We start from the raw sequence: 143,118 nt of genomic DNA on the forward strand, positions 1-143,118 counted from the left end.
GCCGCCTCAGTGTACAACACACTGCTACAACAACAACCCGATGTTTGGAAGATGAACAGTGTGATGCCGTTACTACAACCTGGATAGGACACGAAAAAGGCGGAGTCATACAGACCGATCTCCCTTCTCTCATCAGTAGCCAAGACGCATGAGGGACTATTCCTCCCGATCCTTCCGTTGGACAATTTCTATTCGCCAAGCATCAACATGCATTTCGAAGTCTGCATAAGACTACAACTGCTTTACATGCCACCACCGTACACAAAAGTAGAAACAACGTTCTCAAGTCCCTTGTCGGCAGTACTTGGTGTGCTGACAAAGAAACCTTTGACTAAGCACCTAATGCTTCTGGATATTGTGGCTAGACAAATTGCTGCGACCACTGATGTGAGGGAGCTTACTATTTGGTGATGTGGTGGCTACAGACACTGTGTTATCATAGAAGATATCTGTATCCGTTCACAATTGGCAGACTAATTTGCATTAATTTGTTCAATCCCACTGTGTGTCATTTGTTTCACTGCCATCTCAATTCCATGGCAGCATCTTCCCCCTTTTTTCCGGTATCCCGTCAATTCAGCACAGCTGAAGAATTATTTGGCCATGAAATTACTACCCCAACGCTAATCTTCGCCCCTTAATGAATTCAAAGGAACGGTGTTGGTTTCATTGTAGCTCTCCGATGGGGATGATTCCATCAAAATACTAGAGAAACCGATAATTGATCTTTTCTTGTTGTCTGGAAGGATACAATGTTTACATTTTTCAAGCTATTCCAATTAATTTCGCAAATTTTGCACTTACCTTTGAATTTAGAACAACCGAATTTATTTGGCTTCTTACAACTTCATTTGGCGAGTTTTCTGTACCTGAACACCGGCTGCTGCCTTGAATCTTCTTTAAAAGTAAATAAAAATTAAACAAAATGAATAATTACTAATAAACAATATTTTTATTTTTTACTTATCTCTGCCTCTTTGATCCATTATGGTGTTAGCTTTTGTATTTTCATGTAAGAGCTGCTTTTCATAAAACAGCTGACCTTTATAAAACATCTGTTCAAAGTTGCAAATTTCTGTTGGCAAAAGAAGTCCCCAGTAGAAATATTGCAGGTTCTCTATTTTCAAACTGTTAAAATTTGCTCTCTCTCGTGCTCTGTTCTGCTGGCAAATAAAATAAGCGAACGTCTTCCATTAAAAATTTGTGCAAATACAAAAAATTGTATGTCCGCAATTGCTTGGTTTGATCTTGTTGAGTGAATCCTGGTTGATACGATATGTCTCATTGAAAAAATCGTACAATTAATCGTTGCAACAGTTAATTGAAATTTCATTTCTGAACCAGCCCTATATTAAACCCCATGGTTGTATTTGTTTAGCTTTATATTTTTAAAATACTGGTTAATTGGTTGCAGTTTTTAGTACTTATCATAGACACAAACCTTAAATAAGGGTGTTATTCAATGTATTTCATTCACATATGGGTTTTTGTTAAAATTTACAAACAAATAGAAAGTTAAGCCTTGTACATTTGTTCTTGCTTCGGCAGAACATATACTAAAATTGGAACGATACAGAGAAGATTAGCATGGCCCCTGCGCAAGGATGACACGCAAAATCGTGAAGCGTTCCACATTTTTTTGTGAAATTTTTACAATGAAAATTACAATTTTTTAAGAAAGAAAAGTATACTGCAATTGTACAAATACAATTATACCAAAGAGAAAACAGTTGTGTGCGTAAATGTGTGTTGCGTGGTGGCCGGCGGTGGATGTGAGTTTGGATTATTTGTCTGCTTGTTGTATTTGCAAACAAAAAGCTGTTGCTACACAACACCTTGAAACGCAGTAGAGGATAAGAGGTAATGTACAGTCAAGTGAAGATACCCATATACGAGCAAACTTACTTTCGGCGTAAACAAGAATATTCTCAAGACTTTATTATTCGTTTTTAGAGTCATTAGAAATTCAATTAGTTCGAAAATATTTACTTTTAGACTAAGTTGCTTTTGTTGAAATAGGGTAAGATATTTTTTGGGAGGTGTTTAAAGATAGGCCATGCGGGAAAAATTTGACTATCGGTTTATTTATTAAAAATGGAGCCCCAATTATATTCCAATCACTGTGTAAACCCACCAAACATTCATTAAGAAACGGGGTTTTCAATAAAATAAGATTTGTGTTTTATTATTTTTTTGTTTAATTTATTTATATAAATATTGATGAGATTTTTTTATTAAACATAATTAAATTTGTTTTACAAACACAATTTATATATATGTAGAGAGATTACAATGATCCATATAACAATACATAAAAAATGTATACAAAAGAATTGGTTTTTGTTTTAAATTCTACAAACGAAAAATATAGAATTTGTGCTTCTTAAAAAATTTCTAAAGATTATCAAAATAGGTATATGAGAGCACTACGCGTGTTTGATCGTTGAAGTTTATTTTCTTTTCATTTTGAACTGAAGTAGAACTCAAAATTCTAGGCTATGTTCTTTAACTCTTAATCGTGTTTCATTTCTGGTTGTAAATCATACCAGGAATTAATGCCATTTCCAGAGACTTCAGGATCGGTAAGGGGAATTTTAAGCTAAAGGAAAGAGAAGAGAAAGGAAATAAAGAAAATATTGTAAAAAATTGAGTTCTTAGTTTTGCAAAAACTAACAAAGTTACAATTTGTTTTAAGATAAACTAGAGTGTAGACTTTTAGGAAGGAGTTACAAGCATTTTAAGTTACTTAAAAGAAATTTCTTACGTTATCTCAAATATTAATGCAATTTTTTAGGAATGGAAGAAATAAAAGTTAAAAACTTTATAAAAAAAAGTTATTATAAAAAATATAAAGGCAGGAAAATAAGATAAATGTGGATAAAATTCCACTTGTTTGCTACGGAGTGATACCCTTAGTACACTATGGTCTAGCAAGTAATCGTTGAGTGGAGCGGAAGTATTTTTATTTCGCTCATCAATAAGATATCTCATACCTACGATAGTTACAATTCCAGTGGAGTGGCCGATCTAAAAACCAGGAGTAGGTTCAGAATGGAGCTGGCACTCTATCGATATTCGTAACATTTTATATTTTTAATTATAAATATCGATACTATCGTTAATTTTCCATCATCTATATTTCAAACGAAAATATGAAATAAAAGCATGCTAAGTTCGTCCGGGCCGAATCTTATATACCCTCCACCATAGATCGTATTTGTCGAGTTTTATTCCCGATATCTCTTTTCAGGCAAACAAAGGACAATGGAAAGAATTGATTTATATTGGAGCTATATCAAGTAATGGTCCGATTCGGACCATAATTGAATTGAATGTTGGAGACCATAGTAGAAGTCATTGTGTAAAATTTCAACCAATTCGTGTAAGAATTACGCCCTTTAGGGACTCAAGAAGTAAAATAGAGAGATTGGGCTAAAGACCGATTCGAACCATATTTGACACGTATGTTGAAGGTCATGAGAGAAGCCGTTGTACAAAATTTCAGTAATAATTATGCCCTCTAGAGGCTCCAGAAGTCAAGATCCCAGATCGGTTTATATGGCAGCTATATCAGGTTATGCATGGATTTGAACCATATTTGATACAGTTATTAGAAGTCATAATAAAACACATCATATCGAATTTCAACCAAATCGGATAAGAATTGCGCCCTCTAGTGGCTCAAGAAGTCGAGATTCGAGATCGGTTTATATGGCAGCTATATCATGTTATCGACCGATTTAAAGCATACTCAGCACAGTTGTTGGAAGTCATAACTTAACAAGTCGTGCAAATTTCAGCCTAATCGGATAGGAATTACGCCCTCTAGAGGCTCAAGAAGTCAAGACCCCAGATGGGTTTATATATCAGGTTATGGACTGATTTCAATCATACTCAACACAGTTTGTTGAAAGTCATAATAAAACTCCTCATGCTAAATTTCTACCAAATCGGGTAAGAATTGTGGCCTGGCTCAAGAAGTCAAGATCCAAGATTGGTTTATATGGCAGCTTTAAGAAGTATTTGTGCAAAATTTCAAGCGGCTAGCTTTACTCCTTTGAAAGTTAGCGTGCTTTCGACAGACAGACAGACGGACATGGCTAGATCGACTTAAAATGTCACGACGATCAAGAATATATATATACTTTATGGGGACTCAGATGAATATTTCGAAGAGTTACAAAGAGAATGACGTAATGGGTATACACCCATCCTATGGTGGAGGGTATAATCAAGAGTTCGATTTATATGGAAGCTATATCAATGTACAGACCGAAAGATTCAATATGAGAGGCCAGCGGACCCTATTTTAAGGCAATGTCACAATCAATGCATTGTTAATCAGGCTGCTACCAAAACTCACGCTAAGAAATTTGTGCCCATACTAATCTTCCTTCCCTATTAACTCAACTCAACTATTCCCCTTAACAATACTTACCATACCAATTATGGGACTTCCAAAGAATCCCTTTTGCGTGCACACAGTAACCTCCAATTCACTTTGCAACAGCTCAGCCGTTGACATCAAATACTCAAATGTGGCATCGTACACAGGATTGCAATTGTCCTTAATTACCACAGTCTTGCGTTTCGATTCTTTACTGCGGCCAGGCAGCAAATACAATTTGACATAAGGATCGGGAATATTGGAGGGATCACGCAGGGGTATATTCATAATTTTCTTAATGGTCACAAAAAGTTTTTGTCTTTGGGCCAAATAGTGAATATTTAGGAGAATGCGTCCAAGATTATGTTCTCCCGCCGAGTGCGAAAGATCGGGAACACGATGCGTTAGCATGGAGTCACCACCTACTAGGGAAGCATTAAAAGGATTGGGACTGCGTGGTGGTGGGGTAACCGATTGTAAATTTGTGGGGGTGGAGACCTTCAAACTAAGTTCCTCTTCGGCAACGGGAGTTTCGGCAGAAAGGCGACTAGATTGGGATTGCAAATCCTAAGAAAAGAAGAAGTTTTGATTATACTTTGGATATGTTACTTTGATATTCTCATCTACCTTTGGCGATGAGGGCTCCTGTATACTGGCTGTTTTACTTATCGATCTGGTAAGTTTATTATCTGCAGGCATTTCCACCGCATCTGGGTCTTCTATAGTATCCGCCTTTTTCAAGATGCGCAATGACAATGACATTATTAATTTTGATTCTGGTCCAGATTTTTGAATTTGGAAAGGTTGTGACATTATTTCCATATTCTCTTTACGCAATAGAGTGGCAATGACATAACCAAATTGACCAATTTCATTGCCTGTCTTCTGATCGAAAATCTTAATTTGCAAAGTGTCATTATCGGGATTGCCCACCAAAAAGGAGAAACCTTGTTCCCATACAGGGGAATTGTCACGCATGATCATGCCAGTCTGTTGTTTCTGTTTACCCACACTGCAGACCAGATAAGGATCAGGATTTGAGTTGGTGCGAGCCTGTTTGAGATTCTTGGCAGAGTCAATGAAGACTATGAGTAACGCCGAGCTCATAGAGGCTACTCTAAGCAACTGAGTTTCGGCCAAAGCAGCTTGAAGATCCAAAGGATTTGCTGTCAGTTTATACCATTGCAAGCGAACATGCAGCAAACCATGTTTGGCATTTTCCAAGGTAAGCCACTGAAAGAAAGGGTATGAGGAAAAGAGAAAGTATTAAAAAAATTAAATGTAGCGCTTAATGTTTTTAAACTCACCGTATCCACCACTCCTCGCTGTACAGCATTGATAATCTCTATGCTGGCCCTGTAAATATTGAAATAATCTTTAAAAACGCTCTCTTATCTCAATGGAACAAATTTTCTCACATTAAACAAAAGTAGAAAAAAGACTTCCAAAGAAATCAATAAAAACTAATTAAAATGTCTCTAATAAGAAAAAAAAAACTTATTAGTAAAGTTAGTTGTTGACAAGTAAAATAGTTAGAAATTTGTTGGTTAGAGGACTAACGATCAAAACATCGGAAAAATCTAGGGTTAGTTAAAAGTTTTGGTATTTAAAATAGAAATGACAAACACTAGCTATGGGTTTAATCTTTAAGAGCAGCTCTATCTACAATGGTAAAACTCTTACAATCGAGAGGGATACTATATACTACTATATATCTATAAAGATTATATATTTGGCTAAGGCTAATAGGTTTGGCAACGTACTACAAAAGCGGTTATTACTTATCCTACTAAACCTACCTAGACTACCTTATTTAGCACAACATTGGCTTCGTAAAGCATAAAATCAGCCAATTTTATGATACCAAGGCAAAAGGTACCGTCTCCAGATTTTATGCACATTAAACCAACAAGGATTTCTCATTCCAAATAATGCCCTAACAAAGGTAATTTACAAATCACTGCTTAAGTTATCTTACGATACATCTGCAGGCGTCAAGTGCGGATTAAAGTTCGAAAAAAAATCATGGAATGTGTTGGAGATTTTTTCAGTAAATGAGAGTGGCAAATTTTTCCACAACATCCGAAACAAAGTCTAGCGAATTATTGGTTTCCTTTAGGTTGAATATATGATTTACCTGCTGAAGACGCTTTGTACATCTACTCAAGATGTCTTATGTAGACTTCTAAGCGACATAATGAAATATTTAAGGCCAGACAATGAAAGTGATTAACTTCTGTCCTTTATCAACTGAATAATCCTTGAGGAGATACAAACATTCTAAGTTATTTTCGAAAAATGAAGGAGATACAAGCATTTTAAATTATTTTAGCAGAATGAAAAATATTGCAGTTGTTTTTCCAAAAAAAACATGGAATATAACTTAGATTTACTTTTATAGTAACGCTTAGTTAAGACTGATTCATTTGACGAATGTCTTGATTTAATGAAACTTCTATAGCTTTATAATTTATACATAATTAAGGGATACAAACATTTTTTTAGTTATTTTGTAAATTTGAAGGCTTATGCGAGAGAGCTATTAAGGTCCCCGCAGAAATTTGAATGCTTATAATAACGAGAAAACTATCCTGACACTTAATGAGGTATTCACCATAAAGTCTAATCGCCGCAATAAAAGGTCAGTAGCAGAAAATATGATCAACCGTCCTTAAGTTCTTCTAGACCCCAAAAACTCAGCAGAGTCTTCATTTTCCTTCACTTTCATTCTCTCCAGCGCGACGTTAAGAACATGGTACTTAAATGACCAGACAGTGGTCCGAGGTCTTGCTACCTCAACCCAAAAATTATTGTCATCATCCTCTCTGAAAAACTCGGTCATTGGGCCTTGACCACCTTGCAACCCATAACATAGGATACGCTTTATTTACGTAATCATCGTAGAAAGCATGTACACTATGGAAAGCACTCATGTGCGATCCATTCGCTAGCTCGTCAGCCGTCTCACTCTCAGTCACCCTATTGATAGCTCAGATCGCAGCAAAGCCTTTCCATGGTCCGATGATGCTCTTTGCATCTTTTTAACAATCTCGACCTCACATGACTCGACTGTCCACGTATATTGTGATCGGATATCCTCTCCTGCATCGAAATCGTTTCTAGGATCTTCCTGATAGCGAAGCCATACGCATAAAATACACTACAATCGTCCGTAAGCCCGCATGATTTACTAGTTTTTAGGAACTACCCTACCTTTAACCTGAACCCCCCTTAACCTGCACCCATTTGTGTATACAGAAGTCATACAGAAAGGCGGAAGCTAGCCGATTCAGTTTTAAGCTTAACATTCATCAGCAAACCAGCCTACCCATTCTCTGGCTACCCTTCATCATCGAGCATCGTTTCCACCTTTAAGGTGGATGTTGGTCCGATTCCCACATAAGGATGTTTGGTCTGACATAAGGCTTTAGAAAGCTGTGCCCCACGCAGAATGATCCACAAGGTAAATAATGGCGCTAACCTCAGATGGGCTCTCAGATGGGCGCGCAAATCTTTCGCTCCCCCATCATTTTGCGTGGGGAACAGCTGTCTTAAGCCTAACGCCAGATCTAATATCAATAGGTGCAAATTGGACCAACATCCAACTTATCTTCCATTGCGCCTGAGAATCTTGTCAACAACCAAGATCCTTTAGGCATTAAAACCTCTCACCAATTATGCTTCACATGCTACAGGCAGAGCATATCAGGATACAGCTTAAGCTAATCCAGATAGGTTTTGCATCCTATGTGCACATTTTTTCGCAGTTGCCTTACGGCCTATCGCGCAATTTTCATTTAAGGCTTCTGTTATTGTAAATTTTGATGGTTCGTTGGACCAAATCAAAGACTCACTTTAATGTTTCCGTCCATTATTATACCACAGGAACATAAAAAGGAAGACGTCTCTTACTTCCTACCGATGAAGCATCCAGATCGCTTTAGAGAGCCCAACAACTTGTGAATGTCATATTACGTCAGACAAATTTTTAAAGAAAATAGAGCCTAGAGTGGAACGCTTTCTGACTGCCAGTGCAGGACACACGCACAGTAAATGTTCTGTAGTTTCTTCTTCCTCGACGTCCTCACAGCTTCCTTAAAAGTCGTTAGTTGCAACCCTTAGTCTATCAGCTTGTTTTCCAATAAGACATTGACTTGTCATGACGGACACAATGACTGAGACGCCTGTTCTAGCCAGCGACAGCAAAGCGGTAGACATCTACAAATCTAGATTAATCCACGTGCCCATCTATCATTCGTTGCCCCTCGAACCTGATCCTGAAGACTTAGCATATGTGTCGCTAGAGGCATATCCACAGATTTCAGTTCTTCTGGAATGTGTAAGGCAGTTCCGAGAAAAAATATCTCTGTGGCCCGGTACCGAGAACTGGTTAATTTTGACCTGTTCAGCCATCTACTTTGATTCTATTTTCAGACTGGTAATTTTCTCTACCAGGTTTCAACCAGTTTATTCGCCTTGACCGAGCTGTTCACAGCATTTTCGGTAGCTTCCCCATTTTTGGGAATGCTATTGGGAATATGTACTCATGTCCGAGAAATGTTATGTTGGAGGAGATTATTTAGCGATTCCAAGCATTTTATTACTCATTGCGGACTGGCTTCCATGATTACAAGCCCTTAAGCGATGCCACATAAATTCAGAGTTTGTAGGCTAAAAGATTCTTCCCAGAATTTTGTTCGCGGTTATCGCTGTGTTCGGAGAAAGACAGCACTAATTTTCGGCTGGTTTTACGAAAGCTAGTTCTAAGAAGTAGACAACCAATCGCTTTCCCGATCCTAATAGAGATTTCATTGTCCTCAAACACTATAGCGGACGACAAAACATTACTGCTTTTGTATTCAGATTAAAAATTCTAAAACGAATTGGAGTGTAAAAGGTTCTCTCTTTACATTTCAGAGTTCCTTTAATAGAAATTCGCGTCTTTTTTTTAATTAATCGTGGGGATACATACATTTTAAGTCAAGATTCATTACACTTGCGGTATTAAGGATGTACAAGCATTTTAAGTTGTTCTCGGCGAAGTTGAAGCGAATATAGTTGTTCCTAACTATAATGGAGTAGAACTAAGATATTTCCAGATTTGATCAAAAGTAAAGGATAATTTTGGGTAGAAAGGACAAGTCTAGTTTTCTAGGTATAAATCTAGTTTTTACATATCCGTTAGGTCAAATATAACTTGTTTTTCTGAGTTTGTTTTTGAGCGTTGCATTGAATATTGCAACTCCGCAAACAAATCTCACAAAAGCAATGAGTACAAGTGAAGGCCGAAACAGAATGAACGCGTTGAGCTTTGTTTTGGAGCGTTGCGTTGAAAGATGCAACTCTGCAAACAAATCCTACAAAAGTAACTAGCAAAAGTTAAAGAATTTAAAATTTTTGCGACTGAAATCATTCTGCGTAGCCATTAGTGAAGTTATGTTTAAGGCGTCAAAGTTAAAAATAGTTTAACATTTGCACGTTGGTTTTTTACGGAGTGTGTTGCATTGTTCAAGCTTAACACTCATCAGCACACTGCAAATAAATCGCACAAAAGCAACGGGCAAGAGTTAAAGAATTTTCAACTTTTACGAATGAAATCGAGTATCATTCGATGTTAACATACGTGAAGTAGAGTTTTTTGGCTTCAAAGTTATAAGTTGTTTAACTTTTGTGCGTTGCTTTTTACATTTGTGTGTAGAGTTGCATTTTTCATCGCAACGCTCAAAAATCTTTAAATAATCAGGCGTCGCTCCGTGTAGCCATACGTGACGCTGTGTTTTTAGGCGTCAAAGCTCAAAATTATTTGACATTTGTGTGTAGAGTTGAATTTTTCAACGCAACGCTCAAAAAACAAAATTTCTATTTCGGCATTTAAAGTACGTTGTATGTAAAAAATCATCTAATATTCGAATCCCTTGATCTTTTTATCCCCGACTTGATTCCTAAAACGATGGTACTGAATACATATGTATATTTATAGAGAGATAACGAGAGTTTTGTCCAATAATTGACTCATTTACTGTAATGTGAGTCAAGTCTACAGCATTTGAAACCTCTAAGTACATGCAGCTTACAAGAGTAAAAGAAACAGAAAAGATCGATACAGCATTACAATACTAAACTAATTGAAATATAATTTGGAAAGAAAACAAACTACAACTAAAAAAGGTATACACAAGAAAACACTCTGCTAACTCGCAAGGGGCCAGCTTTTTTTTTAAGAAATACTATTCTTGATTTATAGAAAAAAGTAGAGAGAAAAAGACAAACAAAGCCTTCACCTTCCCAGGGATTCATCATCACCGGTACGATCCCAATCATATAAACGGTAAGTAATGACAGTATGTTGTGTAACTTCCACTGCAGCCTTTAACAAAAAATTAAGTGATTGTTTTTTTTTTTTTGGAAATTGAATTTTGTTATTTGAATGGAATTTAGAGAGGGAGAGAAAGAAAGAAGGGAATACAGACGCAAGAAGAGGTAAAGAGAAAAAAATGGGGAAGACATATAATTTTGAACACAGATTCATTCAAAACATTTAAAAGGAAACTAAAAGGTGCAAGAGATTCACAGCAAAGACCAATTCTGGGAAAACAAATATCAATTTCGAAGGGCAATCGTTGAGTAAATAGCAATAAGCCAAAACTTGGTTTAAGGGATGCAATGTGCGTTAAGGACATGCTTTTTTATGTGTGCTAGACAGAGCATAACAAGACGAATAAAACAGCCATTTTTTGCTAAACCAATAAAATATCGTGGGGAAAGAGATTGTGTCGTCAAGAGATTGAGAAGGCGATAAACATAAATGCGAAAAACAGTGATCGCCTGCAAAAAATCATAAACAATTTATTTTTAGCCTAACAAGTTTTGCATACAGAGAACAAAATTGTCCAAGGTCGACTTTTATATCCCTAATTATTTATTTCGTAGTGAATTACCGGGGTAGATACAAGCATTTTAAGTTATATAAAAAGTTTACATTAAATGTTTAATTTGGCCTAGATTTACTTTAGCCGCTGCTGATGAATTAAAGGCGGAGTTACAAGCTTTTTAAGTTATTTAAGAAGTTTACACTAAATATTAAATTTTACCAAGAATTTACTTTGGTCCCTACCAGACTGTTTAAGACCTCTAATGGGAGTAACGATGAATTAAAGAGGGAGATACAAGCATTTTAAGTTATTCTAAACGTTTAAATAAAAATTAAAATTTGACAGAGAATTTATTTCGCACTCTGTCTTACTATTAAAAGTCCACAGTATGAGTAACTTGGTGCCCTAAATTAAAATCTAGGGGGTAAGGTGTGGGGTTATATTTCCAACAGTATGATGTGTTAAAAAGATTTTCAGCATCATCAATTGAATAAAACCTTCGTGTGTGTATGAGCAAATTGGAATTATGGCTAGTTCTAGCTTGGTTATGGCTATTGGGAGGCATGTATTCACCCGGTCTCAAGAACATTATTTGGTCTAACTTGTGGCGAGGTCTTATCATTACGCACACTATGGTAAGAAAAGCTTTGGGGAGCTTCGCACCACCAGTAGCTAATGGAATATTGCCGTATTGAAGACAGCTGGCAAGGATAATGTACATACCCAAACCCGGCACGGCAAGTTATGTGGCACTAAGGCGGTAGAGGTCTATAATATTATACCTTTCTACTTAAAACTATGGAACGTATTGGGGACACCATGATAGAATGTAGAACACTTGGAAAATTGCTCAGATACAAGCAGCATGCCTACGTCTAATGCAGGTCTGACGTCCTCCAGTCATTCAGAGGACTTTTATGTATCGGCGTATCTAATGAGAATAATGAGAAGTTAACTGCACGACATGGTGATGATCTATAACTCTCAAGATGGAACAAGTGAATATGAGGTCTCATCAGGGGTGACGCTGGGCTCCATACTTAGAGCGGATCCCAGGAATGCCAGTTATGATTGGATATCCCTTCATGGTAGGATATTCTGACGACACCGGTGCAGAATCAGCAAGCGGGAGACGTAGTTGTTAGTTCCAACAAGAAAAATATCCCAGAGGAAGTGGATACGCCCATAGACGAAATACTGGTTGTTGTTGTTGTAGCAGTGTGTTGAACACTGAGAAGGCAGTCCTTGCCGATGAAGGACTTCATCGGGTCAATTCGGTACGTATAACCGGCTGCCAGGGGATTGACGAAATACTGGTGAATACTAAAAGATTTGTAAAATATCCGATTGGATACAAAGCTGACCTTACTTCAAAATAATTGGGTATGACAGGAAATTTTTTCCACTAGGTGTTAGAAATTGACAAAATCAAAGCGCTTGTTAATCTATTTTGAGTTCGTCTACAGGAACAAAGCTGAACTATGAAGACCTACTCTGGTATTCAACAAAAAAGGCCGAGAGAATAACGGTTTAGTTTCGGTTCAAGTGTCAGTCTGCCATCAGAATGACGTCCATTGTGATATCGCAGGAACATGAGCAGGAAGATGGCTTTTAATTCCTACCGTTGCACCATCCAGATCGCTTTAAGAATCCATTTATAATTTCCGCCGCTGCGTCCAGGTCCAGGTGTATCTTCTTCCTGCGGAGTACTTGTTGGGCGTAACTCATCAGCATCTACCAGTTCCTCTCGTTCTCCATCATCTTATTTTCCCAGGCCAAATGTCACCAATCGCTGTTTCCAGATTCCTGCGTCTTTCGACCCAGAACTCGCAATGGAAGAAGGTGTGGTTTACATTGTCTGCAAATTGCAGCACCACATAAATGCATGCATCTGATCGGAAAACATGCTGACAGACTGAAGGTTGCAAACTATCGATAATAGCAAAATTAACTTTGCCAATAGTATCGGTCTGAAAAATATCAATCGATATTCAGACAAAAACAAAATATCGATAGTGCCATCGACATTTTTCCAGTTCTACTGCTGTGTGCCCTCACTGGAAGTCAGAAGGAGTGGAACTCCTTCCTTTCTTTGATAACTTGTCTGATTTAGTGCATGTGAGTGTTAGGTTGAAAGACGCAGGAATCTGGAAACAGCGATTGATGACATTTCGATCGGGACAATAGTCCAAACGATGTTGGAGGACGAGAGGAACTGGTAGATAATGATTAGAGGTGTCAAGGAAGTACTACGCAGGAAAAAGATGAACCTATGCGCAGCGACGGAGAGTAAGAATGCGGAGGTCTGTACGCAGACATAATGAAAAAGATATCGAAAATCATCAGATATGGGGTTAAACTTGAAGTAGGGCGAAAGCAGCTCCGAGATAGAATTTATCCTCCAGGGTGACACAGTGAATTTTTAGCCAGTACTGTTGAGACTAACAGGAAATGGCGATTTGCTATGTTTCGCAAACGGAAATAGTCCAGACGATGTTGATAAATGAGATAAACTGGGAGGTTATCATAAATACGCGTAACAAATACTTCCCAGGAAGAAGATGGAACTGGACGAAGCTAGTGTATCTAAGCACAATATGTGCTCCAAGTAGTTGCGAGTATAGGTAATTTGACGTTGTCGGCTAGACATCGGAGCATTTCCTGTGTCATTGCCGGACTTTTGCGGCCTACAGATACCGAACGAAATTTACGCCTATTATTTATATATTCTGATTTGCTTTTTTTACATTTTGGGGATATACAAACATTTTAAGTTTTTTTTTCTTTTTGCACCATTATTTATATATATTTTTTAAATTTTATATAGTTTATTAAGATTAAAAAAAAATTATTTTTTTTATTTATTTTAATTTCTAACCAATTTTTGACGATCACCGCTTTATTCTCTAGCAAAGGGCGTTGAGGTTAAACGGAGACATGTATACACATATATAAAGACACAATCAGTGTATTGGTATTTGGTATTTAGTGTAACAGTAAGTGTAGTTAAGTGCTTGAGTGCAAAAAGAGACATGCAGGGCTGCCAATATTTCATTGGCTCAAATACAGCATTTAGCAAACATATGTTAGAACACTCTTGGCTAGACATGCTTAAGGTTATACACAACCTGCCCAAAGAATCATCCTCTTGTGGACCTTGATCATAATCCCACAAATTAAAAAAGACCTCCTGGCCTACGGGTGCGTATATAACATCCTATAAAGATTTTGTTCAATTTGGTAAATTTTAATGAAAATTACATCGGCCTTATGCATTTTTTTTTCTTGACACAATTGAACACAGCCGCTTTTCGATGTGTTTAGTAAGCAGAGGTTTTAATATACATGCTGGGCAGCAAATTTTTATTTCTCAAACTACTCACTTCAATTTATGGATTTATTACAAAAAATATATATATATATATATATATGCTTGCAAATTTGTTACAATATTTACTGAGACATTTTCATTATATGTACGATTTCCGATCTTATAGAATTTGGCTTATGAATTTCTTTAATTTTTAAGGTTTCTTGTTAATGTTTTTGTTCTTCATTTAAATTTTGAACTTACCTTCCCAGAGGCTCGTCTTTGCCCGTTTCGTCAGCATCGAATAATTGAAATTCAACAAATTGACCCAGTTCAACAAATATTTGAGCCTTTTCTCAGGATTTTGTAAAATTTTGTGTGTAATTTTGGTAAAAATTTTGTTTGAAAATTATATTTTTTGGTTTTTTAATAAAGTGGAATAGATTTTTGGTTTTCGATAGTTTGATAGAAAAAAAACAATTTTATGCAATAATTGTTATTAGAGTAGTGAGTGGTGTATGCATTTGAGAAAAAGGAAATAACATTAAAAAAAAGAACAATAACAAAAAAAAATTAACAAATAAAACTCAAAATAGATGGTGAAGCATGCAAAGCATATTTCCATAGAAACAAGAATTTTGAAAATTTGCAAAAACATGGTGCTAAAAGTTGTAGAGCAAATAATTTTTTTCATTTATATTATGTAGAAAAATAAAATTGGTTAGAAAGGAAGAGATTTTTGTTTGCCAATTTTCAAACGAAATGTTTTTTTTTTTTTTTGCAATAGATCATTGGATAGTTTGGTTTATGCAAAACATTATCTTACCTCACACCAAAAGTCCCATTTGGGATTGACATTGTTATCGATAATTTGTGTTTTGAATTCCTGAGAGCCCACATTAATGATGGCATAGGGATCCGATTTACCTTTGCCCAACATGCTGATATCCTTTTTCATCAAGTCCTTGGCCTCCACCACATGGATGCGTAAAACACCCTGTAAAAAAAAAAGATGACAGAAATATTGTTTAAAATAAATTTCGTTTAACTGAACTTCTTGCGGATAAAAAGTTTTCATAATTTAAGTATAATTACTAGCGGCGTCGCATGGGAAACAACTAAGGATTTTGTAAGTAGCGCGGAATTCCCAACTTAGATTTTCTTTTTCGTGGTTACTTTTCAGTATTTTTGGCGCACAACAAGCCGATTACTGGCTTAGGTGTATGTCCATAGTGGCATGGGGCGGATTAATATTAAAGTCAATGGGCCTTAGAATCCCATTTAAGTCTGCCTTTCAAAAAAAAATTAATTAAAATTAATTAAATTATATTTACAAAACATATAATAGATTTGGAATAGGTTAATTTGACAGCATTCCCTTATAGAACTGTCAAGTAAACCTATTTTAAGACTTCATTGTATTTGTAAATAAAAGCGAAAATGTATACTTTTCGATAACACAAAAATAATATTATAAATTTTGAACGAATGAACGAATTAAGAGACAAATGTATATGAAGACTGCGCCGATATATTGTTGACAACTTAAAAAAATTATGAAACCTTCGATAACCGAAAAATGTTGTCGATAACTAAAAATTATCGATGACAAAAAATTATAAAAATTAGATAGATACCGATAGCAGAAACTTTTTAATAGACTCTAACAGAAAGTTATCGATAACTGAAAATTATTTACAAATACGAATAGTCAAAATGCAGTGTGCTTAATATGATCTTTAAGAATATTATCCAAAAAAATTTATCTTCCTTAAGCCTAGTACTAACTTCATTCGTACGAAAATTGTCTATTAGTAGGTTGCTAACTATGCCGCATTCCATTGGAGGACATAATACAACGAAAAGGCATACAAAGCCGCACAACAAAAGCAACTACGTTGAAACAGAGTTGCTCGTGACTCAGTTCGTGAGCAATTAATGAAAGCGAAATTTACGTTAACACATTAATATACCGCTAGGAGTTTGCTAAAAACACTCAGGATGACTTCTAAGGAATATTTTTTACATTTTTACGTAGTGCGTTTTTTTTTTATAGTGCGTTTTGACAATGGTTCGGGCGGATGGTCGAAGTCAGTACTAGGCTTAAATCAAAAATGTACTAAATATTTTTCGATAACGCAAAATTGAATAATTAATGGCAATACAAATAGGAGAATGATTTTATTGATAAATAAGACATACAAATATTTAAAGAACTTAAAAATTTTTAATATTTTTGATAAAAGAAAAATATCGATAGCAAAAAGTTATAGATATCTGAAAATTATCGACAGCAATGATATCGATAGCTGAAAGTTATCAATGACAATTAAATGCTTATATAAGAAAACTGTCAATGGGAGATAAAAGAAAGTAATCGACAAGTGAAAACTATACATACGAGAAAATTATCGATAACAGTGAATTTTTAACATAAAATTATCGATATTTGAATATTATAGACAACATCAACTTATCTGTAACCGATATGTGATTGATAAATGATATGATATATACCAGAAAATGACACAAAATAGGTAGATACCGATAGTTGAGGCTTATTAATAGATGATAACAGAAAGCTATCGATAACTGAAAATTCTTTGCAAAAGAAAACTATTGATATTCATAAGAATGTCTAAAATGTAGTTTGCTTAAGACGCGTTTTCAGAACGTTATTCAAAAAGTTTATAAACTTAATCTCCTTAAACCATGTATATAATATTTTTTGATAAAAAAATTGAAAAGATTTTTGAAAGGATTAATAGTAATAAGAATAGGAGAATGATTTTATGCATAAAAAAGGCAAATATTTGAAGAACTTCTCTTTTTATTTTTAATTTTCGATAACAGAAAAATATCTATGATAAAAATTTATCCATAACTGAAAATTATCGATAACAAGATATCGATAACCTAAGTTTATCAAGAATAGGCAAATACTGATATAGAAAATGATCGATAATAGTGAATTTTTATTAGAAAATTATCGATAGCAGAAAATTATTATTAATTAATAAGATAACATCAATCTATCGGTAACACAAGTTTATTGATAACTAAAAATTATCGAGAACAGATAATTAAAAAAAAAAAGATACCGAAACAGGCTTATAATAGACGATAAAGGAAAGTTATCGATAACTGAAAATTATTTGCTAGAAAAAAGTATTATTCATATTCAAAATGCAGTGTGCTTAAGATGGAAGCGCTTTAAGAACATATATTTAATCTCCTTAAACCAAAAAGTAATTTTTTGATAACAAAAAATTACTGAACAAATTTTTGAAAGAATTAATAACAATACAAGTAGGAGAATGATTTGATCGATAAATAAGAAACACACATATTTGAAGAACACAATTTTGTTCGAATTTTCGGATAACAGAAAACTATCGATAGCAAACAAGTTATCGATAATGTAAAACTATGGATACCATAATTTCGATATCCGAATGTAATCAAGAACAGGCAATAACTTATACAGGAAACCTATTTTATCCGTTAGTGAAAATTATTGATAAGAGATAAATTATCGATAACAGCAAAATTTTAATAGAAATTTATTGATAGCTGAAAATGATGATAAGCAGACATTTAACTTAACTGAAAATTATTGATAGCTAGATATCGATAACCGTTAACGTTATAATAAGCTTAATGATAATATAACTTTTTCGGCAAAAGAAAATATTGAATTAGGCTAAAGGTGAAAGTTTCCGATAGCTGAGTTGGTATCGAGTACGGATTACATGTGGCGTTTAATGTCAGCGACATTTATCATATACATATGTAGCCATGTAAATTTTCTTTACTTAATACGTGCAGCTTTAATCCACTCATCGGATTCGATAATAACAAAGAGATCTGTTGATCATAGAACTTAAATTTGAATCGGGCTACACTATCTGATAAGAGAAATGTATCCCCGCTATTCCTTAATAAAATGTCCTTGAAGGATATGTATTTTTCTTTTTTTGGTAAATAATTTTTGATAACAATATTTTATCGTACTTGAAAAAGAAAAATTATCGATAAAAAAAAATTTTGTTTTTGTTGAAAAAATTCATAAAATCCCCTTTTTGCAAAAAGTTTCAGATTAGTTCCAGCATACATTCAACTTTTGCTTTCGCCTTTTACTTACCTCCGGCTCTGGCATTTTCAATGCTGTTGCTGGCACCTCCTCACTCAACGTTATTGGCAATTTATGAGGCAATACCATAATATTACCAATTTGTTCCACAATAATTCTTCGCAACAAATCACTTAGACCGGGCATATCCATAAAATCGATAGCGCCAACCAGATTAAAATCGATATTGGGATTATTCAAAAAGAAGATTTGTAAGCCACCAATTAAAGGCATACTACGAATCAAAGGCTTCATAACCACTCGTATCCAGCCGTGGATTTGGAAATCTTTAATGCCACCCTTTATGCTGCCCAGATAGAAGTTGATATCACAGTCACTGGCGTAGAAAAGATCCAGATCCATGATAATCTCATTACGGCCTATATTCTGGGTGTAGACTTTGACACCGCCAATGCGTGGTGGTATAGTGCCCAGAATAATGCGATCAAAACGAAAGCCATTCATTTTATAATTGGCCAGAGATTCGGCAACGGCAGGTTCAATGGTTGTCTTGACTAGAGAGCGGGCATAGTGATTGGCATTGGGCCATAACTGTTTGAGAATCTGCAAGAGGGGAAATGACACATGAAATTAGAAAAAAAAATATTTAAAAAATCTGGTCGTAGAGACTTACCTTGTTGACCCATTCACATCTTTCAACATCTGGAAAATAGACCTGAAAAATAAAAAAAATTAAACATTTAATTCATACATTGATTTTTAATTGTAAAATTTCTTATTAATATTGAACGCATTAATATTAGTACTATACAAAGCAAAATACATGTTAACGGCTGGTATCGCATGAAATCGATAACTATGCATGAACTCGATACACTGAAATTCTGGCTAGCACATCTGACTAGGACTGGATATATAGAAGAAAATTCACGGCCTTGCTCCCACGCTAAAATTTTCAACTCAATTCGATTCACTTTACTAATAATCTCAAAGTCAATTTGTGTGGGATAGGTATCGTTAACATTTGATAGGTTCGGTTTTGTCTAAGTGCCAGTCTGCCATCACTAATACGATATTGTTCAGGTGTTGCTCTGCGGCACGCCTTTCTGACTGGGATTTAAAATGTAAGCCCCTTATTATTGGCCTTCACCTTGAATGGTCAAATTTACATTACTAAGAATTAGTTTTTATCGATTCGATATTTTCTTATATCGAATATTGTTGTAACGACTGCTATCGAAAACATGTGATAATTGCACATTGCACCTAATTTTATAGCAAATGTTTTTTCCATATTTTCTTTCATCGTTAGGCAATATTATGAGCCTTATCGTTATATATATCTATCGATAACATGCGATAACAGTCAATTTAAAGCATATCTAGAAAGAACTATTTCTTATCGATTCCAATAATATCGATCGATATTTATTTGCATCGCACATTGATGTGTCGACTACTATCGATAACATACAATACAATTCGATAAAAGCCATATTTATTTAAAATATTATTATTAAGTAGCCATTTTTTTTGTCGATTCGAAATTTCGATAACAATGGATTAAAGGCATATTTATTATGAAATTTTACTTAGCAAACATTCTTACAGTCCATTCGATATTTTGTTAGATATATAGTTGCAAAGATTGTTCTCGATAACATACGATTATAGTCGATAAATGCTAAATTACACTTAATTGTATTACGAAATTGTGCTTTATAATAATCTATTATGGATACTATATTTTCTTTGCTTGAATAGAGATTCGATGTTTTGTTTTGTAGACTATACACGAGTATGTATCGACTGGCATGTATAACAGTCGACTATAGGCAAATTTTAAAAGGAACCTCAAGCGATTACAAATCTTAAAAGGAAAAGAGTAGGAAAATATAGGCAAAACCATTTTTTGCGAAAACCGGAACAGGTCTGTTATAGTTATATCAACTGCTATTGAAAACACTCGATAACAGTCGATAATAGACATATTACACAAAATTTTATTGAGAAAGTTTACCGTATAATAAATTGCTATCGAAGCGATTATTCTTTCACAGAATATCGATATATATATCGTCTTTCGAGTTTATCGCCATTTATTAAGCTATCGATAACATGTCAATTATTAGCATATTTATAGAGAAATGTTGCGAAATTTTATTAAGAAATATTGTCATATAAAATTTTTTTTTGAAAACCATATTTCCTTTGGAATATTTATGGTTTTATTGAAAGTAATAGTAAATCAAATGGCAGCCCTCATTATTTGAGCTTCAACGGGTCTTTTACACACCGAAAATTGCGATTTTGACGATTTTTTCCCCAATTTGACGATTTTCATTGATATGTGAGAAGTCTGCCCTTGTTCCTTAATGGAATGTTCATGGGAAAACCAAATATAAATGCTTTGTTTCATCGATAATTAACAAATTGCTCAACAATTTATTATTATCGAAACGATTTTTCGAAAAATCGATAAAGGTTTAGAAATTGATACAAGTTTCAATTTATGGTATTGGTATTAAGCGATTTCCGATTATCGATTTTTTTTAGTTTTTAACCATTGAATTTTTAAAATTGAATCAATTCTTACCCATGCTGGCAATTCATCTATTCTCGCCAAAATCACCTCCTTTTCAGAGGCCAAAGCCGATGCCTTGGCAATATCTCTTTTATGTTCGGTGGTTTTGCGAAAACGATCACAGGCAACCGACAATATAACAGGGGCTATCAGCCATGCCACTGACCAGCCCATATAGCCCACCATATATATAGAACCCACTATGGCCACTTTCTTGGCTACCGTATACATGACAGCAAAAATGCTTTCCTCAGCTGTTGAGGGTTTGGCCACAACATTGTCAGCACCAGCTGCTGCTGCTGCAGTTAAGTCTTTATTTTCTCCCGAACCTGGTGTTGTAGCTGCCATATTGGTAGCCTCAAGCTTACGTTGCTCCTCCAGGGCTTCCTCTTCTTCGTAATTGGGATCGGGTTGAATTTCTTGCAGTTCAGCCAAGGGAGTTGACTGCAACAACGGCTTAGATTCGCTGCTATCTGAGGGTAATTCTTCAAAATCGAAATCACTGCAATGAAAAACAAAATACAATAATACAGTGAAAAGGAGTTGAAGGAATGATGGAACAAGAAAAGCAAGAAATTTGTTTATCAAAATTTTGATTTTTTTTTTTTCGTGTAAATAGCTTTTATATTGCACAATAATAATTTTTCTTAAATTAGCATTTTGTCAAAGTTTTATCGCTAACCGCACTAAAATTTCTAACACCACAGAACGTTTGCTGTAGAATAATGGGATGGTCGGTTGAATGGATGTATGAATGTTTGAAGAATGAATCACATTTATTAGTTAGCACTAGGCCGCTAATAGTACCTCAACTGCTCAACTGTAAGCAGCAACATTTGTAATATTGAAGAGTTGCTTTTTAAAATAAATTATTGTTGTGCTAGCCATAAGCAAATGTTAAGTACAATTTTTTTTAAATATTTGCACTTTTGTAGATAGTTAGCCAGTAATGCATTCCAATATGGGGAGCCATGATAAAACTTTTCTATTTAGAAAATTGCATAAACTTTCAAGTGGGGAAAAATATGATGGAAAACAAAGAGATTGGAGAACATTTTGTATACAAACTCTAAAAATATACACAAATTGAACAAAAAAGAATGCAATCATGGAAAATAGGATAGGACGAAGGATGAGCGAAGCAGTTGTATGTTTTTAGGAAATCTTGTATTCCCTGTGGACTAGAAATTTTATCGAAAATTGAAACGAACTTTGATTTCTATAGAAAACTAGCTGAAAAGGGCCCGCTCCGCAGCGCCTTCTTGTATTTTATGTGGAACATCATTTTAATATTTATTTTCGATAATTAAAGAGCTTTTAGTGAAATGCCTTACTACGAAAATAGTATATGTATATCGCTTGACTAACAGTAAAACAATATAAATGCCTTTATCTGAATCCCATATCATCTCTATTGGTCTATGGAGTCGCTTGGAGGGTTTTGGGTCATTTAAGTATTGGATGTTAGATGTACTCCATTCTTAAAAAACTTTATTTGAGCTCGATATTTCCATGGGTTTTTTATGAGTGGGAAGGCAACGGGGTGGTGGTTGGTGGGTTTAGGGGGTGGTGTGGACGCCATCGTGGTCCCGAAATATGTATGTCCGATTTAGGGGTGTTTTTGGGGGTGAGGTGATCGCCAAGACACTTAGCCCTGAAGAAATATCAGCATCGTGCTCTACTCTCAAATACCATTTATTCTTCTCCGTATTGCCATTGGTTTAAGGGGAGTTTATGGGATGAGGCATCCCCCAAACACTTGGCCTCAAAATTGGTCATCAAATTCGTTTTCTAATCTCAAAAACTTTTCCTTTGAACCAACATTGCCATGGTATGTAAATTTTTACTCTTTGAGGGGTGTACCGTGCCACAAATACATAGTCCCACATTTGGAGATCCGATTCGATTTGTACTCCTAAATACCTTTATTTGAGCTCCATATTGCAATGGTCAGTAAATACTTGCTGTTTTGGGGTATTTTGGGGATGCGGTAGAAACCCAGGAAATTGGTCCCTAATGTGGGTATCAATTTCGTACACTACTCCCCAATACCCCACATTAACATGGTCGGTAAATATGTCCGATTTAGGGGTGTTTTTGGAGGTGGGGTGGTGGCCCAAACACTTAGCCTTGAAATTATACCTACTTCTTGCTCTACTCTCAAATATCTTTTATTTGAACCCCATATTGCCATTGGCCTCAAAATTGGGTAAAAATTACGTTAGTTAATCTCAAATACCTTTCATTGAAACCCCTTTGCAAAAGTCACGTCCTATTTAGGGATTGTTATAGGGACGAGACGTCTCTTAGACAGTTGGTCACGAACGTTGATATCAGATTCGTGGTCTATTCCCAAATACCTTTCATTTAAGCCCCATATTTCTATAGTCGGTAAACATGACCGGTTTGGGGAATGGAACGGCAACTTAGTGATTTGGCCTTGAAAATATACATCAGATTCGTGTTTTACTCTAGAATACCTCCATACGTCCCATGGTCAGCAAATACGTCCTATTTGTGTGGATTTATGGGGGTGGGGTGGCCGTATAGACACCTTTTCCCAAATACTGATATCAAATTCGTACATTACTCTGAAACACCTTTCGTTCGAGCCCCATATTGCTATCGTCGCAAATTGGTCCTCTTTGGGAGTGTTTTTGGGAGGGGCGGCCCCCCAAACACTTGGGCCCACATTCGAATATCAAATTTATTTTCTGCACTCAAATACCTTTTATTTAAGCCCCATATTGCCATGGCCAGTATATAAGTCCTGTTTGGGGAAGGGGTGGACCCCCAGAAAGTTGGTCCCACATTTGGATATCATACTCGTATTCTACTCGTAAATACCTTCGTTTGAGTCCCATATTGCTATGGTCGGTAAATATGTCCGATTAAGGGAGGTTTTGGGGGTTGGGGTGTCCCATATTGTCGTGATTGGTCTAAATATATATTTGGTTGGTTTTGGGGGTGGGGCGGCCCTCCAGGTACCCCATTTGGAATTTGGATACAAAATTTTTGTTTTTAGGTTACTATAACAGAGCACACACTTAATTCACACCACCCATCTCCGAGATCTGGCTTTTCTGAAAATTAGGGTAAGGGGGAGGGTTCGGCCCCCCTTCAGAAATCAAAAAATGTAGTACCCTATTATCATCACGAGATCATTATGCACCATCTGTGAAAATTTCAAAAAAATCGGTTCAGCCGTTTTTGAGTCTATAAGAGGGTATACTAATTTCCGTTTGTAACACCTCGAAATATGCGTCCAAGACCACATAAATACATATATTCTTGATCGTCTTGACATTTTAATTCGATCTATCCATGTCCGTCCGCCTGTCCCTCCGTTTGTCCGTCCGTCTGTCTGTCGAAAGTACGCTAACTTTCGGAGGAGTAAAGCTAGACGCTTGAAATTTTGCACAAATATATCTTATTAGTGCAGGTCGGATGAGATTGTAAATGGGCCAATTCGGTCAACGTTTTCATATAGCTCCCATATAAACCGATCTTGGGTCTTGACTTCTTGAACCTCTTGAGAGCGCAATTCTCGTTCAATTTGACTGAAATTTTGCACATGGTGTTTTGGTATCAGCTGTCATATAAACCGATCTGGGGTCTTGACTTCTTGAGCTTCTAGAGGGCGCAATTCCTATCCGATTTGTCTGAAACTTTGCACGACTTGTTTCGCTAGGTCTCCCAACAACTGTGCGAAGTATGGCTCAAATCGGTACATAACCTGATATAGTTGCCGTATAAACCGATCTTGAATCTTGATCCTCTTGAGGGCGCAATTCTCGTCCGATTTGACTGAAATTTTCCACGTGGCGTTTTGGTATCACTTCCAACTAAGTACGGTTCGAATTGGTTCATAACCTGATATAGCTGTCATACAAACTGATCATGGGTCTTGATTTCTTCAGCTCTTATCCGATTTGGCTGCAATTTTCCGCGTGGTGTTTTGGTATCATACCGGTTCAATAGGTACATAGCCTGATATAGCTGCCATATAAACCGATCTTGAATTTTGAGTTCTTGAGCCACTAGAGGGCGGAATTCTTATCCGATATGGCTGAAATTTTGCACGTGGTATTCTGATATCACTTCCAAATGCTGTGCTAAGTATAGGTTGTCATATAAGCCGATCTTGGGTCTCGACTTCTTGAGCTTCTAGAGAGCGCAATTCTTATCCGATTTGGTTTCCAACAACTGTGTTAAGTATAGTCAAAATCGGTTGATAACTTGATATAGCTGCCATATAAATCGAACTTGGGTCTTGACTTCTTGAGCTTCTAGGGAGCGCAATTCTTATCTGATTTGGCTGAAATTTTGTACATAATGTTGAGGAATGACTTCTAACAACTGTGCTAAATATGGTCTAAATCGGTCCATAACCTGATATAGCTGCCATATAAACCGATCTACCGATTAGACTTCTTGATCTTCTAGAGGACGCAATTCTTATTCATTTTGGTTGAAATTTTGCACACTTTTTTTTGGTATGACTTCCAACAACTGTGTTAAGTATAGTCAAAATCGGTTGATAACTTGCTATAGCTGCCATATAAATCGAACTTGGGTCTTGACTTCTTGAGCTTTTAGAGGGTACAATTCTTATCTGATTTGGCTGAAATTTTGTACAAAATGTTGAGGAATGACTTCCAACATCTGCGCTAAGTATGCTCTAAATCGGTCCATAACCTGATATAGCTGCCATATAAACCGATCTACCGATTAGACTTCTTGAGCCTTTAGAGGACGCAATTCTTATTCAATTTGGTTGAAATTTTGCACACTTTGTTTTGGTATGACTTCCAACAAATGTGCCAAGTATAGGCCAAATCGGTTGATAACCCGATATAGCTGCCATATAAACCGATCTCCCAATTTGTCACTCTGATGCACTGGAGGGAGCAATTTTTACTCGATTTGCCGGAAATTTGGGAGGTGGTAGTTTTCTATGATTTCTAACAGCCATGACAATAACTTGATGTAGCTCATACACACATATATATATATTGAAAAAGTCATTGAAAGAACTTGACAAATGCGATCCATGGTGGAGGGTATAAAACGCTTTTACTTATTTAAATTTTTTTTTTTACATTTCAAAAACACGCCTGTTATACACAACACTTCTTGCGCAAATATGTATGCGCAAATATGTATGAGTTAAAAAGATTTATTTTTAATATTATGAAGCTTTCAAGGAATTGTTTTTTTTTTTTTTTTTTTTTTTTTTTTGAATATACAAACAACTTTTTACGCCGATATTTATAAAAAAATGCAACAAAATATATAAACGAGTGGGTAACATATATGAAATTACATTAAAAATGTAGTGGGGGTCAGATGAAAGGGGGGTCAAGTATATGTTTTATTATCAATTTTGAATATATATTGGGTTGCCCAGAAAGTAATTGCTAATTTTTCATATAGTCGGCGTTGACAAATTTTTTCACAGCTTGTGACTCTGTAATTGCATTCTTTCTTCTGTCAGTTATCAGCTGTTACTTTTAGCTTGCTTAAGAAAAAAAGTGTAAAAAAAGTATATTTGATTAAAGTTCATTCTAAGTTTTATTAAAAATGCATTTACTTTCTTTTAAAAAATAAGCAAATACTTTTTGGCCAACCCAATATTTTTCCTTTGTATGTACTTTCAATTTGAAAATGTTTCAATTTCTACTTCTAGTAGTTTTGTATGTAATTATCATAATTTCATTTAAATTGATATACATTTTTTTACCAGTTGTTTACGAAAAAATATGACTAATCCGAGTATTAATGAATATTAAGGTAGTTTTCTCACGTTTTCTTTTTATCGATCACGCACCAGTAGTAAATCGTGCGGCATTCACATTGGATCAACAATAATCACGTACAAGTTATTATAAATCTAGAAAAAACATTTATCCACGACACAAGGTTCGACTGTTTGATTGTCTGGGCATACATGGGGATGTAGCTCAGATGGTAGAGCGCTCGCTTAGCATGTGAGAGGTACGGGGATCGATGCCCCGCATCTCCAACAAGTTTTTTTTCGAAACGTTTTATTTTATTTTACTTCTATTTTAAGAAAATACATATTGGGTTGCCCAAAAAGTAATTGCGGATTTTTTTAAAGAAAGTAAATGCATTTTTAATAAAACTTAGAATGAACTTTAATCAAATATACTTTTTTTACACTTTTTTTTCTAAAGCAAGCTAAAAGTAACAGCTGATAACTGACAGAAGAAAGAATGCAATTACAGAGTCACAAGCTGTGAAAAAATTTGTCAACGACGACTATATGAAAAATCCGCAATTACTTTTTGGGCAACCCAATAGATAGCAGGTGCCTTTGCTGAATGGATGGCTGATATTAGGTCCATAAAAAATCTTCAATTATTTTGAAATTTTTAGGGATAAGCTTTCAAATTTCTAAAAATTTTGTTAAATCTCAAAAAATACATGCAATAATTAAAAATGTGCAATATTTAAAAAAACAAAATTAGCTTAAAATAAATAGGTTAGATGATGTTGAAAAGAGGAAGCAGATATTAATCCGACCCATGCCACTATGGACATACACCTAAGCCACTAATCAGCTTGTTGTGTGCTCTAAAAACTAAAAAGTAACCTCAAAGAAGAAAATTTTAAGCAAGAAATTCTGTGCTGCTTACGAAATGCTTAATTGTTTTCCATACCACTCCCCTAAGTTGGTTCATATCTGGTATTGCGTCCCCACCGACAGTTTCGCTGTTACACAATGTCGCTCACGCCCTTAAATCGGACTGCATCGACCCAAAAGGCTTCGGGTTAAACAAGGCAATTCTCTGCCAAATCGTTTGCTCTTTCATTTCGCTTTACTCCGTTATGGCCCGGCACCCAAACGATGCGGATTGTGCCATCCTCAGAGAAGGTGTAAATCTCCTTCTTACACTGCAAGACTGTTCGTAATCTTACCATCCTGGTTGTTTTTGACCTTATGGTCATTTTACTGTTCGTAAAGATGTTCATATTCGACGTTCTTGTGTTAGTACCACACCACCTCTCGCATTCCGTGATCGCCCGGATCTCAGCCTGCAGGACCGTATTATGGTCAGACAGTATAAAACAGATTTCAGTCACAGGGTTCTCAATGTAGTCCCCTAGGCCCGCTCTGTCCCCTAGTCCCACTCTGTCCCTAAGGCCCACAGTGTCCCCTAGGCCCACTCTGTCCCCTAGGCCCACTGTGTCCCCTAGGCCCACTCTGTCCTCTAGCTTTGATCCATCCGTATATCATAATCTTCCAGACGGGAATACTAGTGTTCCGTCAGTCCAAGATTGTGCTGCTGACAGCAGTGACTTGTTATGGTCCTAACGTTGCATTTTGTATCCATAGCAGTCCATCAAACTTCTGAGGGTTAAATAAGTTTTGGTCTAATCACGCTTCTGTAGAGCCAGTGAACTACCCTCGAATACATTTCGAGCTTACGGTCCGTCTACCAGATTTGTAGTCAACTTCCAAAGAACTTTCATTTGATACCCATTTTGTGACGTAGGGCATTCACGCCCGTTTTGGGGGTTTTTAAGATTGGGGAAGCCCCGTAGACACTTAGACAAAATTCTAATGTCAGATTTGTACTCAACTTCCAAATACCTTTAATTTGATATCTATATTGTCCCATTCGGTAAAATATCCTGTTGTAGGGTTTTGGGGGATAGGGAAGGGCCTCAGACATAATAAATTTGTATATCAGATTCTTGCACTATTTTTAAATACCTTTTCTTTGATATCCATATTGTCCCAATTGGTAAATATGCCCCCGCTGGCACCTCAGACAGAAATGGATAAAATTTTATGCCAGATTTGTACTCTACTTTTAAATTCCTTTCTTTTGATATCCATATTGCCACTACTCTTAAATACCTTTCATTTGATACCCATATTGTCCCAATCGGCAAACATGTCCGTTGGGATGGATTTTTGGGTGGGGCGTCCCTCCAGGTTATTTGTCCATAAAGTTTTATAAAATTTTTGTAATTCTGGGTTACCATAAGGCGGCATACAAAATTTTGCTTAAATTCTTGCACACATATCCGAGATCTGGCGTTTTACCCTTCGGGTAAAAAAAATTTAGCACCCTATTTTCACTATCTGTGAAAATTTCATGAAAATCGATTTAGCCGTTTTTGAGTCTATACGAAACATACAAACAAACACAGCGTAACAATTTAATTTTTATACCCACCACCATTGGATTGGGGTATACTAATCTAGTCATTTCGTTTGTAACACCTACAAATATTCGTCTAAGACCTCATAAAGTGTATATATTCTTGATCGTCTCGACGTTCTGAGTCGATCTAGCAATGTTCGCCCATCCATCTGTCGAAATCACGATAGCGGTTGAACGCCTAAAGCTAGCCGCTTGAAATTTCCTTACAAGCCGTAATTTTGTCCGATTTGGCTGAACACATAGGGTTCTGTTATGAATTCCAACAACTGTGTTAGGTGTGGTTCAAACCGGTCTATAACCTGATATAGCTCCCATATATACCGATCTCCCGATTTGATTTCTTGAGCCCCTGGAAACCGCAATTTTTTCCGATTTGGCTAACATTTTGCATATAATGTTCTGTTATGACTTCCAAGAACTGAGCCAAGTAAATGTAACATTTAAATTTTAAAATCTTAAAAATTTTAAATTTTTAAAAAATTAAAAAAAAAAACTTTTTAAAATATAATATTTTTTGTAATTAAAAAAAAATAAAACATAATTTTTTGAATTTAAAATGGAATAATAACGTTTTTGTTTTACTTTTAAAAATTTCAGTTTTAAAATTTTTTTAAATTGTGTATTTTAAATAAAGGGTGATTTTTTTGAGGTTAGGATTTTCATGCATTAGTATTTGACAGATCACGTGGGATTTCAGACATGGTGTCAAAGAGAAAGATGCTCAGTATGCTTTGACATTTCATCATGAATAGACTTACTAACGAGCAACGCTTGCAAATCATTGAATTTTATTACAAAAATCAGTGTTCGGTTCGAAATGTGTTCAAATTTTGACAAATTTTGTTCAGCGATGAGGCTCATTTCTGGTTGAATGGCTACGTAAATAAGCAAAATTGCCGCATTTGGAGTGAAGAGCAACCAGAAGCCGTTCAAGAACTGCCCATGCATCCCGAAAAATGCACTGTTTGGTGTGGTTTGTACGCTGGTGGAATCATTGGACCGTATTTTTTCAAAGATGCTGTTGGACGCAACGTTACGGTGAATGAACACATTTCGAACCGAACACTGATTTTGGTAATAAAATTCAATGATTTGCAAGCGTTGCTCGTTAGTAAGTCTATTCATGATGAAATGTCAAAGCATACTGAGCATCTTTCTCTTTGACACCATGTCATGAAATCCCACGTGATCTGTCAAATACTAATGCATGAAAATCCTAACCTCAAAAAAATCACCCTTTATATAAATAAATAAATTGAGATTTAAATATACAAAAAATTTATTTTTTTTTTGAAATTTACAAGAAATTCAAAATTTCTCAAAAATTTCACATTTGAAAAAAAATTTTAAATTTTAATATCTTATAATTTCTTAAAAATTTAAAATTTTAAAAATATATTTTTTGTAATTTTAAATAATTTTTGAATTTAAATAGAAAAAAACCTTTTTTTAATAATTAAAAATTTTTAAAATTTGATATTTTTAATATATAAACAAATAAATTGAGATTTTGTATATACAAAAGAATTAATTTTTTTCTTTAAATTTACAAGAAATTAAAAATTTTGTTTTTTTTGTTTTCAAAAAATTTTTAAATTTTCAAAAAATTTTAAAATTTTCAAAAAATTTTAAAATTTTCAAAAAATTTAAATTTCTTTGCGCCTTTTTTGACAAATCCTACCGACGAGTTTGGGTGTTTTTTTGTTGTGTTCTATTTATAATAGAAACAGATTACCCTATGGTCCGCAGCCGGACAATATCCGATTGTATGAATTATTTTAAGACCAAAAAATGTAGCGCAAAAAATTTTAAATTTTTTGAAAATTTTAAAATTTTTTGAAAAATTTAAAATTTTTTGAAAAATTTAAAATTTTTTGAAAAATTTAAAATTTTTTGAAAAATTTAAAATTTTTTGAAAAATTTAATTTTTTTTTAATTAAAAATTGTTTGAATTTTAAATTTTTTGAAATTTTAAAGTTTTTAAGTTTTAAAAAATTATAAATTGTTAAAAAATACAATTTTTTAGTATGTGAAATTTTTAAGAAATTTAGAATTCAAGATTTTAAAAATTTTAATTTCTTGTAAATTTAAAAAAAAATTATTATTTTTCTATATTAAAATCTCAATTTATTTGTTTATATATTTATGGTCCGCAGCCGGACAATATCCGATTGTATGAAAATTTTTAAATTTTAATAAAATTAAAAATTTGAAATTTTTAAAGTACTAAAATTTAAAAAATATTTGAAATTAAAAAAATCGTTTTAAATTATAAAAAATTTAAATTTCAAAATAAAAAATCTTAAAAAAATTAGAGAATTGAGATATTGAGACCTAAAATTTTAAAATGTTTTTTATAAGTTTCTGAAATTTTTTAAATTCTTAAAATTTCTATATTTTTTTAAATTTCAAATTACTATATTTTTTTTAAAATTTCTATATTTTTTAAAATTTTTAAACGTTGTAAGATATAAAATTGAGTCTTCTTTTAATTTTTCTTCTTTTTTTTACTACAATTTAAAAATTTAGTTTTTTATTCTATTGCCTTCTTCCAAAATTTACATTTTTAAGCCTATTCATGTAAATATTATTCCTTGCTTATCGTCATAACATCAACAAACCAGTTACGATTTTCTTTGCATTACAATCGCCTCTAAATAATCCATGGACACCAACATCAACATTTGCATACTAATGAGCTGAGAGAGAAAAACAAAGTGTCTAGAGGAGAATCTTCATTAGGCCCATGTGGTTAGTTTTTATTTATTTTTATTCTTTTCAGCTATTGCTTTTTTGCAGTCAAAGTTTGTTTTTTAGCGCCTATTCTTTTGAGTTTTTTCTCCTTCGATTTACAATACTTCTGTGTATTTGTATAGAAAACCAACACCATTACCAAAATACTTTTCCAGACCAACGACGAGTCCAGTGATGATGTCATGTGGTGGGCAAAAATGGATTCTAACACAAAATGGACTTGAATGTTCGAAGTTTATTTGTTGTTCTGTGTTTATTTATTTAATGCAAAATCATCTGGACTAATAAAATTGTTTGAGAGCAAGCAATCCCCTGAACTTAATGATTTTGTTCACCAAAATTTATAGCCAAACATTTTTATTAAGGGCGGAAATGTGTGTGCAATGGCAAGGGCTATTGATTGGAATTAAAATTGGCAACTTTTTTTTTTCCACAAAAAGTTTGAAATTTAAATACAATTGGGTTGCCCAAAAAGTAATTGCGGATTTTTTAAAAGAAAGTGAATGCATTTTTAATAAAACTTAGAATGAACTTTAATTAAATATACTTTTTTTACACTTTTTTTCTAAAGCAAGCTAAAAGTAACAGCTGATAACTGACAGAAGAAAGAAAGCAATTACAGAGTCACAAGCTGTAAAAAAATTTGTCAACGCCGACTATATGAAAAATTCGCAATTACTTTTTGGGCAACCCAATATATTGCAAAAAGGAAAAGGAAATTTTTTTGAGGATACCATTTATGATAGACTTTAAAAAAAGAAACTTTTTCAATTGTATATAAGAGTTACATATGTAGTTGTATATATCAACTATATGGACAATATAAGGACCCACCAAGGACCAACTCCACGTTTAATGCCTTCTATAATTCCCTTTTGACCTTCCTGCAAACGCGATTTGCTTTTCTGCCCATAAGAACCATTATAACATAATTGGCGTTAGCACAATGTATAAAATGCTTTTTCAGTTAGGATCCTCAGATGACCATTTATGGTATTAGGTTGCCCAAAAAGTAAATGCGGAAATGCATTTACTTTCTTTTAAAAAAATAAAAAAAATGCATTTACTTTCTTTTAAAAAATCCGCAATTACTTTTTGGGCAACCCAATAGTTGGCCATAGGGGTGCCACTAACATTATCCCCAGTGGTTTTGGGAATGAAAGGTGCAGTGTTTAAAAACTAAAATTGTGTCAGATAATTTCTATTTTTAACGGAAACTCGTAATAAAATATTTATAATTAATATTATCCCCTCTTAATGCTGGCGACATATGCGACGTACTTTGCCATGTAAAAACTTCTCCCCAAAGAGGTGTCGCACTGAGGCACTCCGTTCGAACTCGGCAGTAAGAAGAAGGCCGCTTATCATAGAGCTTAAAGCACACATCACCCATTAATATGTGAGAAGTTGGCCCTCGTTCCTTAATGGAATGTTCATGGGCAAATTTGCAATTACTATTGGGTTGCCCAAAAAGTAATTGCGGATTTTTCATATAGTCGGCGTTGACAAATTTTTTCACAGCTTGTGACTCTGTAATTGCATTCTTTCTTCTGTCAGTTATCAGCTGTTACTTTTAGCTTGCTTTAGAAAAAAAGTGTGAAAAAAGTATATTTCATTAAAGTTCATTCTAAGTTTTATTAAAAATGTATTTACTTTCTTCTAAAAAATCCGCAATTACTTTTTGGGCAACCCAATATTATTATAACCTAAATGTGTTTAAGGAAATTCACAAATTGTGTGCAAAAATTGAAATTTAAATATTTAAAACTACGAATTATTTCTGCAGGCCATAAACACATCAAATCAAATAATGCAGCTGCCATTTGCTTTTATTTTTATTTTTCCCCAGACCTTGATGTTTATTTAAGCATTGAAAACGTTTAACTTTTGTCTCTACGGTCACATGAAATTAGCCAAACTTACGAAAATTGCTAAAAGCCAACAAGGCTGAAAGCTTATTGCCACCGCCATTACTACCACTGAGCCTCCCTTTGGCCCATGGCAGGAAATTTCGTTACAAATTCTATTATCTGTTTTTTTCTGTGCTCTCTTTCTCGACGTTAAAATTTGTTTCATTGTAACGTCTGTTCAGCGTTTATTGCGTTCCTTTAGCCTTGTACTTATTTGTCATGGGCTGTGGGAGGGTAAACTACGCACTGGCTTATTTAGTGACTATCAGCATAGAGACCAAACATATGGTCGAATATAAATCCTCATCCACCCCCAATATGGCTGGTGATACCTTGGACAAAATGATTAACTACCTTTGTGGAGAAATGAATGCCCTGGATGATGTTAATATATCATTTCGCTGCTTAATTGGGTAATCAAGGAGCTAAGCTAATTGGACGAAAGCAGATAGGACTCACAGTTAAATAAAAATTTTTATCTTCAAAGACTCTTTCCAACTGACTTTTTAAATTATTTAACATTTTTTAAATTAAAAAAACTAAAACAAAAAAAAAACTAAACTGAATTAAAAAATTAAACAAAACAAAAAAAAAAAATAAAATGAAATAATATAAAATAAAATAAAACAAAATAACATAAAAAAAACAAAATAAAATAAAATAAAATAAAACAAAACAAAATAAGATAAAATAAAACAAAACAAAATAAAATAAAATAAAATAAAATAAAATAAAATAAATAAAATAAATAAAATAAAATAAAATAAAATAAAATAAAATAAAATAAAACAAAATAAAATAACATAAAATAAAATAAAATAACATAAAAAAAATAAAAATAAAATAAAATCGTATATATAAAAATAAATTTGTGTGTGTTTGTTCGTGTGTTCCGTATAGACTCAAAAACGGCTGAACCGATTTTCTTGACATTTTCACAGATGGTGCATAATGATCCCGTGGTGAAAATAGGGTACTACATTTTTTGATATTTGAAGGTGGGGCGGACCCTCCCCCTTACCCTTATTTTCATAAGCGCTAGATCTCGGAGATGGGTGGTGCGATTTAAGCGAAATTTTGTGTGCTGTCTCATAGTAACCTAAAAATAAACATTTGGTATATAAATTTTTAATGGGGTAGCTACGAGGCCGCCCGACCCCCAAAACTTACCAAATATATTTTTAGACCAATCACGACAATGAAAGGTACTTAGGATAGGAAAACGTATCTGATATCCAATTGTCGGAGTGTTAGGGGACCACCCCAACCCCCCTAAATCTGACATATTACACCGACCATGGCAATATGGGACTCAAATGAAAAGTATTTGCAAGTAGAACTCGACTCCGATATCTAAATATGGGATCAAGTATCTGGAGGCCCTCTCCTTCCCCAAAACACCTCCCAAATAGGACATTTTTACTGACCATGGCAATATGGCGCTCAAAGTAAAGGTATTTGAGAGTCGAATATGAATCTGATATCCAAATGTGTTTAGGAGGCGCCCCTCTCCCAAAACAACCCCCAAAGAGGACAAATTTACGACCATAGCAATATGAGCAATGAGCTTAAATCCAGAGATCGGTCTATATGGCAGCTATACCCAATAGCTGGATCGAAACACCTCCCAAATAGGAAATTTTTACTGATCATGGCAATATGGCAAATGAAAGGTATTTGAGTGTCGAATACGAATCTGATATCCAAATGAGGAACCAAATAACTCCCAAAATAACCCCAAAGAGGACAAATTTACGACCATAGCAATATGGGTCTCAAATGAAAGGTCTTTTGGAGTAAAGCACGAATCTGAAATCAATATTCGGAGAAAATGTCTAGAGGGCCACACCACCCCCGTTACACCACCTAATATGGGGCTCAAATAAGGGGTATTTTAGAGAAGAATACGGGCCAAGTTACCCATCTCCCATGTTTTTCGACTATGGAAATATGACGCTCAAATGAAAGGTATTTGGGAGTAGACCACGAATCTGATATCAACATTCGGAACCAACTGTCGTCCCACCCTCACAACAACACTCAAATAGGACATATTTGCTCACCATGGCAATTTGGGTCTTAAAGAGAGTGGGGCTCGATATTGATAGTTTTTGGGGTCCATACCCCGAACCGGACAAACTGCTGACTTTTGCAATAAGGGGTTTAAATGACAGGTGTTTGAGATTAGAAAACGAATTTGATGTCCAATTTTGAAGCCAATGGCAATTTGTGGTTCAAATAAATGATATTTGAAAGTAGAGCACAATGCTGATATATTTTCAGGACTAAGTGTTTGGGAGACCACCCCACTCCCCAAAACACCCCTCAATCATTACATAAACTCAGCTTAAACAAATGGCAATATGGCGTTTAAATAAATGGCATTTGAAAGTAGAGCACGATGTTTATATTTTTTCAGTGCTAAGTGTCTGGGGGAGTACCTCACCCCCGAAAACGCCCCTAAATCGGACATACATATTTACCGATCATGGCAATATGGGGCTCAAATGGGAAATTCCAAGATTCCCATGGGAATATCGGGCTCAAATAAAGTCTTTCAAGAGTGGAGTACATCTAACATTCAGACATCGGATTATAAATGAGCCTTTTAGGGGCCCAAAACCTTATATCGAGATATCGGTCTATATGACAGCTATATCCAAATCTGGACCGATCAGAGCCAAATTGAAGAGGAATATCGAAGGGCCTAACATAACTCACTGTCCGAAATTTCGGCGAAATCGGACAATAAATGCACCTTTTATAGGCCCAAACCCCTAAATCGGCCGATCGGTCTATATGGCAGCTATATCCAAATCTGGACCGATCTGAGCCAAATTGCCGAAAGATGTTGAAGAGCCTAACACAACGCTTTGTCCCAAATTTCTGCAACATGGGAAGAAATTGAACCCAAAATCGAGAGATCGGTTTATATGGCAGTTATATCCAAATCTGGACCGATCTGGGGCAAATTGAAGAAAGATGTCGAAGGGCTTAACGCAACTCACTGTCCCAAATATCAGCAAAATCGGATAATACATGTGGCGTTTATGGGTCTAAGACCCTAAATCGGCAGATCGGTCTATATGGCAGCTATATTCAAAACTGGACCGATCTGGGCCAATTTAAAAAATGATGTCGAAGGAACTAACACAACTTACTGCCTCAAATTTCAGCATAATCGGGTTATAAATGTGCCTTTGATGGGCCTAAGACCCTAAATCGGCGGATCGGTCTATATAGGGGCTATATCAAGATATAGTCCGATATAGCCCATCTTCGAATTTAACCTGCTTATGGACAAAAAAAAAAAAAAAATCTGTACAAAGTTTCAGCTCAATATCTCTATATTTAAAGACTGTAGAGTGATTTCAACAGACAGACGGACATGGCTAGATCTATAAACTTTATAGGTTCGGAAATGGATATTTCGATGTGTTGCAAACGGAATGACAAAATGAATATACACCCATTCTTCGGTGGTGGGTATAAAAAACAAAGAAAGAAGAAGAAGATAAACCCCTTATAAACCCATCCCTGGATTTGGCTTTTTGAGCTCATAGGGGCCTCAATTTTCACCTGATTTGGCTGAAATTTGACACAAAGACTACTGCTATGACTTCTAGCCCTCCGCGCCTAGTATGAACCGAATCGTTCTTCGTACTGATATAGGCTCCTTAAATGCCGATGCCCCGATATGACTAATTGAGATGTTAGCAGCAATATTCACCTGATTAGGCTGAAATTTGATACAAAGACTACTGCTATGACTACTAGCCCCCCGCGCCTAGTATGAACCGAATCGTTCTTCATACTGATATAGGCTCCTTAAATACCGATGCCCCGATATGACTACTTGAGACCTTAGCAGCAGCAACCAATTCCCGATATGTTGTAAAATAATTGAAATTCGAACTGAGTTAATAATGGCAACTTTTTAACGGAATCCATGCTGGTGGGTACCTAAGATTCGGCACGGCTGAACTTAGCACGCTTTTACTTGTTTATGTACAGACTTAATCACTTTTTTATTGGCATCGCTGCACTCATGCAATTAAGCTCTCTGTCCCATATGTGTGATATCTCATTCACTCATTTTTGGAAAACAAATGACACATTTTGTGTTTGTTTTCCACGCCAAATTAATTTGTACGATGATAAAGTGAGGGTAAATATTTATAGAGTCTCAAAGATTGGGCATGGGTTCCATTTATGCCGTTGAGGTTTATAGCTCCATTTAGCAATTATGTTTGTTCTTTCGCCACAAACATTGTCGTAGATAAAAGAACTTGTAGAGATTGCAAAAAAACAAAAGTAAACAATGAAGTGTTCTAGATATGCGGGGAAAATAATGAAAGCAAATACAACGAATACAAAACATTATCGAATGTATTGTACTTAACATGCAAACAATTAGTAAGTGGAGTTTGAAGTACTTATTTGAATCTGAATTGAAATTGTTACTTGTTGTTGGGAAGTATGTTTTCAATTAGTATATTTGTTTCCTAGTTGGAAAGGGAACTTAAACTTTAGGAGTCACATTTCAAACTCAAAACCATACTCTACACTTTAATCGCTACTAGTTCGTATGTAAAGATTGTTAATGCATATGACAATTGTGCTGACAAATGATGAGCAAACCCGGAATCTCAATCCTTGAAGTTGGTCAATGGTCAATTTTAGGCTTAGTGTTTTAAATATTGGGTTGCCCAACAAGTAATTGCGGATTTCTTAAAAGAAAGTAAATGCATTTTTAATAAAACTTAGAATGAATTTTAATTAAATATACTTTTTTTACACTTTTTTTCTAAAGCAAGCTAAAAGTAACAGCTGATAACTGACGGAAGAAAGAATGCAATTACAGAGTCACAAGCTGTGAAAAAATTTGTCAACGCCGACTATATGAAAAATCCGCAATTACTTTTTGGGAAACCCAATAAAAACTATTATCATGCCATTATATGTTCAAATCCAATTTCAATAAATTTTTCTTCAAATTCAAGTAATGTCACAATTTTCTATAGAAGTACAATTTGAACAAGGATTTCCATGTTAGAGAGAACTTATGCGACATATACGAAGGGGGTATTTTATGACCTCTTAATAATAGTTATGATTAATTCTTAATTATATTTTAAGAGCTCTAAACAATTTAATGACGCATAGTTTTTTTTCACATGTGACCAACTTGAGTTTAACCACAAACGATTTAGAAATTTTTAAATCCAAATTTATATTGAAATAGACTGTGGTTGTTCATAATAAAGTTGACTAGCTCATACACATACACCCCAAGCAAAGCACATGTATTGCCTGGTTGGATGGTTTTTTGTCTTGCTTATGGATATGTTGTTGTTGTTGTTATATGTTGGCTTGCAAAGAGTGTCATTCAACAACAAATTTGTACTTTGGGTCGTTGAGATTCAAAATAAATTGTTGCAGCAAAATTAACAAATTTCGTAGTTGTTTTTTCGACCAAAGTTGTTGTTTTTCAAAATTATTATACCCTTCACCATAGGATGGGGGTATACTAATTTCGTCATTCTGTTTGTAACTACTCGAAATATTCGTCTGACCCCATAAAATATATATATTCAAATGGGCCATATCGGTCCATGTTTTGATATAGCTGCCATATAAACCGATCTTGGATCTTGACTTCTTGAGCCTCTAGAGAGCGCAATTCTTATCCGATTGGAATGAAATATTGCATGACGTGTTCCGTTATGATAGCCAACAACTGTGCCAAGTATAGTTGAAATCGGTCCGTAACCGGATATAGCTGCCATATAAACCGATCTTGGATCTTGACTTCTTGAGCCTCTAGAGGGCGCAATTCTTTTCCGATTGGAATGCAATTTAGCAAGACGTGTTCCGTTAAGATAGCCAACAACTGTGCCAAGTATGGTTGAAATCGGTCCGTAACCGGATATACCTGCCATATAAACCGATCTTGGGTCTTGACTTCTTGAGCCTCTAGAGAGCGCAATTCTTATCCGATTGGAATGAAATTTTGCATGACGTGTTCCGTTATGATAGCCAACAACTGTGCCAAGTATGGTTGAAATCGATCCGTAACCTGATATAGCTGCCATATAAACCGATCTGGGGACTTGACTTCTTGAGCTGCTGGAGGGCGCAATTCTTATCCGATTGGAATGAAATTTTGCATGTCGTATTTTATTATGACTTTCAATAGCTGTGCCAAATAAGATTCAAATCGGTTCATAACCTGATATAGCTACCATATAAACCGATCTGGGGACTTGACTTCTTGAGGCTCTAGAGGGCGCAATTCTTATCCGATTGGAATGAAATTTTGCTTGTCGTATTTTATTATGACTTTCAAAAACTGTGCCAAATAAGGTTCAAATCGGTTCATAACCTGATATAGCTGCCATATACACCGATCTGGGATCTTGACTTCTTGAGCCTCTAGAGGTCGCAATTATTATCCGATTGGAATGAAATTTTGCAAGACGTGTTCCATTGTGATATCCAACAACTGTGCTAAATTAGTTTCAAATCGGTCAATAACCTGATATAGCTGCCATATAAACCGATCTGGGATCTTGACTTCTTGAGCCTCTAGAGGTCGCAATTATTATCCGATTTGCTAGAAATTTTGTACGACGGATCCTCTCATGACCATCAACATACGTGTTTATTATGGTCTGAATCGGTCTGTAGCCTGATACAGCTCCCATATAAATCGATTTCTCAATTTTACTTCTTGAGCCCCCAAAGGGCGCAATTCTTATTCGAATTGGCTGACATTTTACACAGGTCTCCAACATATAATTTAATTGTGGTCCGAACCAGACCATATCTTGATATCGGTCTAATAGCAGAGCAAATCTTTTCTTTTATCTTTTTTTTTGGCTAAGAAGAGATGCCGGGAAAAGAACTCTACAAATGCGATCCATGGTGGAGGGTTTATAAGATTCGTCCCGGCCGAACTTAGCACGCTTTTACTTGTTTTTATCTGTGTATGGTCATAAATAATTATGGCAGACCCAAAAAAAGTTTGATTTATTCAAAGTTTAGGCCACGGAAACTTGAATAGTAACCAGTAACGAAAAGCAAAAGCCGGGCGGTGCAGACTGTATTATACCCTACTCCCACCTGATAAACACAATGTGGGAGCTATATTCAATTTAGAACCAAATTTGATGGACCTCGGCGAACGGTTTCAGATGGGTTAATAAACAATTCCCATCAAATTTCGACCAAATATGTTCAAACTGTAATAACTACGGTTGACAAATAACAACATTTTTGCAAATTACCCAAAATCGGACGAACATATATATGGAGCTATATCTAAATCTGTACCGATTTTGAGCAAACTTCTCAGTTATTGTGGCAGTCATCGAAGAAAGCGTTGTGCAAAATTTTGGCAAGGTTGGTCAATAAATGCACCTGTAGTGGCTCTTGGAGTGGAAATCGGGCGAGATATATATATGTCAGCTATATCTAAATTTGGACCGATTTCTATGAAATTGACCAGTAATGTAGAGAGTCAAGAGGAAATCTTTCCTGGTAAAATTTGTGGGAATCGGTCGACAAATGACCATTTTATTGCATTATTACTGCAAATCGGACGAACATATATATGGGAGCTATATCCAAATCTGAACAGATTTTTTCCGATTTCCATACGCTTCGTCTCTAGGCCGAAAAACTTGCCTGTACCAAAATTTAAGACGATCGGATGAAAAGCGAACTCTACTTTTTACACAAATTAAAGTGGATAGACGGACAGACGGTCATAGCTAAATCGAAACAGAAAGTGATTCTGAGTCGATCGGTATACTTATCAATGGGTCTATCTCTCTTCCCTCTGGGTGGGTGCACAGACTTATAATACCCTGTACTACAGTAGTGGTGTAGGGTGTAAAAAAAGTTGAGAGTCCATCCCCGCACAGAATTTATTTCTCAAACTTAGCACTTAAGAAAATACTTAGAATGTTCTTATTTTTTATTCTTTCGCCGTGACTTTAAATTTATTTTGATAAACAGCAACAAGTATGGTTAATGCTTCCCCCCTCCCTGTTCAAAATACTCCATGGCCTGTTATCGTTTATTTGCAATTTCACCTGAGCTCCATTAAAGGCATCAGCAACACTTCTCTAGAGAATGATTTTTTTTTCCACTAAGAAGGTTAACTGCTGCCTTTTCAGAGTAGACAATAATGGTTTGATTGTCGCAAAAAACAGCGGTGTCCTACTTTTAAGCGTTGGTTCAATGTGCCAACTTGAATGGCACTTTATCGTCTTCAACCAGAACACCCACTCTAAAGCAATATACGTGACATGAAAATAAGCAACAGTAACCTGTTGCTGGAAAGTCTCCGGTGTGACATAGGAAGTTGTTTAATGGTGTTCTAATTTGCAATGCATTTTGCAAAGCAAAATTTTCAATTAAATGTCGATAAAAATTGAATTATTTGAAGTTACAACACCCACCAGCACGGGGGGAACAGTAATCTCGTCATTATGTTTGTAACACCTTGAAACATAGAACTGCGACCCTATGAAGTATATAAAGTCCTGATCGTCTTGACATTGTATCCTGATACAGTGATATCCGTTCTACTATCCGTCTGTCCTAACGGTGTGCACGTGCTTCGTGAGTTGTCAAAACAAGCGTGAATTTTGTGATTCGTGAGTGAGATTCAAATCCAATCACGTCATTGTGCGTGACCGTGAGTGACACTCACGAGACACTCGCGAGACACTTACGACTTAAGTTTAATAAAAAATAACGAAAAACAAAATTTATTGCATAAAAAAAATAAAAAAAACTAGGCAAAAAAATCATATACGAAAAGATTTGTTCTGCTATTAGAGCGATATCAAGATATGGTCCGGTTTGGACCACAATTAAATTATATGTTGCAGACCTGTGAAAATGTCTGTCAAGACGAATAAGAATTGCGCCCTTTGGGGGCTCAAGAAATAAAATAGAGAGATCGATTTATATGGAAGCTGTATCGGGCTATAGACCGATTCAGACCATAATAAACAAGTATGTTGATGGTCATGAGAGGATACGTCGTACAAAATTTCAGGCAAATAGGATAATAATTGCGACCTCTAGAGGCTGAAGAAGTTAAGATCGCAGATCGGTTTATATGGCAGCAATCCGCAATTACCTTTTGGGCAACCCAATAGTTCCATTCGTCTACTTTATGCCAATCCAAATTGCATGAGGATACCTATTTCCTAACTCGAGCTGGAATTTTTCTAAGATAGCTCTATTATTGGGTATTTTTCTTCCCATTCGTCATTAATGGGTTCAACGTGGTGTTTTTAATGACTTCTAAGAGTCGTGATAAGTACGCGTCATCTCTATCTGTATCTAATGGCCTTCTTAGCGATCAAAAGTTTGGGTTCCGCAGAAATCGCTCTACGGGCGACCTCATGCCACTTCTGTCGGAACGTTGGAGTCGCTCAATCCACCAGTTTGGTGAGAGTAAGTTTGTGGCTCAGGATATCTCCAAGGCATTTCATAGGGTCTGGCACGGTGAACTACTATCAAAGCTTGTCGCATTTGGTGTCGATAATGGCATTGTTTGATTTATTTCGAGCTTTCTAAGAGATCGTATTATTTGAGTCGTTATAGATGGGTTTTAAATTGAGTATAAATTGACCGCAGATGTACCCCAGGGCTCTGTTCTTTCTTTTTTTCCTGTTTTCATCAACGATCTGTTGGGTCAGACATCGAATCCGATCTACTCATTTGCGGATGACAGCAATCTCTATACTCATTCGATTATAGGCCGAGTCTTTGAGAGATTGAGGACAAGAGGCGGGTTATGGATGATACACTCTGCCAGGATTTGCTGCTCTTGATGTTCCGGGCATGAAAATACAGAGTGATGTTCGTTGGGCTTAACATGTATTTGAAGTGCCGAAAGAAGCATTCAAGTGTTTAGGCTTCTTTAAACGGTGAAAGAATAACTTCACTCCTTCTGATCTTCTTAACATCTACACCACATTCATAAGGCCAAAAATCGAGTACAACTCACATGTATGGGCTGGAGCTTCAAAATCATCCCTGGAGCTACTGGACCGTGTACAGAAGAGAGCGATGGCGTTGATTGGGGGTAGTGGGGATCCAACCCCATTGCCTGCCTTGAACATCGTCCCAATGTGGGTTGTTTGGCGCTGTTCTATCGGTACTTTCATGGTGTGTGTTTGTCTGATATTCGTCTTCTTATTCCTGATGTAAGGATGTTTGTCAGGGATATTAGATATTCCAGGAGCTCACACCTGTTTGTAATTGATTGGGCAGCGGACCGCACAATGCACTATAGATAGAATTCTTATATCGCCCGTACCGTTCGTATGTGGAAACGACTTTCGGCTAATGTTTTTCCTAGCCACTTTGACATCCAGAGATTTGAGACAAAGGTTAATAAACACTACATCCTTTCCCCCCACCCCCCACCAATTTCTAATTTCCTTTCGCCAACGCAATGCACTGCATTCATAGGAGACATCCCCTGCTTGTTGGTTGATAAAAAAATTCTGTCCATGGTGGAGGGTATATAAGATTCTGCCCTGCCAAACTTAACGCGCTTCTACTTTTTATACCCTCCACCATAAGATGGGGGCATACTTATTTCGTCATTCTGTTTGTAACTACTCGAAATTTTGCACAAATACTTCTTATTAGTGTAGGTCGGTTGGTATTGTAAATGGGCCATATCGGTCCATGTTTTGATATATCTGCCATATAAACCGATCTTGGGTCTTGATTTCTTGAGCCTCTAGAGTGCGCAATTCTTATCCGATTGAAATGAAATTTTGCACGACGTGTTTCGTTATGATATCCAACAACTGTGCCAAGTATGGTTCAAATCGGTTCAAAACCTGATATAGCTGTCATATAAACAGATCTGGGGACTTGACTTCTTGAGCTTCTATTTTATTCTTCCTTTTAACAATTGTGCCAAGTATGGTTTAAATCGGTTCATAACCCGATAAAGCTGCCATATAAACCGATCTGGGATCTTGACTTCTTGAGCCTCTAGTGGTCGCAATTATTATCCGATTTGCCTGAAATTTTGTACAGCGGATCCTCTTATGAACATTAACATACATGTTTATTATGGTCTGAGTCGGTCTATAGCCCGATACAGCTCCCATTCAGACCGATCTCTCTATTTTACTTCTTGAGCCCCCAAAGGGCCCAATTCTTATTCGAATTGGCTGACATTTTATACAGGTCTCCAACATATAATTTAATTGTGGTCCAAACCGGACCATATCTTGATATCGCTCTAATAACAGAGCAAATCTTTTCTTATATCCTGTTTTGCCTAAGAAGAGATGTTGGGAAAAGAACTCGACAAATGCGATCCATGGTGGAGGGTATATAAGATTCGGCCTGGCCGAACTTAACACGCTTTTACTTGTTATGATTGTGGTGGCCACAATGTTTCCCTTTTATACTTGTAAAGCCTCACAATTCAACACTTTCTGTCCTTCGTTCAAAATCGATCATTAATACATAAGCGATATTCCTATTGAACCCATCTACTATTTTGAAAAAATACGATATTCGAATCGATGTTCTTTCAACCAAATGAGAAATTTTACCTTTGTAAAAACATTGAAAAAATAGCACATACAATTTACCCCCTCATTTATAAAGGTAATGCAGATACAATACAAATTACCTGAATCTTTCAAATCATCGACATCTTTTTGGCAAAATATTCTTCCGTTTGCCATATACCATAACTAAAAACACATCTATTATACAAAACACGTACTATTATGGCATTATTATAAACAAGTAGACATTATATACACATGCTTCTATTAAATGGACGCCACTCAATTTATTGGCGTTTATGGGGCGATGATATTTTTTGGCTTTGTGAGCAGATTTTTGTTGAAATTCAAAATTTAGGTTACTCATGAAGGCCGCAGGCCGACGCTGATGATGTTGATGTGGTGGTGATAGGGAACTTGAACTTGAAAACATAGGCGGTTCAATTTGCTGACAATACCCGTAAGCCATACATTTTCTAAGAAGGCAGTGGCGTAAAGCGATTTACAAAATTCTAGACACTTAAATAATTTTTAATTAAGGACACAGAATGAATGAGGAAAATTTGCCAGAAAAAAACCCAACAAAAAAAGAATGAAAATAATAAAAACTTCTCACCTCATTTTGTGATTTTTTGTTGTTGTTGTCGTTTTCTTGTGTAGCTATTCGAATCAGGGGTTAGATAGATAGGTAAGGAGTAGGCTATTGTGTGTAGGCAGATGGATAGTAGGTTGTATGTCTTTTTTAGTGTTTTTTTCAGTGGTGTAGATTATAGAAACTTAAAAACGCATGCAAAGTTTTTTGTGGTTAAACAATTTTTAAGTTGTAGAAAATCTAAAAAAAAAAACAAAAAAAAAATATTTTGAAAATATGTTTTTATGAATTACAAATCAAAAAAATCAAGTTATTAAATTGGGTTAGAAAATTAAATACACATTCCAAACACTGAAAAACACAATTGATTTTGATATTTTTGTTTTTTTTTTATAGGTTTATGATAATAAAAAATATTTTTTTGTTCTCTATGCTGATTACAATTTTCTTTAAAACACTTTCTTCACCCGGCTCATGTAATCTTGACACACTTTTCTTCAGATATTTTTTAATATATTGGTTATTTTTAAATTTTTTATGTATTTTGTTTCTTTGTTTATTTCAAAAAATTTTCTTTTCGCACATTTTTCACCATATCGCTATTTATTTTTTTTTTGTAATTCCTTGAAATTTATTTTTCTTCTTAGTTTTCGTTGCTTATTTTCTGTCTGACTCATCATAATCAATCTCAGCAGATTATTTGCCAGCCGGCCGGGCTTTTTGTCTAAGACACTGCGACACTTGTTTTTTTTTATTAACAAAGTAGAATAAACCGGATTTTTTGTTTTTACATTCCTCGAAGCAGCAATTCTTTAAATTTACCTTTAAACAACAATTTTAAACTTTTAAATTGCGTACAATGGCCTGAGTAAACGCACGTTACCAGACCACAACCTCTCTCATTCGTAGCTACGGCTAAACTGAATGTCCCCATAGAATTCTTGGTGTCGGCACAGCCAGCTGTATTGAAAGCTTAGTCTCCCCTCAATGATTTGCTCACAACAATAACAACAATTATGCACAACAAACACATGAGCCAGATGATGTATCTCAAAGATTGCCGCTGCTTATCCAACGAAAGGCAACGGCGGCATTTCTTATGTTTACAAAACTTGGTGGGAATGTTATGGCACAACATAACAGAGAATAATCTCTCAGTTGATGTTTACAAAGAGAGAATTGAACTTTTTATATTTAAATAGAGTTGCCACAAAAATATTTAGTGTTTTCTTTGGCATTTTTTGCATGTTTTCTCGCTAAAATTTAAACTTTTTTTTAATGTATTAACGGCGAATGGGTAGAAAAATGCCCAAGAATAGAGCTGTTTTAGAAAAATACTAGCACGAGTTAGGAATGAAATTTGGATTGGCATAAAGAGGATGAATAAAACTTGTTAAAAAAAATTTTCCCGCCATATTAACTCATGTTTTGTACCACAATTGGCTTGTCGAAAGTTAACAATTTTTTATTATTGGTTTGCCCAAAAAGTAAATGCGGATTTTTTTAAAAGAAAGTAAATGCATTTTTAATAAAACTTAGAATGAACTTTAATCAAATATACTTTTTTTACACTTTTTTTCTAAAGCAAGCTAAAAGTAACAGCTGATAACTGACAGAAGAAAGAATGCAATTACAGAGTCACAAGCTGTGAAAAAATTTGTCAACGCCGATTATATGAAAAATCCGCAATTACTTTTTGGGCAACCCAATAGAAATAAAATCTAACAAAAAAAATTTCTCAAAATCCTTAGGAGTGAGATTTTTGGAAACGGGGTCGGTGTCCTGTTGCATTTGATGGATTCTATATAAAAAAATATATATATGGCGATAACCACAGCAGTTGCGATTTTATGTTAAAGTCATTAAAATCCTCTTTTCTTCGATAAATGGTCATAAAATATTAAGAAAATTATTTTTTGTTGTGAAAATAGTGGCTTAAGAAATAAAATAATTATTTTTAAAATTTAATTCTGCCTACCTTACAAACAAGTAAAAAGACATTAAGTTCGGCCGGACAGCACTTTGGATAATCACCACCACGGGTATATATGTAAACCCCCTTCCGTTACATTCCGGTGAAAATTGGATAAATTATGCACCTAAATTCGGCAAGGAAATTGAATGGTGTAATAGATATAAGTCATCGTTGAATTTTGCATTTGAAATTTCAACAAAATCGGGTAATAAATAAAGCTTTTATGAGCTTCAGACCCATTATAGGCAGATCGGTCTATATGACAGCTATATCTAAATACAATCCGATCTTTACCATACTTGGGTCAGATAGTCGGTGGCCTCAAACTACTTACTATTTCGAATTTCAGCGAAATCGGATATTTGAGACTGATGTCAGGAAACCTCAAACTACTCACTGTTTCAAATTTCAGCAGAATCGGATAAAAAATAAATGGGCTTTAGACCCTTTATCGGCAGATCGGTCTATATGACAGCTATATCCAAATATAGTTCGATCTGGACCATATTTGTGTCCTATGTTGGAAGGCGTAAAACTACTCACCGTTTCAAATTTCAGCGAAATGGGTTAAAAAATAAAGCTTTTATGGGCTTCAGATCCTATATTTTGAGATCGGTCTATATGGCAGCTATATTTAAATATAGTCCCGTTTAATCCATATTTACATCAGATGTCGGGAGATCGGTCTATATGGCAGCTATATGTAGATATAGTCCGATCTGAACCACACTTAGGTCCGATGTCGGAAGGCTCAAATTACCCCCCTGACATGTTATTTGTCCTTATTAAAACCTTTCAATAGCAAGCTATACCACATTTTTGTTTTTATAAAAAAAAATGTTGGTAGAAGTAGTAGATGGGAGCAGTAGGAATCTAGTCAAAATTAGCATTACTAAACTCAAAGATCAACATGCTTAATTTGTTAACCACTATATGCTTAAAACTATATACCCTGGTTATGATTCTCTAAGAAACCAATCACATCCTTCATTTTATAGAAATGCAAACAAAGTTGTTCATTCCCCTCCATCGATTGTGGAAATAATTTTCATATTCTTTTCCATTTCATTTATCCTAATTAAATTCCTTCCAATCGAGAGATTTATTAAATTTTCATCTGTTGACTAATTTGTCATGTCTTATCCTTAGCCAGGTTAAACGAATCTCGTAAACGAGGAAACACCTTTGCTTTTTGCAGCAGACAGAGCTTGAAGGAAATTTAAAATATTCAATCAGAATTTTCATGAGTCTTGCCTGCCTTGAGACATTCAAGACGTGCCTGGAATTATTGACAGGAAAGGAAGCAAACAGCAGTTTTTTTGGTGGTAGGCGGTGGGTGGGTGGCTCAATAGACCCTATCTCCTGTTGACTATTGAGCACAGAGAATGAATGTCTTGTTAAATGGCGTTGTAGCAGTTGCCGCTAACAACATTGTTGGTGTTTAGCAACAACTCAAACATAAGAGGGAGGCAAACAGTAGCTTACAAAGGAAAATTTACCAAAAAATTTTCAAACATAAGAGGGAGGCTAACAGTAGCTTACAAAGGAAAATTTTGCAAATACTGAACACAATGGCAATAATTAAAGGATTCTTAATTTATATAAAATGTTGCTTTCTTTAGATCCAATTATCTTAATATTGCCTTAAGATTTCTTATTTAAACTCAAAAAAAAAAAATTTTTAAGATTGTATTGTACTCCCAAAGAGAAAGGCAGATTTAACATAAAAAGAAACGAGCTATCAAAAGCAACTAATGTTTGACCTTTAACGAAAAAACTAAATTTTAGCCTACTAGCAGTGATTTGTATGCAAGTGTTCTATCTTTTGCCATCATTCTTCCCCTCCCCCTATACTTGGCGAAATGTTGAGCACCTGTATAATAATTTCTTGTTGCGTGCCTCTTGTTTATTTTTTCAATTTTTTCGTAACAATTTTTCATGCTGTAACATTTAAGGGGAAAATTTAAAGAATCAAAAAAAAAAAATCGAAACGTAAACAATTTAAATCCACAAAGAAAACAGCAACAAAAAAATTCCTTTGAGAAAGAACAAACAAATGGGCAGGAACGGGGATGAGGCCGAAGAAAATTATTATGACTCAGCAAGCGAATAAAAAAAAAGAAAATAAAAATGTTAAAGCAACATGCACCACAATAGACAAGCCGAAGAAAATTGTGCCATGCCATTAAAGGAAGACTGGAAATCGTGAAATTTGCCCTGATGAAATCATTGCAGTGAACAGGAGTGGCTATGAATTGAAAATGGTGGGTAAAGCTGTTGTTGTTTCTTTCTATAAATTTTCCTTAAAAAAAACACTTTTTTGGTTCTAAAAACCACTTGCTTTTTGAAGAGCAGGCAATTAGGAATGATAAGGACTTAAAGTGTGTTAAAAGAATTTAAAAGCAGCTGCTATTGGTGTAAGAATCATAGGAGAGAAAATATCTAAAATTTTAATTTTTGTCGAAGAGTTTGATTTAAATGTTTTTTATTTTAGTTTAAGGGTGGAATATTACACAAATAACTATGATACAACAATAATTTATAAAAAAAAAATATAAAACATGAAAATTTTAACTTGTTCCTTCATCAATATTCCTACTGTTCCCATCTACTATAACATCAGCTACTTGGGCGAAGAAATTAAAAGCCCAATTAGGTAAGAGCTAATAATTCAGAGCAAGATTCAAGATTCATGACCATTCAGGTGAATATTTTAAACCTTTTTCATGCTCTGTCTGCGACAAAAGCAAAGGTGTTTGCTCGTTTTGCAGGATTCGGTGAAAGCGGCTAAGAATAATGCTTGACAAATTGTGGTACAGATGAAAATTTAATAAATCTCTTGAATTGCAGGAAATTAATGAGGATAAATAAAATGGTAATGAAATTGAAAATTATTATGGCAATGATAATGGATGAAAGGAGGTTAACAAAATTTTTACATTATTACGAAATTAAGGTATAGGTGGTATTATTGACAGCTACATTTGATAACTATTAAGCAATTATGGAATAAAAAATTATGGAAATTATTATGGCAATGATAATGGATGAAAGGAGGTTAACAAAATTTTTACATTATTACGAAATTAAGGTATAGGTGGTATTATTGACAGCTACATTTGATAACTATTAAGCAATTATGGAATAAAATTAGACAACTGTTCTAAGTTTTAAGTAAATAAAAACGACCACAACTATTGGGTTGCCCAAAAAGTAATTGCGGTTTTTTTAAAAGAAAGTAAATGCATTTTTAATAAAACTTAGAATGAACTTTAATCAAATATACTTTTTTTACACTTTTTTTCTAAAGCAAGCTTAAAGTAACAGCTGATAACTGACAGAAGAAAGAATGCAATTACAGAGTCACAAGCTGTGAAAAAATTTGTCAACGCCGACTATATGAAAAATCCGCAATTACTTTTTGGGCAACCCAATATATTCATACTGCACCCATCTACTACTTTAGAAAATATAAATTACTAACCGAACCGTTAAGTAACATTTCCCAAAGACAAGGTCAAGACAAGACAATTTCTCAAAGGCAGTGGTAGTTTAAGAACCCTAAAGAATGGGTATTTCCTTACAGAAAGGGTAGTTTTAGTGCCCTATCCCAAAGGAAAGGGTAGTTAATCCGATTTTGCTGAAATTTTGGACAGTGAGTTATGTTAGGCCCCTCGAAATTCTTCGTCAATTTAGCTCAGATAGGTTCTGATTTTGATATAGCTGCCATATAGACCGATCCTTCGATTTAGGGTGTTAGGCTCATAAAAGCCACATTTATTATCCGATTTTGCTGAAATTTGGGACAGTGAGTTGTGTTAAGCCCCTCGACATCCTTCGTCAATTTCGCCTAGATCGGTCCAGATTTGGATATAGCTGCCATATAGACCGAACCGCCGATTTAGGGTCTTAGGCCCATAAAAGCCACATTTATTATCCGATTTTGCTGAAATTTGGGACAGTGAGTTGTGTTAGGTCCCTCGATATCCTTCGTCAATTTCGCCAAGATCAGTCCAGATTTGGATATAGCTGCCATATAGACCGATCCCCTGATTTAGGGTTTTAGGCCCATAAAAGCCACATATATTACCCGATTTTGTTGAAATTTGGGACAGTGAGTAGAGTTAGGCCCTTCGATATCCCTTGTCAATTTGGCTCAGATCGGTTCAGATTTGGATATAGCTGCCATAGAGACCGATCTCTCGATTAAAGGTTTTGGGCCCATAAAAGGCGCATTTATTGTCCGATTTTGCTGAAATTGGGACAGTGAGTTGTGATAAGCCCTTCGATATCCTTTTTAAATTTGATCCAGATCCGTCCAGATGTGCCATGTAGACCTATATCCCGATTTGTAGTCTTGGTCCCATAAAGTCGCATTTATAATCCGATTTCACTTAAATTTTACACAGTGACTTATGCTAAGCATTTCGACATCCGTTTAGTACATGGTTCAAATCGGTTTAATTTTAGATATAGCTACTTAAAAAACCAATATTTTGTTATACGCAATTTAAAAATGACTTGTACTTATAAGTATTTGGTCTAAATCGGAACATATTTCGATATAGCTGCTATGGGGCATAAGGTATGCATTTTTCACCGGATTTTGACGAAAGGTGTTTTACATATATACCCGAGGTGGTGGGTATCCAAAGTTCGGCCCGGCCGAACTTAGCGCCTTTTTACTTGTTTAACCTAAACGAACTAATTTTCAATTTCCAATTTCAAGTCAACTCATTTACATCTGTTTTAATGGTAATCCTCCTTTTCAAGGGCTTTTCCCTTTCAGACCCCAAACCTTTCCCTTTCAATTAGTTTATAACCACAGAGTTGTTAACAAGTTATCATTATGCCGTCTACAAAACCTCAACATGAGTTGTAAAAACACTTATCCTCGTAGCAAAAAAGTACCCTTAAAAAAACCATAAAAAACTGGTACATGACAAACTAGTTAAACCATCATAAAAGTTTGAAGCCAGTTGTTGTGATCTTTCTACAAAAAAAAAAAATAGAAATAAATATTAAAAACCTCCATGTTAGCCAGGCTATAAGCTGTGGCAGCAGCTACTTCTACATCAACACTTATCCTTTCTACATCCTTTTTACCGTTTGATAATGTCATTCGTTTGCATTCTTCCGCCTATTATTCATTACACCAGGCACATGTGTTGCTTGCTTTTCACTAGAAAATCATTGAATCCATGAGGGCTCAACACCATGCCGTGACATCCTTTGCCTGAAACCCAAGCACAATTTTTTACCATAGTTTGTATGAAATGTTAAGTTAACTTTAGCCGTTTTAGTTCATAATTTTTTGTCGTTGTTGTTAGCAGGGAGAATAATTTACGATTGTAAAGTTTCAGTACCTGAAGTGCCGATATGAATTATTCGTGTTTGGCATTAAATATGAACCCATTCATTAACTCCCCCGCATTTGAGTTTATCAGGTGTATGGATATGGAGGATAGAATAGAAAAAGTGAATGTTATATCGGTTTCGGTATAATGGTATGGTGACTGCAGGCTCCGCATAAAGTTTTTCAACTACTTTAGCTCTTAGAGTCTTATAGTTAACACTCGTTTGCCGGTAATATGAGCCCTGTTGAAAAGTGTGGTAGTAGTTGGCACAAATATTGATGATGATGAAAACTTTTTCAAGGCTACTGCTGTTGCTGAGTGTTCGCTACCATGGATATGTTGGGAAAAGGTAACCACTTTGGTTTTTCTTGTTTTAGGTGTTGTACTCAAAGTTATTAACTCTAAAGGATATATTTTAACAAGGAGAGGAGCGTGAGGTAGGGGTTTTATTGCAATGTATATCCTTAGTTTGATGTTGATGATGCTTATGATGTCATTTATATCCATTTGAAATATGAAAAGTGTAGCACAAAGGGAGAATGTCTGGCCAGGCAATACTCTTACCACAAACACCAAAAAGTCTGGCCGCCCAAAAACTACCCTCTACTCAACAGCGCTAAAAATAATAGCACCTCTCTGTCTCTATGATTGCCTTGGGCCACCCTTATTGCACCACCTCACTTGCCCTGCTAGCCTGGTAAAACGCACATGTAGAGAGTGATGTATGAAGTGGTGAATGATGGGACTTTAATGCCGCTATTCAAGTACTTGTGGGACCAAGTACTTGCACTGATATGGTTGAGTGCATACATGGGTATGCTTTCGCTGTGGTGTATCTTCATAATTTATTTACTTTAAACTTAAATATGCAAAATAGTTGATGAGTGTTCTCTTGTATTGAAAAGATTCGTGCAAATTCATAGAATTTAAGCTACACGATACAGTGGAGCGTATAAGTATTATTAATTAATTAAAATAAAGTATACGCTACAGAGATCAAAGGTTTCATACAACCAAGGGAAATAAAAAGGAAAGGGAAATTTTTCTTTGCAAAAAGTGTTACAATGCCAATTTCTATATATTCTTAGACTAAGGGTACTAGAACTTTGAAAGAATGTCATTAGATGTCTTCCAAAGGAAAAATAATGTGGAGAATCAACTTTGTAAGTGGTGTCAAGAGATGACAAACCCGCAAACTTAATTTGTAAAAGTGTTCTTAATAGTTGGTACTAAAGTTAACTTTAGAGAAGGGGAAAGAGGGAAGTTAAACAATTTAACTGACAGAGGAAGTGGAGTGGGTTTACACTTGGCAATTTTAAGGTATAAGTCCGCACTGGAGTTGGACCTATCCAAATCCTGGTCCAAGAGGCAACACAAAATTTTATTGAACAGTAAGAAAAATGGAGCACCTGGACGTAATTATGTGGAGAATAGGTAGGCACTCGATAAGGGTGTAAGCAAGTTAAAATTTATTTTTCTTTTTTCAGGTTCAGAACCCTTTTCCTTGGGAAAGTCTAATATTTGTAACATTTTCATTGGGAAAGGGTATTTTAGTATTCTTATCCTTGAATAAGTGTAGTGAAGGTACTATTTTTCAAGGAATATGACAATTTTAGTAAACTTTTCCAAGGGAAAAGTTAGTTTTATTACCGTTTTCCAATAAATAGGAAGTGTTAGTATCCTTTTCCAAATTAAAGGTTTTGCCCATTGTTTGTTTCCCTTTTCTAAGAGAACGGGGAGGTTTCCATACTTATCAAAATATATGTATCGTTTAAGTACCCTTTTTCAAGGGAAGGATTAGTATAGTTGCCCTTTTCCATGGAAAGGGGTCGTATTAGAGCACTTTACCAAGGAAAAGGGTTAGTCAAAGTATCTTTTTCAATAGATCAGTTTGTTTAAGTACCCTTCCCAGTGGCAAATTAGTTAGTTTTATGTTTTTAGTTTTATGGCCCTTTTCAAAGTTATAGTTTTATGGCCCTTTTCAAAGGTCAATGTTATGTTAAGTACTCTTTTACAAGAAAAACTATAGTTCTGGTCCCTCTTTTCAAGGAAAAGTGTGGATTAAGTACCATTCTACAACGGAAAGTTTTAGTGCCATTTTCAGATTATTGGGTTGCCCAAAAAGTAATTGTGGATTTTTCATATAGTCGGCGTTGACAAATTTTTTCACAGCTTGTGACTCTGTAATTGCATTCTTTCTTCTGTCAGTTATCAGCTGTTACTTTTAGCTTGCTTTAGAAAAAAAGTGTAAAAAAAGTATATTTGATAAAAGTTTATTCTAAGTTTTATTAAAAATGCATTTATACATACGATACAATGTTACGGTACTAAGCCCTTTAAAAAGGAGGATTTAGTAATCGAAACGGTCGCTCTAGTAGCCTTTCCAAACTCAAAGTGTACTCTGAGTACCCCTTTCCTAAAAAAATGGTAAATTAAGTACTCTTTTCCGAGGAAAGGCAGTTTTAGTACACTTTCCCCTATGAAAAGTTGGTTTAGTAAACTTTCTTAAGAAAAAGAGTAGCTCTAGAAAACTCTGCCAAAAGAAAAGTTAGTTTTAGTACATTTAAGTAAGGAAAAGGTTAGATTTAGTAAATTTTCCCAAGGAAAATGTTAGTTGTAGTATACTCTTACAGAAAAAACGGCATTATGAGTACACTTTCATAGAAAATGTGTACCATGAGTAACCTCATCCGAGGGAAAGGACAGTTTTAGTATCTTTTTCCAAAAGAAAGGGTAGTTTAAGTACTTTGTTCCACAGTAAAATGTAGGATGTCCCATGGAACAGGATAGTTTTAGTACAATTTCCCAGGGTAAAGGATAGTGTTAGCACCCGTTGCCTTGGGAAGGAGTAATTGTTGTACCCCTTCTTACGGGAAAGGGTAGTTTTAGTACTACCCTTTTCCAATGGAAAGGGTCGTTTTAGTACCCTTTCCCAATAAAAAGGGTAGTTTTAGTACCCTTTCCCAATAAAAAGGGTAGTTTTAGTACACTTTCCCAAGGAAAAGGGTTGTGTTAGTCCCCTTTCCCAAGGGAAGGGGTAGTTTTAATATCCTTTTCCAAGAGACAGAGTAATTAAATTACACTTTATCCAGAGAAAGGGTAGCTTTAGTACCCTTTCCCAAGAGAAAGGGTAGTTTAAGTACCATTTTCCAAGGGAAAAGGTAGGTTTAGTAGCATTTCCCAAAGGAAAGGGTAGTTTTAGTAGTACCCTTTTCCAAAGGAAAGTGTAGTTTTAGTAACCTTTTCCAATGGAAAGAGTAGTTTTAGTACACTTTCCCTATAAAAAGGGTAGATTTAGTACCGTTTCCCGAGGGAAAGGGTAGGTTTATTACTCTTTCCCAAGGTAAAGGGTAGTTTAAGTATCCTTTCCCAATGGAAATGGTATTTTGAGTACTCTTTCCCAAGGAAAAGTGTAGTTTTAGCACCCTTTTACAAGGGAAAGGGGAGTTTTAATACCCCTTCCCAAGAAGAAGGGTAGTTTTAGTACCCATTTCCAAGGAAGAAATGGGTACTAAAAGGTAAGGTAGTTTAAGTACCCTTTTCCAATAAAAAGGGTCGATAAAGTATTCTTTCTCAAGGGAAATTTTAGTTTTAGTACCATTTTCCAATGGAAAGGGTAGTTTTTGTACCTTTTTCCAAATGAAGGGTTAATTTTGGTAACCTTTCCAATGAAAGGTGTAGCTTTAGTACCTTCCCCCAATAAAAAGGGTAGTTTTAATAACCTATTTCAAGGGGAAGGGGCAGTTTAGTACGTTTTCCCAAGGAAAGGGTACTTTTAGTACCCTTTCCTAAGGTAAAGGGGAAGTTTTAGTACCCTTTCTCAAGGGAAAAGGTAGTTTCCCAAGGGAAAGCGTAGTTTTAGTACTTCTTCCCAAGGGAAGGGCTAGTTTTAGTATTATTATTATTAGGTAGCTTTAGTATTATTTCCCAAAGCTAAGTTGCAGTTTTAGTACGCCTTTCCAAGGAAAGGGTTGTTTTAGTACCATTTTCCAAGGAAAAGGATAGTATTTGTACCCTATCCTAAGGGAGAGAATAGTTTTAGTACCCCTTCCCAAGGGTAGTTTTAGTACCCTTTCCCAAGTGAAAGTGTTTTTTAAATATTATTTCCCAATGGAAAGGGTAGCTTAAGTACTCATTCCCAAGGGAAAGGGTAGGATTATTACCCTCTCCCAAATGGAAGGGTAGTTTTGATAAACTTTCCAAAGGGAAAGTTTTGTTGTAGTACCCTTTCCAAAAGGAAAGTGTGGTTTAGGACCCTTTCCAAAGGGAAGGGGCAGTTTTAGTAGGCTTTCCCAAGAAAAAGGGTAGTTTAAGTACCCATTCCCAAGGAAAAGGGTAGTTCTAGTAGCCTTTTCCAAAGAAATTGTTGTTTTAGTACCCTTTACGAAGAAAAAGGTAGTTTATGTACCCTTTCCCAAGGAAGAGGGTTGTCTTAGTACCCTTTTCAAGAAAAGGGGTCGTTAAGTACCCTTTCCCAAGGAAAAAGGAAGTTTTAGTAACCTTTCCCATGGAAAAGGATAGTTTAAGTACCCTTTTTCAAGGAAAGGATAGTTTTAGTTCAATTTACCAAGGAGTGGGTAGTTTTAGTGCTCTTTTCCTTGGTACCCATTCCGTGGATATGGATTGGCTAGATTAAGGGAAAGGGCTGTTTTAGTACCATTTTCTTACGGAAAGGGTAGTATTAAAACCCTTGTTCTTTTGAAAGCGTTGTTGTAGTACCCTCTTCCTGGGAGTGCCTAGTTTTAGCATCCTTTTTCTTGGGAAAGGGTAGTTTTAGGTCTTCTTCCACGGAAGGGGTGATTGTAGTATACTTTTTCTTGGAAAAGGATTACCCTTTGGCACCCTTTTTCAAGGGAAAGAGTAGTTTTTATATCCTTTTCCTGGGGAAAAGTTTTAGTGTCCTTTTTCTTCCGAAAGGTTAGTTTTAGCGGAAGAAAGGGAAGTTGTAGTATACTTTAATCTTGGGAAATTGAAGTTTTAATACTCTTTGTATGTTTTAAGGGTAGGTTTAATACCCTTTTCATTTTGAAAGGGAAGGTTTGATACTCTCTGATTTGAGAGAAAATGGTTTTAGAAAATTTTTCTAGGGGAGGGCTTATTTTAGTACCAATTTTCTTGGGAACATTTGCTTATAGTATCCTTTTATATTTGAAAAATTGGTTTTAGAACCGATTTCTTTTTGGGAATTGGTGTTTTTAGTACTACGAACGAGAAATGTATTCCAACTGTGTTTTTATACCCTCCACCATAAGATGGGGGGTATACTAATTTCGTCATTCTGTTTGTAACTACTCGAAATATTCGTCTGAGACCCCATAAAGTATATATATTCTTGATCGTCGTGAAATTTTATGTCGATCTAGCCATGTCCGTCCGTCTGTCCGTCCGTCCGTCCGTCCGTCCGTCCGTCCGTCCGTCCGTCCGTCCGTCCGTCCGTCCGTCCGTCCGTCTGTCTGTCGAAAGCACGCTAACTTCCGAAGGAGTAAAGCTAGCCGCTTGAAATTTTGCACAAATACTTTTTATTAGTGTAGGTCGGTTGGTATTGTAAATGGGCCATATCGGTCCATGTTTTGATATAGCTGCCATATAAACCGATCTTGGGTCTTGACTTCTTGAGCCTCTAGCGTGCGCAATTCTTATCCGATCAGAATGAAATTTTTCACGTCGTGTTTTGTTATTATATACAACAACCATGCCAGGTATGGTTCAAATCGGTCCATAACCTGATATAGCTGCCATATAAACCGATCTTGGGTCTTGACTTCTTGAGCCTCTAGAGTGCGCAATTCTTATCCGATTGGAATGAAATTTTGCACCACGTGTTTTGTTATGATATCCAACAATTGTGCCAAGTATGGTTCAAATCGGTCCATAACCTGATATAGCTGCCATATAAACCGATCTTGGGTCTTGACTTCTTGAGCCTCTAGCGTGCACAATTCTTATCCGATCAGAATGAAATTGTGCACGACGTGTTTTGTTATGATATCCAACAACTGCGCCAAGTATAGTTCAAATCGGTCCATAACCTGATATAGCTGCCATATAAACCGATCTTGGGTCTTGACTTCTTGAGCCTCTAGCGTGCGCAATTCTTATCCGATCAGAATGAAATTTTTCACGTCGTGTTTTGTTACTATATACAACAACCGTGCCAGGTATGGTTCAAATCGGTCCATAACCTGATATAGCTGCCATATAAACCGATCTTGGGTCTTGACTTCTTGAGCCTCTAGAGTGCGCAATTCTTATCCGATTGGAATGAAATTTTGCACCACGTGTTTTGTTATGATACCCAACAACTGTGCCAAGTATGGTTCAAATCGGTCCATAACCTGATATAGCTGCCATATAAACCGATCTTGGATCTTGACTTCTTGAGCCTCTAGCGTGCACAATTCTTATCCGATCAGAATGAAATTGTGCACGACTTGTTTTGTTATGATATCCAACAACTGTGCCAAGTATAGTTCAAATCGGTCCATAACCTGATATAGCTGCCATATAAACCGATCTTGGGTCTTGACTTCTTGAGCCTCTAGAGAGCGCAATTCTTATCCGAATGGAATGGAATTTCGCACGACGTGTTTTGTTATGATACCCAACAACTGTGCCAAGTATGGTTTAAATCGGTCCATAACCTGATATAGCTGCCATATAAACCGATCTTGGGTCTTGACTTCTTGAGCCTCTAGAGGGCACAATTCTTATCCCATTTGAATGAATTTTTGCACGCAGTATTTCGTTATGATATCCAACAACTGTGCCAAGTATGGTTTAAATCGGTCGATAACCTGATATAGCTGTCATATAAACAGATCTGGGGATTTGACTTCTTGAGCTTTTAGAGGGCGCAGTTCCTATCCGATTTGGCTGAAATTTTGCATGACGTATTTTATTTTTACTTTCAACAACTGTGTCAAATAAGGCTCAAATCGGTTCATAACCTGATATAGCTGCCATATAAACCGATCTGGGATCTTGACTTCTTGACCCCTAGAGGTCGCAATTATTATCCGATATGCCTGAAATTTTGTACGACGGATCCTCTCATGACCATCAACAAACGTGTTTATAATGGTCTGAATCGTTCTATAGCCCGATACAGATCCCATATAAATCGTTCTGTCTATTTTACTTCGTGAGCCCCAATGGGCGCAATTCTTATACGAATTGGCTGAAATTTTACACAGGTCTCCAACATATAATTTAATTGTGGTCTGAACCGGACCATATCTTGATATCGTTTTAATAGCAGAGCAACTCTTTTCTTATATCCTTTTTTGCCTAAGAAGAGATGCCGGGAAAAGAACTCGACAAATGCGATCCATGGTGGAGGGTATATAAGATTCGGCCCGGCCGAACTTAGCACGCTTTTACTTGTTTTTTTTTGTTAATGAATAACGAAACATTACTGTATGGTATGGATTATTATACCCACCACCATAAGATGGGGGGGGGGGGGGGTATACAAATTTCGTCATTCTGTTTGTAACTACTCGAAATATTCGTCTGAGACCCCATAAAGTATATATATTCTTGATCGTTGTGACATTTTATGTCGATCTAGCCATGTCCGTCCGTCCGTCTGTCTTTCTGTCGAAAGCACGCTAACTTCCGAAGGAGTAAAGCTAGCCGCTTGAAATTTTGCACAAATACTTCCTATTAGTGTAGGTCGGTTGGTATTGTAAATGGGCCATATCGGTCCATGTTTTGATATAGCTGCCATATAAACCGATCTTGGGTCTTGACTTTTTGAGCCCCTAGAGGGCGCAATTCTTATCCAATTTGAATGAATTTTGGCACGACGTTTTTTGTTATGATATCCAACAACTGTGCCAAGTATGGTTCAAATCGGTTCATAACCTGATATAGCTGCCATATAAACCGATCTTAGGTCTTGACTTCTTGAGCCTCTAGAGGGCGCAATTCTTATCCGATTTTTATGAATTTTGGCACGGCGTGTTTTGTTATGATATCCAATAAATGTGCCAAGTATGGTTCAAATCGGTTCATAACCTGATATAGCTGCCATATAAACTGATCTTGGGTCTTGACTTCTTGAGCCTCTAGAGGGCGCAATTCTTATCCAATTTGAATGAATTTTGGCACGACGTTTTTTGTTATGATATCCAACAAATGTGCCAAGTATGGTTCAAATCGGTACATAACCTGATATAGCTGCCATATAAACCGATCTTGGGTCTTGACTTCTTGAGCCTCTAGAGTGCGCAATTCTTATCCGATTGGAATGAAATTTTGCACCACGTGTTTTGTTTTAATATCCAACAACTGTGCCAAATATTTATTCAAATCGGTCCATAACCTGATATAGCTGTCATATAAACCGATCTGGGATCTTGACTTCTTGAGCCTGTAGAGGTCGCAATTTTTATCCGATTTTAATGAATTTTGGCACGGCGTGTTTTGTTATGACATCCAACAACTGTGCCAAGTATGGTTTAAATCGGTCGATAACCTGATATAGCTGTCATATAAACAGATCTGGGGATTTGACTTCTTGAGTCTGTAGAGGTCGCAATTATTATCCGATTTGCCTGAAGTTTTGTACGACGGATTCTCTCATGACCGTCAACATACGTGTTTATTATGGTCTGAATCGGTCTATAGCCAGATCTCTCTATTTTACTTCTTGAGCCCCCAAAGGGCGCAATTCTTATTCGAATTGTCTGACATTTTACACAGGTCTCCAACATATAATTTAATTGTGGTCCAAACCGGACCATATCTTGATATCGCTCTAATAGCAGAGCAAATCTTTTCTTATATCCTGTTTTGCCTAAGAAGAGATGCCGGGAAAAGAACTCGACAAATGCGATCCATGGTGGAGGGTATATAAGATTCGGCCCCGCCGAACTTAGCACGCTTTTACTTGTTTTTTTTTTTGGTTTCGCAAATTTTTTTCGGGCTTATATGAAATTATTTTGAATTTACATGTGTTTCTCTTCTTCAAATTGAAATGGTGTGTCAGGTGCCATTTGAATAACTTTTTGTGTTGCATTGTGCTCTTTGTCAATTTGAAAACGTTCAATTTTAATTCCATATGAAGATAATTGAATATTCTTCGTTTGCCTTTATGGCTTTGACTTCATGGAAAACACCTCCATTAACAATTCAAAAGGAAGACATCACATATGAAATGGCAATAAGGATTGAGGCCTAATAGAATATTCATTTATTGACAACAGACGATATTGTTAATGGGATATGTAACAGCAGACGAAAGGAAGGAAAGAAGAAAGGAAAAAGAAAAAAAGAGTTTTTTTAACCACCTTATGCTTTTAACCATTCCAAGTGTCTCCTCAAAGAAGGAAATAGAAAATCCACCAAACCAGCTTTGCTATAAGCTGTTGCTTAGGATTTCTCTTCTTCTACCCTGAAGCCAACACATGTTGATAGCTTCTATGAGGGTATGGCCTATCCTTATAATAAATCACTTTCATCACGAACGAAGCCCACATTATTTGGGTGATTGTATCATGGTTAGTTTCGTAATGTGACATATTCCCTTTTGATTAAGGCGTAATAATCCTTGTTTATAGGACATGTCTTATTTTATGATAACAGGAAATGGATACACGAAACTGAAAGCTGCTGGCAGATTTTCGAGGTGAAAAGAAAGCAACCCAAACAACCAGGAGGTGTTATATCCAAATGGGAATTAGGATATGGCTGCAATGCATGGTATGTTGAATACATTTAAGGTGTATGGCTTAAAGTGAGTACACTTGTAAGGAATTTGATTAGAAAAAAATATGATTTTGGTTTTTTTTTTTTCTTAGATAAAACCAGTAAGCAAGGGCAAAAGTCGGGCGGTGCCGACTGTATAATACCCTACACCTATCCTGTAAGTACAATGTGGGACCTATATCCAATTCTGAACCAATTTTGATGGACCTCGGCGATCAAATATGTTCAAACTCTAAAAACGGCAGTTGACAAATGACAACATTATGGCAAATTACCCAAAATCTTACAAACGTATATTTGGGAGCTATATTTAATTCTGAACCGATTCCGAGCAAACTTCTCAGATAATGTTGTAGTCGTCGAGGAAAGAGTATTGCAAAATTTTGGCAAGATTGGTCAATAAATGCGCTTGTAGTGGCTCTTTAAGTGAAAATCGGGCGATATACATATATGACAGCTTTATATAAATCTGGGCCGATTCCTATGAAATTCGCCAGTAATATTGAGAGTCATAAGAAAATCCTTTTCGCAAAATTTCGACAGAATCGGATAACAAATGATCACTTTTTTGCAATATTTCTCAAAATCGGACTAACATATATTGGTTTGCCCAAAAAGTAATTGCGGATTTTTCATATAGTCGGCGTTGACAAATTTTTTCACAGCTTGTGACTCTGTAATTGCATTCTTTCTTCTGTCAGTTATCAGCTGTTACTTTTAGCTTGCTTTAGAAAAAAAGTGTAAAAAACGTATATTAAATTTCATTCTAAGTTTTATTAAAAATGCATTTACTTTCTTTTAAAAAATCCGCAATTACTTTTTGGGCAACCCAATATATGAGAGCTATATCTAAATCTGAACCGATTCCGAGCAAACTCCTACGATACTGTGGCATTCGTCGAGGAAAGCGTTTTGCAAAATTTTGGCAAGATGGATCAATGAATGCGCTTGCAGTGACTCTAGAAGTTAAAATCGGGCGATATATATATATATATATATATATATGAGAGCTTAATCTAAATCTGAACCGATTTCCATGAAATTCACCAGTCATATTGAGAGTCAATAGAAAATCCCTCTTGTCGAATTTCGAGAAAATCGAGGAAAGCGTTGTGCAATATTTTGGCAAGATTGGTCAATAAATGTGCTTGCAGTGGCTCTAGGAGTGAAAATCGGGCGATGTATACATATGAGAGCTATATCTAAATCTGAACCGATTTCCATGAAATTCACCAGTAATGTCGAGAGTCATAAGAAAATCCTTCCTGCCAAATTTCGAGAGAATCGGTTGACAAATAACCATTTTATTGCATTATTACTGAAAATAGGACGAACATATATATGGGAGCTATATCCAGATCTGAACCGATTTTTTCCAATTTCAATAGGCTTCGTCTCTAGGCCGAAAAACATACCTGTACCAAATTTGAAGACGATCAGATGAAAACTGCGGCCAGTACTTTGTACACAAATTAACATGGACAGACGGACATAGCAAAGGGGTTATCTCCTCTTAATGCTGGCGACATTTGTGAGGTACCCAAAGTAGTGTTGCACTGCGGCACGCCGTTCGAACTCGGCTATAAAAAAAGGTCCCTCATCATTGAGTTTAAACTTGAATTGGAAATCACTCATTGATGTATGAGAAGTTTTTTCTTGCTCGGTTACTGGGTAAATTTTTATTCTACTCCCAAATACCTTTCTTTTGAGTCCTATATAACTGTATTGAATCCTATATGATCGTATTCCGGTTTAGGGGGTATTTCGGGGGTGGTCACTTGGCCATTAAAGTAAATATGAGATACGTGCTCTACTTTCAAAAACATTTCATATGAGTCCCATAATAAGTCAAAGGCATATAAGTTGTGTTTGAGGGTGGAATGGACCCCAATGGACCTGAAAATGAATATAAATTTCCCGAAAATCAATCAATTTCCACTCCAAATAGCTTTTTATACCCTCCACCATAGAATGGGGGTATACCAATTTCGTCATTCTGTTTGTAACACCTCGAAATATGCAACTGAGATCCCATAAGGTATATATAATCTTGATCGTCATGTCATTTTAAGTCGATCTAGCCATGTCCGTCCGTCTGTCTGTCTGTCGAAAAGACGCTAACTTTCGAAGGAGTAAAGCTAGCCGCTTGAAATTTTACACAAAAAATATTAGTGTAGGTCGGTTGGGATTGTATATGGGCCTTATCGGTCCATGTCCATGATATAGCTGCCATATAAACCGAGCCAATAGATCGCGCAATTTCCATCCGAACGTTCAATTTGTCTGTTTGGAGGAATTTTGGGGTTAGGGCGACATCTTGGGTAATTAGACACAATTTTTAATACCATATTCGTATTTTATTCTTCAATACCTTTCATTTGATACCATACCATTTTATACCATGTCATATCGGTCCACTTTTGATTTTGGGTGATGTTTTTGGGGTAATGGGGGAGGGTCCGCCCCCTTCCGATATCAACAAATTGTAATATGATATAGCTGCCATTCAAACCGATATTGGGTCTTGACTTCTTGAGCCTCTAGAGGGAGCAATTCTCATCCGATTTGGCTGAAATTTTACATGAGGTGTTTTGTTATGACTTCCAATAACTGTGCTAAGAATGGTACAAATCGGTACATAAGCGGATATAGCTGACATATAAACCGATCTAGGATCTTGACCTCTAGAGGGCGCAATTCTCATCCGATTTGGCAAAAATTTTGAACACTGGCTTCTCTCATGACCTTCAACATACGTGTCTTATATGGTCTGAATCGATCAATAGCTTGATACAACTCCCATATAAACCTATCTCCGAATTTTGCTTCTTGAGCCCCTACAAGGCGCAATTCTTATCCGAATGAACTGAAATATTACACAACGACTTCTACAATGTTCAGCATTCATTTATGGTCCGAATAGGACTATAATTTGATATAGCTCCAATAACTAAACAGTTCTTATTCAATATTCTTTGTTTGCCTAAACAGAGATACCGAGCATAGAACTCCACAAATGCGATCCATGGTAGATGGTATATAAAATTCGGCCCGGCCGAACTTTGCAAGCTCTTACTTGTTTTTAATCGAATTGGTGAATATTAGATAAATTCCTTTAGATATGTTCAAATGGTCAACATTTCTCTTACCATTATACGAAATGTAGGGAAATTTGCTGTCATTTTTCCCATTAACGTCCATAAAGTTTAAGCTAGGCAAGGTTTTGCCTTTTTTCCTCTCACCCTCAAACACTTACAGCTACCAATTTCCCATTATCCTCAATCAATATATTTGTTAACCATTTGTGTTATTCAATTTCAGTAACACTTTAATAGACAGTTTGCATGTCTTCTACCTTTCAGGGAGTATGGCAATTACCACCATGCATACCCTTTTCCACTCTGTGGTGTACTTTATTGAATTTCCATTGTAATGGTAGTCATAGATTATCACATTACCAACATGATGGTTGATTGTACGTAACGTTGAGAGCCAATCAGGGAGGAGGAGGAAAGGAAATCAGGGAGGGGGCGGCAACTCAACACAAAATCAATAGGAAATGTCTTCATTTCCCATTGAATTTACCGAAAAGGCCAACATGCTCAAAGCTTCAATATAACATTTCGCCTACTTTATGTAGGCGTTTGCAGTAATTTTGTCATTTTGAATCATAATTAAATTGAACAATTTAATTAGAGTTTGATGGTTATGTTTATTACAAAGGTTAATTGAAAAGTGAATTAATTGAATACATAAATAATTCAATTGTTATGAATATGGAATGAACGAAGCATAAACCCAGAATAAATGGGAAATAAAGCAACCATAAAGGAACATTTTTTTTTAAATTTGTTTTTTCTTTGAGAAAATTTGTTAAAATTCTGTTACTATAGGAACGTTAGGTTAGGTTAGAGAGGCAGTCCTTTACAGACTCACTTAGACAATTTTAGGTCTATTGGGGTACCAGGCTTCTGGCGGGAATTGAACCCACGACCCCTCTACTGGTAATCCAAGCATGCTACCAACTCGGCTACCAATTCGGCTACCAACTCGGCTACCAACTCGACTACCAACTCAGCTACCAACTCGGCTACCTACTCGGCTACCAACTCGGCTACCAACTCGTCTACCAACTCGGCTACCGGGGTCAGTTGGGAAATTTTACAACTCGCCCCCTTTTTTGAGAAATTTTTACAAAATATTCATTTTATGGAAAATTTGTTTCAATTTCATTTCTTTGGAATATTTCGCTAAAATTAAATTCTTAGAAATTTTGTCAAAATTCAGTTTCTATGGAAAATTTTGTCAAAATTAAAGTTTTTTTGTAGGTTTTAAAAATTTTTATGAAATCCTATTTTTATCTTTAATTTCTATGCAAAATTTTGTCAAAATTTAATTTCTATGCGAAATTTTGTCAAAATTTCATTTCTGTGGGAAATTTTCACAAAATTTCATTCTTATAGAAAAGTTGTTACAAATTATTGTATTATATAATCTTATTTCTAAGGGCAATTTTGTCAAAATTTCATTTCCGTAGGAAATCTTTTCAAAACTTCATTATTAAGGGAAATATTGTCAATATTTCATTTATATGGGAACTTTTGTGAAAATTTCATTTCTTTGGGAAATTCTGTTTAAATTTGATTTCTGTGGGATATTCTATCAATATTTGATTTTTACTTCTCGGGAAATTTTGCCAAAGTCTCACTTCTATGGGAAATCTTTTCAAAATTTCATTTCTAAATGGCATTTTTTTCACATTTCATTTCTGTGGGAAATTTTGTTAAAATCCGATTTCTGTTAGAAATTTTTTCAAAATTTAATTTCTGTGGAAATTTTAAGTCAAAATTTCCTTCATAAGGAAAATTTTGTCAAAATTTAAGTTTAATGGAAAAATTTTGCTTAAATTTCCCTTCTAGACAAAATTTTGCTAAGATTTCCCTTTTAGAGGAAATTAAGCTTAAGAATCCCTTTTGCAGGAAATTAAGCTAACATTTCCCTTTATAGGATATTTTGAGAAAATTTCCCATTTACAGGATTTTTTTTTTTAATTTAAGGGAAATTTTGTCACACTTTATGTTGTTGTCAAAATTTTATTTCTATGGAAATTTTTTCAAAATTTAGTTTTATGGGCATTTTCGTCAAAATTTCATTTTTATAGGAAATTCTGATTAAATATAATTTCTGTGGGATTTTCTATCAAAATTAAATTTTTACTTCTCGGGAAATTTTCCCAATATCTCACTTCTTGTGCATATTTTCAAGATCACATTTCAATAGGACATTTTGTTAAAATTTCATTTGTATGGGAAATTGTGTTAATTTTTTTTTTCAATGGGAAATTTAGTCAAAATCCCATTTCTGTTAAATTTTTTTTTTCAAAATTATTTCTATGAAAATGTTAGTCAAAATTTCATTTCTATGGAAATTTTAGTTAAAATTTCCTTATATGGGATATTTTGTCAAATAGAAAAATTTCGATTAAACTTCCCCTCTAGACATAATTTGTAATTTTTATGGGAAATTTCATTTCAATGAGAAATTATGTTAGGATTTCATTCTGATAGAATATCCTATCAAACAAGATTCGTACTTCTCGGCAAATTTTTCCAAAAGCTCACTTCTTTGGGAATTTTTTTTCCAAATCTTATTTCTATAGGACGTTTTGTTAAATTTCATTTCTAGTGGAAATTTTGTTAAAAGTTATTTTCGATGCGAATTTTAGTTAAAATCCCATTTCTGTTAGAAATTGAAAATTTCATTTCTATGGGAATTTTAGTCAAAATTTCCTTCATATGGGATATTTTGTCAAAATTTAAATTTTATAGAAAAATTTAACTTAAATTTCCCTCCTGGACAAAATTTAGCTAAAATTTCCCTTCTAGACAAAATTACGATAAAATTTCCCTTTTAGTGGAAACTAAAATTTCCCTTTACAGGAAATTTTGTGAAAATTTCCCTTCAGAAGGATATTTTTTTTAATTAAAGGAAATTTTGTCAATATTCATTTTATGCAAAATTTTGTCAAAAGGTAATTTTATGAGCATTTTTTCCAAATGTAATTTTTTTGAAAATTTTTTCAAAATTTAATTTTCATGGGAAATTTCGTCAAATTTCACTTCTATCTGGAAAATCTGTTTAAATTTCATTTCTTTGATATATTCTATCAAAATTAGATTTTTACTTCTCGAGAAATTTTGCAAAAATCTCACTTGGGAAATTGCAAAATCTCACTTCTATAGGATATTTTGTTAAAATTTCATTTCTGGGGGAAATTTTATTAAAAAATTTTTTCGATGCGAACTTTATTTAAAATCCTAATTCTATTAGAAATTTTGTCAAAATCTCATTTCTATGGGATTTTCCAGACAACATTTTGCTAAAATTTCCCTTTTAGAGGAAATTAAACCATAATTTCACTTTAACAGGAAATTTTGTGACAATTCCCTATCAGAAAGAATTATTTTTAAATTTTTGAGGGACATTTTGTCAAAGTTTCATTTCTATAGGAAATTCTGGCAAAATTTCAATTCAATGGGAATTTTAGTCAAAATTTCCTTGATATGGGATATTTTGCCAACATTTAATTTTTACAGAAAATTTTTGCTAAAATTTCTCTTCTAGACAAAATTTTTCCTTTGGAGAATACTTAACTAAAATTTCCCATTTAGAGGAAATTTTTCAAATTACCCTACTGGAGCAATTTTTTCAAAACTTAATTTCTTAATTTGCTAATATTCTTTTTCATAGCAAATTTTGTCAAAATGTCATTTCTGTGGAAATACTATCAACATTTCGTTTTTGTAGGAAATTTTGTAAAAATTTATTTCAAAGAGAAATTTTGTCCTTTAGAGAAATTTTTAAAATTTCTCTACTAATGTCATTCAATGATTAATTTTGTCAGTATTTGGTTGTTTATGTAGGGATTTTGTCTAAATTTCAATTCTTTTGAAAAACAGTCAGAATTTAATTTTTGTCGGAAATATTGTCAAATTTTAAATTCAAAAGAAAATTTTGTCAAAATTGTATTTCTGAAACAGAATTTTGTAAAATTTTTTTTTGTAGGAAATTTAGTCAAAATTAATTTCAAGGGAAATTTTGTATAAATTTCATTTCGATATTAAATTTTGTCAAAATTACATTTTTAAGGGAAATGTTGTTAGAATTTTATTAGTCTATATATCCTTAAGGTGGGCAATTTTGTCAAATTTAAATTCTATACAGAAATTTTGTCAAAACTTTCCATCAAGTGCCAAATTAGCCAAAATTTCAATTTAGAGGAAATTTTGTTAAAATTTCCCTCCAAAAAAAAAAATTTTTTTCATATATTATATGGGAAATTTTGTTAATCATTTATTCGTTAGGAAATTTTGGCAAAATTTCATTTCTATGGAAAATTTTTCAAAGTGTAATTTCTATGGGAATTTAGTCTAAATTTAATTTAAATGGGGAATCTTTCAAAAAATTTATTTCCAAAGAAAAATTTTACTAAAATTTTCCTCCTTTCTTCAAAATTTCCCTTCTAAAGGGATATTTTTCAAAATTTAATTTCAATGGGAAATTTTGTCGATTTGGGTTCCGTTCCGAGAAATTTGGTCTATACTTTAATTCTATGAAATGGAATTCTATTCAATTTCTGTAGAAACACTGGTCAAAATAAAATTTTGTAGAGAAATTTTGTTAAAATTTTATTCAATTGGAAATTTTGTCTAAATTTAATTTCTATGTGGGAAATTTTGTCAAAATTTAATTTTCTTGGGAAAATTTCTATAGAAAATCTAGCCAAAATAAATTTTGTTAAAAAAATTTGTCAAAATGTAAATTCTGTGTTAGAAATTTTCTTAAAATTTGATTTCAATGGAAAAATTTGTCAAAACTTCATTTATATGGAAACTTTTGTCTAGATTATTTGGGTAATTCTCGTTTATATTCCATTTCATTTTCATTATCGGCACACCCTAGTATTTTTTGTGTTGAGAAATCGCTCTCCGATCAAGTCTAACACTTGTTAATTCTAAATATCTTCCTCACCCTCCTCAGCAACCAAATAATGCTACGCAATTAATTTATTTATAAAATGCTGATTTTTAGAGCTTAACCTTTAACAAGTTTTTGCACTTAACCGGTACTTATCTTATCATGCAGTTTAACAATTTTTTTTTTGGGCAAGTCTTCAAACATAGCTAAAGATTTTTTTAGGGGGTTATGAACATCACACAAAAGAAAGAAAACATCCTTTCGTTTGTTTCTTCTTTGTGTGGAAACATTGAAACAGACGGAAGACAATCAACAGAAGTACTATAAGCAATGGTATATCATCAACATCATCGTCGTCGTCATCACAAGCTAAGGAACCTACCTAGCACACATAACAGAACATTGACATACATTCGCACTATACACACACACACACTCACACAAGCACGTACTTACACTTCTTTGGCTATAAGGAAGGACACAGACCATATATTCACATATGCATGCAAATGGGTGGGGAAAGGTAATCAACCAACCTTAGGTGGCCCCAAAAGATATATTCCACTGCCTTCACTTGCGTTTTACTAAAGTTATTTGAGATGCTGCTGGTCGTTCAGCAGGCGGGCGGTTGCTGTAGAGGCTCTAAATCCTGGCAGTTGGAAGGAATTGTTATCGTGCTTCTGGCTCCTCAGCTACGGCTTATCTTGTAAATTTTTTATATTTTATTAACACTTTCACAGGAAGAAGACAAAGAACGAATCGAGGCAACTACAGGGTATCGTTGTGGCTTTTGCTGCTAACTGATGTCTCACTCACGTTTAACAACATAACACAACGACACTAACACGAACACTTTTTTGCTTAAACAGAGCCAGAGGTAACAAGGCTGATAGACAGACAGACCGAGCGACCGACAGACAGACAAAAACATTAAATCGCACACACACACTTTGGCTTTTATGCAGCTTGAAATATTGATTTGAAAATGGCTATAATTCTTTTTTTTACTTCTTCTGCAATAACTCGAATTTATTCTTAGTCCAATTTATTCCGTAAATAACTCCCGTGTGCCGTTTACGCAACGATACGTTTCACTCGACTTGCCATGGACAACTGTTTTCACTTTTCACAAAATTATGACCCATATCCTTAACATCAAGACGCAGCTAAGCAAAAAGTTTCCATGCCATTAGTTTTTCCAACCCTTCGTCCGAGGTCCTTGAATTCTCCGCAAAGTGAATGGGGAGTGTGAAAGCAAGAGACACAAAGAGCGTTTAAGAGTGTGTAAAGGCGATAAGCTTTCATTTGCATTTTTGGCGCATTTTTTAAGCTGCCAAGCTTTCAAGGTAGGATTTGTTTATATTTGAGAGCTTTTCAGGTCCCAGTCTTGTGTTGAGGGGGTAAATACTTGAAGCAGCTGTTTATAATTCGTCTGGGTTTGTTTATAGAAAACACAAACAGATTATAAAAACTACCACATACGGTAGAGAGAGGGAGAGTAAGAGACTTATATGACAAAGATGTCTCATCAGGGTCAATTGTATTTGTATTGGTAAAAAAGTTCCAAAAAGCCCAAAAAGAGTTTTTATTTTGTAAAATTTTTTTTTCTTAAGAAAAACGTTTCAAAATTTCACTTCAATAAGAAATCTTGTAAAAATAAATTTTAAGGGAAATTTTGTCAACATTTCATTATATAATAAATTTTGCCTAATGTAGAAATGTAGAAAATGTTTTAATTTTATTTTTGAGAAAATTTTGTCAAATTTCAATTTCTGTAGAATATTTTGAAAAAAAAAATATTTCTTTAGCAATTTTCGTTCAGAAAATTTTCATTTAAAGATTTAGTCAAAATATCATCTCTTTGGAAATCTTAGCTCATTTATTTATTTATATTTGTCAAAATTTCATTCCTATATGAAATTTTGTCGAAATTTCATTTCTATAGGAAATTTTGTCGAAATTTCATTTCTATAGGAAATCTTGTAAAAATTTTAATTCTATGGAAAATTTTGTTCAAATTCAATTTCTATAGGAAATTTGGTCATAAATTCATTTCTATAGGAAATTTGGTCAACATTTCATTTCTATAGGAAATTTTGTCAGAATTTCATTTTTATTAGAAATTTTGTCAAAATTTCATTTTTAAGGAAATTTTGTCAAAATTTATTTTTATAGGAAATTTTTTCAAAATTTCATTTGTATAGGAAATTTTTTCAAAATTTCATTTTTATAGGAAATTTTTTCAAAATTTCATTTTTATAGGAAATTTTTTCAAAATCTCATTTCTATGGGAAAATTTTGTCAAAATATAATTTCTACGGAAATTTTTGCCAAAATTTCATTTCTACGGAAATTTTGTCAAAATTTCTCTTCTATGGAAAATTTGGTCAATGGTAAATTTTTTCTATGGTAAATCTTGTCAAAATTGCATTTCTATAGGAAATTGTGTCAAAATTTCAATTCTATGCTAAGTTTTGTCAAAATTTAATTTCTTTAGCAAATTTTGTCAAAATTTCTTTTTTTTTAGCAAATTTCGTCAAAATTTCATTTCTTTATCAAATTTTGTCAAAGTTTCATTTCTATCGGAAATTTGAATTCTATAGGAAATTTTGTTAAAATTTCATTTCTATAGGAAATTTTGTGAAAATTTCATTTCTATGGGAAATTTTGTAAAAATTTCATTTCTATAGAAAATTTTGTCAAAATTTCATATATAAGCTTGACATTACTGTCAAATTTTGAGAGAAATTAAATTTCTCTAATATTTCATCCTCTTTGCTCTTTTTAACTCTCAAAATTGATTTATCTTATTTCCTCTTTTTAGAAGAGAGAAATTGTCTGGGTGTCACAAAGGCGACATCTACTGTGTACTGATAAATTCAAAACTAAGCTTTTGAACGTCCGACGTCTACATCATTTCGGTATTGAAAAGCTTTGTGTTTGTTTTAGGACTAAAAGGGAAAGCTTTCTCTTGTTTGGGCAAAGCTATCTACTAAAAAAAGTTAACAGTTAAGCTCATACAGTTTAAAGAGCATCATGTTAAGGCATGGTTTTAAAGTCACTGAAAGCAGCAAAGTTTGAAGGGTTTAATATGGCAGTTGATGCTTTTTGAGGCGCGATTTTGAAATAAAACATATTTAATCCTAACAGAAATAATTATTGCCATCAAGGAACCACGTCGGTAAAGCGAAGGATGCATAGTCATGTAAATAAAGCAAAAAGAAAGATAATTGAATTAATTCCATGAATTGAAGGGAATTTTGAACAGATTTCCTACAGACATAAAATTGTGACAAAATTTTCTAAAGCGACATTTTGAAAAATATCCTTGACAAAATTTTCACTTGAAGAAAATTTTTCACAAAATTTCCTCTTAAAGCGAAATTTTAGATAAATTTCTTTAAGGAGGGAAATTTTAACAACATTTTGCTATAGAAAATAAATTTTGACAAAATTCTCCGTATAAAAAAAATTTTGGCTGAAATTCCTATGGAAATGAACTGAAATGAATGACTAAATTTGAAATTGTGACAAACATTTGTGTATGGTAATTTTGTAACAATTTCATTTCCATAGGAAATTTAGCCACAAAAATTTCCCTTCGAATTGAAATGAAATTTGACAAAATTTGAACAGAAATAAAATATTGACGAAACTTCCACAGAAATAAAATCTTGACAAAATTTCCCATACAATAAATTGTTGACAAAATTTACCAAACAAATTTACAAAATTTACCAAACAAAATTTAAGATTTTGTTTGGCCTAATTTCCTATAGAAATGAAATTTTTAAGAATTTACGTACGTAAATTTTTAATCATTTTTTCGTGGCCTTGTATTTATTAAAAACTTAGCTTTCACTAGATTCGTAATTTTCTTTCAACCACAATTCTAAATTAAAAGTGTCAAATGCAGTTAAATTTAATCATCTAAAGAGTTTTATAATTTGTTTGCCATGTGGCCTTTCAACTCAACTATCAAAATTTCAAAGCACTTGACAAAATTGACCGAATTGCATGTAATTGGCCTACACATTTAAACAAAAATTAAAAATGTATGTAACAGAGTAAAGGTTTAATGATTTTAAGCCTTTAAAATAATTTGAGATAATCGATTGACCAACATTGTACAAGCCAATCAACCTTGGGGGCAAAACATGGAAAGTGCAATCAATTTAAGACTATCTTAATGCATATTTAATTTAAAGAATATTTCGTTAGCAAATTATTAAAACAAAAATACACTAAAGGACAGAAGTAATCATACATTATTAAAAACTTTATCAAAAAAAAACTACAACAATTTTCAAAACTTGGTGGGATTTACCGAAAACATACAAAGACATCCGCCTAAAAGTATGCTTTAAATTTTGCACTTAACAAGTTGTGCCGTAATTTAAATTACTTTCGCCTTTCAACTTTCCCTCTCTAGTGTTCTACAGACATTTTAATAATGCAAGCATTCTCATAATCCTCTTGCCGTTTAACTGATATTAGGCATGCATGCTGACTATCTATTACCTGCAACATTATTGCAAAATATGCTTCTAGCATTTCATAAAATCCGGAAACTTACCTTAATGACACAACATCGTACGTAATGGAAAGTTTCTACAGCACACCAGAAGCAAGTGAATGAACATGAGTAGCCCACATTCATATGCAGTTCTATGTGCTACTGGACATTTGCGAAATGATTTATCAATAATTAATTAAATTTAAAGTGAAATCAGTATGCAAGGAGCATGTAGAACATGCAGAGCAACTCAAGTAATTATGTCGGCATATACATACATTCATGAGGAAAATTTAAATTCCTTTTGGGTTGGCTTGAGTTATGTCACCACAATGGTCAATGGTGAATGTTGGGAGATGAAAATGGGTTTAGGTCACAATTGGATATCCTTGCTTTAAGTCTTATGAAAGGGCTATTAAATGTAGGATTAGAGTAGGAGAAGAGTAGGGTAGGAGTAAAGTAGGAGTAGAGTAGGAGTAGAGTGGGAGTAGAGTAGGAGTAGAGTGGGAGTAGAGTAGGAGTAGAGAGGGAGTAGAGTAGTAGTAGCGTAAGAGTAAAAGTAAAGAAGGAGTAGAGTAGAGTAGAGTAGGAGTAGAGTATGAGCAGAGTAGGACTAGAGTAGGAGTAGGACTAGAATGGGATTAGAGTAGGACTAGAGTAGGACTAGGGTAAGACTAGAGTAGGACTAGAGTAGAACTAGAGTAGGACTAAGTAGGACTACAGTAGGACTAGAGTAGGACTAGAGTGGGAGTAGAGTAGGAGAAGAGTAGGACTAGAATAGGACTAGAGTAGGACTAGAGGAGGACTAGAGTAGGACTGAGGTAGGACTAGAGTTTGACTGGAGAAGGACTAGAGTAGGACTAGAGTGGGACTAGAGTAGAACTAGAGTAGGACTAGAGTAGGACTAGAGTAGGACTAGAGTAGGACTAGAGTAGGACTAGAGTAGGACTAGAGTAGGACTAGAGTAGGACTAGAGTAGGACTAGAGTAGGACTAGAGTAGGACTAGAGTAGGACTAGAGTAGGACTAGAGTAGGACTAGAGTAGGACTAGAGTGGGAGTAGAGTAGGACTAGGGTAGGACTAGAGTAGGACTAGAGTAGGAGTAGAGTGGGAGTAAAGTAGGACTAGAGTTGGACTAGAGTAGGACTAGAGTATGACTGGAGTAGGACTAGAGTAGGACTAGAGTAGAACTACTCTAGACCTACTCCAGTAGGACTAGAGTGTGACTGGAGTAGGACTAGAGTGGACTGGAGTAGGACTAGAGTAGGACTAGAGTAGGACTAGAGTTTGACTGGAGTAGGACTAGAGTAGGACTAGAGTTGGACTAAAGTAGGACTAGAGTAGGACCAGAGTAGGACCAGAGTAGGACTACAGTAGAACTAGAGTAGGACTAGGGTAGGACTAGAGTAGGACTAGAGTAGGACTAGAGTAGGACTAGAGTAGGACTAGAGTAGGACTAGAGTAGGACTAGAGTAGGACTAGAGTAGGACTAGAGTAGGACTAGAGTAGAATTAGAGTAGGACTAGAGTAGGACTAGAGTAGGACTAGAGTAGGACTAGAGTAGGACTAGAGTAGGACTAGAGTAGGACTAGAGTAGGACTAGAGTAGGACTGGAGTAGGACTAGAGTAGGACTAGAGTAGGACAAGAGTAGGACTAGAGTAGGACTAGAGTAGGACTAAAGCAGGACTAGAGTAGGACTAGAGTAGGACTAGAGTAGGACTAGAGCAGGACTAGAGTAGGACTAGAGTAGGACTAGAGTAGCACTAGAGTAGAACTAGAGTAGGACTAGAGTAGGACTAGAGTAGGACTAGAGTAGGACTAGAGTAGGACAAGAGTAGGACTAGAGAAGGACTAGAGTAGGACTAGAGTAGGACTAGAGTAGGACTAGAGTAGGACTAGAGTAGCACTAGAGTAGGACTAGAGTAGGACTAGAGTAGGATTAGAGTAGGACTAGAATAGGACTAGAGTAGGACTAGGGTAGGACTAGAGTAGGACTAGGGTTGGACTAGAGTTTGACTAGAGAAGGACTAGGGTTGGACTAGATTAGGACTGGAGTAGGTCTAGAGTAGGACTAGTGTGGACTAGAGTAGGACCAGAGTAGAACTAGAGTAATACTAGAGTAGGACTTGAGTAGGACTAGAGTAGGACTAGTGTAGGACTAGAGTAGGACTAGAGTAGGACTAGAGTAGGACTAGAGTAGGACTAGAGTAGGACTAGAGTAGGACTAGAGTAGGACTAGAGTAGGACTAGAGTAGGACTAGAGTAGGACTAGAGTAGGACTAGAGTAGGACTAGAGTAGGACTAGAGTAGGACTAGAGTAGGACTAGAGTAGGACTAGAGTAGGACTAGAGTAGGACTAGAGTAGGACTACAGTAGAACTAGAGTAGAACTAGGGTAGGACTAGAGAAGGACTAGAGTAGGACTAGAGTAGGACTGGAGTAAGACTAGTGAAGAACTAGAGAAGGACTAGAGTAGGACTAGAGTAGGACTAGAGTAGGACTAGAGAAGGTTTAGAGTAGGATTAGAGTAGGACCAGAGTAGGACTAGAGTAGGACTACAGTAGGACTAGAGTAGGGCTAGAGTAGGAGTAGAGTTGGAGTAGAATAGGAAAAGAGTAGGAGTAGAGAGTGGGACTAGAGTAGGACTAGAGTAGGACAAGAGTAGGACTAGAGTAGGACTGGAGTAGGACTAGAGTAGGACAAGGTGCACTATGATTGTGTCTTCCTTGTTCAGGCCCTTTTTTGGGGAAAACAATGCTTTGCCAGGGTAAAAATCATCTAACCTAGGGAAAGATAAAAATTTTCTTGTAAAAGTGAAACCTCTCAGAACAATGGAGACCCTTTGTCTGTGAATAGGGACTTTATCTAAGGGAAGGGACCCTTTTCCAAGATAAAGTGGAGTTTCTCCAGGCGAAAGACAAAACTCTCGCATAAAGAAAGAACAATATTTCAAATGCAGGAAGATTCCGGTTGAAAAATCCCTTTTTTGTCAATAGAAGTTATGCTTCGAAGAAAGAGTCCCTTTACTTGCAAGGCAATATTCTGCACCAAGAAGAGGGCGCTCCTTAACCTAGAAAGGAAGCCCTTTTCTGGCAAAAAGGTCCTTTTCTCAGAAGAAAACCAACCTGAGCTACATTTTGCTGTGTACTGGATAGAGCATCCGTGCTTAATTGTTTTTCTTTTTATGGTTTCTCTATATTTTCCTTACAATCTAATACATGGCAGAGAATTTTGTTCACTCTCAGCCTAATGCATTCATTCCCTAATAAATTCTGGCATAAAGTTCTATAAATTTATAAAAGTGTCCGGTTAAGCACAGGCACACATTTGTTTAGTTTCACTTAATACTCGTGTGGAAGATGTGTTGTATGGAAAGTTTGGTCATTTTGCACCTGGGCATGAGTGGGACTTGCAGCTGTGACACCAAGGCAGAGGTAATTTGTACCTGACTTAAAAGGACCATGGCAAACCAATGATTAAGGATGAATGAAAAGGTCACAAGAAAACTCTAATGGGTATATAAACAGCTCAGAATATAAATTAAAAATATATTAACTAGAAGTGACAGGAGTTTGTTAAAAAAAAATACTTGAAATTGAGAGCTTTATGGTTTTTTAATATTTGTAGTAATAAATCTTCATATCTTCCTACTTCCTAACTTTAATCTCAAAAACTGCCTTAAACTGAAGTATTTTGGGACATTTTCCAATTTTCCAATTATTCTCTTATTCTTCCTAAAAAAAACTTAAATTTCCACATCAGGTTACTCCAAAAACCTCATTTTTCTTCCTGTTCCCCCTTTGCCATGGCTGTTCTGCCTTATGTGAGTGTGTAAATGTTGGTCACTAAATATTTGGCCGACAATATTAAAACCACGTTAGTATGCATGGTGGCAAAGTGTGCTTGTGGCAATTTCGTCTCGTTTTCGGGGTATTTTGTGTCTACTAAAGACTGCGTATGTTTGGCTAGAGATTGTTTTGTTTGGGATTTTCCTAGTATCAGTTTGTGAGTGTGTGTGTGCGTGTGTACCATTATGAGAGTGCAGGCGAATGTGTGCCATCACCGCTGATGGATGAATGATGTTGGCTTTTGCTGCTAATTTGCCACATAAATGCAGCGCTGGGTAGCTTTGGTAACACTGTTTTTGTGTTTTCGCGTCTAGTATGCTAGGAACCCTAGATACAGTGAAAGAAATTATGATCTCTTTGTGGTTGGGGAACTAAAGGATCGGTTTGTTACAAAAAGAAAACACTTTTGAGAAAACACCGCTGAGGCCTTTGTATGACCCATTGTGATTTCCCAATTTTCTTTCAGTCGAAGGTTTTGCACCGAATTGTTTGAGATTCCCAAAAGAGGTGGATCCAAGCCTCACACTGGTACCCAGCACAGAGCCAATGAATGACATTTTTGCAACCGCAGTAGACCATTTCCATAGCGGTCCACCATATTGGATCTATGGCATATACCAGATGTTGTTTTAGCCATATTTTCATGTGGAGGTGGCAATCCTCGTCAAGCACCTGTAGGTGAACATGCTCCTTCCGGACCGATCGCCGGTGAAGCAGCCGATTGGCTATTTAAAGGCGCCAATAACTCACCTTGTCATATCGAGCATCATAGGCACTCAGTATTTGTGCAAAAGTCGGTGCCGCCCGGCATCTCACTGAGACACTTCGCTCGATACCGCTGATTGTCCGTGACTGGCGTTGCAGCTATTCCGTAGGGAGCATTCCACTAATCGCAACCTTCGCACGCGCCCGGCAGTATGCAGCTAGGCTTCTCGTGACAGCCATGAACACCACACAGATCGGACCTCAATGTTTCAGCCTGTGTGGTGCTGCACGGGATAGCTGTGCCTACACCCACAGCCAAAATCATTTTGTCTGCACCACCAGTGCACAGAAAGCAGCCTGGATTGGAGAGTGTCCTAGAAAGAGTCCTTTTCGGATCATAGATATATCTTCTTTGGTCTGATGTTGTCTCCGGTCAACAACCCTCCGTACAGGAACTCTAGAAAAACTTATTAGAACCGCTGTGGGAAAAGCGTTGAATCATAGCTTCGGACCATAAGCACCTGGACTGCTGGCAGGAGCCATGTTAAATCCTATGACATATCTGGGTAAGAGATCGCAATTTGTTTGGTGGAACGGGGACTTGTGGAGACTTGAACAGACTATGAAGAGACTCTATAATAAGGCAAACAAGCTGCATGCGGACTGGTACCTGAACAGGGAGTCCTTCACCGGGTACTAGAGCGAGGTGAAATCGTCCAAGAGGGCCTCATGGGTCTGTCTTTGCGAGTCGATAGTGGGAGAGAATAAGTCCTCCAGGTTCCGCAGTTTGCTCTGCAAGAGTCCGAAAATTCTTCGTAGCATTCTAAGAGATGACGGAATCTGGACGGAGTCTAGCTCTGAAACGCTCGAGCTACTGGTTGCTAAGCACTTCCCTGGGAACTCGAACGTGACCTGTAGGTCATTTAACCCGAATGGTATCGATGTCCCTTTGACACAACATTGCGTCGAGGCACTCTCCGTGGTTGAGGTTATGACAACGGAGTGGATGATGGTCTGGGCTGTGAATTCGTTTGAACCCTACTAGACATCGGGATCGGTCAACAAGTCAACGTACTGTCTGCTATGCTATAGAAGCAGGTTCAGTGGTCTGGCGACTCCTTGAGATGATTTTCAGGAGTTACGTTTTGCTGGGCTATGTACTGACTGTATGGCGGGAGGTTAGAGTGATTTTTATCTCGAAAGCGGTAAAATCGAGCCATCCTTTACCCAAAGACTTCAGGCCAGTAAGCCTCTTATCTTATCATTTTGAAAACTTTGGAGAGGCTAAATGACATATGTATTAGGGACCGTCTCGACCCTTCACTGGTATGTAGCTATCAGCACGCGTATACTAAGGGTCGGTGGTTTGATTGTGCCCTTCATGAAGTGGTTGGCTACATCGAGGGTAATTTGGGTGTGGCCAACTTCACTTTGGCAGCCTTCTTGAACATAGAAAAGGCTTTTAATACATGAAGGACATGGATGTCTCCCCCAATTCAGGTAAATTGGGCAGATACGATGCTGAATGGCCGGATTATCAAAGCAGGTAGAGGGCTCGATAAGGAGGAGTTTTATCCATGGCTGCTGAGTCGATCGGAGTCGGACCATTGAATGGGAGTAGGAATTCGGCTTAATACTCTGACTTTGACTTAGACTCCGAGGCGGGGTCGGAGTCGAGGGTCATCCTTTGCAGCCTTGGTTTTATCTCCTCTATTGTGGCTTTTGGTGACCATTGAATGGGAGTAGGAGTTCGGCTTAATACCCTGACTTTGACTTAGACTCCGAGGCGGGGTAGGAGTCGAGGGTCATCCTCTGCAGCCTTGGTTTTATCTCCTCTATTGTGGCTTTTGGTGACCAATGGGATTCTAAGGTCTATCAAGAGGACGATGTTGCCCACGCGGACGATGTCGTCATTGGGGTGGGTGGCAGTTTCCCCTCTACAATTCCGAACCTCGTTTAGGGAGCTTTGAGGAAGCTGCCTGGTTGGGCGAGGGTCAACGGGCTTGGCTTAAATTGCAGAATGACTGAACTGGTCCTTCACTTTAAAGGCGATATGCATCTCAAACAAAATTGTCTTTCTTTTCAGTTTGATTATAAGCTTGACACCATTTGCCAAAAAATCCTTATCTTGATACAAATCTTAACATTTTTGGAGTGTATGCCTATATCTATCTCAGTGTGTGTATTGTGGCACCTTGTTAACAGTCTACATTTATACACCCAGCATCCTGCTGGCAATTACGTCAGCAAATGAAATCAAGTGTTTTAATGCTTGTTCCGAACACATTTCGGCATGCATTCAAAGCAGCTTTAAAGCGGAGATTATTTGCCCAAATCACTGGATAAGTATTATGACCAAAACACATAGCAATCATCCTTCGTTCCAGGTGGTAATGAGTACAGCTGAGTGTGTGCGAAATTGGTTAAAGTCGACTCTATTCATTGATGTGGTTGGACAATAAAAATTCCTGTCGTTTTGTGGGCGAAAGCAAGCGCCTTTATTTATGTTGCCATTGGCAAGCTGTTGTTGTTGGGTCGTTCGCTTCATTAACATTCCTGGCATTTCTGGTGCACCATAAAAGTTAAAAAATATGGCAATGTTGATAAATACAAAATTGTGCAATCGGCATGGGTCGTTCACACTCACTCATTAATTCATAGACTCGGCAAGACAGCGACACAAACAAACAGAGATGGTTAACATAACATGCCTTGCCCCGTCTGTGTATTATGGCAACTGCTTTTAATAGGAGTTTGCAGCAATTTGTAAATGTCACTTTAATTTTCATTGTTTGGTGTTGAAATTTTTGGGGTTTTCTAATTGCTGAGAGCATGACACTTCTATGTCACTGTTCTCCTTAAGCATTCAGTGTTACTGGTTTGATTTTTAATTGACATTAATTTCTTGGTTACTCTAAAAGCAGAAATGGTGCTTTGCTAATTTAAGTGTCTTTAGTTGGCTTTTGCAGTCTTTGATTGGTGACTTGTTTAAACGTCTATACGAATTGTGTGGAAGAAAGTCATGAATATTTGCTTGGCTGTGTGAAAAGGATAATAAAAAATCTTTAAAAAAGGAACTGTGATGAAGTTGTCATTGCCTTATATCCATAAGCGAAAGTGCCACAGGACTTCTTTTTCAAATTTACTACAAATTTCCAATGACTTTCTAATCTTCAAGCAGAAGTCTAGTTAAGGAAATACAAGCATTTTAAGTAAATGAAAAGAAATTATCATATAAACATAAACATTTTAAGAAAATTTTGTTGCGTAACCTGATTTGGTGATACGAGGATTTTAAGTTCTCGATTTGTCCAGCAAGAAAAAAAATCAGATACAAGTCATCAACTACTGCGGCTTTCGGTTATTGTTTACGATATCGTGGAGCTATCGATACATTTCTTCCAAAGACCGCCACTTCTTGGTCGCCAATATGACCTCTAATGCCTATTATGTCACCCTGTTACGCAAAGAAAATTTCATTTGAGCTGCGTACCTGCAAGTGAAATTTTCGGTAACAAATGTCAATGCATTTCTTATGGTAAATAAAATTTCGCCAGAGGTGCATACCTCTAATGCCTATTATGTCACCCTGTTACGCAAAGAAAATTTCATTTGAGCTGCGTACCTGCAAGCGAAATTTTCGGTAACGAATGTCAATGCATTTCTTATGGTAAATAAAATTTCGCCAGAGGTGCATAATGCTCTTAAAGAGGGAAATCCATGCTGAAAGTCAGGATTTACACAGTATGGTTATGTCAAGTGATCAGCTAACTTAAATTTTTTTTTTTAATTTTTGAGGATGTCAACTTGTTCTCCTTTTACTTTCATTCTTTGTTTCATTTTCAATCCTAAATCTCCTATTTATGTCACATTAATTCGGCAGATTTTGACATCCTTAATGTTCATGGGACCTTTCCACTTTCTGTTGTTTGCGAGTGACCTAACCTTATTTTATTCAGCGATGGCTGAAAGTAGAGCGCTTTTATTTGACATATAATTGGAGATTAGCTAGAACGGCTTCAGATACACTAACCTCACAATGCGGATCGCGCACTTCAAGACTATTAGTGACCTTACCTTCCTGGTTGTTACAACCCTGATGGACGTTCACACTCGGCATTCCGTGTCCGTCCATATTTCCACCTGCAGGACCATTTTATGGTCAGCCAGTCGCAGACAGATGTCAGTCCCTGGGTTTTCAGTGTAAACCTCCAGATTGACATGTCCTCTAGCTTTGTTCCATCTTCCAGATGACAATACCAGATTTCTTTCAATCCAGGATTGTGATCAGTGCCTCGATCTCAAATGTCATCTCAAGTACCCAACCTCTTCCATTCTTTCCAGGTTTCCTGTCGTCGCCTCGATTATATCACCATAGTGTGACCAGCTCCTATCCTTTATCCATTCTTTTATGGCCTTAAGTCTCATAGCCCCAGTGGCTGCCTCACACTTAAACTGTATGTCTATGGGTCGGAGATCTAGAATGGTCTCCAGTGCACAAGTGAGGGTGATCCTCATCGCTTCGCCTATGCCAAGATAACATATTTTCTGTACCTGTTGTATTATCCTTATGTTGCACTTTTTCTCCATTGCAGTCTAACAAACTGCTGAGGCATAAGTAGGTATTGGTCTAATCACGCTTCTGTAGAACCAGATGACTATCCTCTGATACATGGTGTCAAACATCTGTAAGCCATTTGAGAACGCTTCCTAATGTGACACTTCCAGTTCAGTTGCCTGTCCAAGATCACTCCCAAGTATTTGACTTTGTCGAACATTGAAATCGTTCTGTTATGAAAACGTGGTGCGTCAAGTTTTTCTACCTTAGTTGTCCTCCTGAACAGGAAAATTTCTGTCTTCTCTGGTTCATCATTGAGACCCCTAAGGGAATATAAAGAAGCTCTCTATAAATGGAGACTCCAGACAGTATCCTACAGTAAGAAACAAAATTGATACATTTTTAAAAAAATTTTTAAAAAAAACTTAGAATGAACTTTAATCAAATATATAATTGCCATTTTGTTCGATAACCTTTTGCCATCTTCCTGGCAAATTTAGTATTCCACGCTCATAGAACTTCTGGCCTTTATCTGCAAAAAACTGAACCAAGTGCGATTTTATAGCCTCATCATTGCCGAAAGTTTTACCATTTAAGGAGTTCTGCAAAGATCGAAATAAATGGTAGTCTGATGGTGCAAGGTCAGGGCTATATGGTGGAGGCATCAAAAGTTCCCAGCCAAGCTCACTCAGTTTTTGGCGAGTGACCAAAAATGTGTGCGGTCTAGCGTTGTCCTGGTGGAATATGACACCTTTACGATTGACCAATTCTGGTCGCTTCTCCTTGATGGCTGTATTCAATTTGTCCAATTGTTGACAGTAAACATCTGAATTAATCGTTTGGTTCCTTGGAAGCAGGTCAAAATATACCACACCCTTCCAATCCCACCAAACAGACAGCATAACCTTCTTTTGGTGGATATCAGCCTTTGAAGTGCTTTGAGCTGGTTCACCATGCTTGGACCATGATCGTTTTCTACTAACGTTGTTGTAAACAATCCATTTTTCATCTCCAGTTATGATTCGTTTTAAAAACGGATCGAATCATACCACAAGCGTTGATTTGGTTTGTTAAATGAATTTCTTTCAATACATGTGGTACCCATATTAAAATTGACGCCAAACAAACAAATGTAAATAAAATTTCGCGCACTTTTTTTCTAAAGCAAGCTAAAAGTAACAGCTGATAACTGACAGAAGAAAGAATGTAATTACAGAGTCACAAGCCGTTGAAAAAATTTGTCAACGCCGACTATTTTACTCCTATATTACCGACAATTACTTTTTGGGCAACCCAATATTTTATAATAATGTTTTATTTGTTACGAAAAATCTATGGAGAAGTTTCATAGGCTTGCTAAGAGATATTTACAAACATTTTTCATCGTGCATAAATTTATCAGTTCGTACATACAAGGATACAATCCAGACAGAAAAAAATCACCCGCCATTTTTGCTACCGCTTAACGCTCTATTTTTTCACGATTCCTATTTTTTCACTAAAAACCGTTTATAGGTCACTGGATAAGCAAAATCGATCCTTTGCTGACTTTACAGCTCTTAATTGGTTATTACAACCTTTAATTGTACACTTTCTTAGAAGTCGCATCAGATTGAGTAGAAGAAAATCTCCTTTTTGCACTTTACAGAGCAATTAAATGTTCCACAAAAGAAGCCAAATGCAGTATTTGCCGGCAAGGTGGAAAAAGAGAACAAGACCACACTGTGGAAATTGTCCATAGTTAAGTTGTTAAACCACAAACTAATTTTTTTAAGGACCATAAGAGTTTTGTGGATAATTTTCGGACAAACGAAATTGTGCGACCATTTTAAGCAAAAGATATCATTTGCACAAATTATCCAAGATTTACAGGAGTTTTAGGCGTAGGAATTTCTGAAGGCTAGGTATTGTTAATCCCGGTCAGGTGGAAGTGGCCGAAACCAATTACACCACCAACCTTCCAGGTGCTTTAAAAACGAAGATAGCGGTTGCTATCATCATCTTTCCTAGACCCAGGGGATACAAGCATTTTAAGTTTACAAACTACTCAAAGGTTTTATGTGTTAGGGGGTTGCACTATGATCGCTTTTCGCGACATTTTTTCGTGATTACTTTTAGAGATAGAAGATTAAGAAACAAAAACATTTGCCGATTTCATTCAGCAGGACGCTCCTCCATAACTTAGGCACAAATTTAATAAAAGTTGTATGTTATCATTGTAATTTTGGTAGTGTTTCAAAAAAGTAATCGTAAAAAAACATGTTGTTTTTAACTGTGAAAAACGAACATAGTACCAGCCACTATTAAAAAAAGTACACCATTTTCTAAATGCCTTCAGAGCCTAGTTATGCATTAAAGCCCCTATAAAAATGGCGTTTTAGTATTTCTAAATAGCACTTTCAAAAGTAATGTAAGCCCTCAAATGTTCCTAAAGACCATCCTTAACTAAAATGACTATTTCTATGGCTTTATTTTTTGATTCCCAAAATCTATTTGGTGTAATCTAAAACAAATCCTGTTAAAAGCCAATAAATATTCCCTTTTGATGCTCAACTCACAGATTTATGGTTATTAAATTTGCCAATAAATTTAAATTCAAAATCATATCAAATCGATAACACAATTGTTGTCGTTGATGAAATATGAAGAACTCATCTTGTGGGCAACTGATGTTGGCATTTGTTGATTTTATGGATTCCATGGAATATTTTATAAGCCACTACTATGATGACACTTGACCACCATTTTATTATAGGCTTCGTGGTTGTTGGCATGGTAAGACATTGTGAGGGGTGAGATGTTGATAGTGGTATTTTGGTCTGGTCAGTATATCGGTAGGCTATTGGTCCCAAAATGACAACGGCACGGATGTCAATGCTGGCTAAGCTAAGGGTGGTCCCAATGGTGGTGATGGTTGACATAAATCAGATGAAATTTGTACTCGCTAACACAAATAAATAATATGTTCCATAAACAGACACACACACACACACACACTCACATACATAAAAACAATAGTAATAATAACAAGAATAACACAGCTATGCGATTGACTATAAAAATGCGTAGTTGAAGTCAAAATTCGTTTGGTTGAAAGCATAAAATGGAAGAATGGCTCCAGAGAATAACTGAAATTATGCTGACATTCAATGATTGCTAGCTGCAGCTTTGCTACATGCGAAACCCTGTATTCATGGCCTCATAACCAATTTGGTGTTTGGCATAGTGCTTTGGGTTAAGATATAATAGTCACCATACAATATGGAGAGACACCATACATGTGGTCCGTCTCGAAGTAATGCGAATGAAGTTTCGAGGAAAATATTACCCGAGGTGATGCAGAGTTTGTTTTTTTGTAGGCTTCGTCGATACCTATGACTCCGGCATACGATATGCCTAATATATTCAATATTTATGATATATAGCCGATAGTTTCGATATATGTATGATATTATGGAGACATACCCTATAGTTTAACATATTGCTGATATTTTCAATGTATTCCTGCTATTTTCTATAAATTACCAATATATCGATATATTCCCGATGTTTTCGATAAATTCATGACGTTTTCGATCCATTCACGACATTTTCGGATTATTACCGATATTTCAAGTCCCGTTATATTTTCAATATATATACGACATTTTCGATAAATTTTCGATATGTTTTAAATAGTTTCGATATATTTCCGATATTTTTATGACATACCCAAAGTTTTCTATAAAGTGCTGATACTATTGATAAATTCCTGATGTGTTTCCATCATTCTCGATATATTCCCGATGCGTTCGATTTCCTTTATAAATTTCCTATATTTTTGATAAATTCCTGATATTTTCAATATATAGTCTATAAATTCCTGATATTTTCAATACATTGTCGATATTTCCGATATATTCACTATATTTTCCATATATTCCCGATGTTTTTGATACACTCGGGATATATTCGATTCATTTCCTATAATTTTAAAAATTTCCCGATATTTCTCCATTAGATTTTTGATTTATTTCAAATATTTTCATTAAATTCCTTACATTTTCGATAAACTCCTGGCAGCTTCTGTATATTCCCTATATTGTCAATATAGTTTTTGATATATTCCCGAAATTTTCGATATATTCCTGATGTTTTTAGTATGTACCTGATATTTTTCGATATGTTTGTTATATTGCTGATATATTTTCGGTATACTGCCGCCATATTCGATACATTACCGATATATTTTCCATAAAATCTCGATATTTTTAATATATATTCCGATAACTTATACGAATTCCTGATATTTTATATAAATATTACCAACATTTTCTCTATATTTCGATATATTACCTAAATTTTTTTGCCGAAATATTCACAACATGTTCTATTTATTCCTGCTATCTTTGAGATATACCTAATATTCTCTATATTTTAAATATATTTTCGATATATTCCCGATATCTTCGATTTAAACTCCATATTTTTGATATTTTTCAGTATTTTTTTATTTTCACTTTATTGGTGGTATTTTCGATATATTCGCGATATTTTGAAACATTGCAGATACTTTCGATAATTTGATTATATGTGATTAATTTCCGATATTTTAGCTACTTACTTTACTTTAGTTGGCTATGACAAAACATTTGAGTTCACAATATTTTCGTTAAATTCCTGATATTTAAAATATTTTCCCCCATATATTTTTGATATATTCACGATATTTTCGCTTTATTGCCGATATTCTATATTCCCGATATTTATCTTGATATTTTTTCCCAATATTTTCGATAAGTTCTAGTGTTTTTCAAAATTTTCTAGATTTTTCTCGATATATTCCTCTATTTTCTATATATTTACGATATTTTCTATATATTCCCCATGTTTTCGATATATTATCGATCTTTTCGATATATTTCTGATATTTTCTTTATATTCTCGATATATTTCCAATACATTATGCGATGTTTTTGATTGTTTTTCAAATTTTGTTTCGTTTGCGCTTTTAGTTTGGTCACAAATTTTATATTTGCGATAAATTCCCACCATTTTCGATTAATTCCTTATATTTTCCTATTATTCCCATTTTTTTGTTATATTCCCAAAATTTTTCGTTAATCTCTCGTAAGTTTCGATACACTCCAGATTTTTTCGATATATTCCTTATATTTTCGTTATATTCCCGATGTTTTCGATATATTCCCGATCTTTTCGTTATATTCCCGATATTTTCGTTAGGTTTTCAATAAATTTCCAATACTTTTTCCAATGTTTTTGATTGTTCTCCTAATTTTCGATATATTTCCTATATATTAGGGTATGTTTTCGATATTATAGGTATATTTACTGTATTTTCGCAATATTCCCCATATATTTTTGACCTTTTTCCGATAGTTTCAAAATATTTACGATGTTTTCGATAAATTCCTGGTATTTTTCATATCTATTCCCCATAATTTCTATATATTGCCGTTATTTTCAACATATTCCTGTTATGCAAATTTAGCCATAAATATTCCATTAGAGAAGAGAGGCAATTTTCTCATATATCAATGAATGCTTTCCAATTCAATAGCCTGTGTGTCTATCTAGAAACGAATTTTTCGAGTCATTCATTCGTCAAAAATAAATACTAAAAACCGTCTATATAGACGAATATAGATCGCAAAAAGAAGCCAAGACGAACGAAAAGCAACCATTCGACATCGACAAACAGGCTACAAGTTTATGCTCGAAGATAAGGAACCCCCCATTTAATAGCCGTGGCCGAACGGCGTGCAGCATTGCGACACATCTTTGGGAAGAGTTTTTACATGAGAAAGTTCCTCACGATAATTTTGATTTATTCCTGATATGTTCTATAATTTCCCGATATTTTCGATTAATTCATTATATTTTCCATACAAATTCTCCACAATTTCGAAAATTTCGATATATTTATGATATTTTCGATATATTTCAGGTATTTTCGATAAATTTCCGATATTTTCGATAAATTCCTTGTATTTTCCTCTCAACATATTCCTGTTATATCTTCGATATATTATCAATATTTTCGATGTAGTGCAGATGTTATTGTTATATATATATATTCACGTTATTTTCGATTTAAAGCCGATACTTTCGAAATTTTTAATAAATACTTAATATTTCCGATATATATCCGATATATATCCGATTAATTCCATTTGTTTTGTATATATTGAAGATATTGACAAAATATTTCCGATTTTTAGATATTTTACGATATTTTCGATAATTTCCCATATTTTCGATAAATTCCCAATATTTTCGATTTATTGCCGATAATTTCTATATATATCCGAAACATTCGATACATTTCCGCATATATATATCTTGAATAAATGCTCAATATTTTCAATATTTTTCCCAATATTTTCGACACATTTCTAATATTTTCTCTTTATTCCCGATATTTTTGATACATTTCCAATGTTTTCTCTTTATTCCCGATATTTTCGATACATTTTCAATATTTTCTCTTTATTCCCAATATTTTCGATGCATAACTAATATATCCTATACATTCCCAATATTTTAAATATATTACCGATATATTCAATATATATCTGAAATTTCGATAGATTTCCGATATTTTCGATAGTTTCCCCATACTTTCCATATATTCCCTATATTTTCGTGATATTCTCAATATTATAGATATATATCCGAAATTATCGATACATTTCTAATATTTTCGATGTATTCCTGGTATTTTCCATACATTTCCGATATTTTCGATAATTTTCTAATACGACCGACCTATAATTTATGCATATTTTTTTTTACATTTTTTTAAAAAACTGTATTTTCTCATCTCCTTGTTTAGTTTCACCACACTATCTCTTCGCCCCAACTGCTGATAGTTGTTGTGTGTATACATTTCCTATGGCCACAATCAAAGTGCGTCTTTATGGCTGTATTGGTGTTATAAATAACCTATACAGACGCACAAACAAACACACACACCCACAAATAACTACGAGCTCATATAAACTGACTGAATGACATTATAACCATTTGTCGCCTAGGGGTTAAAGAAATATTAAGTCCAAATAAAATCAAATACAAATGCCATAACTTTGCTTGGCTTTGGTTTATTTGATTCGATGACACTTTAATTCTGTTATCCTATTGCCTTAGAGGAGAATATATGGCCAAGGGGGGTGTGAGTAGAACAAAGAATTGGAATAAATCAAATTCTGTGTTAAAGTTTAGTAAAAATTTTCTTGCATGGGGTTAAAAGTGTAATCAAGAGGTTATCGAGAATATAAAAATATAACTGAAGTATATATCACAGCTCTTTATTTGTGGTAGAGACTCTTTGGTCGCAGATGCATTGAAATTCCCAGTTTGATGTACTTACTGTACTCAGCGGTGATGCGACCACTGGATTCCATGTCTAGTGGTCTGTGAGGCAGTTTATATCGCATGGGAGACACCTGGATATGATGAATAGAGTAAAAGTTGCAAAATTGCTCATGACCATTCCATTAAGAAATAGGGGCAAACTTCTCACATATCATTGATTGCTGTCCGATTGAAGTTTAAGCTCAATGATAAGAGGTCTTCTCTTTATAGCCGAATCTGAAAGGCGTGCCGCAGTGCGACACCTCTTTGGGGAGAAGTTTTTACATGACATAGTATCTCACTAATGTCGCCAGCATTGGGAGGAGATAACAATCGCTGAAAAAAAATTGTTCTGATGTTCTCGCTAGGAATAGGGTGAATAGGTTGGTTTTATGATTTATAAGTGACGCTATTGGGGGTTACTGGGACCAAGTCTTTGGAGGTACTGTTGGGGCCATTTCCTTAGAAACACTCGGATCTAAGAAAGAAAGGCGGTTGAGAATTCATAATAGGCTACACAATGGGCTCGGTGGATACCTAGACATTTAATGTACCGAATCGCAAGTACCAGCTCCGCATCCACTTAGGGCTTTAATTCGAAAAGTCGATATCGCTCAAATGAATGAATTAGATTCATTCCCGCTGTAAGTAAAGACTCGCATCTTCCTCGGCAATCATTTTAATCTATCATGAACCAGCGCGACCGAGCAACCATTTTTGCCATGGCCTGACCAAGTTCGGGCACAAATTTTTCTGAAAGAGTTTTAAGTTCATGATCAATTTTAAGTCAAAGGCTGACAGCTCCTTGAACTCGCAGATCCTGCAACGAACTGTCTTCGGGCAACACGAGACCCAAATCCCACCTCTCGTACTCTGTGGTTGCATCAGTGATACGAGAACACCGCATCCTGCATACACGTAAAATGTTGGTCAACAAAATGTTAATTAAAACTTTCTGCTCCAAATCATTGAACATTATTCACTGATAGGCATTGAGGAACTTTAATTGATCCCCTATTATTTTCATTATTTTATTATGCTCGTGTGTAGTTGGGCTAAAATTTCAAATTTATTTAGCTGACTAACAGGTGAAAACCAGGGATAAGTGTGAGTTAAAACCATACTCCGTACAGAACGGTGGTATTTGTTATATGTTGAAATTGTTTAAACGTATCGAAAGTGCACAGTGGGTAAAGAGGGTTCAAAATTGCAACATTTCCCAAAATTGTAAATAAAATTAAATTTTTAAAACACATCTTTTTATACCCACCATAGAAGGATGGAGTATATTTGTTTTGTCGTTCCCCTCAAAATATCCATTTCCAACCCTGTAAAGTATATATTTATGCATCGTCGTAAAAATCTAAGATGATCTAGCCATGTCCGTCTGTCTGTTGAAATCACGCTACAGTCTTTAAAAATAGAGATGTTGAGATTAAACTTTGCACAGAATCTTTTTTTTTTTTTGTCCATAGGCAGGTTTATTTCGAAGATGGGCTATATCGGACTATATCTTAATATGACCCTCATATATATCGATCCCCCGATTTAAGGTCTTAGGCCCATAAAACCCACATTTATTATCCGATTTTGCCGAAATATGGGACAGTGAGTTGTGTTAGGCCCTTTGACATCCATCTTTAATTTGCCCCATATCGGTCCAGATTTGGGCGTAGCTGCCACATATTGGGTTGCCCAAAAGTAATTGCGGATTTTTCATATAGTCGGGGTTGACAAATTTTTTCACAGCTGGTGACTCAGTAATTGCATTCTTTCTTCTGTCAGTTATCAGCTGTAACTTTTAGCTTGCTTTAGAAAAAAAGTGTAAAAAAAGTATATTTGATTAAAGTTCATTCTAAGTTTTATTAAAAATGCATTTACTTTCTTTTAAAAAATCCGCAATTACTTTTTGGGCAACCCTATAGAATAATCCCTCGATTCAAGGTCTTGGGCCCATAAATGGCGCATTTGTTATCCGATGTCGCCGAAATTTGGAACAATGTTTTGTGTTAGGCTCTTCGACATATTTTATCAATTTGGTTCAGATCGGTCAAGATTTTTTTTATAGCTGCGATATATACCGGTCTGCCGATTTAAGTTCTTGGGCCCATAAAAGGCTCATTTATTGTCCGATTACGCTGAAATTTAGGACAGTGAGTTATGTTAGGCCCTTTGACATCCTTCTTCAATTTGGCTCAGATCGGTCCAGATTTGGATATAGCTATCATATAGACCACCATAGCGCAGAGGTTAGCATGTCCGCTATGACGATGAATGCCTGGGTTCGAATCCTGGCGAGACCATCAGAAAAAATTTTCAGCGGTGGTTTTCCCCTCCTAATGCTGGCAACATTTGTGAAGTACTATGCCATGTAAAACTTCTCTCCAAAGAGGTATAGCACTGTGGCACGCCGTTCGGACTCGTCTCATGTAAACCGATCTGCCGATTGGACTTCTTGAGCCCTTACAAGCCGCAATTTCTGTCCAGTTTGGCTGAAGTTTAGCATATAGTGTTATGTTATGACTTCCAACAACTGTGCCAAATACGGTTAAAATCGGCCTATAACCTGATATAGTTTCCATGTAAACCGGTCTCTCGATGTCATATTCATACTCTACTCTCGAATAGCTTTCATTGGAGTCTCATATGGTTCCGATCGGTGCACTTTATAATTTGGTCGGTTTTGGTTTTGAACGGATCCCTAGATACTTGGATCCAATTTTAAATATCATATTCATACTCTACTTTCGAGTGGGCCTATATTCTTCCGATTGGTCCACTTTTTTTATTTTGGGCGGGCCCTTATTACATGAAACCAATTTTTGACACCATATTCGTGTTGTACTCCCGAAAACCTTTCACTTGAGTTCCATATTGTCCCGATCAGTTTACTTTAATTTTTGGTTGTATATTTGGGGTGGTTTTGGGCTTTGAACGGCTCGCTACGTACTTGGATCCAATTTATAAAACCATATTCGTATTTAACTCTCAAATACCTTTCATTTGAGTCTCATATTGCCCCAATCGATTAATATCTCCTGCTGGGGGGTTTTGGGGGAGGCCCCTCAGACACCAAGGAATAAAGTTTTATGTCCGATTTGTAATCTACTTTTAAATACCTTTCATTTGAACTCCATATTTCCCAATATCGTAAAAGTGTCCTGTTGGGTGATGTTTTTGGGAGTGGGGGACACGCCCGACACTTGGTGTGACATTTTTAATGCCAAGTTCGTACTCTACTCTTAAAATCCTTTTATTTGATACCCATATTGTCCCAATAGGTGAACATGCCCGTTCGAGTGGGTTTTGGGATAGGGCGTCCCCCCGGAGTTCTTTGACCCGTCAATTTTATAACAACTTCGTTAAATTGGTGCACCCATCTTCGAGATCTGCCGTTTTTGAAAATTGGGGTAAGGGGGAGGGTCCAACCCCACCCAAAAAATTTAATGAAATTCCTTTTTATACCCTCCACCATAGGATGGGGGTATACTAATTTCGTCATTCTGTTTGTAACTCCTCGAAATATTCATCTAAGACCCCATATATTCTAGATCGTCATGACATTTTAAGTCGATCTAGCCTTGTCCGTCCGACTGTCCGTCCGTCCGACTGTCCGTCCGTCCGACTGCCCGTCCGTCCGACTGCCCGTCCGTCCGACTGTCCGTCCGTCCGACAGTCCGTCCGTCCGACAGTCCGTCCGTCCGACTGTCCGTCCGTCCGACTGTCCGTCCGTCCGACTGTCCGTCCGTCCGACTGTCCGTCCGTCCGACTGTCCGTCCGTCCGTCTGGCTGTCGAAGGAATAAAGCTAGCCGCTTAAGATTTTGCTCAAATAATTTTTATTAGAGTGGGTCGGTGGAGGCCACCGTAGCGCATAGGTTAGCATGTCCGCCTATGACGCTGAACGCCTGGGTTCGAATTCTGGCAAGACCATCATAAACAATTTTCAGCGGTGGTTTTCCCCTCCTAATGCTGGCGACATTTGTGAGGTACTATGCCATGTAAAACTTCTCTCCAAAGTGGTGTCGCACTGTGGCTCGCCGTTCGGACTCGGCTATAAAAAGGAGGCCTCATATCATTGAGCTTAAACTTGAATCGGACTGCACTCATTGATATGTGAGAAGTTTGCCCCTGTTCCTTAGTGGAATGTTCATGGGCAAAATTTGCAATTCGCAGTGTAGGTCGGTTGGGATTGTAAATGGGCAATATCGGTCTGTTTTTAATATAGCTGCCACATAAACCGATCTTGGATCTTGACTTCTGGAGCCACTAGTGGGCGCAATTCTTATCCGATTTGGCTGAAATTTTGCGTGAGGTGTTTCATTCTGACTTCCAACAACTGTGCTGAGTATGGTTTAAATCGGTCTATAACCTGTTATAGCTGTCATATAAACCGGTCTGGGGTCTTGACTTCTTGAGCGTCTAGAGGGCGCAATTCCTATCCGATTTGGCTGAAATTTTGGCATGAGGTGTTTTATTATGACTTCCAACAACTGTGCTGAGTATGGTTTAAATTGGTCTATAACCTGATATAGCTGTCATTTAAACCGATCTGGGGTCTTCATTTCTTGAACGTCTAGAGGGCGCAATTCCTATCCGATTTGGCTGAAATTTTGCACGACGTGTTTTGTTATAACTTCCAACAACTGTGCTAAGTATGGTGTAAATCGGTCTATAACCTGATAGCTGTCATATAAACCGGTCTGGGGTCTTGACTTTTTGAGCCACTGGAGGGCGCAATTCTTATCCGATTTGGCTGAAATTTCGCATGGCGTGTTTTGTTATGACTTATAATAACTGTGTCAAAAATGGTTCCAATCGATACATAACCTGATATAGCTGCCATATAAACCGATCTGGGATCTTGACTTCTTCATCCTCCAGAGGGCGTCATTATTATCCGATTTGGCTGAAATTTCGTACAACGTATTCTCCCATGACCTTAAACATACATGTCAAATATGGTTCAAATCGGTCTATAGCTTGATACAGCTCCCATATAAACCGGCCTCTCTATTTTACTTCTTGAGCCCCTAAAGGGCGCAATTGTTGCTCGAATTGGCTGATTTTCACAATGACTTCTACTGTGGTCTTCAGTATTCAATTCAATTATGCTCCGAGTCTGACCATAACTTGATATAGCTCCAATATTATATTGGGTTGCCCAAAAAGTAATTGCGGATTTTTTAAAAGAAAGTAAATGCATTTTTAATAAAACTTAGAATGAACTTTAATCAAATATACCTTTTTTACGCTTTTTTTCTAAGGCAAGCTAAAAGTAACAGCTGATAACTGACAGAAGAAAGAATGCAATTACAGAGTCACAAGCTGTGAAAAAATTTGTCAACGCCGACTATATGAAAATCCGCAATTACTTTTTGGGCAACCCAATAGCAATTTTTTTTCTTTTGTCCTTTGTTAACCAAAAAAGAGATATGGGGAAAAGAACCCAAAAATCCAATCTATGGTGGAGGGTATATAACATTCGGCCCGGCCCAATTTTGCACTCTTTTACTTGTTTTATTTGATATAAATAATTTTTTTTTTTTATTAATTTTTTTATAAATCAAAATTTTTAATTTTTATTTTTCTGACTTCCCTCTGATAAGCAATCAATTTCATCTACTCTGCCTTGACCAGGCCCACTTTGCACTTTACTCTCCTCAATTCCAAACATTTTTCATATGCTCTAGTATTCGCCCCCCATTTCACTCATTCCCATTGTGTTATGCTGCTCAATTTGGGTTTCCATGACAGAAATTGCATGGATGCAATTTATATGGGACAAAAATCGTTAAATGACAATTTGTACCCAAAATTCTTAACAAAGTGTGCTCTAAAATGTCGAGCAGAAGGGGGAGCGAAAGCAATTCACAACATTCGATTGCTTTGGTACTCAACGCATGCGAGGGCAATGATGTTCGAAATGAAAGTGAAAAATTCGAATGAGAAAAAAAAAGTGATGACCATAACGATGGCTTTGTGTGGCTTCATGGGGTGTTGTGGAATGCTTCATTTTGAAACATTTATCAGAGGAAATATTTAAATTGTTGTCTACCACACTTTTTATTTATAGAAGCATTTTAACACACACACGCGCATTCATTTGTATATGGAACATTTTTATATAATTAACAATTTTCCATGCACATATTCCGGCTTTGTCAAATGGAGATGAATTTCCTTGATTTTATTCCTTCATTCCTTCGCTCCTTTCCTGAAAGCTGAAACCCTTCATTGTTGTTGCCCATAGCCCCACATACACCGACATTTTGTTGATGATGACGAGCACGCGACTATTTCCGCCAGTTAAACGAAAAAAAAACGCACTCAAATGCTCATAAATCAGCGAGTATCAGGAATGCGAAAATGAAGTCCAACATAACAAAAACAAAACAAGCACCAAACGATGTTTTTGTTAATATTCCCCCCCAAATGACACATTAAATGAGATACGTTGGCCAACAAAAGGCGAAACTAAATGGACATTTGGTAGAAATCGTGACAGCACATAGCGACAATGCGTAAAATACGCTGATAGAAAAATTACTGAAAACAATACATTTGCCAGGAAAGATGCCCAGCACATAAGGATGGGCTAAAGTTGGACAAAGCCTACATTTCGATAGCCTACACCACCTGGGTTAAGCAGACTAAGTCGGCACTTACAGTAAAAGTCATAAAATAAGACATTGTTCAAAATTTTGAGAAATTCTGTTAAGAAATATGCTGAAAAGGGCTCTCAAAGTGAGAATCTGGTGATATATATGTATGGCAGCTATATCAAAATCTGAACCTACATATATTGTATATATATAAAATTCACCAAAAATGTTAAAAGTCATAAAAGATAACTTCGTGCAAAATTTCGTGAGAATCGTTTGCCAAATGACCACATTATTGCAATATTAGTCCAAATCCGATGAACAAATAGTGTATGGGAGCTATATCAAAATCTGAACCGATTTCTACCAATTTCAATAGGCTTCAACATAGGCATGGATGTTGGAAATCATAACTCAAGTCTTTGTCAAAGAAGTCAAATCCGGGCTCAAGAAGTCAAATCCGGGTGTCAATTTTATGGAGGCTAGATCTGGTTATAAACCGATTCGCATCATACATGGCATGGATGTTGGAAATCATAATTTAAGTCTTTGTTCCAAATTTCAACCAAATCGGATGAAATTTAAGGCTTCTAAGGGCTCAAGAAGTAAATTCCGGGTATCCGATTATATGGGGGCTTTATGAGGTTATAGACCGATTCGGATCATACTTGGCATGGACGTTAAAAGTCATAACTCAAGTCTTTGTTCGAAATTTCAGCCAAATCGGATGAAAGTTTAGGCTTCTAAGGGCTCAAGAAGTCAAATCGCGGGATCGGTTTATGTGGGGGGCTAGATCCAAATCTGAACCGATATGGCTTGTTTGCAATCCCCATTGACCTACATCAATGAGAAGTAACTGTGCAAAATTTTGTTTGACAGACAAAGTTCAATTGGATCAGAAAGTGGTTTTGAATCGATCGGTATACTTATTAATGGATTTATCTCTCCTCCTTTCCGGTATTAGAAACAAATGCACTAAATTGTATTACCCAGTACCATAGTAGAGGTGTAGGGTATAAACATGTAATACTGAAATTCTGAAAAATTTTTTAATATTAAAAATGTTTGTTATTTTTCGAAAAAAAAAATCTTTGATTTTATTATAAAAAAATTCTTTACATCTATGACATATTTCTTTCAAAAAGTATTTTTGCGATTTTTTTTGGAAATTTTCGTTGATTTTATGAAATCTTTTTTATTTTATGAATATATGATTTAACGTTAGAAAAAGTTCTTTGATTTTATAACAAAAGGCTTTGGAACTATGAAATTTTTCTTTAAAATTTTTTTTGGATTTTTTTTTTCGATTTTATCAAAATCTTTTTTATATGAAAAAAAGATTGAAAGTTAAAATAATTTTCTTGCTTTTTGAAAAGCTATCTTTGATTTTATATAATATTTTTTTAAAATTAATATAATTTTTCTGTGAAAAATATTTTTGCGATTTTTTTGGAAATTTTCTTGAATTTTATGAAATCTCCTTTATTTGATTAATATATGATTTGTCGTTATGAAAAATTCTTTGATTTTTAAAAAAATGTTTTTCATCTTAAAAATTCTTTACAATTAGTAAATTTATCTCTGAAAAAATGTTTTTTAAACTTTTTTTTGGAATTTTTGGTCGATTTTATGAAAATCTTCTTTATTTTGGGAAAATATGACTTAAAGTTATAAAAATGTTGTATGGTTTTTGGAAAAATATCTTTGATTTTATGAAAAAATCAAATTTAGAAATCAATTTATGAATAAATTCTTGAGAATTATGAAATTTCACTTTGAAAAAAAATTTTTTTTTTCAATTTTTATAAAGTCTTTTCTCTTTTATAAAATTATGATTAAACGTTAATTTTTTTTTTATTTGTGGAAAAACATCTTTGATTTTATGAAAACTTTCTTTAGAATTCTATAATTTTTCTTTGAAAAAATATTTTTGGGATATTTTTTATTCTTAATAATTCTTGATTTTTGGAAAAATAGCATTGATTTTATGAAAAATCTTTACAATTATGAAATTTTTCTTGGAAAACATTTTTTAACGAATTATTCAAAGTTCAAATTCGAATTTTGATTTTGATTTTATGAAAAATTTTTTTAGAATTTTATAATATTTCCTTGAAAAAATATTTTTGCGATATTTTTTTTTTTAATTAAATCTTATGAAAATCTTTTTTATTTTATTTATTTATGATTCAAATATTATATGAAAAATATTCTTTGATTTTTGGAAAAATATATTTGATTTTATGAAAAATTTCTTTACAACTATGAAATTTTTCTTCGAAATTTTTTTTTACGAATTTTTCAAAATTAAAATTCGATATTTGATTTTGATGGAGTCATATCACAGTTTAGGAAATACAGCCATTTTATATTGGGTTGCCCAAAAAGTAATTGCGGATTTTTTAAAAGAAAGTAAATACATTTTTAATAATCCTTAGAATGAACTTTAATCAAATATACTTTTTTTACACTTTTTTTCTAAAGCAAGCTAAAAGTAGCAGCTGATAACTGACAGAAGAAGGAATGCAATTACAGAGTCACCAGCTGTGAAAAAATTTGTCAATGCCGACTATATGAAAAATCCGCAATTACTTTTTGGGCAAACCAATAGTTTCCAAAATGAAACAATTTTAATTTTTTTTTTAAATTTCACGAATAAGGACGATTTCCCTCTAGGACGGCTATTTAAAAATTTTCAAAGTGAAAATTTGGTTTTTTATGAGTTATAGCTATTTAAAGTTTTTCAAAATTAAAATTAGATTTTTTACTTAGATTTTATGAAACTTTTATTTTGCTTTTTTTTTATTTTATGAATACATGAACTAAGGCGAAAAAATTTTTGGATATTTGAAAAAGTATCTTTGATTTTATGAAAAAAATTCTTTACATTTATGAAATTATTCTTAGAAAAAAATTTTTGCGAATTTTCACAGTAAAAATTAGATTTTTGATGGATTTTCGATAAAATTTTGAATTTTTCGATAAAGTTACGAATTATGACCCATTTCCCTCTAGGATGCTAAACTAAGCATCCTAAATATAAATATTTAAAGCCATTTTTAAGTTGCCAAAGTGAAAATTAGATTTTTGATGAATTTTTAATGAAATTTCAATGAATTTAGGATCGATGTCTTTCTTGGAAGCGTAGTTTAAGAGATACAGATATTTTTAAGTTTTCAAAGTGAATATTTGAATAGGGTCATTAATTAGGGTCCATTTCTCTCTAGGAAGCGTAGTTTAGGGGATACAGCTGTTTTAAAGTTTTTTGAATAGGGTCATTAATTAGGGTCATTAATTAGGGTCCATTTCTCTCTAGAAAGCGTAGTTTATGATATACAGCTGTTATAAAGTTTTCAAAGGGAAAATTCGATTTTTGATGGATTTTCAAAAAAATTTTAAATTTCGAAGAAGGACATACGGCCATTTTAAATATTTTCGATGAAATTTTAATGAATTTTTGAATATATAATGAGATCACGAATTAGGGTCAGTTTTCCTTATATTTAAAATACACAGCCATTTAAAAGTTTTCAAAGCGAAAATTCGGATTTTTGGATGGATTTTTGACAGAATTTTAAATCTTTTGATGGAGTAACGAATTATGGTCCCTTTTCCTCTAGTACGCATAGTTTAGGAGATACAGCGATTTTAACGTTTTCAAAAGGAAAATTCGATTTTTGATGGATTTTCGATGAATTTCTCTCATTTAAAAGGTTTCAAAGCGAAAATTCGGGTTTTGATTGTTTTTATTATTAGAAAACTAAGTTTAATTGCATGCAAAAATTCTTTAGAACTACGAAATTTTTTTGATTATTTTTTGTTATTCAAGTTTTTTTGAATATTTTTACGATTTTATGAAAATAAGATTGTGCGTTGTTAAAACTTGCTTTTAATTGTAGAAAATTTTTTCTTTGAAAATTTTTCTTGTGAATGGTTTCTGGAAATTTTCTTCGACCTTAAGAAATCTTCTATATTTTATGAAAATATGATTTAATTTGTCCCTGTTCCTTAATGGAATGTTCATGGATAAGGTTGAATATGCACGATTTGATGATTTATACAAATGTTCTTTGATTTTATGAAAAAAATCCTTAGAGTTATGACATTTTTCCTACAAGAATGTTTTTGGTAATTTTTTGGAGTTTTTTTTTCGATTTTATGAAAACTTTCTCTATTTAATGAAAATTTTACTTAACGGTATAAAAATGTTCTTTTATTTTTGGAAAAATTTCCTTAATTTTATGAAAAAATTCTTTGGAATTATAAAATTTTTTCTTTGAAAAAATATTTTTGTAATTGCTTTGTTGTTCAAAATGTAGTATGCTAAAATATTCAATTAAAACGAATAAATTCGACATTTTGGAAATTTTTCTTTATGAAAATATTCCTTGATTTTACGAAAAATTAATATTGCGAATGCGAGGCTATTGCTGAAAGGAAGTAAAAAATAGATCATTATAACTTTCGGTATCAGAATGGGACACATAGAACTACGATCCCACTAAATCAAAATCGGTGTGGCAAGTGATGGCATGTGGGGAAGATGATGACACTTTGGAGAATTTCCTATCTACTTGCCCGGCTTTTGCGGCTAATAGACACCCGCATTTACCAGGCATGAACCAACTTAGAGGCATGGTATGGAGAACAGTTAAGCCATTTGTAAGTAGCATGGAATTCCTAACTAAGATTTTCCTTATCGAGTTTACTTTTTAGTTTTACGGGCTTAGGGGTATGCCCATAATGTCAGGGGGTGGATTAATATCCACACCCTTTTTGCAACCTAAAATTGCCCCATTTGACAAAATTTTATCAAAATGAATTTTTTTCCAGAAAATTTTCATTGATTTTACAAAAATTTTCTTAGATTTAATTCAAAAAATTTCTTTGATCTTATCAGATGGTCTCGTATTTTTAGAGATTTCAATGGCACTAGATTTTGCAAACAAAAATATCAATTCATTTTATTTTAAGAAAATGTTTTCTGATTGTATGATAATTTTCTTTGATTTTGGGAAATTTTTCTATAATTCTATGAAATTGTTTTGATATTACGAATTTTATGCTAATGCATTTCTGTAATAAACTTTTTTTGAAAAAACAATACCAAAATGGTTTTTTTTAATTTATTGCAATTGTTTTGATTTTTTTCTTTGGAAATTTACTTAAATTTTTTGAAATATTTTTGATTTTATCAACATTTTTTTTCTTGATTTTACGGTTTTCTAGCGAATACGTTTCTGTTTTAAATTTATTTGGACAAAATTATATCAAAATGATTTTAAGAAATTTTTCTTTGATTTTATGACAAGTTGCTTAAACGATATGAATATTATCTCAGATTTTATAAAAGATTTTCGTCGATCTTATCAGATAGTCTTGTAGTATTAGAATTTTCGATTGCATTTTTCCAAAAGTTTATCTACTCATTTTATTTTAAAAAAATTTTTTTCGAACGCATGAAAATTTTCTTTGATGTTAGGAAAATATACTTTAATTTTCAAGAAATTTTTCTTTATAAAATTTCTTTCAAAATTTTAGTTTTTCCAAATTTTAGGCCTCGACAAGACAAGTATTGGACTATGTATTAATTATTGAAAAAATTAAAATTGCCTAACAATAAGGATTTATTTCCAATTGTATACAGTTCTTATCGAAGATTTTTCATTACATTCTCGTTTAAATTTTTTTCCTCGAGTGTATGTGGTCAATTTCATTTCAACAACGACATGTTTGTTAATGACAGTCAAAACTATGTGGACTGGCATTTCGGCCAAACCAAAAAGCGAAAAAAGCAACAGAAACTGAACCACTGAAACCAAATGAACAGCGCCAAAAAAATTTTTCAACAAAAAAAATCTCCTCGCCATGTTGAAACTGCGACCATATTCTTTTTTTTTTTTGCTACAGATACCCTCAGTGTGAATCATGTTTAGCTGGCGAAATGCGTGCCCATTATGTCTGCGGGTGGAATTTGTGTTTTTTGGGGATTTTATTTTAGCCAAATCTAAGGATTTTAGTAAAGAAATATGTGTTCTGTTAGCAAAAAAAAAAAAGATGAATTAAAGACAGATTGTCAAAAAATAAAAATAATCATGAAATAAATTTTTCATTTTTATAGTCATCGGATGGATGATGGCAAATTAAAGGCTTAAAATAAAATGGCTAATAAATTTGAGCAGATTATCTAATGGGATTGGGAAAAATGTTTAAATAGCCTAAGGCGATGGAAAAAAATTTTAAATTCAAAAATAAAAAAAATTAAATTTGGTATGTTTTTTTTATTAAAAGCCTTGATAAACTTTTATTTAAATTTTATTTCATGTAATTTATTTTATTTTTTTATATTTTTTGTTTTTATTTTTAAATTTTTAACAAATGAATCTTCCCCAAAATGTTTCTGTAAAATTCCCTTTTATTTCAGTTTTAAATGACCCAGTTGTGGTCTTTCTGCCTTCTATTCACTTGTTCAAGTTTCAAAGTTTGCATTTCATTTAATCAACCGCGAATTCGAATTACTGAACCAAAATGTCAAAATAATACCCTATCGACTAGCCAACCGTTATATGAGCATTTAAAATTTTGTATTTGATTCCAGTTGAATGCTTTGCCCAACATTGTCGACTTTTTGTGAATGATAACTCAGAATGCCATGGAACATTTAGCGCTTAAAAAAAAAATCCTTTTTGCGAACAAATATTTGCTAAACCACTCAACCAAAGCACCAAATATGCCAAAACCCGATACTACAACAAATTGGAAATAGAATTATTTACAACTGAAAAGTTTTGGAATGTTTTGTTTCGTTTGTTTTATTCAACTTTATTTTCCCTTTCATGCATGCAGAGGACTTGTTGAGGGAGCGGCAAGGGTTAATATTTTACGGGAAATATGGGATGATTATTTCAATTTAGAATTTTTGGGACTAAAGGTATAAAATTTGGACTATTCAAAATAAGTCGGTGAGAATTGGGATTGAATGACATACAAATGTCAGTGAACATTAAATCCTCTCAATAAATGCCAAATTTTGATTTTCTTATGAATTAAAATTTTGACAAACAAACAGAAGAAAATTTCGACTAAATTTAATAGAAAAACTAAATTCACAGAAAATTTGTTGAAAATCTTATTTTGATCAAATTTTTTTAAGAAATTAAAATTTCAACCAAAATTTTCTACAAAAACAAAATTTTCGCTCACATTTTCCGCGATAATAAAATTTTTCTAATAGTCATCCATTCCAACTAAAATCCATTCAAACTAAAAAAAAATGCTAAATTATTATTAAAAATGGGAAAAATTTTATGAAAATTCAAGTTTTATCGAATTATATATGAATATGATTTTGAGATCCAATTTTAACCAAAATTTTTTGTAACAACAAAAAAGAGCTTGCTAAGTTCGGCCGGGCGAATCTAATATACCCTCCACCATAAAAAGAATAATTACTAAGAACTGTTAAGAACTGGAGCTATATCAAGTTATAGTCCGATTCGGACCATAAATGAATTGAATGCTGAACATTACAAAAGTGATTGTGTAATATCTCAGTCCATTCGTATAAGAATTGAGCCTTGGGCTCAAGAAGCAAAATCGGGTGATCGGTTTATATGGGAGCTGTATCAAGCTATAGATTGATTCAGACCATATTGGACACGTGTGTTGAAGGTCATGATAGAAGCCGTTGTACAAAATTTCTGCCAAATCGGATGAGAATTGCGCCCTCTAGAGGCTCAAGAAGTTACGTTATAAGATCGATTTATATGGAAACTATACCAGGATGTGAACCGATTTCATCCATACTTCCCCCAGTTTTTGGAAGTTATAACAAAACACTTCATGCAAAATTTGAGCCAAATTGGATGAGAATTGCGCCCTCTAGAGGCTTAATCAAGATCCCAGATCGGTGTACATGGCAGCTATATCAGGATATGAACCGATTTGAATCATACTTCGCACAGTTGTTGTAAGTCATAACAAAACAATTCGCGCAAAATTTCAGCCAAATCGGATAAGATTTGCGCCCTCCAGTGGCTCAAGAAGTCAAGATCCCAAATCAGTTTATGTGTGCAGCTATATCAGGTTATGTACCGATTTGAACCATACTTAGCACGGTTATTGTAAGTCATAACAAAACACTTCATACAAAATTTTAGCCAAATCGGATGAGAATTGCTCTCACTAGTGGCTCAAGAAGTCAAGATCCCATTTAGGTTTATATAGCAGCTATATCAAGTTATGTACCGATTTGAACCATGCTTAGCACAGTTGTTGAAAGTTATAATAAAACACTTCATGTAAAATTTCAGCCACGTTGGATGAGAATTGCGCTCACTAGTGGTTTAAGAAGTCAAGATCGGTTTATATAGCAGCTATATCAGGTTTTGAACGGATTTGAACCATACTTCGCATAGTTGTTGGAAGTTATGTCTAGAAATACTTCATGCAAAATTTCAGACAAATCGGATGAGAATTGCGCCCTCTAGTGGCTCAAGAAGTCAAGATCCCAGTTCGGTTTATATGGCAGCTATATCAAAACATAGACCCATACCGCGATTTACAATTTCAACCGTCCTCTTATCGGTGTAGATAAGAGATATTTGTGCAGAATTTCAAGCGCCAAACTTTACTCCTTCGAAAGTTAGAGTGCTTTCGACAGACAGACGGACGGGCATGGCTAGATCAACTTAAAATGTCATGACAATCAAGAATATATACATATACTTTATGGGGTATGAGACGAGTATTTCGAGGTGTTACAAACGAAATGACGAAATTATTAGTTGCCCAAAAAGTAATTGCGGATTTTACATATAGTCGGCGTTAACAAATTTTTTCACAGCTTGTGACTCTGTAATTGCATTCTTTATTCTGTCAGTTATCAGCTGTTACTTTTAGCTTGCTTTAGAAAAAAAGTGTTAAAAAGTACATTTGATTAAAGTTCATTCTAAGTTTTATTAAAAATGCATTCACTTTCTTTTAAAAAATCCGCAATTACTTTTTGGGCAACCCAATAGTATACCCCATCCTATGGTGAAGGGTATTCAAATAGAGATAGCTGATACTTTGCACAGATTTTTTTTTTGTCCATGGGCATATTAAGTTCGAAGATGGGCTATATCGGACTATATCTGGATATAGCCCTCATATAGACCGATCTCCCGATTTAAGGTCGTAAGCCATTAAAGATGCATTTATTTACCGATTTTGCTGAAATGTAGCACTAAAAGTTGTCTTATGCTCCTTAATGTTCGTGCCGAATATAATCTAGATCGGGCTATATTTGGATATAAAGGGTGATTTTTTTGAGGTTAGGATTTTCATGCATTAGTATTTGACAGATCACGTGGGATTTCAGACATGGTGTCAAAGAGAAAGATGCTCAGTATGCTTTGACATTTCATCATGAATAGACTTACTAACGAGCAACGCTTGCAAATCATTGAATTTTATTACCAAAATCAGTGTTCGGTTCGAAATGTGTTCAAATCTTGACAAATTTTGTTCAGCGATGAGGCTCATTTCTGGTTGAATGGCTAGGTAAATAAGCAAAATTGCCGCATTTGGAGTGAAGAGCAACCAGAAGCCGTTCAAGAACTGCCCATGCATCCCGAAAAATGCACTGTTTGGTGTGGTTTGTACGCTGGTGGAATCATTGGACCGTATTTTTTCAAAGATGCTGTTGGACGCAACGTTACGGTGAATGAACACATTTCGAACCGAACACTGATTTTGGTAATAAAATTCAATGATTTGCAAGCGTTGCTCGTTAGTAAGTCTATTCATGATGAAATGTCAAAGCATACTGAGCATCTTTCTCTTTGACACCATGTCTGAAATCCCACGTGATCTGTCAAATACTAATGCATGAAAATCCTAACCTCAAAAAAATTACCCTTTAGCTGTCACATAGACCGATCTGCCGACTTAGGGTCTTAAGCCCGTAAAAGCCGCATTTATTACCAGATTTCGCTGAAAATTGGAACAGTGAATTATTTTAAGACTCCCCTCATCCGATTCGAATGTGGTTAAGATCGGATCATATTTAGATATAGCCGCCATTTAGACCGATTTAGGAACTTAAGTCCATAAAAGCCGCACTTATAACCAGATTTCGCTGATATGTGGATCAGTGAGTTATTGGGTGTCTTAAGCCGATATAAGCCGTATTTATTAACCGATTTCGCTGACATTTGGAACGATGACTTCTGTTAAGCCACCCGTCATCTGTCCAGAATATGATTCAGATCGAATCATAGTTAGAGGTAGCTGCCATAGAGACCGATCTGCCGATTAAGGGCCTAAAGCCGATAAAAGCCTCATTTATTAACCGATTTCGCTGAAATTTGAAGCTGTGATTTCTGTAAAGCCTCCCATCATTCGATCCGAATATGGTTTAGATTAGACCATATTTAGTTATAGCTGCCATATGGATCGATCTGCCGATTTAGGGTCTTAAGCCGATAGAAGTCGGATTTATTCACCAATTTTGCGAAGGGGGCAGACACTCTCCCTTACCACAATTTTCAAAAACACCAGATATCGGAGATGCGCTCATCGATTTAAGTGAATGCCACAGTGCATGCCACCTTTTGGTGGTGGGTTCCCATTATTCGACCCGGATAGCACGCTTTTACCTGTTTTCATTAAAACTTAAATTATTATTAAGTGAGAAAATTATTCTAAAATACCTTTAAATTTAAATCGCTGTAAGGATTATTTGTTTAAATAAGTTTGTGTGAGTGTGTGTGTGTGTGTGTGTGTGTGTGTATTTCTGTTTATTTTGCGCTGTTATTATGTTTGCAGATTATTATGAGTCTCTAAAGCTTTAAACTGACGATTTTTTTTTGTTTTGTTAGGTCACCCAAGGAGTCCCAACAGAAAAAAGGCCACCAAGTTGAGACTGTTAAATACAAAGAAATACGTTTTAATCTCCTACAGATGTGCCTTTCATTGCCACGGTCATTTTCCATTTTCTTGAAATTCCTTTTTTCTGTCGCATATTTTCTGCCATTGTTGCTGCTGTTGTTGTTATATTTTTTTTTGGTCAAAATGGTTTTTGTATTTGCAGTACTTTTATCAGAACGTTTATTGTTTTCGTTTGCCTGCTTTTTTTTTTGTTCTTGGGCATTTTCTTCATGCCTTTCGATAAACTCCAAGTTTTTTTTTCAAACTGTGAGATTTTTTCTTTTCAAATTGTTGCTGTATTGCTGCTGCTTGGCTGGCCAACAAGAAGGAAAGAAGGATGAAAAGGCATATCGCGAAAAAAACACAAAATAATGCTAATTTGCAGATGCTTTTTTATTTTGGTACCAAGCTTTGTGGGCCCTCTTTATGTTTTTGATTATAATTGTTTTTATGGCATTAGCCAAACATGCAGGATATGACAGCTAAACATAGAAAGGACAATTTCCAGGGGACAAAGTTTTTTTTCTTAAGTTTTTTCTTATTTCTGATGTTTTGTTGAAAGTTTTTCCATCTTAGGCTTTTCAAGAATTTTTAAGGCGACTGATAAATGAATTTTATGCGCAGTTTAAATTTAAACACACAGTTTTAAGGCATATTTCTAAACACATCAAAGTTTTTAATATTTTCTTGGAATCCCAAATCCCAAACTTCAAAATCCCCAAAGGAAAATGTTTGTAACCTATGAGCATTAAGTTTTAGAAGTGATTTTACAGACTAGAAAAGAAGAAGAAAAGAAAGTATCAGTTTGTATGTTTCAGTACCTAAATGCACGAATTAAAAACAAATCTTCTAACTGGTTACACCTTACTTTGAAGGTGTAACCGCATTCAAATTTTGAGTGCTTTAACTCAGAATGCCCCATTTTGTACGATTTAGTACCTTAATGTATGATTTTGAATAATCTTCTGCTCACCCAAAATTCATAGTCAGGGTGTACTTTTATCCCAATTTTGAGAGCTTTATCTCTTTCCTTTAAGAAAGTAACATTTTGTAAGTTTGAGTAAATATACGAATAAAAATATCTTCTATTTGACCAATATATTCTTTTAAGGTACCAATTTTACCACAATTAGTACCAAATGGTACCAATTTTGGTACCAAAATGTATGAATTTTTGACAGATCATTAAGTCACCGATCATAATTATTTGTTGTAACTAAATGCCAAATTTCAGACCTCTATCTCCATCTGAACAGAAAGTACCAAATTGTACCAATTTTGGCACCAAAATGTGCGAATGGTCAATCGATCATTTAGCCACCCATCATATATTTCTTAGTTGTACCTTCGTGCCAAATTTCGGACCTCAAGCTCCATTTGAACAGAAAGTATAATATGGTACCAAAATGTACGAATTTTGTATAGATCATTTAGTCATCCTAAATGATGGATGACTTTATTAGTTGTATCTACAATACATGCAAAATTTTGGACCTCAAGCTCCATCTATAAAAAAAAACACCAAATAGTACCAATTTTGGTACCAAACTGTTCGAATTGTGCAAAAAAAACCATTTGGTCGCCCAGCATATATTTCTAAGTTTTACCCACATGCAAATTTCAGACCTCTAGTTCCATCTGAACAGAAAGTAACAAATGGTACCAATTTTTTTACCAAATTGTTTGAATTTTGAGTAGATCATTTAATCACCCATCATATGTTGCCTAGTTGTACCTACACGTCAAATTTGAGACCTCTAGCTCCATCTGTAAAGAAAGTACCTAATGGTACCAATTGGTACTAAACGTCCGATTTCTTCCGTAACCAGTCTTTTTGCACCAGATGTTTTTAAGTGAAATTTCAAAATTCTACCTTTAGCCAAGTACGAAGTTAACCCATTTCGTACCTTTTTGGTATTTTTTTTTAGTACCTAAAGGTAAAAACGTCCAAAAACTCTTACAGTCACCCAACTGAGGGTGTCATAGTGTACCTATGTTCATAAATTCAGAACTCTATGTCAATTTACAAAGAAAGTACTATATAGTACAAATCGCGGTACTCAACGTACTATTTTTCTCACTTCTGGTACGATTTTGCCCTTTTCGTTCGCGCTGGCCACATATTTAGCATTTCGTACTTTTTAGAACCTAAACGTACGAATATCACCAAATGCAGCCTTATCCCGTTCCTATGACCGAAGACCAGCATTCGTTCAAATTTGGATAGAGAGCATTAATGGTTAAAAGCTGGACAATAAACTGCAATGTAATCTCAATAAGATTTTAAGACCTAAAAAAGAAAGCCCAAACATACAAATAAAATTCTCTTCACAAAATGTTCTAAAATTTTGTAAATTTTTTTAACATGTTAAAATTTTTTTCTATTACGATTTTTTTTTTTTTTACTTTTTCCAAACAAATTTTATGAAAATTTTTCAAATTAATTTTGCTTAAAAAGTTCAAAAATCAGAAATACACATAAATTTATGTAATAAAATTAACAATTTTTTTATTTTTTTAATTTTGCATATATAAATAACTTTTTGTAATAAAATAATTTTTTGTAAAAATTTTGTTTAAAAATAATTTTGGAAATTTGTTTGTACGAAAATAATTTTTAAATAAATTTTTAATGAAAATTCTTCATGGTGAATGTTCCGCTTCATTTCTTTTCCTTGTGATATCCTTGCATAGTTGTCGCATGTACTTGCCTTTGTTCCTTCGCATGTAAGCTCCGAAGCGTTATGTTGAGCATATAAATTATGATTCGCATATGGCCAAGCGATTGATGTTTCATTTATTTATTTTGATTTATTTCATTTCATATTTTTTCATATTTTCATTGGTTTTACACAAAACGCAGAACATTTAAGTTCGAATATCAGTATTATTTGCATGGCAGCCAAGCCATTATCGAGGTTGAAGCTGTTGTTGTAGCAGATTTACATCAGCTATGGAAGTTCGTTTTTTTTTTGCCACAGCATATGTTTACTTGGGCATTTACATAAAATACACGAATCGATATGTGAGTGTGTTGGAGTGGGTGGATTCACATAAACCATTACCACTGCATGTACATACGTGTTTGTTTACTTTTATGCTGTTTAAATGGGAGTATGTGGATACGTGTTTACATTTGAAAATATAACCTTAAACTGGCTTACAAGTTTCCTGGAAACAAGATTCAAATAGGATATGTGTCAAAATATCAAAAAAAAGTTGTAACAACATCAAAAGCAAGCAGCTCTAACCATGCAAGCAACTTTAATCATAACAAGAGCGCCATCTATGGGATTTCTGAGAAACGCCCAAAGATTACATTGAATAGGAGGGCAATAACAACAATTTAAACAGGTTGAGAGTAAGAGGGAGCGAGAGAGAGAAAGAATTGTCAAATGCTCATCATCTTTCAATGCAATCTGTCTGTCTGGCTTGTGTGGGAATTAAATAACTTTTGCCTGTGGTTCAATGTTTTTCGTTCTCCCACATTGGGATAAACTTAAACATTTAAGATTTTTCATTTGATTGTAACTTTGAGCTCTAGTTTCTTTCAACCCATGAACTCTTTATAATTAAAATTCGATGTATGAACCGTGTCCTTTACTCTTTACTCTATTTTGCGTTGCCAATTGTTGTTGTTGTCTAGTGTTCCCCCTTCAATGGCTCTGTTTTACTCTCTGAATTTCCACGAATTGTTCTGTGGCATCCACACGTCTGTCTACCCTGGTTTGTTTGTTTATTCAATGCTGCGACTATTTATTTGCATTTTTAGCCATATGCTGCTTGTGTTTACTGCCAGTAGTAATTGTGGTCATTTCACTGGGCCATTTTCAAGCGTTGCAACACCACATCGATCGATCGTTCATTTCGCATTGGTTGGCAATGTTTTATTTGTCCAAGTGTAATTAATTGCCGACAAATGTACACCACGAACAAAAGAGCAGCAATAATAACAACAACAACAATAAAGCGGAAAAGCATAACGTCTACAACAACAGTCTCTAACAAAAATCAAATGTTAAATACATATTTAATTTAATAAACATTCACAGAAATAGCACGTAGCAAATGTAATTGGACAATTGGGAATATGGGGCCATTCGAGAAGAATTACAATTTGTTTACAAAGATTGGTAGATAATACAACAACAGAAACAAGACTGTTTGCTATACTTGTTGAGACAAGGGAGTAAAAGATAGGAATGTGGCAGGCTTCTTGCAATGCTGGAAGCTTTAAGAAACTTATGGGAAATTTAAAATTTGAAAATCGTGAAGATATTTAAATAATTTTTCAGAATTTTTAATGTAAAAAAAAACAAAATATAAAAATTTAATGAAAAAATAAAAAATATTAAAAAATTATTTTTTGAACTGTTTTGTTCTTTAATAAAATAAAAAAAATAAAATAAATTAAATTAAATTAAAATAAAATAAAATAAAATAAAATAAAATAAAATAAAATAAAATAAAATAAAATAAAATAAAATAAAATAAAATAAAATAAAATAAAATAAAATAAAATAAAATAAAATAAAATAAAATAAAATAAAATAAAATAAAATAAAGTAAAATAAAATAAAATAAAATAAAATAAAATTAAATTAAATAGCATAAAATAAAATAAAATAAAATAAAATAAAATAAAATAAAATAAAATAAAATGAAATAAAATAAAAAAATACAAGCATTAAGAAAAAGTACAGCTAATAGACAGGGTTGCCGAGCGTGGTTAATGTGGTAATTGTATCATAGATACGTTTTTGCAATTAATACCATTCAAAAACAACATACCAATGCACGGCCCTTGAAGCCAAAGGGAAACGCGAAATGCAACCCATAGTGGTTAGTGTGTGTTGCTATCTTTCCATTTGCAATATCCGATCATTGAGCTCGTCTCGAAAGAGAGATAAACAAATATTATAAAATAAAATAAAAAAAATATATATAAAATAAGATAAAATAAAAAATAAAAAAAATAAATTAAATAAAAACAAATAAATAATATAATATAAACTGAATTATAAAAATAAAAGTTCGGACTGACCGAATCTTATATACCCTCCACCATGGATCGCATTTATCAAGTTCTTTGCCCGATATTTCTCTACAGACAAACAAAAGATAATGGATAATAATTGCTATGCTGTTGGAGCTTTACCAAGTTATGAACATATTGGGGCCATACTTGGTTTGTTGGAGACTAATGTAGAAGTCATTGTGCATAATTTCCGCCAAATCGGATAAGAATTGCACCCCATAGTGGCTCAAGAAGTAAAATCGGAAGAGTTGTTTATATGCGAGCTATATCAGCTTTTGGACCGCTTCAGACCATAGTTGGTAGGTATGTTGAAGGTCATAGAAGAAGTCGTTGTACTAAATTTCAGGCAAATCAGATACGGATTGCGCCCTCTGGAGGCACAAAAAGTATAATGAGAACATCGGTTTATATGGGAGCTATATAAGGTTATAGACCGATTTAAACCATACGTAACACAGTTGTTGGAAGCCATAATAAAACACATCTTGCAAAATTTCAGACAAATCGGACAACAATTGCGCCCTCTAGAGGCTCAAGAAATCAAGATCAGAGATCGGTTTATATGGAAGCTATATCAAGTTATTAACCCATTTGAACCATGCTTAGCATAGTTGCTGGAAGTCACAACGAAAAACCTCATGCAAAATTTCAGACAAATCGTATAATAAATGCGCCCTCGAGAGGCTCAAGAAATCAATCTCTGTCCTCTAGAGGCTCAAAACTTCATGATCCGAGATCGTTTTATATGGAAGCTAAATTAGGTTATTAACAGTTTTGGACCATACTAAGAACAGTTATTGAAAGACATAACAAAACACTTCGTGCGAAATTTCAGACAAATCGGACAATATTTGCGCGCTCCAGAGGCGCAAGAAATCAAGATACGAGATCAGTTTATATGGGAGCTATATCAGGTTATTAACCGATTTAAACCATATCAAGCACAGTTGTTGGGAGTCATACCAAAACACCTCATGCAAAATATCAGACGCATCGGACATGAAATACGCCCTCTGGGGGCTCAAGAAGTCAACATCCGAGATCGGTTTACATGTGAGCTATATCAGGTTATGAGCCGATTTGAGCCATACTTCGCACATTTGTTGAAAGTCATAACAAAACACATCATGCAATATTTCAGACAAATTGGGCAAGAATTGCACCCTCTAGAAAGCTCTATCAAAACATGGACCAAAAGAACCCATTTACAATCCCAACCGATATAGCCTATGTATAATAGCATCTTTTATCCTTCGGAAGTTAGCGTGCTTTCGACAGACGAACAGGCGGAAAGACAGGGCTAAAGCGACTTAGAATATCAAGTCGGTCAAGAGTATATATACTTCGTTGGTTCTCAGATCAACATTTCGATGCATTTCAAACGGAATGACAAAATTAGTAGACCCCCTTCCTGATATAGCTCCCATATAAACCGTTCTCCCGATTGGACTTCTTGGCCCTCCTTTAGATTTGTTTTTTTCATAAATTTTGCATATTTATATTTTTGGTTAATATTTAAATTCCTCCAATTATTTTAGTTCTCTTCACTAACCAACATCAATTTTCTCTTATTTACTGTCTAGCATACTCAATGAAAAGTTTTTTTGTTTTTGTAATTTTCGCCCTACTCTCATTAAAATGTCCTTTCGCTGGCGGTATTTATAATTTAAAACTATTCCCTTTTGGTTGGGCTGATAGTCAAAAGATAAATAAAAAGCAAATAGCGTAACCAGATATGAAAAATGCAAATATTTCCTTTGAAAACCTCCCTCACTTGATCCCAGCTTCCCCCTTTCGCCAGTTCAAAACTCATGGCAAACTTTAATGAAAACATTTGGCAAATATTTGAATATAATTTCAAATGATTTAACCCAAAGTTGTTGAACACAAAACTATGCGAGTAGGAACACCAAAACTCATCAACTTTTTGGGTGAGAAACCGCAAACAGACATTTAAAAATGAATTGAGATTCATATTCTGTTTGAGTTTTGTTTTTAATGCTGCACCACAAAGGGAGAGATAAACTAAAAATAGAACTGGCCAGAAAAGGTGACTTAATTTTTGTGTCATGGTTCTAGAGGACTGGAGAGAAGAAATGCTTGGGGTGTTATCTTGGGTATGTCAGCAAGAAGACCAATACAACAGTGCCTAATGCTTTTATTATTCAGTTCTAGTGTAGTAGTAGTAGTTGTTGTTCTTCTTCTTCTATATCTTCCTCCAAAGCAAACAAACATTTGCAGATGAAAATGGAAAAACTGAGGACTCGGGTAAGTGCGGGTGTCCCCTCTACTACTCTTCCATAAATTTAAAATAAAAATAAACAAACAAACTTGACTAAATAAAATCACATTCCTTTTATCCTCCCCCTTATCATCATCATCTTCATCATTATTATGGCCCTGACAACAACAACAACTTGAGATCATTTGGATAAATCAAAAATCTGTAAAAATAATATTGGGACGGTTTTAAAAAAAAATTTTATTAAAAAAAAAATATTCTTTAAAGTTTATTTTTATTTCAAGATTTCGAAATATTTTTATTTTCTACGAAATTTTGTAAAAATTTGAATTTAAAAACAAGTAAAACCGATCTAAGCTCGGCCGGGCCGAGTCTTGGGAACCCACCACCAAGGATTCTGCTAAAAAATTATACAAAATAAATTAAGTTGAAGGTCATAATTTTATTCTACATACCAAACTTCTGTCAACCAGCAAAAATTAATGCTTCTGGCAACCGAACCTAGAGATCCTAGGAACGAACCGGTTTACATGGCAGCTTTATCAGGTTATAGACTGATTTGGACAGTATTTGGCACAGATGTTGAAAGTCGAAACAGAACACCGCATGCAAAATTTCAGCCAAATCGGATAAAAATTGCGGCTTGGAAAGACTTCATAAGTCAAACCGGGAGATCGGTTTATATGGGACCTATATCCGGTTATAGGTCGATTTGGACCGCACTTGGCGCAGTTGTTGGAAGTCATAACAAAGCACTACATGCAAAATTTCAGCTAAATCAAGAAGTCAAATCGGGAGATCGGTTTATATGGGAGCTATATCAGGTTGTAGACTGATTTGGACCGCATTTGACCGCAGTTATTGAAAGCCACAACAGAACAATACATGAAAAATTTCAGCCAAATCGGACCATAATTATGGTTTGTAAAGACTCAAGAAGTAAAATCGGGAGATCGGTTTATATGGGAGCTATAGCAGGTTATAGACCGATTCCGATCGTACTTGGCACAGTTGTTTGAAGTCATAACAGTACACTGCATGCAAAATTTCAGCCAAATTATTGAAAGTCATTCCATATTTATATTCAAGACATTTTTGAGTCTTTTTGCTTTTTTGAATTTTAAAACAGCAGAAAATGTTTGCAACAAGTTACTGCTGTCCCATTTTCAGCAGACTTTCTGCTGTTTCAGCAAACCTTTTTGCTGTTTTTACTAACAAATTTCTTTGGGTGTATGTTGCGTATCCGAAAGGAATAGTTAAGAATGTTACTATTTAAGGTTTATGGATCCTTAAAGGTAAACCCTGAAAGACTGTTGATCTACATCAACTAAAGATAAAACCACGTTACAGTACTTGGCCCCATAATTCGATATCCAATTCGATTTCTACTCTAAAATACGTTTAATTTGAGTCCCATATTGTTTTGATAGTTCAATATATTCACTTGGTGGGCTTTGGAGGGTGGGGAGGCCCTCTAGACTGCCTGCTTCAAATATGGATACCAAATTTTTTTTTTAATGGGCTATAAGAAAGATATGGCGTTTTTTGAAAAAAGGGAAAGGGGGAAGGGGGGGTCCGCCTCAAATATTTTTAGAATATGGATTCAGTTGTTTTTCAGTCTATACCGAAAACATAGTCAAACAAACACAAATTGGGTTTTAAATATAAGGTTTTGTCAAATATAAGTTTTGTTTTTTTGAAATTTTAATTTTTTTTTATAAATTGTTTTATTTTTTAAAAATTTATTTTATTTAATTTTCTTTAATTTTTTTTAGGAGTTTAATTTTTATTGAAAATTAAAAAATTAAATTTTCTAAACAAGTTATATTAAAATGCCATATTCATAACTACAATACTTTAGCAAAATTTATATTTTTCTGAATTTTTCCTTATATTTGATTATTTTTTAAAGATTTATTCAAATTAGATTTTTACAAACATATATCAAAAATTGGTTTTCGTCCAAAATTTCGTCAACATTTGATTTTCATCCAAAATTTTGTCAAAAAAAATTTCTTCGAAATTTTATTTTTGTAGGCATTTAATTTTAATAGAAAAATTTTAGAACATTTGAACTTTGTAAAATATTTCAAAGAAATTTAATTTTCCTATAAAATTTTCGAGGTTCAATTACATCGAAATTAATTTTTTTTTAAATTTAAAAAAAAATCATGTTCATTTCTCTTACGGACGAGCTCAATAATCGAAGATTTTTTTTTTCAATGGGGAAAGTAATGCCAATACTTACCATATTTTCATATATTTTGGCCGAAATTAAATTTGATAAAATATCGTAAATATTTAAATACACATTCATTTTCATTTAAGTCTACCCCAAAAAAATTACTATGTTCTGACTATGCCACCAAATGTTCAACTGAGTGTGTAACAAGAGCAAAGCTTACACACTTCAAAACTAAATCTGATGACCCTAAATGACGTATTAAATGGTGGATAAATAAAAGCCAAACGAATTGTTGTTGGCGGTCACTGTTTATGGGGGATTTGTCATATCTTACAACAACAAAGACAAAAATGTACACAACAGGTGGGGCAAGGCGGAGGGGATAATCACGATTAAAAAACCTTAACAGTTACATACAACAACAACAGCATGATGAGCAAAGGGCGTTGAGAGAGATTTTCAATCACACACACGCAATACACCATCAAAGTTGTTGTAAGTACTTGGTGTTGACAAAAGACAAGAACACCATACCCCCACCTTAAATGCCTACGCAACAATGCAACACTACAATCAACTACACAACTATGGGTGCTTTGTGGACTGCCTCTCCTTATAGCTATTACATGTGTTCTTCAAACCCACTGTTGCCAGATTTTTTTGTTTTTTCCCCAAGAAAACCCCCTAAAGAAAACAAGGAATATAGTACTAAGTTCGACCGGGCCGAATCTTGGGAGCCCACCACCATCGATTCTGCTAAAAAATTTTACATACTAAATTTAGTTTAAGGGCATAATTTTATTGTACAAACCAAACTTATTTCAAACCAGAAAAATTAAAGCTTCTAGGAACCGAACAATGATGATCGAGAGATTGGTTTACATGGGAGCTATATCAGGGTATAGACAGATTTGGACCGCATTTGGCACAGTTGTTGGAAGTCGTAACAGAACACCGCATGCAAAATTTCCGCCAAATCGGACAAAAATTGCGACTTGTAAGGACTCAAGAAGTCAAACCGGAAGATCGGTTTATATGGGAGCTATACCAGGTTATAGACCGATTTGAACCGTACTTGGCACAGTTGTTGAAAGTCATTACAAAACACTAAATGCTAAATTTCAGCCAAATCAGACAAGAATTACGGCTTGTAAGGGCTCAACAAATCAAATCTGGGGATCGGTTTATATGGGAGCTATATCAGGATAAAGACTGATTAGGACCGTACTTGATACAGTTGTTGGAAGTCATTACAAAACACTACATGCTCAATTTTAGCCAAATTGGAAAAAAATGCGCCTTGTACGGACTCAAGAAGTCAAATCGGGAGATCGGTTAATATGGGAGCTATATCAGGTTATAGACTGATTTGAATCGTACTTGGCACAGTTGTTGGAAGTCATAAAAGAACACCACATGCAATATTTCAGCCAAATCGGGCAAAAATTGCGACTTGCAGGTACTGAAGAAGTCAAATCGGGATATCGGGAGCTATATCAAGTTATAGACCGATTTAAGCCGTACTTGGCAAAGTTGTTAGAAGTCTTAAGAGAACACTACATGCAAAATTTCAGCCAAATTTGACAAAATTTGCGGCTTGTAAGGATTCATGAAGACAAATCAGCTGATCTGTTTATATGGGAGCCATACCAGGCTATAGTCCGATTTAAACCGGACTTGGCACAGGTGTTGAAAGTCATTACAGAACACTACATGCTCAGTTTCAGCCAAATAGGATAAAAATTGTGGCTTCCAGGGGCTCAAGAAGTCAAATGGGGAGATCGGTTTATATGGGGGCTATATCTAAATTTTAACCGATATGGCCCTTTTGCAATCCCCGACGACCTACATCAATATTAAACATATATGCAGAATTTCAAGCTGCTAGCTTTACACGTTCGGTAACGGGATTTCGACAGACGGAAGTCCTTAAATTGTAGGAAACATTTCTATGCCAATGTTCATGTACCTATGTATATATTTACCTACAATTTCTCTTTTCGGAATATTAGTTTCTACAGAAAACAGCAGTGTAGATGAATATGCTTTTTATTAAATCACACCTGAACCAAGAGGAACACTCAAAAAATTAATTGTGAAGCTATGCTGGTGGAATTTCCCCTAGAAAATCCCCAATTTTTAGGTTTTTCCTCATTCAAATCCTCGTTCCCCAAATGAGAGCAATTTTTTCCCAATCACAAATAAGAAATCCCATGTATGAGGAAATTTTCCCCCAATCTGACAACACAGTTCAAGCCAAAGGTGCTGATAAATGTTTCTGTAAACATAAGTTGCCAGGAACATGTTGCTAGTTGTGAGTTTGACATCAGGGTATGATTAGGAAGTTGTAAGTTGTAAGGCTAGTTCGCTGGCAGTTAGTTACTCACAACTACCACTCACTTGGTTGGCTCTCCCCACCGTTTATCACCCCTTCAACCATACACAAATGGTTAACTTTGGTTTAGCTTAAAAACACTAAATTTTTTGTGGGTTTGTTTGATTTTTTGTTTAGGCGGGCGACATGTCGCGACTTTGTTTTGTTGCATATTTCTGTCCGTCTGTCTGTTGCTGGCATCGTTTTACTCATTTATACGTATGTATTTGTTGTTGTTGCCATTGTTAGTAAAAGGCGGGTTTTTGGGTATGAGAACATCATCTTTATTATAATTCACAAACATCATCATCATCTTTGTTGTCGTTGTCGCCGTCTTCGTCAACACCATTATGGCCATAAAGAGTTGTTGGACAACTATCGCGTCACCTTTTAGCCAACACGTGTGTGAGTATATGTTTGACTTCAAGTGTATGTGGGGCCAAAGAAGTTTTGCATGTTCTTCATTGTTCTTCTTTTTGGTTGGGCTTTGAAGTGTTTTTCAAGTTGGTTGTCAGTTGAGATCGTCATTCTTCTCTCTGCCCGCTTACGCCATCAAAACAAACCAACAAACCGAAATAAAAAAAAATAAAAGAGATGTGAAAGCGTTCAGGCAAACCAAAACAAAAAAATACAACAAAACGTTATGTGAGCAGAGTTGCCATTTTTGGATGAAATGAGTTTTACAAAGGGATGATATAAAGCAGCAAGGAATAAAAACACTCACACTATGACACTTTATTGGGTAAGTACATAAAAATGTAAGCCCTCGGGGTTGGAAATAATTTGCAAATGAGTGAGTGCGACCATTACTGGTGAAAATATGCTGTCGCTTAATCGATTTTACAGATATTTTTGCCAAAAATTCACTTTATAAGAAGCACCTTTGGTTTTAGTGAAATTTGGTATCTATGTGTGGGTTGACCCCAGGAACACGAATATGAAGTCCGAATTCTAAAGGGGGCCCCTGGTCCCCCTAAGGGTCGAAGTAGATTACAAATGTCTAAAAATTGGACCAAGAAGGACCTAGAGAAACTATTGAACCCCCAAACCTAGGCAATATGGGTATCAAATGAAAACGATTGAGGAATAGATTACTTATATGGTAAAAAATATTATAAATGGAAATTAAAGAATTTTATTTTTTTTTATATTTTATAGGACAAAAATTTAAAAGCGTTGAAGGTGAAAAAAAAATCGCTCGTTTTTCCATTCTTGTCCCATAAAATAAACAAATTTTTTATTTCATACCCATTGTATTTTTTGACCATATTGTTCGACCAATCGACACGAGCCTTTTTTTACGATTAACAAAGTGGAATCCAACGCGAACAAATTTTTTTGACGGTCAATCTTCAATGTTCATGCAATATTGAATGTATGCTGGTCCCACTAATGCCTAAGGTTGTCTCGATCTCACGATAGTTCACATGACGATCTTGCAATATCAGTTGGTGAACAGCATCAATGGATTTTGGAACAAGACGAATTCACGATATTCGTCTTGAATTGAACTACGGCCTCGATTAAATTCACTATACCATCGATGAACTTGATGGAGCTTCATCGATAACTATTGAATAAAGTTAATCGATGTTTATAAAAATAATCACACAAAAATGTTCACGATTTAATTCCATTTTTTGGGCTATGTGTTACTGTAAACAACACAAATAGCGCTCATATGTCAAAACGTTTCAAGGACGTATGACCTCAAAAATGTTAAGCTTTACGATAGAACTGTCAATTGGCAGATTGCAATACAAGGTTCTCCAATGCCCAAATATAATCGGTCTGTATAGTAGCTATAGCCAAATATAGTTCGATCTAGACGATAATAACCAAAAAGGTGTAGAGGATTACCAAAGCTCATTGTTTCAAATTTTATCGAAATCACATGAAAAATTCTCTTTTTATGGGCTCAATACTCAATATCGGGGGATCGATATCGATCTGCTCGATATTCAACAAAAAGTTTTAGAGGAGTACCACAGCTCACTCTTTGAAATTTCATCGAAATCAAATGAAAAATGCTCTTTTTATACGGTCAATATTATATTTTCATAGAAATCGGATGAAAAATGCTCATTTTATAGGCTCAATACTCTATATCGGGGGATCGATCTATACGGCAGCTATATCTAAAAATGGTCCAATCTGGACCACAATCAACAAGTGGATGAAGGGGTCTACCAGAACTCAATGTGCCAAATGTCATCGAAATCAGATGAAAATTTCTCTTTTTATAGGCTCCAGACTTCTATATAGCGGCTATATAATATTAAATTCCGATTTTATGAGATCAGAAGGTCAGGTCTGTAAACAAAGAATATGAAATCATCAAGAATTATTTGGAAAATGATTTCAATAACCAAATATTTGAAAATTTATAAATACCCAAAAAAGGTATTAATTGGGTATTTACCTGGACAGCACTCATTGATATGTGAAAAGTTTGCCCCTGTTCTTTTGTGGAATGTTCATGGGCAAAATTTCCATTTACCCCGGGTATTTACCCGGTAGAAACCCATCTCTCTTCATTTTTCATTAATAAATTTCTCCGAGAGATTTTGTGCATAGAATTACTCCATCTCCACATAGCCAACTATGGCAACCCTACAACTTACGCGTGTTGTGTGTTCGTTTGCAGGTACGATGACAATACGACAAGCAATCGTGGGCCATCGAACATACCGACTCATGTTTGAGACTCATCGTATGTGTCGTATGCTTGCTTGCTTGCCACCTTTTGTATTTCCGTTCGTCCGGCCCCAAACACCCCAACAACATCAACACAAAGAGAACTCCAATCAGACCAGCCATCGTCAGTTTGTTTATAACCGGTCTCTGGTAAGGTGCCCTAAAAGAAATTGTTGCGTATTTCCGTCGTTTATTGACGCATTGTGTCGTATTGTATTTTTCCGTATATAAAAAAGAAGTATTAAAATATAATAAATTTCATTTGATAAACGCGACGCGCCATTTCATTCATTTATATTGAAATTAAAGCCGACTTTCAGACTAAAGTCCGCCAATGTATAGTAAAAATGTAGTGGTGTAGTGCAAACAAATCAAACAAGATATGTCAACTTAACATTTTACGTTACGTTTACGAAGACATACAAAAAAAATACCCAAACAGAGAAATATTTTGAAAATAAAGTGAAAAGGAAAAATAATAAAAAAAGAAAGAAATAAGAAAAATATTTTATTGTAACCAAGTGAAGTGTGAAATTTTCGAAATTTGCTCTCGGCGCGTTCTGTTCTCCCACCCAATTAAAATTAAAAGCCTGTGAAACACACACAAAAAATTAATCAAAATCTTGTAATCCTTTTTAAAATTCATGAAAATCTGAAAATCATAATTAAGTTGAAAGAAAAGTTTGCTTCTCATTAAAATCAGAGTTAACAAGCCAGCCAGCCAGCAAACGAGCCAGTGAGCCAACGATTTAACCGTGGAGCATTGTTGTTTGTGTTTGTTTTGTAGACCGTGTAGCATGCGTGAGTGCTAAAGAAGTATTGCTGTTGCTGTTGCTTTTGCCTGCTACAACCTCGTTGAGTGCGCGGCGATTACGATAGTAAGTGAGTGAGTGTGTGTGTACGTGTCATTTTCTGCATTGCATTGCAAACCAGTTTGTGTTAAACAAAATTCAGCGCCCCACACTCCCCCCACCCTAGACACAGATTTTGGATATTCACCATTAACAGCCAGCCAACAATTCACAACAACTTTAATGCTTGCCTAGTAGTGTTTGTTGTTGTATTTATTTCTCCCCATCGTGTTGGAGAGAACATTAACGGCGATCTTGCGACGCAATTTGGTAGTTGAATTTCCATATCACCGTCATCACATTTATCCCAATAAACGCCGCGTAACGTAACTTAGCGCATCGCAACGTATGTGCTGCCGCTGCCAATACATTGCTGTGCTGTGCTGTAAGGTGTGCTTGTATATACATGCCCCCTTTCGTTGGGTCTTTGTCTTTGCGAAGTCAGACTGGCTGACTAACTGTCTGTTTGTTCGTTTGTTTGCTGTCTTTGGGGTGCCGTTGTATATGTGAGAGTGAGTGGTGTTGTTTAAGTGCTTGTGTGCTTGATCGTTCTATTTTTAATGTCGCGACAGTTTCTTTTAGCCGTTGACACGAAAAAAGAATAGAAATAAATAAAAAAGTATTACAAAATAAAAGAAGAAAGAGAAAGAAAATACAAAGACAACAACTAAACATAAATTTTGTCTCCAAATCGGAGGCGTTTGGAGAAAAAAATAAATCATTGCTATAACACACCTCTTATCCGCAAGAAAGCGACGCCGAAAGAAATCAAGCCATATTAAAGTCATTTTTAATAAAAGAGAATTAAAGAAACAAATAGTGTCATATTGAAAATAAACCTCACCCTAAAGATTTCTATTGAACATTTGCTGTTTCTGGAGTTTAAAGTGCCGTCTTGCTCTTCTTCCAAAACCATAACCAAGACCAGCTGGCGTTAACCACAATAGCGGCAGCGTTGACGACGGCAAAGACAACAACGTCTACCTCCTTGGGCTTAACATATACCGGACTTTAGTCAATAAACATTTACTCCGTAGGCATTTGAAGATTTGAAGACTTCCCACCCCCACCAATCTACTACAGCTAATGCCAACATCACGCACACATAAGTAAACATAGCCAAGCAGAGAAACAGGTAAGCAAAACAAATAGAGCAAAAAAATTAAAAACAGCCACAAATGAACCTACCTAACGCCCTCTCCATTGTGTGGTCACTTACAGTGGCACAGTGTTACGCGAAATGCAAAATGTTATAACCTTGAAGAGGGTTGTTGAGAGTAATTAAGAAAATAATGAAAAATTGTATGAGAAGGAACATTTTTTGAAGACAGTCTTTGATCATAATGAGGTATCGTTAGAATTTGACTTTCATTGACATTTATTGAAATTTAATTTTTAAAAGAAATACAAAAAAAAATTTTTTTCGAAGAAAATTTAAACAATATTCGTTAAGTGTTAATTTCGTAAAAAAATTGATTTAATAAATCAATATTTTGCCAAAATTTTATTTTCATAATAAATCTTGTTATAATTTGAATATTTTTTGAAAATTTTTGGGAGTCTTTTTTCAAACAGAATCACTTAGACGATTTTAGTTCGATGTGATACCACAATAGCAACAGAACACGCCCTGGTGGGAATCGAACCCATGACCCCGCACTGGTAATCCGAGCACGCCACCAACTCAGCTACCGGGGCGACTTTTCTAAAATTAATTTTTCACAGAAATTTTTCTCAAAAAAAAAAAAAAAAATGTGTAACATTTAATTTTCCCAAAAAAATAATTGATTTCTATAGAAAATGTCGTACACATCTAATTTTATAGGGAATTTTGTCGAAATTTTTTTATTAAGAAACGAATTATGTAGGAACTAAATCTTCCTAAAAACTAAACATTTTCAGCGGTGGTTTTCCCCTCCTAATTCTGGCAACATTTGTGAGGTACTCTGCCATGTAAAACTTCTCTCAAAAGGGGTGTCGCACTGCGGCCCGCCGTTCGTACTCAGCTATAAAAAGGAGACCCCTTATCATTGAGCTTTAACATGAATCGGACTGCACTCATTGATATGTGAGAAGTTTGCCCCTTAGTAAAATGTGCATGGGCAAAATTTGCAAAAAATTAGCATTGACCCATAAAAGCCGCATTTAGTATGCAATTTTACTGAAATTTGGCACAGCGGGTTATGTTAAGCCCCTCGTTATGCGTAGCGAGTATGCCCTGGATCGGACTATATTTGGATATAGCTGAGGTATATTCCGATTTTTCTATTTAAGTTCTTGGGTACATAAAAGCCGCATATATTACCCGTTTTTGCTGAAACTTCGCACAGCGGGTTAGGTTAGTCCTATCGTTACAGATACTGAATATAATCTGAATTTGGGTATAGCTGCTGTAGATAGCGCTCTTCCGATTTTAGTTCTTGAGTCTATAGAAGCCGATTTTACTCATCTTAAGAACGGTGAGTTGTGTTGGGCTCTTTGACATTCGTAATGAGTATGGTCTAAATCGGACAATATTTGAATATTGCTGGCATTTACACCGTATTGAGTTCTTATAAAATCTTGGGTGCATCCATTGCCCAAATTTTTGCCCGAATTTTGGTACTGTGAGTTGTACTAGACCCTTACACATTTGTGAGGTACGGTACCATTTGCTATCACAGCCAAGTAAAAAACTTCTCCACAAAGAGTTGTCGCACAGCGGCACGTCGTTCGGACTTGGCTATAAAAACGAGGCGCCCTTATCATTGAGCACTCTTTGATATGTGAGAAGTTTGCCGCTGTTCCTTAATGGAATGTTCATAGAGAAATTTGCAATTTGAGTTTGGTTCAGATCGGAACATATTTCGTTAAAGGTTTATATATATTTGAAGTGGTGGCCCCAGCCGAACTTAATGCTTGTTTTACTTTGTATTTTAATTTTATCGTTTTTTTTTATATAAAATTTTGTCGAGCAAAAAATTTCACAAAATATTTTGCAAAAATTTTTATTCTCAATAAAATCTGATCAAAAGTAAAAAAATAAAAATTTAGTTAAATATTTTAAATTTTGCCTGAAATTTTCAGAAATTTTTTTAATCAAGTTTTTTTTTATGATTTTTATAAAAAAAAACTAGCTGACCCGGGCCCGCTCCGCTGCGCATTCTTTTACTTTATATGGAACAAAAGTTTCCTTGGAATATTTATTTTCGACAATTAAAGAGCTTTTGTGAAATACCATGCTACGAAAATAGTATATCGCTTGACTAACAGTTTAACAATATAAGTGCCTTTATCTGAATACCACATGATCTTTATTGGTCTACGAGTTTAAGTTTGGATGTAAGGTGTACTCCATTCTAAAAATACTTCATTTCAGCCCGATATTCTCATGATGTCTGATTTAGTGGTGTTTTCGGGGGAGAGATGGTCCCCCAGATACTTGGCCCTGAAAAAATGTCATCATCGTGCTCTTCTCTCAAATACCATTTATTTAAACCCCATATTGACATTGGTTTAGGGGAGTTTACACGATGAGGCGTCCCCCAAACACATGGCCCCAAAATAGGTTATCAAATTCGTTTTCTAATCTCAAATCCCTTTCATTTGAGCCACATATTGGCATGGTCGAAAAATTTTTTCCCTTTGAGGGTGTTTTGGGAAAGGGGTGATGCCCTAAATATATTGTCCTACATTTGGATATCAAATTCGTATTCTACTCCCAAATACCTTTATTTGAGCCCCATATTGCGATGGTCAGTAAAAAATTGCTGTTTGAGGGGTATTTTGGGAAATGGGTAGACCCCCAGAAAATTGATTCCGAAAATGGGTAACAATTCTTACTCCACTCCCCAATACCTTTCATTTAAGCCCCACATTGTCATGGTCGGTAAATATGCCCGAATTAGGGGTGTTTTGGGGAGTGGGGTGGTCCCCCAAATTCTAAACCCTGAAAATATATCAGCAACGTGCTCTATTCTCATATATCTATATATAGTTTATTTGAACCCTATTTTGCCATTGGCCTCAAAATTGTTTTCTAATCTCATTTAAACTCCTTATTGCAACAGGCAGCAAATATGTCCGGTTTGGGGTATTGGCCCTAAAAACTATGAATATTTAGTTTCACTCTGTTTAAGACCCAAATTGTCTTGGTGAGCAAATTCGTCTTATTTGGGGGTTATTATAGTGGTGGGACGTCCTCTAAACAGTTGGTTCCTAATGTTGATATCAGATACGTGGTCTACTCCCAAATTTCCATAGTCGACAAACATGGCCGGCTTGGTGGATGGGCGGTCACTCAATGAGTTGGCTTTGACGTCCCATAGACAGTTGGTTCCTAATGTTGATATCAGATACGTGGTCTACTCCCAAATTTCCATAGTCGACAAACGTGACCGGCTTGAGGGGTGTTTTGGGGGATGGGCGGCCACTCAGTGAGTTGGCTTTGAAAATATATCTCGGATTCGTGTTCTACTTAAAAACCCTCTTATTTGAGCCTCATATTGTAATAGTCTGCAAATACTTCCTTTTTGGGTTGGTGTTGTGGGGGTGGAATGGCCCCATAGACACTTTTCCCGAATATTGTTATCAGATTCGTGCTTTATTCCCAAAGACCTTTCATTTAAGCCCCATATTGCTATGGTCGTAAATTTGTCCCCTTTGGGGATGTTTTTGGGAAAAGGCGGCCCCCCAAAACACTTGGTCCCATATTTCGACGTCAGATCCGAATTCTACACTCAAATAACTTTTATTTAAGCCCCATATTCCCATGGTCAGTAAACAAGTCCTGTTTGGGGGGTGTTTTGGGAAAGAGGTGGACCCCCAGAAACGTGGTCCCACATTTGGATACTAGATTCGTATTCTACTCGAAAATACCTTTCATTTTAGCCCCATATTGCCATGGTCGGTAAATATGTCCGATTTAGGGCTGTTTTGGGGTTTGGGGTGGTCCCCCTAGCACGTTTTCTTGTCCTAAATACCTTTCTTTTGAGTCCCATATTGTCGTGATTGGTCTACATATATGTTTGGTAGGTTTTAGGGTGGGGTAGCCCCCCTAGGTACCGATCAGAAATTTGGATATGAGAGCACACAAAATTTCATTTAAATCGCACCATCCATCTCCGAGATCTGGTGTTTCTGAAAATTAGGGTAAGGGGGAGGGTCCGCCCCCCCCCCCCCCCATGATCAAATTTTGATTTTCATTAAAAAATTTCATCACAATTTAGTTTTCATTGATGTTTTTAATTTTTTACAAGTAAAAGCGTGCTAAGTTCGTCCGGGCCGAATCTTATATACCCTCCACCAGGGATCGCATTGGTCAAATTCCTTTCCCAATAGGTCGTTCTAGGCAAACAAAGGATTGCTATGCTATTCGAGATATCGGACCATAATTGAATTGAATGTTGGAGATCATAGTAGAAGTCATAATGTAAAATTTCAGCCAATTCGAATCAGTATTGCGCCCTTTAGGAGCTAAAGAAGTAAAATAGGGAGAGCGGTTTATATGAGAGCTGTGTCAGGCTATATACCGACTTAGACCACATTTGACACGTAAGTTGAAGATCATGGCCATTGTACAAAATTTCAACTAAATCGGATAATAATTGCGCCCTCCAAAGGCTCAAGAAGTCAAGATATAAGATTGGTTTATATGGCAGCTATATCAAAACATGAACCCATATGGCCCATTTACAATCCCCACCGACCTACACTAATAAAAAGTTTTGGTGCAAAACTTCATGAGGCTAGCTTTACTCCTTCGAAAGTTAGAGTGCTTTCGACAGACGGACGGACATGGCTAGAACGACTTAAAATGTCATGACGATCAAGAAGAAATATACTTTATGGGGTCTTAGATGCATATTTCGAAGTGTTACAAACGGAATGACGAAATTAGTATACCCCCCCATCCTATGGTGGAGGGTATACAAAAATTTGAACTTCAACTGTTTCAGCAAGAAAGTAGATAGGGACAGTAGGTATCACGTATACAACTCTAGCCTAAGAAATGGAATGTCATCAGTAGAAATCCCTTATGAAATTTTAGTCCAAAAAATCAAGTTTCCTGAGTTTTAGCAATGCAGTAGTTAGCAACTATAGGAATATTTTATAACATTTTAACCAAGTAAAAGCGTGCTAAGTTCGGCCGGGCCAAATCTCGGGTACCAACCACCATGGATTCCGCTTAAACTTTGCCATTATTTACTCAGTACAACAATCAAATCGGGAATTTGTTGCGACTGCTATGGTTCCAACAGTTTCAGCAATGCAGTAGTTAGGGACAGTAGGAATCTCGTCAAAATGTTTTGTCCATCAGTTTCAGCAATACCTAAAAAGGGACTGTAGGAATCTAGTATAAATAAAACTTTGGAATTTAATCAATCAAAATCAAATTTCCTTTTGCTATACAAGCAAAAGACAAAATAAACTTACATAAAAGAAAAAATTTAAATTCTATTTATGTATTTAGGCTGTCAAACTGAGATTTGCTTCTCAGAAAACTCTTTTATCCACAACAAATTCAATCAAATTTCTTGGCCAAACTTTTTAATTCTTGGTGTTTTGCCTTTAATGTTCTTTGTGCATTTGAAACCTTTTTATTAAATCCCTTAAATGCCAAACGTATCTTAATTTTCCGCATATTTAACTGACCAAGAGCAAGAGAGAGAGAGAGAGAGAGAATGGAAAGGCCGGCCATATGCCATAATCCTCTTTACCATGTTGGCATATATTAAATTCAAGGGAAGTGTTTATAAAATTTATTTACAAAACTTTTACATTGTCCGAAATGTATACACAAAGACACATGTAGTGTGTATGTAGATGTACATGCCTGTAAGCATGTGTATATGTGTGTATGTATGTATGCTTGTAACTGCATTTGAGTTGTTTTATTGCATTTTTGAAAGTAATTAATTATTTCTTTCCTTTTTTTTTGTTGGGTTACCTTGTAGTTTTTTTATTTGTTCCCTGCAGAGCATACATAAATCTTGGAATTATCTGTGTGTGTGTGCGTTTGTAAGTGTGTATGTTTTTTTTATATTTTTTTGTGGTTGTGGTAAACTAAAGAATAGTTTGTTTTATTTTGTGTTTTTTAATTGGATATTGAAACTGCAACTTTGTATTTATTTTTGGCCACTATAAGAGCTCTTCGACACTAACACATAAACATTTATTTACTGTGTATGTGTAAATATTTATGATAAGATAATTGTAGTGCTTAAAGATAAATATATATGAAAATTATGTAAATAAACAAATATCAATAGACACAATACATACATCATCAGCCTTGCATGGATGCTTGGATGGCGTATGGTGGGGAACAGTGGTGAGGGGTGAAGAGGCTAGGACAGGGAGTTGGAACAACAAAAGTTCAGTTTTTTTTTTGTGTATCAACTGCAGGAGTTGTAAGGCAGAAAGTATAACCAAGTAGTGAGTGAAGTTGAGAATACACTCAAAAATATCATAATGAAAGAAGTTGTACCAAAACTAGGAAGGAAAGGCAAAAGTCGGAGGGAGGCGACTATATAATACCCTACACCACCGAGTATACGTAATACTTTAAATAGATAGCACTTATATCCAAATTTAGTCAGACTTTAATTTTGAATACCTATTGAAATAACGAAAATTGTGGCTTCTACAGCCTTAAAACTCAAAACGCATTAAAGATATATATGGGAGTTTTATCGAAATCGATTTTGAAGGAAATTTTCACACGTATTGGGATGTCAATTGATCTCATCTCACGAAAAATTTTATAGAGATTGGACCAAAATTGTTGTTTCTACAGCCCTAAAAGGCCATATCGGATGAAAATTATATATGGGAGCTATATCTAAATCTGGACCGAATTTTAGGAAACTTTGCACACATATGAGGATGTTAAATAAAATGCTCCATGCCAAATTTTGTAAGGATTGGACCAAAATTGTTGTTTCTACAGCCTTAAAAGGCCATATCGGATAAAAAATATATATGGGAGCTATATCTAAATCTGTACCGATTTTCAGGAAACTTTGCACACATATGAGGACGTTGAATAAAACGGCCCATGCCAAATTTTGTAAAGATCGGACCAAAATTGTTGCTTCTATAGCCCTAAAAGGCCATATCGGATGAAAAATATATATGGGAGCTATATCTAAATCTGGACCGATTTTTAGGAAACTTTGCACACATATGAGGACGTTGAATAAAACGCTGCGTGCCAAATTTTGTAAGCATTGGAACAAAATTATTGCTTCTATAGCCCTTAAAGGCCATATCGGATGAAAAATATATATGGGAGCTATATCTAAATCTAGACCGATTTTTAGGAAACTTTGCACCCTTATGAGGACGTTAAATAAATCGGCCCATGCCAAGTTTTGTAAAGATTGGACCAAAATTGTTGCTTCCACAGCCTTAAAAGGCCATATCGGATGAAAAATATATATGGGAGCTATATCTAAATCTAGACCGATTTTTATGGAACTTTGCACACATATGAGGACGTTGAATAAAACGTTCCATCCCAAATTTTGTAAGCATGGGACTAAAATTGTGGCTACTACAGCTTTAAAAGGGCATATCGGATGAATGATATACATGGGAGCTATATATAAATCTGGTCCAATTATGATGAAATTTTGCACACATATTGGGACGTCACAAAAAGCACTTCGTGCCAAAGTTTGTAAAGAACAACTGTGCCATGCATGGTTCAAATTGGTCCATAATCTGAAATAGCTGCCATATAAACCGATCTGGGATCTTGACTTCTTGACCCTCTAGAGGACGCAAATATTATCCGATTTGGCAGACATTTTGTACAAAGTCTTCTCCCATGACGCGTCAAGTATGGTCTGAATCGGTCTACAGCCTGATACTGTTCCCTTGTAAACCGATCTCCCTATTTTACTTTTTTAGACCCTAAATGTCCTTTGGGAAAGTGTAGTTTTTCTACCCTTTCCTTTGGGGGTGTTTTCGGGGGTGAGGGGGTTCCCCAGATACTTGGCCCTGAAAAATATCAGCATCGTGCTCTTCTTTCAAATACCATTTATTTAAACCCCATATTGCCATTGGTTAAGGGGAGTTTACACGATGAGGCGTCCACCAAACACCTGGCCCAAAATATGGTATTAAATTCGTTTTCTAATCTCAAATCCCTTTCATTTAAGCCACATATTGGCATGGTCGAAAAAATGTTTACCCTTTGGGGGTGTTTTGGGAAAGAGGTGATGCCCTAAATATTGTACATGGTCCTACATTTGTATATAAAATTCGTATTCTACTCCCAAATACCTTTATTTGAGCCCCATATTGCGATGGTGAGTAAAAAAATTGCTGTATGTGGGATATTTTGGGAAAGGGGTAGACCCCCAGAAAATTGGTCCCGAAAATGGGTATCAATTCTTGTTCTACCCCCCAATACCTTTCATTTAAGCTCCACATTGATATGGTCGGTAAATATGACCGATTTAGGGGTGTTTTGGGGATTGGGTTGGTCCCCCAAACACTATGCCCGGAAAATATATCAGCAACGTGCTCTATTCTCATATATCATCATTCTCATATATATTTTTTTAATCTCATTTAAACTCCTTATTGCTAAAGGCAGCAAATATGTCCGGTTTGTGGTATTGGCCCTAAAAGCTATGAATATTTAGCTCCACTCTCTTTAAGACCCAAATGGACTTGGTGAGCAAATTCGTCTTTTTTGGGGGTTGTTATAGTGGTGGGACGTCCCCCAGACAGTTGGTCCCTAATGTTGATATCAGATACGTGGTCTACTCCCAAATTTCCATAGTCGGCAAACATGACCGGCTTGGGGAGGTGTTTTGGGGGATGGGCGGCCGCTCAGTGAGTTGGCTTCGAAAATATATATCGGATTCGTGTTCTACTTAAAAACCCTCTTATTTGAGCCTCATATTGCAATATTCCGAAAATACTTCCTTTTTGGGTGGTGTTGTGGGGGTGGAGTGGCCCCATAGACAATTTTCCCGAATATTGATATCAGATTCGTGCTTTACTCCCAAAGACCTTTCATTTGAGCCCCATGTGGCTATGGTCGTAAATGTGTCCCCTTTGGGAGAGGTTTTTGGTGAGAGGCGGGCTCCAAACACTTGGTCCCATATTTGGAAAGCAGATTCGTATTCTACATTCAAATACCTTTTATTTAAGCCCCATATTCCCATGGTCAGTAAATAAGTCCTGTTTGGGGGATGTTTTGGGGAAGGGGTGGACCCCCAGAAACGTGGTCCCACATTTGGATATCAGATTCGTATTCTACTCACAAATACCTTTCATTTGAGTCCCATATTGTCATGATTGGTCTAAATATATATTTGGTAGGTTTTAGGGTGGGGCTGCACCCCTAGTTACCCCATCCGAAATTTCCATACCAAATTTTTATTTTTAAGGGTACTATATGAGAGCACACAAAATTTCGCTTAAATCGCACCACCCATCTCCGAGGTCTGGCGTTTCTGAGAATTAGGGTAAGGGGGAGGGTCCGCCCCCCCTCCATATATCAAAAAATGTATTGGGTTGCCCTAAAAGTAATTGCGGATTTTTTTAAAGAAAGTAAATACATTTTTTAGAATGAACTTTAATCAAATTAACTTTTTTTACACTTTTTTCTAAAGCAAGCTAAAAGTTACAGCTGATAACTGACAGAAGAAGGAATGCAATTACAGAGTCACAAGCTGTGAAAAAATTTGTCAACGCCGACTATATGAAAAATCCGCAATTACTTTTTGGGCAACCCAATAGTACCCTATTTTCACCATGGGATCATTATGCACCATCTGTGAAAAGTTCAAGAAAATCGGCTCAGCCGTTTCTGAGTCTATAAGGAACACACAAACATACAAACATAAAAGATAAGATTCCTCTGGGAAATGACGGTTTTGGTACCTATTCCTTTGGGAATAGTACCTATTCCTTTGGGAATAGTACCTATTCCTTCGTAGTACATATTCCTTTGGCGGAGGGTAGTTTTAGTACCCATTCCTTTTGGAAAGGGTAGTTATAGTAGCTATTTTTTTGGAAAAGGACAGTTTAAGTACATACTCCTTTAGGAGAGGGTTATATTTTTCATAGGGAAAGGGTAACTTTAGTGCATATTCCTTTAGGAAAGGGTAGTTTTAGTACCTATAGCTTTGGGAAATGGAGGTTTTAGTGCCTATTCCGTTATGAAGAGTAGTTTTAGTAACTAATCCTTGTGAAAGGGGAGTTTTAGTACCTATTCCGTTAGTAAAGTGTGATTTTAGTACATATTCTTTGGGGAAAGGGTAGGTTTATTACCTACTGCTTTGGGAAATTGTGTATATTCATTTGGAAATGGGTAGTTTTAGTACTTAATGTTTTGAGAAAGAGTACTTTTAGTATCTATTCTTTTGGGAAAGGGCAGTTTTAGTTTGTATTACTTTGGGAAAGTTTATTTTTTGTAACCTATTCTTTTGGGAAAGGCTAGTTTTAGTACTGTTTCCTTTGGAAAGTGTAGTTTTCTTACCTATGTCTCTGTGGAAAGGGTAGTTATTGTACCTCCTCCTTTGAGGAAAAGGTTGGTTTTAGTATCCTTTACGTTTGGGAAAGGGTAGTTTTCGTATCGATTTCTTTGAGAAAGCGTTGTTTTAGTTCCTTACTTTTTGGGAAAATTTTTACTGTGTGCCATTATTTTTCTTTGAGTGTAAATTTGCATTTGCCATATGTGTCGCTGGGAGACTCCGCACATGTAGCGTTCATCTTTTCCATACGTAAAACAACATTTATTTATCAACATTTGTTTTGTTTGAGTTCGTCATGTAATACATGCAATGATATGCGAATGGGTAGGGCTCTATTTTGGTAGTGACTGCCAGGCCCCTACCCGCCTAGCCCCCCCCCCCCATGGTGAACTATTGTTAACAATGGGTAAATAAAGCTGCTCTCTAGCTGCGTATACACTCGAGAACAAAAATACGTGTTGTCGGCGGGCTTTTGTTTGTTCATTTGCCGCCTACAAAAGCTCAACTTCCCCCGGCATCACCCTCACCCCCTCATCATCTATGGGGTCTACTGCCTTGTCTATTTATTCAACTAACATTTCATTTAATTTCAGTAGAAAAAAAAAGTCGTTGTGTTTGGCATACGAAATTATTTTCAATTTCCATTTAAATTCGGTTTGTTTTGTAGTTTTTCCTTATGCCAAGCTCTCGATTCTGCTTAAAAACAAATATGTATTGAAAAAGAGGGCGATGAGAGAGAGAGAGAGAGAGAGAGGGGGAATAGCAAAACCCAACAAATTATTACATTTTGTCGGTGTGCTTGTTTAGTTGGTTGGTTGTTTGGTTGTTTGGTGGGGTTGATTTACATATTCCTTTCTCGGCTCCATCATCACTTGCCTGCATGAAGTTGTGATGTTGACTTGAGTTGAGCAGCAGTGTTGAACAAAAATTGAAAAGTGAACTACAGCTGTCCGTCTGTCCTTCAGTTTCCGTTTTCACTCCCTCCCACTTTCTGCCATGAAAAGAAAATATGCAATATTTTGTTTTGTTTTGTTTCACTTAACTTTTTTCTTATTAGCTGAAGTGGTAGCGGAAGGAGCAAGGGGAGCCTTGGCCATGGCTAAGAAATTTCATTCAATGGGCACATTATTTGTTGTTAATTAGCGTACTTTGTGCAGGGCTGGATAGTAACGTCCCAAGTCCGTCCCAAGTTCGGCGACAAAGACTCAAGCACTCAAACTGTGACAGAAGGAGTTTTCCTTGGAATATGTTTTCGGCTTAAAAGGCTAATTAACACAAACAACAGCCATTACTCAAGTATGGCTGGCAATTGTGGAGGAAAGAAGGCAATAGACAAAGAACAAAAAAAATAGTTGCTTCCTAGCACTTGTATGACAAAATAATGCTGCAGTCAGTTACTAGACTAACTTGTTATGCTGGTCTATTGCCCTTTTTGGCCTTTAAGTTGGACAAAATTAAATTTCAAGAAATATTTGAATTTTTTAAAATTAATTTCTGGGAAGGGAGATGTAACTTCAGCTTTAGTCTTTAAAAAGTCTTTGGTAAATGGAGTGGCAAGCTCATAATTTTTGGTAGTCAAAAAACTAAATTTTTTATGTTATCCCTGTCTAGGTTAGATGTAAGCTAGATAGTTGGCACATGTTGTTGTAGCCACATTTTCATGTGAATGTGGCGATTCTCGTCAAGCTCCTGTAGGCCGACCCAAAGGACCGAGCGCCGAGGGTGGCCATTGATTATTTAAAGCCCCCAATTGCTTGCCTTTTCATATCGAGCATCATAGGCACTCAGTATTTGTGCAATAGCCGGTACCGCCCGGCCTCTCACTGAGACTCTCCACTCGATACCGCTGATTGTTCGCGACTGCCGTTGCAGCTATTCCCTATGGAGCATTGCACTATCCGCAACCTGTAGACTCGCCCGGTAGCTCGCATCTAAGCTTATTGAGACAGCAATGAACACCACACAGATCGGATCTCAATGTTCCAGCCTGTGTGGTGCTCACAGCTATCGGGGTTCCTCACAAACAGTCCATGAGGGTGTTGTGTATCATTCGTGTGCACAATTTCATGAGAGCTTCGAATATGGTTTTTGAAAGATCGACTTGCGCATATTGATTGCAACATTGACGAAAAAACGTGGTGGCAAAGTTGATGTCATGGACGATAACATGCCATCTTCGATGACATGGTGTCATGTAAGATGACATGATGCCATATTGGACGACACCAAATTTCCAACTACTATTATTTTATTTTGTTTTATTATACCTTCCACCATCGTAACGCAGAGGTTAGCATGTCCGTCTGTGACTTTGCATTTACACTCCACCATAGGATGGGGGTATACTCCACCCTCCACCATAGGATAAGGGTATACTAATTTCGTTATTCTGTTTGTATCTCCTCGAAATATTCGCCTGAGACCACATAAAGTATACATATGCTTGATCGTCGCGACATTTTATGTCGATCTAGCCATGTCTGTCCGTCCGTCTGTCTGTCTGTACGTCCGTCCATCCGTCCGTCCGTCTGTCTGTCCGTCTGTCTGTCGAAACCAAGCTAACTTCCGAAGGAGTAAAGCTGGCCGCTTGAAATTTTGCACAAATACTTCCTATTAGTGTAGGGCAGTTGGTATTGTAAATGGGCCATATCGGTCCATGTTTTGATATATCTGCCACATAAACCGATCTTGGGTCTTGACTTCTTGAGCCTCTAGAGTGCGCAATTCTTATCCGATTGGAATGAAATTTTGCAAGACGTGTTTTGTTATTATATCCAATATCTGTGACAAGTATGGTTCAAATCGGTGAATAACCTGATATAGCTGTCATATAAACCTATCTGGGGTCTTGATTTCTTGAGCCTCTAGAATGCGCAATTCTTATCCGATTGGAATGAAATTTTGCAAGACGTGTTTTGTTATAATATCCAACAACTGTGCCAAGTATGGTTCAAATCGATCCATAGCCTGATATAGCTGTCATATAAACAGATCTGGGGACTTGACTTCTTGAGCTTCTAGAGGGCGCAATTCCTATCCGATTTGGCTGAAATTTTGCATGACGTATTTTATTCTTACTTTCAACAACTGTGTCAAATGGGGTTCAAATCGGTTCTAACCTGATATAGCTGCCATATAAACCAATCTGGGATCTTGACTTCTTGAGCCTCTAGAGGTCGCAATTATTATCCGATTTGCCTGAAATTTTGTACGACAGATCCTCTCATGACCATTAACATACGTGCTTATTATAATCTGAATCTGAATTTGTTATGACTTCTAATAACTGCGTCAAAAATGGCTCAAATCGATCTGGGATCTTGACTTCTTAAGCCTCCAAAGGGCGTAATTATTATTCGATTTGGCTGAAATTTTGTCCAGTGGCTTCTCCCATGGCCTTCAACATACGTTTTAATGGGTCCGAATCGGTCTAAAGCCTGATACAGCTCCCATATAAAACGATCTCTCTATTTTACTTCTTCTTACTCGAATTTGCTGAAATTTTACACAATTATTTCAACTACGGTCTCCAACATTCAATTCAATTATGGTCCGAATCGGACTAAAACTTGATATAGCTCCAATATTATAGCAATTCTTTTCTTTTATCCTTTGTTTGCCTAGTAAGAGATAACGGCCTAACTTAGCACGCTTTTACTTGTTTTATTTTATTTTATTTTGTTTTATTTTATTTTATTTTATTTTATTTTATTTTATTTTATTTTATTTTATTTTATTTTATTTTATTTTATTTTATTTTATTTTATTTTATTTTATTTTATTTTATTTTATTTTATTTTATTTCATTTTATTTTATTTTATTTTATTTTATATTATTTTATTTTATTTTATTTCATTTTATTTTATTTTATTTTATTTTATTTTATTTTATTTTATTTTATTTTATTTTATTTTATTTTATTTTATTTTATTTTATTTTATTTTATTTTATTTTATTTCATTTTATTTTATTTTATTTTATTTTATTTTATTTTATTTTTTTTTTATTTTATTTTACTTTATTTAATTTTATTTTATTTTATTTTATTTTATTTTGTTTTATTTTATTTTATTTTATTTTATTTTATTTTATTTTATTTTTTTTTTATTTTATTTTTTATTATTTTATTTTATTTTATTTTATTTTATTTTATTTTGTAGATATCAAATTCGTTTTTTGTTCCGAACGGAAATGAAGTTCAGTTTAGGGGATACTTTAGGGCGTACCCCAAAAACACTTGGCTCCAAAATTGGATATTAAATTCGGTTTCTACTCTCAAGTACCTTTCATTTGAGTCCCATATTGTCATAATGGGTCAAATAATCCATTTGGCGTATCTTTAACAGGAAACGCCACCCTAGACTTGAACGCAAGTTTTAATGTTATATTCGTAATCTACTCCCAAATACCTTTCATTTAAGTTCCATGTAGCCATGGTCGACCAATATGCCCATTAGGGGGTGTCCCATTAGGTCCATTACTTGGACCTAAAGTTTTATGCCATATTTGTAATCTACTGCCCCATTGCGTCCCATATTGACATGAAATTCGAATATATCCGTTTATAGGAGTTTTGGTGTTTTAATACCATATACGTTTTCTGGTCTCGAATACCTTTCATAGCCTATGTTTCCTTCCAGACAAACGTACACAATCTATAAAAAAATGTAAAGAAAATCCGTTCAGCCAAGTATCATATGGCCATAATGGGTCTTATGACGTTTTATGATGGGTGGCGTGATTCGAAATCTACTCCCGAATATCTTTCATTTGAGCCCCATATTGAAACGAACGTCCAATATGTCTTTTTGGGGGAGTTTTGGGTTTGGGGCGGCCCGATGGGTACTTAGACTCAAATTTCAATACCACATTCGTATTCTACTCTACAATAACTTTCAGTTGATACCTATATTGTCTCGATCGGTGCACTTTTGATTTTGGGTTGTGTTTTTGGCATAAGGGGGAGGGTCCGTCCCCCGTCCGATATCGAAAAATTATATAGCCTATGTTTCCTTCCAGACCAACCTACACAATATGCGAAAATTGGTTCTGCCAATTTTCAGTCTATATCGAACAAACAAACCGAGTCCCATATATCCGTAATTGTCTAATGTATCCATTTTGACCATTTTTGTGGGGGTAGGCTGACCCCCTATACTACGACACAAATTTGTATGCCAGATTCGTTATCTACTTCCGCATACTTCATTTGATACCCATATTGTTCTTATCGGACCACTTTTGATTTTGGTTGGTGTTTTTGGGGTAATGAGGGAGGGTTCTCCCCCTTCCGTTAACAACAAATTATAACGCCTATTCCTACTTCGTAGTCTGCTCGAATCGAATACCTTTCATTTGAGACCCATATTGTCATGATCGTCAAATGAACCTATTTTAAGCGGTATTGGGGCTGGGGCGGCCCCCCAGCTACTTGGACCTAAATTTTTTTATGAAATAAAAATATTGTCCCGATCGGTCCACTTTTAATTTTGGGGTAAGGGGGAGGGTCCATCCCCCCTTCCAATATCAAAAAAATTATATAGCCTATGTGAAAATTTCATGGAAATCGGTTCAGCCGTGTTTGAGTCTATACGGAACTAACAAACACAAATTGAATTTTATATATAAGATTATTTTATTTTCCTCTCTTTTTATGTGGCCAGGTTAATATTCCTACTGTTCCTAACTTCTATAAGAATATAATAGTAATAATAATTTTCTTCAATTATAAAAATTAATGTTATTATCGCCACAATATCCTTAATAGACGAATGCTGTCAAGAATGTATTAAAAAAAAACAAATTTTTTGTAGTAGTTAGGAACAGTAGGAATACGATCTTACGATTTGACTGGAGAATCTAAAGGTCAAGGTTCTTATCCGATTTTATTTAATTAGTCGTCTTCAATCTGATAAATCTGTCGTATTAGTGGTCTGCTATTCATTACCAATTTGTCTGAAGTTTTCCATATGCAAATCTTCTTCATTTTGTTGCTAATGTTCTAAGAATTGGCGTATTTTTACTCTGTTCTAGAGTGGTTTTGTATTGCCTCATCTCATCACTACTATACATTTAAGCTGCTTTTACTCGATGAGATCGCTGACTATGCATTTTCAATAAATTTGATGTCTAAAACAATGTCATCTTACGCATACAGGCGATGATTGTCATACTGAGGAGTGTTAACATTTTTGCTTTTATTCTTACTAATCATCTTTTTTTTTGTTTATGCCAAACATGTCATACTTGCAAAATATGCAATTTATTATGGTAAATGCAATTTGTCTTTATCTTTCTATACAGGCCATACATACAAAAAAAAAAGAAACACTGGCTAAAGTTTCATAGCCAGTGTTTCGGTTTTTTGTATCCCTTGCTTAAGCGAAATCTTTGTTTATCTTGCAAATAATTGCCATACGTTTATGTATGAAATTGTTCTTTTATTAACTTTAAATTAACTTAACCATCT

At 35.2% G+C, this 143,118-nt stretch overlaps 2 protein-coding genes and 2 non-coding genes across 10 annotated transcripts in view; 3 read left to right on the forward strand and 1 right to left on the reverse strand.

Annotated features, from left to right (window-relative positions):
• Positions 1–1,532: 1,532 nt before the first annotated feature.
• Positions 1,533–1,639, forward strand: LOC131995392 (U6 spliceosomal RNA). The gene has a single exon (XR_009397456.1). It is a non-coding gene; the product is annotated as a U6 spliceosomal RNA (small nuclear RNA).
• Positions 1,640–2,453: 814 nt separating this feature from the next.
• Positions 2,454–72,381, reverse strand: LOC106085887 (extended synaptotagmin-2). Of its 6 annotated transcripts, none has more exons than XM_059362426.1 (11): positions 47,090–47,184; positions 46,292–46,507; positions 21,259–21,748; positions 19,336–19,377; positions 18,714–19,265; positions 15,396–15,566; positions 10,669–10,754; positions 5,695–5,743; positions 5,015–5,620; positions 4,439–4,954; positions 2,454–2,599 (listed from the first exon to the last, which is right to left on the reverse strand). In XM_059362426.1, the coding sequence occupies exons 2-11, from the start codon at positions 46,294–46,296 to the stop codon at positions 2,513–2,515; spliced, it is 2,604 nt and encodes an 867-aa protein (XP_059218409.1). In that variant the 5' UTR covers positions 46,297–46,507; positions 47,090–47,184; the 3' UTR covers positions 2,454–2,512. The 6 variants fall into 6 exon arrangements, with proteins under 6 accessions (XP_059218409.1, XP_059218407.1, XP_059218408.1 ...); XM_059362424.1 differs by lacking the exon at positions 10,669–10,754 and adding an exon at positions 14,388–14,476; XM_059362425.1 differs by lacking the exon at positions 10,669–10,754 and adding an exon at positions 14,834–14,919.
• Positions 27,199–27,271, forward strand: Trnaa-agc (transfer RNA alanine (anticodon AGC)). The gene has a single exon. It is a non-coding gene; the product is annotated as a tRNA-Ala (tRNA).
• Positions 72,382–124,476: 52,095 nt separating the features above from the next.
• Positions 124,477–143,118, forward strand: part of LOC106093032 (phospholipase A2 inhibitor) — a 253,965-nt gene continuing 235,323 nt past the window's right edge. The window contains exons 1-2 of one of the 2 annotated variants that reach the window (XM_059362050.1): positions 124,477–125,683; positions 125,744–126,306. The gene's annotated coding sequence lies outside the window, so the exon portion shown is untranslated. Of the gene's footprint in view, positions 126,307–143,118 lie in introns of both variants that reach the window. The other variant, XM_059362049.1, reaches the window with a different exon arrangement.

This window comes from Stomoxys calcitrans, chromosome 2 (assembly GCF_963082655.1).
Source record: "Stomoxys calcitrans chromosome 2, idStoCalc2.1, whole genome shotgun sequence".
Lineage (NCBI taxonomy): Eukaryota > Metazoa > Arthropoda > Insecta > Diptera > Muscidae > Stomoxys > Stomoxys calcitrans.

What these genes read in the sequence shown, in the direction of transcription:
- LOC106085887 (XM_059362424.1), bottom strand. An exon ending in GATGTGAATGGGTCAACAAG is followed by an intron (nt 19,266 to 19,335) that starts GTAAGTCTCTAC and finishes CCCCTCTTGCAG; the next exon opens with ATTCTCAAACAGTTATGGCC. An exon ending in GAGGATGATTCTTTGGGCAG is followed by an intron (nt 5,744 to 14,387) that starts GTTGTGTATAAC and finishes CAATATTTACAG; the next exon opens with GGCCAGCATAGAGATTATCA.